This window comes from Equus quagga, chromosome 10 (assembly GCF_021613505.1).
Source record: "Equus quagga isolate Etosha38 chromosome 10, UCLA_HA_Equagga_1.0, whole genome shotgun sequence".
NCBI lineage: Eukaryota > Metazoa > Chordata > Mammalia > Perissodactyla > Equidae > Equus > Equus quagga.
In genome coordinates this window covers 15,394,584-15,529,942 of record NC_060276.1, presented here as the reverse complement: position 1 = coordinate 15,529,942, position 135,359 = coordinate 15,394,584, and the positions used below count along the sequence as shown (strand labels likewise).

At 41.3% G+C, this 135,359-nt stretch overlaps 2 protein-coding genes across 3 annotated transcripts; one reads left to right on the top strand and one right to left on the bottom strand.

Annotated features, from left to right (window-relative positions):
* Positions 1 to 13,675: 13,675 nt before the first annotated feature.
* MMGT1 (membrane magnesium transporter 1) lies at positions 13,676 to 26,102 on the bottom strand. The gene is made up of 4 exons (XM_046673771.1): positions 25,784 to 26,102; positions 21,914 to 21,966; positions 19,880 to 19,983; positions 13,676 to 18,239 (listed from the first exon to the last, which is right to left on the bottom strand). Exons 1-4 carry the CDS (start codon positions 25,860 to 25,862, stop codon positions 18,080 to 18,082), a joined length of 396 nt encoding a protein of 131 aa, XP_046529727.1. The 5' UTR covers positions 25,863 to 26,102; the 3' UTR covers positions 13,676 to 18,079.
* Positions 26,103 to 35,336: 9,234 nt separating this feature from the next.
* Positions 35,337 to 95,583, top strand: SLC9A6 (solute carrier family 9 member A6). Of its 2 annotated transcripts, XM_046673616.1 has the most exons (17): positions 35,337 to 35,429; positions 35,564 to 35,788; positions 45,237 to 45,436; positions 46,840 to 46,917; positions 47,204 to 47,280; positions 47,587 to 47,699; positions 49,953 to 50,058; positions 56,658 to 56,799; positions 58,327 to 58,432; positions 58,724 to 58,812; positions 61,334 to 61,447; positions 67,049 to 67,160; positions 68,099 to 68,252; positions 73,870 to 73,900; positions 76,177 to 76,256; positions 89,226 to 89,331; positions 92,886 to 95,583. In XM_046673616.1, the coding sequence occupies exons 2-17, from the start codon at positions 35,620 to 35,622 to the stop codon at positions 93,156 to 93,158; spliced, it is 1,950 nt and encodes a 649-aa protein (XP_046529572.1). In that variant the 5' UTR covers positions 35,337 to 35,429; positions 35,564 to 35,619; the 3' UTR covers positions 93,159 to 95,583. The 2 variants fall into 2 exon arrangements, with proteins under 2 accessions (XP_046529572.1, XP_046529571.1); XM_046673615.1 differs by lacking the exon at positions 35,337 to 35,429 and having other exon boundaries at positions 35,455 to 35,788.
* The last annotated feature ends 39,776 nt before the right edge of the window (positions 95,584 to 135,359 follow it).

The following is a 135,359-nucleotide window of genomic DNA, read 5'->3' as shown; positions in this document are numbered from 1 at the left end:
TTTATCTTTATATGAATTCATTCCCATATATATTAACCAAATATTTTTGGTTTTGACACTCTTTCATCCCCTTATGTAACCCTTATCAGAAGACAGTTATTTTGTACTACAGATTCTTGTACTTTCATATTAAGATTTGCCTGTGTTTTGGAACCTTCACAAAACATACTTTCTTTTGTAATATACATGGTTGATGAGAAATTTTAAACATTGTTTTCACCTCAATGCAGAAATACTGTTGTTTTGTTTTTCTTTTAATGCTACCAAAATAAAATACATATTTTTCCATAAAAAAATCCCACCACAGCAGTACTCAAATTAATCAGAAGACTGAAATATTGGGCGGGCATAATTAGAATCATGCCTACCACACAAGTCAAAAGTGCACAGCTGTGGCACTACTGTCCCACTTGGGAACAGCCCTGAAGGACAGTGAAGGGAAATACTCCCAGAGGGAAGAACCTTGAGCAGTGCCCCTGGTTGTCCACTCTGCCTGGAGGGGAGATGGCCAGAGGTACGAGTGCATACCCATGCATCGGCAGTGTCTGACTCATTGGCTGCAAGGTCAGGGACTTTGAGGGTATGCAATTGAAAATTAATGACAACAAGGTCTGGGGAAGAGGTATGTGACAGATCTATCTCAGTAGACATACAATGTGAAGATGTTCGTGTCTTATGAGAGTTCTCAGCAAAGAATAACCTCAGCAGAGCAGTATTTTAATAATCTAATGAATAAAGTATGCATTGTCTAGATATCAATCAGCCTCTTTCCCCAGCAGTCGTGTCATAATCCAGTGGGCTCAAAAACTAAGTGGCCATGTGGCAGGGATGGAGGTTATGCTCAGCAACATGGGCTTCCACTCACCAAGGCTGATCTCACCACCTTCACTGCTGAGTGCACAATCTGCCAGAAGCAGAGAGCAACACTGAGCCCCAACATAGCACCAGTCTCTAGACTGATCAGTCAGCTACCAGATGGCAGGTGATTACATTGAATTCCTTCCATAAAGGAAGAGCTAGTACTTTGTTCTTATCCAAAGAGACACTCTGGATAGGGATTTTCCTTCCCACCTGTTGGGCTTTTGAGAAACCAATATTCATAGACTGGAAAAATGCCTTACTCACCATCATGGTATTTCAAACAGGATCACTTCTAAACAAGCAACTCATTTCACAGGAAATGAATGCAATAGAGCAATGTTCATGGAATTTACTGGTCAAATTACATTTCCCCTCATCCTGAAGAGGAATGACCTTTAGAAGACTCACGTTTCTAGCTAGGTGGCAATAACTCGAGGGGCTGGGGAACAGCCTCTAGGAGATGGTAATTCTCTAAGCAGTCATATGCATAAATATATGGTGCTGTTTCTTCCATCGCATGGATTCACGGGTCCTACAATCAAGATAAGGAAATGGGAGTGTCTCCCCTCACTATTACCCCTAGCGATACAATAGAACATTTTTGCTTCTTATCCCCATAATTTAATGTTCTTCTGGACTAGAGATCTTAGTTCCAATGAAAGAAATGCTTTTTCTGGGGGATACAACAATGACTCCATTGAATGAGAAGTTAAGACTTCCAGCTGGCCACTTTGGACTCCCATCCCTCTCAATCAACAGGCGAAGAAGGGCTGTACTGTACTGGCTGGGTGACTGAACCTGAATATCAAGGGCAAATTGAATTCCTACTACAAAAAGGGCTATGGAGGAGTACGTCCTGTACGTCTACAGAGCTTCTTGGTACTCCCATGTTTTGCAATTAAAGTCAATGGATAGTGTCTGTATATCAAATCACCATGATGTACACTTTAAAAATATCACAATTTTATTTGTCAATGAAGCTGAAAAAAAGCCAATGGATAATTATAATAACCTAATTGAGGCAGAACATCAAATGGTCAAATCATTCAAGAATAAAGATTTGAGTCATCCTCCCAGGCAAAGAACCATGAAGAGCTAAGGTGCTGGCTGAGGACAAAGGTAGTAATGTAACCTGCTGCAGAAACCAGGACTGTAATAGTATTTAGCCTGATGAGTTAATAACATACCCCTCCTCACGTGGGAAAACAAATAAGAAAGCAAACTATATTTTCAAAGGAAATTCTTAGGGCCAAAGCCAGATTTTACTGACAGAGAATCATAACATTAAAAAGCTCTACTTCCTTTCCTTAACCTTTGGAAGGCAATTCCCTTGAGTGCCATATTCTAGGAAACTACAGCAATATCCAGCGCCATTCTACAGCATAGCAAACTTGTCCTTGTTTCTCACGGATAGTTGTGATAACAGGATTAACTTTTTTATGTAATTAACTTTGTTGTGAGGATGGTGGGAATTTATTTTTTCTAGTACCTTCTCAAGGTCCTGAGTCTTCTTTTAAGCCTGAAAATAAAAAGACATTTCATTAACCAAAAGATGGCTAAAGCACCTATGTTGTGCAAGACATTGTGAGAGATACAAAAAGGAATTTATAATATACATGGGATCATAAAGTGAATCCTCACTGAAAATTGGAGGATACAAGATCAACACAAAAAAATCAGTTGTGTTTCTATATACTAACAATGAACAATCTAAAATGGAAATTAAGAAAGTAATTCCAACTAAATTAGTATCAAAAAGAATAAAATAGAAATAACCCTAACAAAGAAGGTGAAAGATTTGTATACTGAAAACTACAAAACATTGCTGAAAGAAATTAAAGCAGACACAAATAAATGGAAAGACATCTCATGTTCATGGATTGGAATATTTAATATTGTTAAGATGCCCATACTATTCAAGGCAATCTATAATGCAATCCCTATCAAAATTCCAATGGCATTTTTTGCAGAAATAGAAAAATTCATCCTAAAATTCATATAGATTCCCAAGGGACACCAGATAGCCAAAACAATTTGAAAAAGAAGAAAAAAATTGGAAGACTCATATTTTTGATTTCAAAACATATTAAAAAGCTGCAGTAATTAAAACAGTATGGTACTGGCATAAAGACAAACAAATAGACCAATGGAATAGAATAGAGATCCTAGAAATAAACCCTTATGTATAGAGTCAAATACTCTTCTGCAAGGGTGCCAAGACTACTCAATGGGGAAAGGAGTCTCTTGAAAATATGGTGTTGGGAAAACTGGATATCCACATGAAAAAGAATGAAGCTGAACACTTCATCTTACACCATAAACACAAATTAAATCAAAATGGATTAGAGACCTAAATGTAAAACCTAAAACTATAAAACTCCTAGAAGAAAACATAGGGACAAAGCTTCCTGACATTGGACTTGGTAATAATTTCTTTGATATGACACCAAAAGCACAGGCAGCAAAAACAAAAAGAGACATATGCTGTGTGTAGAGAAAGTTTCTGCAGGGGAGGGAGTTCATAAGTTCAGCTTTGACACATGGAAAGGGTTGAATTTTAAATTTAAATCAATAAAACTTAAAATTAAATTTAATCATTTAAAATTAATCATTTAAAATTAAATCAATAAATTTAAATTCTCTTAGACACACAAGTGGCGATACCATACATGCATTTGAACTTGAGTCTGGAGTTCAGAAGCAAGTTGTAGTCTAGGTATAAGTCTGGGAGTTGTTGAAATACACGTCGTATTTAAAGCTCCAATACTATGTGGGATCATCTAGAGAGGGAAGGTACTCAAGAGGAGAAGGTCCAGGATCCAGATTAGGGGACCTACAATATTTAGTGGTAGGAATGAAAAGAAACAACCAGAAAAGGAGAATAAAAAGGAGTGCCAGTAAGCAGGGGAGAAATCAGGGAAACGTGGTTTCTAGAAACCCAGGAAGGTTTCCATGGAAGAGTGAGTGAACAACTGTGTCAAATATTGCTGAGAAGTTAAAGGCAACAAGTAGCAGACACTGGGGACTTGACAAAGACAGTTTCAGTAGAGTAGAGGAGGCAGAAACCAGACTGTACTGGGTTAGAGGATGAACAGGAGGTGATGATGTGCAGAGAGGGAGTGGAGACCCATCCTCTTGTTAAGCCCGTCATCTCCTATTGCCTCAGGAACCTGCTTCATCCTTCTAACTCTTGCAGCAACTGAAAATGGTTGCACCTCATTAGATTCTTTCCCTTCCACTTGCCAAAATGCTCATATCTCTCTGTTCCTCAAAGACATAATTATCACCTTCCTCCCTATTTCATTAACAGCAAGGCCATACTCTACCTTTTCTTAGATATGGAAAGATGTTGGGTTCTCTAGGACTTTTCACTTTGTTTTCAGACCCTGCAGCAAACTCATCTGCTTCATCAGTCCTCATTCACTGAAAAAAATCAATCAACATATTCCATTAATGCTAAAAATGCAATCATCACAAAACGGGAAAGTCTTCACATGTGTATACAATCATGCACTTGCATCAATATAAGTTTTAATCATGGGGCAAAAATTTACCATCCCCCAAGAAACACTCTGTTCTCAGAAACACAACTTCATTTTAATCCAGTCTATGTGAAACAAGGAGGAAGTTAAAGTACAAGGTGTTGTCCAAAGCCAAACGTGGTACCACCATGATTAATCAGAATGTTTGGGGAAGGAGAGGCTCGCATCAACCCAAAGGGGACAAACACGCAGTTACCCACGGAAGAAGTACAATCCATTCTGCATCAGCCCTTTTCAGGGGAAATCATTCTTTTTTTTTTTTTTTTTTTTGCCCTTTTATGCTTTAAATTCATCATTAACTTTTTTTTTTAAGATTGGAACCTGAGCTAACATCTGTTGCCAATCCTCTTTTTTTTCCTTCTTCTTTTTCTCCCCAAAGCCCCCTGGTACATAGTTGTATACTCTAGTTGTGAGTGGCTCTGGTTGTGCTATGTGGGACGCCGCCTCAGCATGGCCTGATGAGTGGTGCCATGTCCTCGCCCAGGATCCAAACCTTCAAAACCCTGGGCTGCCAAAGTGGAGCATGTGAACTTAATTACTTGGCCACAGGGCCGGCCCCACCTCATTAGCAAATATTGATTACCCTTTACCCAATGGTACACATAGATGTTGAAGGGTAGGGTAGTTTGAAAATGTAAGTCCTCTCACTCCCAAACACAGAGAGATTCAAATATGTCCACCTACGTACTGGGTGGAGGGGGTACTTTTCAATGTTGGGGATGAGGGCCAGAAGTATAGAAAGTCATCTTTAAGCTGTTATCATCCAAGGATAAGCAAAGACTATGCCCTCCATTATTTGAATAGAATCATGATAAACAATTTTCCATACCATTTCCATTTCCTATAATAGAAAAGCACAAAGAGAGTAAAACACTTCATTGAGCATTTACAACCTGCCAGGTACTATTCTGAATGCTTTACAGGTGTTAGCTCACTTAATTCTCTGCAGAGCCCTGTGAGTTAGGTGTGATTATCATCCTCATTGTTATAAACGAGGAAACCAAGGCACAGAAAGAGTAAGGAAAACTCTCATTAATTGAGGATTGGGGTGAGGTGGACTACCATTAAGCCTAGTTCTGTTGGACAAGGATTACTGCATGTTCTGTGCCTTAATACCAATGGTGTCTTCCATGAGTGGAGATATAACGTGTCTCCCCCATCCCTGCCAGGGCGGAGATAGAGCCCCAAAAAAGAGCCACCCTTCAGGGCTTAGAAAGAACACACAAGGAAAAGTACCACTCGCAGGTCTGAGTTACAGCACCCAAGTAAGTGCCCCCACCAGGACTGGGACACAGCACCCAAGGAAAGCCCCCATACTGCAAAGCTGAGATAGGGTGCCCAAGGGAAATTCCCCTCCCCCCAGTGCTGACAGAAACACCCAAGAAAGAGTGCTGCACCTGGGCTGAAATAAAATACCCAATGAGAAGTCCTCTCCAGGGCTTAGAGAGCTTAAGAGGAAAATCCCTCCCTCCAAAAGGACGGAAGTCTGCATCTTGTTGGAGAGGCCCAGCTGTGACTCAATGTATGGCAGAGAATTTTTGTGGTGCCAGAAACCCAGCCTCTAGAATTAGAGATGTACTGCCCCAGGAAGAATCCCTTTGTCTAGGACTGAGATCAAACACTCAAGGGAAAAGCCCCTCCTTTAACACAGCTAAGATAGAGGGCCCTAGGAGGGCTCCTCCCCATCTCCACGGGGCTGGGACAGGGAACTCAAGTAAAAGCACTCACCCACCCACCCCCAGCTAAAACACAGCATCCAAGGAAGAGGCCCTATCCCAGGGCTAATCTATAGCCCCCGAGGAAGAGTCCGTCCCACAGGGCTGAGACACAGAATCTAAGAAACAGCCCCAAACCCAAGGGCTGAGATGGAGCAATCAAGGAAGAGACTCCCCACTGCATGGCTGATGAGCAAGCAAGGAAAGCCCCTTCTCCCCAACAGAGCTGCGATAGGGAGTGCCCACAGGCAAGTCCTCCCCTAGTACTGAGATAACCACCCAAGGAAGAGATCCTCCTCAATGGACTGAGATAGAGCACCCACGGAAAGTCCCCTCCTCAACACAGCTGAGAGAGAGAGCCCAAAGGAACGTTCTCCCCGCGCCGAGACAGTCACCCAAGGAAGAGTCCCCCACATGGCTGAGGCATGACACCCCAGGAAGAGTTCCCCCTCCCAGGGCTGAGATAGGTCACCCAAGGAACAGTACCACCCCCAGGACCGAGAACACCCAAGGAAGAGTTTCCTTCCAGGGTGGAGATAAAGTACCCAAGGTAAAGCATCCCCACCCCAAGGGGTGAAATCCTGACCTTATTGGAGATGACTAGAAGCAACTCAGAGAATGGCAGTAAAGTTGCTGTGGTGCCACATCAGTAGAACTTTCTAGAAACCTGCCCTCTGAAAGTTGCCGGAAATATGCCTTTGGGGTATCTGGGAATGTTGTACACAGGAAAGTGTCTCACCAGAAGCAGTCTGATGTATTACTTCCCAACAGGGGTTCAAGGGAAGCTGCTGGCTATAGAGTGCTGCTGGCCACACTGCCCCGTACCAGCCGGGTGCCGGAGAAGGCTGTGTGCGGTGCAGAGCCCCGTGCTAGAGAAGCCTCCTGCTTCTCTGTCCTAGCAACGCAGAGCCAGGAGGCAAAACTCTTCCCCTGCAATGTCTCCGGCGCCCTCTACAGACAAACTTCAGTGACAACTGCCACAGGAAAAAAAAAAGAAAGGAACCAGAACCATTTTCACAGATCAGGACAAACAGGTGAATCTGAAGCTGAGAGGCAATAAATAAACAACCAGCACACTGTATAAACAAATAAAAGAGGAAAGTCATACAATCATCCTAATGGATGCAGAAAATATGTGATAAAATGCAACAACTACTCATGGGGGCAAAATTAAAAGCATTTCTTATGGTCCAGAAAAAGAGATGATTGATAGATGATACAGATAGATCATAGATAGATGGATAGATAGATAGATCATAGAATAAATCTTTTCCAGCACAAGGTAAACTATTGTTGAATCTGGTGAAAGAGTTAACGGTAGTTCTTTCTACCACTTTTGTAAATTTTCTGTAAATTTTACCAGAATAAAGTTACAAAAAGTAAGAAAACAAAAAAAAATTATTTGTTAAGAAGTGAATCTCCCACAAATCTACAGTGCATATTATTCCTAGTGGTGACAAATTAGAAGTATTGGAAGTATTCTTCGTAAGATCAAGAACAATGAAAGATGTCCACTATCACCACTTCTATTCAACATGGCACTACAAGAATCCTTAGCTTGTACCCTAAGACAATAAAAGATAAGTTATTTGACCAAACTAAAGACTCAAAGCAGTCTATAGACAAAGAGTTTAACAAGGAGGCTAGGTATAAAATCAACACATAAAAGTTAATTGTATTCCTATATAACAGCAACAAGAAATTTAGGAAATGTAAGCTTTTAAGCTATTATTAAAATTAGCAAAACTATATAAGGAATAAATATGTAAATATATATATAGGAATATATATTGTATACATGGAACATATTTACAGAATATATATGATACATATATACATGGAGAGAGAGAGTGCATGGAATGAACATAACTGTGTAAAACAAATATGCAGACAATTATAAAATTTTATTGAAAGACATCAGAGAAGACTTACACAGAGCACTACACCATACATAGGAAGACTCGGTGTCTGCTTCCACCAGCTCTCAATTTAATGTATGAATCTAGCACAATTACAATCAAAATCCCAACAGGGTTTTCAGGGAACTTGACAAGCTGATTCTAAAATTTATATGGAAAAGTAAATGCCCAAGAATAGCCAAGACAAACGTGAAAAAGAACAAACTGGGGGATGTGCCTTATTATCAAGACTTATTACTAACCTTTAGTAACAAAGACAGCGTGACACAGAGGCAGAGGTACACAAATTGAACAATGATACGGAATAGCAGAGCCCAGAAATAGTCCCATGAATATATGGAAATCTGATACATTTCAGAGGGTCATTGTAGATCACTAGGGAAAGAAGAGACTTTCTTTTTGCAGTGTATGGCCCTGGGACAATTGGCAATCTACATGAGAAACAATGCAATTAGATCTCTTCCTCACACCATATTAAAAAAACATTTCAGATTAAGTACTTAAATGTGAAATTAAAAATTAAGACTTTAGAAGAAAATATACAAGAGTATCTTTAAGATTTCAAAATAGGAAAAGATTTCTTAAAGAGGACACAAAAAATGCTAAATATAACAGAAAAAGTTGATGCAATAGTAACGGTAATACTCTCATTTTTAAGTTTGATAGTAAGTTTACACATGTCCCTTTTAAGTTGCGTCTTACATATATGCTCCATATATTTTTGTATGGACCAAATATTACATTGTAAAACACTTGACTGCAAAAAGAAAGGTAGATAAATTATGGCAGAGAAAGAGGTCAGTATCCTTAATAATCATGGAAGAAATAAGCCCAACTTTTAGCAGAATTCTAGTCTTACTAGTGAACCTGTGATTTAAAGAAATTATTATAAAAGCAAGGTTAACATTAAAGGAAATCATAAAAACAAAAAAAAAATCCTAGCAAGCTGTTATTTTTAATGAATACTTGTTTCATCCAATGAATGCAAAGATGGGTCAACATTCGAAAATCTAGTCTTATAATTCACCATTTTAATAGGTAAAAAAGAAATGATTATCTCAATAGATACCAAAAATGCATTTGACAAAATTCAAGATTCATTCCTGAATTTTAAAAACGATAACAAAGAGTAAGATACAAGGTTAATATACAAAAGTCAATTGCTTTCCTAAATACCAATGACAAACGGAATTTGAAATTTAAAAAACAGTACCATTTACAATAGCACCAAAACGATGAAATACATATAAATCAAACAAAATATGCACAGGATCTCTATGTGGAAAACTACAAGATCTATATAAATGTAGAGATAGTCCATGTTCACAAATTGGAAGATTCAGTATTAACAGGTCAATTCTTCCCAATGTGATCTGTAGATTCAAAGCAATCCAAATCAAAATCCCAGTAAGTTATATTGTAGATATCGACAAACTGATTCTAAAGATTATAGGGAAAGATGAAAGACCCTGAATAGCCACCGGAACACTAAAAAACAAGAACAAAGATGGAAGATTCACACTACCCAATTCCAAGACTTAGTATAAAGCTGCAGTAATCAAGACAGTGTGGGACTGGCAAAGGAGTAGACATGTAGATCAATGGAATAGAGTAGACAGCCCAGAAATAGACCCAAACATAAACAGTCAACCGATTTTCGACAAGGGAGCAAAGGCAATTCAATGGAGAAAGCATAGTCTTCTCAACAAAGGGTGTTGGAGCAATTGTATGTCCACATCAAAAAAATGAACCTAGACACACATCTTATATCTTTCACAAAAATCAACTCAAAATGGATCATAGTCCTAAATGTAAAATGAAAAATGATAAAACTTCTATAAGAAAACATAGGAGAAAATCTAGATGACCTCAGACTTGAAAATGAGCTTTTAAATTCAATACTAAAAGCATGATCCATGAAAGAGAAAATTGATAAGTTGGACTTTATTAAAATTAAAAACTTCTCTGTGATAGACACTTATAGGAATAAAAAGACAAAACACAGACTGAGAGAAAGTATTTGCAAAGCACACAACTGTAAAGGACTTGTATTTCAAATATACAAAGAACTCTTAAAACTCAACAAGAAGAAAACAACTCAATTCGAAAATGCGCAAAAGATCTTAAAGATTATTTCACCAAAGGTGAAATACAGATGACAAATAAGCATATGAAAAGATGTTCAAAATCATTTGTCATCAGGGAACCAAAAATTAAAGTAATAAGATATCACTACTACCAGAATAGCTAAAATTGGGACCTATTAGAATAGCTAAAATTGGGGCCAGCCCCATGGCCAAGTGGTAAAGTTTGCGCACTCCACTTTGGTGGCCTGGGGTTTGCCAGTTTGGATCCTGGGAACGGACCTACACACTGCTCTTCAAGCCATGCTGTGGCAACATCTCACACAGCAGAACCAGAATAGCTAATATCTAGGATATACAACTATGTACTGGGGCTTTGGGGAGGAAAAAAAAAGAGGAAGATTAGCAACAGATGTTAGCTCAGGGTCACTCTTCCTCACCAGAAAAAAAAAAAAAACAAAGAAGAAGAAGAATAGCTAAAATTTAAAACCTTATAACGCCAGTTGCTTGTGAGGATGCAGGGCAACAGGAGCCCTCATTCATTGCTGATGGGAATGCGAAATGGTACAACCACTTTGGAAGACAGCTTGGCAATTTCTTACAAAGCTGAACATAATCTATAATCTATGAACATAAGTAATTATGCACCTTGATATTTATCCAAGTAATCTGAAAAATTATGTCCACACAAAAACTTGCATGTGAGTGTTTAGAGCAGCTTCATTCGTAATTGTCAAAAACTGGAGATATCCTTCAATAGGTGATAGACAAACAAATTGGACTATCCATACAATGGATTATTATTCAGAGATTTAAAAAATGAGTGACCAAGCCACAGAGAGACATGGCGGAACCTTCAATGCATATTTCTAACTGAAAGAAGCCAGTCTAAAAAGGCCACATACTGTACGATTCCAACTATATGGCATTCTGGAAAAGGGAAAACTATGGAGATAGTAAAAAGATCAGTGGTTAACAGGTGCTCAGGGGAAGGGGAGAGAGGGCTGAACAGGTGAAGCACAAGGGATTTTTAGGGCTGTGAAATTATTCTATATGATAATGCAATTATGGATACATAACATTACAGATTTGTCAAAACGTATTGAACTTTAGGGCACAAAGAGTGAACCTTAATGTACACAAATTTTTAAAAAACCATTTAGGAGGTCAGGGGACTCCCAGGATAGAATGCAGACTGTGACAAAACAATCTAATCGTATTACAAATTTATGAAACAAACGTACTGAAGAGGGGTGGAGGGAGGTGCTGACCTAAGTAACTTTGGAAATGAGTGGAGTCTGTAAAACCAATGGCAAGAACCCTAAATAATCACTGTGCTCTAGGTGGAAAAGTCGTTTCCCATGGGAACACGGGTTCACAATTCTGAAACCACTTTACAAGTATACTGGAAGTAAACAATTCAAGTAAGTGGGTAGCAGATGGTGGGGACCAAGTTTCTCAGCGTTGGAGTGGGAATTTACAGAGAAGCAAGGGGACGAGGCTAGAATGATTTACATAGTGACAGATCGAACATCGGTATGAACTCATGTTTCATTTAATAGAAATATAGATGTTACATACAGAAATGTTTAAACACATGAGCATATGCACACGCTAACATACACACATATATTTCCTTCCTCTGTCAGCTGAAAGGGCCTTGAAGCAAGGACACCTCAGTAGCACTGAGCACAACTAGGGCTCAGATCTTGGTTTTTAATACCATTCTTCAATAAAAGGAACCAGGTTCCTTAGCGAAAAGGCTGATTCTAGGACTGGAGAAGGAAATATACAGGATGAGCCTGGAATATCTTGTAGTGCCAGAAAGTAAGTGCTCAAAACAATATCCACAATAATGGGAGTATGTCAAAGGGACACAGGAGTCAAATTAAAGAGCTACCAATGTCCAAAACTAGAACAATCTCAACAACAAAATTAAGTAGTATTTCATGATAACTCAAATTATAAAATAAATATCCATGAGCCCAAATGCATATAAATAAAGGACTGAATAAACTAATAAATGGGGGAGAAGAATCACATCCTGTGGAGAATAATTCCAAATAATTGATGGAGATACTCCATCCTCAAGGAGGTGGAGCATGACTCCCCACTCCCTGAATGTGGGTTGTGCATAGTTACCACCTTCCAAAGAGTGCAATATGGAAGCGGGGAGAAAGAGTAAGTTTACATTGGAGAAACCTGACAAACACTTCAGCCAGGTGATCAACATGAACATCAACAGTGGTAAGTCGTGTTAAGAAATACGTACCCTTGATATAATAATAATGGTATACGTAACACTTCAGTCTAATAATGAGAAAAACATCAGACAAATCCCAATAAAGGAACATTCTAAACAATACCTGACCAGTACTTCTCAAAACTGTCAAGGTCAGCAAACAAGGAAAGTCTAAGAAACTGCCACAGCCAAGAGGAGCCTAAGAAGACATGACGACTAAATGTAATGCGGTGTCCTGGATGGGATCCTGGAACACAAAATGGATATTAGGTAAAAACTAAGAAAATCCAAATATTAACTATAGTTAATCATAATGGATCAATATTGGTTCGTTGATTGTATCAAATGTATCATGCTAACGTGCTTGTAACAGGGGAGGGTAAGTGCAGGGTATGTGGGGACTCTGTACAATCTTCCTAATTTTTCTATAAATCCAAAACAGTTCTAAAAAAGTTTATTTAGAAAATACTATTTTTAACAAGAGGTAGAAGGACCGTTTAAGAGAAATTAGAGAGACACACTAACCAATGTAATTTGTGAACCTTGGTGGCGGCAGCTATAAAAGTCATTTTGGGGCCACATGGGGAAATCTGAATATTAAATAATATTGGATGGCTCATCATTTTCTTAGGTGTGAGAATGGTATTGTGGTTAAATGGAAGAACGTCCTCACTCTTACTAGGAGAGGCACACTGACATATTTAGGGATGTCACGATGTCACGAAGTGTGATGATGAAGTCTGCAACTTACCACAAATGATTAAGGAGGGGGGGGAAGCGCATTTGGAGAGAAGAAAAACAAAAACGGCAAATGTTAGAAATAATGAATCTAAATGAAAAGTATATTGATGTTCATCATACTATTCTTTCACATTTTGTATAAGTTTGAAATTTTTCAAAATAAAATTCTAGGAAAAAGATCAATAGGATTTTAGAATTGGACAAAATGATACTAAAGTTCATCTGTAAAGATAAACATGTAAGAACAACTAGGAAAAAATCCTGAAAATAGTAATAATGAGGTACGGACTAGCGAGGTCAAATACGAAAATGTATAACAACTTACTTAAAAGACTAGTAATTTTTGCAACAGACTGCAGAGCTCAGAAACCGATATAACTATATATGGAAATTCAGTGTATGAATGAGGATGGCTTTTCAAATCAGTGTGGGAAAATAGTTAATAAATGGGGTTGGGATAACCAGAGAGCTTATTTGGGGGAGAAATACGTGGAATCCTTACCTCAGTCCTTCTACCTAAATAAATTCCAAATGAATCAAAGATTTAAGGTTAAAAAAAAAAACTTAAAAGTACTGGAAAAATACATTAAATTTATTCTTAAACATAAAGAAGGCCTTTCTAAGCAAGGCACAAACCCCAGAAGCCATAAGGACTGATAAGTTAACTCCATAAATAAATAAAATGCAAGAAAATATTATTAAACATATGACAATGCACCAATTTTCTTAGCTTACAAACAGCTCATACAAATCAATAAAAAACAAATCATCTAATAGAAAACAGAACATGACCAGACAGTTCACAGAAAATGAAATATAAGTAACCAACAAACATGAAAATGTGTTCCATCTCCTTCATTAAAATGCATTATAGCTTCATTTAGATGCAAGATACTATGTATTCACTTTCAGACGATCAAATTTTAAAAATCTAGTACCCAGGGTTGGCATGGGCCTCATAAATAATTATTCTTATACATTATTTGTGGAAGTATAATGGGCAAAGATTTCTGGAGAACAATCTGGCAACAACCACTGAACTGAAAATGAAAAACACCATTTGACCCAGGGTTCTATTGCTAGGCATTACCCCTGTCAGTATAATCTCATTACATGTACAAGTATGCTCACTGCAGTATGGTTTAGTAATAGTAAAATACTGGAAACCATCTGAAAGTCCATCAATGTTCGAACAGTTATAACACATTTGTACATTGGAATACCACACAGTCATCAAAAAGACTGAGGCATTTCTGCATATACTGATAACAGAAAAATCTTATAAGACACAGGTAGCAAAAAAAGCAAGGTACAGAAGAGTGTATACAGTCTGATTCCATTAATGTAAAACTTTTTTAAGTATATATTTGCTGGCAAATAACTTTTTTCCTGAAAGAATGTACAAGACACCTTAAGCTGGTTACATTCGGAGAGAGGTGTTAGGAGGAGGAGGGAAGGAGGCAAGTGTTAACTTCAAGCCTTTCTGTACCGTCTGACTTTTTTTGCCAAGTGCATATATTATCTTTCTTTTTTCCTTTTAAAAGAATACTTGATTAGTAGGTTATTTTGAGACAATCCTAGGTAGATTAGAATACTGGCAGTGCTATTTTTCAAAATACTGCAGATAAGTGCCAAGTTTTGTGATCAGAACTACCCCTTGGATTGTCTTTAGACTTTACACTTGCCCCCTGACGCTTTAATCATGATTTCCTGTTAAGTATCAAGTGACATTTTGTAATGGTAGTTGGGCTATCTAACAAATTTGTGATGGAATGATTAAACATTGCTACTCGAGGACTGAAATTCTTATACCCAAAAGGGTATTTGATAATTTATAAAATGAGCTTACACATTCTGTTTCAACTCTAAAAAAACATAAAATTGCAATAAGACTTTACATGTACCATAAAAAGTAAAGTATCCATTGAATTTAGTAAAACAGCATCACACTGGAAAAAAATACAGTCATAAAATTAACACTTACATTTTTCTGGGGACAGAGAAGCAGAAGAAAATGAGATTAAAAGTAAAAAAAAAAAACAAAAAACAAAAAGAAAAACCACTTCCAAAAACAGGGTGAGACAATCATTTATTTATTGGACAGGGCAAGGTCATTTAAAGAGAGGAAACATATCCAAAAGAATGTGTTTAGCTTGGTGTTACAGGCATCGATGCTCACAACGAACAACACTACTCAATACATCATGGAAACAGGCCACATACAACCAGGAAGATGCTGCCATGCCACTCAAAAAGAAGCCACAATGCTTAGGAAACAATCATCAGGGAGTTACAGAGCATCATCATCTCCAATTCGCCGATCTGCATTTTCTGTGGCTGGGCCATTAGCCCATAGCATTTGGCTGGTTCCCTGGTTTTTAAGAAGTGAGTATTCCTATATCATAGAGAGCCTTCAATAGTAACACACTTCTGAATGTCACTGAAATCACAGTCAACTGCAGGCTTAACTAGCTCAAATCACTACATTTTTGGACTACACTAGGTAGTCATGGACTGTCTCACAGCATTATAAATAAAATTCTGAACTTAATCCATTTAGCACTGTTACGATACACCCAAATCATCTTTAGTCCTATGGTACATACTTGAAAAAAGAGAGCAGAAATTCACTGGCGGAAATTAAAGAAGAAATTTGGGAAGCTCACCTGGCCCGAGGTATACAAGCTGCTAACAAAGTTAGACATGCCTGAAAACTGTTATGTCAATTATTTGCCAAATTATTTGTCATTAGTTGTAGCAGGTCTTTCCTGACTGGGCAAAGATTTCAATACCTATTCTAGAGACTAGCCAAAATATTCTAAGTAGAAGTACATCACAAATACTTGGTCATGAGGAAATCCTATTCGGCACAAGATTGACTGAGAAACCTGTTAGGTATCTCACCCTCCCTCCTCACATCCACTGCCTTTACCAACCACTGCCTTTCACAGCAAGCCCAGTTTCCAAGACGCAAAGTTCTCACTCCACATAAAACAAAACCATATTTGGGAAGCCAGTCCCAAAAGACCAGATATTGTACAAATTCATTCATATTAAATAACCAGAATAGGCAATCTATAGAGAGAGAACATAGATTAGTGGTTGCCCGGGGCTGGGAGGCACTATGGGGGAAATGAGAGGTGACAGCTAAAGGGTACAGGGTTTCTTTTGGGAGTGAAGGAAATGTTCTAAAATTGACTGTTGTCATGGTTGCACAACTTTGTGAACATACAGCAAAATCGCTAAATTGTACCCTTTAAATGGGTGAATTTTAAGTTATGTGAATTTTATCTCAAATAAATTTGTCAGAAAAACATATCAGGAAAGGAAGATAGCCCCAAAAGAGAAGAAAACAAGAGGCTCTTGCAAGTCACGTCAGACCTGAGGAAACACTAGACAAGCCTGACGTAAGGAGCTTGATTCTTGCACAATATTTTGATTTAATTATCACCACTTTAACCCGTGAGTTCACATTTTTAACTTATTTCTACGTTATTTTAGGTTATCAGCAGATTTCTAACTCTGTTCTCTCAGAAAGCAGGCAGAGTCAGTATTCCACTCACAGACTGGGTTGGCAAACAAAGCAAAACTGAACGACAATAAAAAGCCAATGATAAAACCACCTCGTGCTTTGGGGCTGTGTGTTAGCAGGCAGAAGAGAAGAGCTGAGGTTCATTCCCAATGGAAAAAATGCCATCAAGCGTAAGAGCATCTTATGACTCTTGCCTAAAACACATTTCCTTTTCAAATCTGCATACAGTTATTCCCTTTACACCTATTGTCACACCTGTACAATTCAACAAAAGCAATGTTCTCTACAAAGAAATGTTAAGCTTCCTGCAGATCAAAAAGCAGCCAAATTTCCCCAAAATTACTGTTTCTAAAAAAATCCTACTCTGTACCCCATCCTCACCTTCAGCAACATACAATGAAGATGGAAAACTCTAAGCCTGCTACAAATCAGAAGCTATGAAACAATTTCTTAACTGACCTTTTTAAAAACTTAAAGATATTAGTTCCAAATATATAGAACATATTTGGCCCAATTCCTTTGAAGTCTACCTTTAATAAGAAGTTTCCTTCATTTTTACTAATTCACTAGTTTAGTGTGCAATGAAATAGAGTTATTTTTGAATAAGTTAAACTGACTAATGACATGGAATCAGTTTTCCTCAGTGATTACTATTTTTTTACACAGGCAAGATAATCAAATCACGAATGGTCTTTTTGGTCTATCTTCAACTATTCTTATACTACAAAATCAATTAGGGAAATTTTTGACAGATAAATGAAGAGAACACAAGTAGCTTTACAACAAGTTGAGTTTGTTAAATACATTTGTTATGACAAAGAAGTTCTGACACAAAAATTGCTCACTGCACACAGAACCCCAGAGAAGTGATGAAACAAGACAGCTGATGTTAGAAGGTGTATGGGAGCAGAACGGGCTGAGAAGGCATGGGTACATTAAAAACTGGCCAGTACCTGCTGAAGCAGAGTCACTTTTTAGGGGGCATAAGAAAAACTAAGTCACCATTTTAGTCTCCTTAGAGAAGTGCATTTGTTGTTAAGAACTGAAGGTCATTTTACTATCGTTCGTGCTGCAAAATGCAGTAGTCACACTATTTCCAAAAGAATCCTAAAAACTGTAGTGCAAAAGAAATCTAAGAAAATAAATAATTACGAAACCATCAACATTTTTCCAAGAAATGTGTTCAAAACAGTGACTTTTACAAAAGATGTGAATTTGTTTTAAATGAAAAAAAGAACTCTCTCTTTGAAAGATCAAAGACTCATTTCACAGATAACTTATACCGCATTAATGACTTGATTAACAGTGTACAAACAAGGGCCATAGACTTTTGTTAATTAGGTCTGAAAGATCAATATAAATACTGATAGGGGAGTGTTTTATACCCCAAACTCCAATATTCCAGCTCTGTGTCCTGTCCTATTATTATAATTTGTAAAAATCTTAACGACGCAGTGATTCAAGTTTTCGTAACTTCAACGATGTGTTAGAGGACAATGCATCTTGGTTTGAAGAATTTGTTGTATCCGAAGGCCGGAACAGTACTCGACCACGATGATTAAATACATAAAATGATGGGTGATTCCTTAACGTGTCAAATGTCCTTAAAAGAAAAAAAGCACCAGTTTTAGATAAACCTTTATAAAAGTGTACGTGACAACAAGAAGGCTTCTAAACAATTATGAATTTGCTATGGGTTATATTTTAAACTAAGTTTAAATCCATGAAATCAGCCTATCAATGGCATTTATACTGTATCTCATTTTTTTTCCTGTACAAGGAAAGTAAGAAACCTGGAAAAGCAACAAAAGCCCTCGAATTTTTTTTATGCAGCCATTCCTTCCAGGATGTCTATGACTAATAACACAAATAATTGCTCAACTTTAATCACCTCTGTAAATCTAACACTAGCCCAGGTCAGTCTTTTAAAAAAACAGTACACAGATGGCACTTTTGATCAGTCTCATTTGGCCCTCACTATTCAAGCCATATGATCATTTCAGAGATCTGTTTTCCAAGAATCTTTCAAGTACAGCAAAAAATTTCTTTTGGCCCTTCTGTACCTGCTGTTGTCCAAACTCACATATTTTGCTACCACCTACTAAATTCATATATTTTGCTACCACCTACTTCATCCCATTCTGTTTTACTTGCTTCTTTCCTGGCCCCTTGCCTGCGATTCCTAGCAGACTCTTTGTAAGAACAGCAGTGGGTGGTGATAGTAGAGTATCCGCTCTTCTATTCCAGGAAGATACATGTAGTCTAAAAAAAGTTCACAAACACCTAAGTGTATGGCTTTTAGTGTTGGTTTGTTTTTAAATATTATTTTCCTGGGGAAAAAAAAGAACTCTTCCTTTAATAAAAACTCAAATCTCAAAGTCAGCCTACCTAAAAATCCAAGGATAGCCCCACATAAAACAGGAAGCCTGAGATATGACTATTTAAAACGTAAACTAAAAAGTAGAAGTAAAAAAGGGGTGAGTTTCCTCTAAAACGTAAAAGTTTACTGGGACTCCTTCTAGGGAAATATTGCAAAGGGTTAAAATATTCAGGATCAAGAAGGTGGGTAAAGTCCAAAGATGGAATTGAACAAAGTTAAACATGATTTTATGAAAGTAAGAAATATGGAAAAGAAAAGTGAGTAAAGCTCATGAAAATAGCTTAGAAGACGTATAGGAGACATAAGAAGCAGAATAACAAATATACATTAATCCAGGGATAGAAAAGGGCCGGAGAGCAGAGTTTGTTACAGACTAGGTTCAAGCAATAGAGGAAACAGAAAACCCCTTTTTCTTTCAAAGACTAAGCTGGGACAAGAGGATAAAAAGAAGAAAAAGGAAGGGAGGGAGGGAGGGAGGAAGAGCTGGAAGGAAGGAGGGAAGGAAGGAGAGGGAAGCAAAGAGACAGGACGGAGGGAGTGAGGAAGGAAGGGAAAATTTCCAAGGGAACATCTTCCTATATATCTATTTCCATCCATCTGTCCCTCCAACCAACCAACAAATAATTTTAAGCAACCATAACATAACATCTTATCCTAATATCAATAATCTGTCGTTCAACTTCCATTTTTCCTATTATATCAAACACTGCCTCAATATTTTTATCACATTAGTCATACAAACTGCATAATCAAGACATAAAAACAAAACCAACTTTCATGTACCAGAAAATATACATTTTAAATTACGTAAATGAAGCAAAACCCCTATGAAATTAAATGCCTATGAAAAGGGAAAGACTTACTTATTTTTTAGTTCTGAAGTGGCATCCATGTCTTTAAACTCCCCTGCAATATGAACTATACCATAACAGGTAACTGCAAAGGCCAGAAGTGTCTGAAGAACTATCTGTGAGTACAAAGATTGAGATTACTAAACAACATACAAATATTGTAAAAATTTGCAATTTTCTCTCCATCTCTTTTTAGCCTCTAACAGGTATTTCTCCCAGATCCTATCAAGGAATCACTTCTCACTTCAAATGATTTGGACTTGGACACAATACAATCTTCTATAAATTCTGTGGATCAACTGCAAAAATACTTTTGGGTTTTGCTCAAATAGCAAAAACAGGTACTGAGCCATTCAGAACTCAGTTATCAACTATTACCTGCTTCCAAGAGCAACCAAGAATTGTTCAATGTATTATTGTTAAATATCATAGAGTATAGAAAGAACAGCCCTTACCTACCACTCAGCTTAAGAAAGAGAACATTATCAGTACCTTTCAAGTCCCATGTGTCCCTTTCCAATTATATTCTTCACCCTCCCTCTCAACATTAACTCTTGTCCTGAATTGTGTATTAATCAGTTCCTTGCTTTTCTTTATAATTTTACCAGCTATGTATGTACCTCTAAAACATATATTGTTTACTTCTTCCCTTTTGAACTCTTTTGTGAGATTCATCCCTGTTGTGGTATATAGTTGTAGTCCATTCATTTTCATTGTGTTTTGTATTTCATTATATGAAAATACCACAAGGTATCCATTCCGCTGTTGATGGCTATATGGGCTGTTTCCTGTTTGTTACTTTTACGATGTCAATATGGATATCCTTGTGTATGTGTCCTGGTGCACAGGAGTAGAATCACTGGAGGAGAGCATACACACATTCAACTTTATTAGGTAAGACCAAACTGCTTTCCAAAAACATTGTGCAAGCAAAAACTTGCAATGTTTGCTATTAACCAACATGGGATTACAGGCATATTTTATTTTCTTGATTGTGACTTTCTGTATTTTTCAAATCTTCCCATTTCTAAACAGAAGGAAGTTATTTTTAAATAGATATAAATGAATTTGTGTGTGTGTGTATGTACCACAAAGCAAAGGTGATGAGAAAATGAGTTAATAGCCACATCTACCATATTTTTAATTATAGACAACTAAAGTCAAAATTAGCCACAAGCTATTACTCTAACTTTCTAAATTAAAACCTAATGTCATATGTTATACCAGTTTACATTCCCACCACCAGTGTACCAAGACCTATTTCATACAATGCAATCACAGGCACCATTAATAAGAACGTCATAAATCCATGAGTGTCACGAAATATGTCAAGATAAATTGCTAAGTAATAAAAAAGCTAATTATAAAACTATATACACATGCATAACTTTTTAAAGAAAAACTCAGTGTTTCAATTACGTAAAAGCATGAATAAAGATAATGTTGTTTATGCACAGGAAGAAAACTGAACCAATGATATACCCCAAACTGGTGGGAGTAGACTTGCTGAGCAATGGGGTCAGTTTTTTTTTTTTCTTAACTGTATTTTACTCTTTAGACTTACTGTTTGATTGTTCTTTTAAAGTAGAACTTACTACTTTTGTAATTTAAAGTTCAATAAAGATAAAAATTGTGAATGAAGCTCACGTATCATTTTAGCTTAAAAAAAACACCTCCTTGTTTTTCTTTAGTTTTACCATCTGTGTATATGTCCCTAAACAATGTTTTGTTAGTTTTGCTTGTTTTTATACTTTATATATGAAAGGAACTTTTCTAAAAAACGAAGTCAAATAATCAACTTTTTATGTCCATCTTAGACTATGGAAGGAGTAACTTCTAGAAAGACTATTTAAACTACAGTTCTAGAAGCCAAACAGATAAATCTTTTGTTTCCAAATTCTGGGGTTTTACAATGAGCGACAAAAGGTAGAGAACAGATATTATTTCATATCTGGAAGATTTTTAAGAGAATAAAACCCTGTAAAACATAAGCTATGTGGCTAATTTTTTAAAGACATTTTAATGGAATATAAATGACCAACTTACATCTATTGGCAGTGATTCATCTTCCTTTTCTGTTAATCGCATATAAGAACGATCTATAAACCAGAAGCATACCATTAAGGAAATTGTAGCCCATTTTTCTTTCTTAAAATGCAAGCAAATCAAAATACCAAAGAAGCAGCTGACTTATATGCTACATAAAGTAATGCTAATCCCGGATTCCTCAAAAACCTCTATCTTCTAAGGCAGTCAACCTGATCTTGAACTATTTTATTTACATCATGACTGTTTTGTCGCTTTATAAAACAGGAGAAGAGTGAAAGGTGAGCAAGTATGAGGAAGAAATGCCTAAACATAATTTTTCTTTCATTACCACAGGAAAACTAGAATCCTCTGAAATTCTTTCACTAACCGGTCAATCACAACTTTAAAAATTAATAAGTCTACAGAAAATCTCAACCCTGAAATAGCACCATCATCACATAGTATGGACAAACTAATATTGGTATAGAAATGTTTTTCCTGAGAGAATATGCTGGGGCAGTGGTGGAATAGGAGAAATTCCCGGGCATCAATTTCTGCTTCTATGATTTAATTATAATTCTGCTGCTGCCTTAGCCTCGGGAGGCAGCAAGGTATGAAGGAAAAGGATCAGGATCTGGAAGCTGAAAAGCCTAGATCATAATACCAGCTCTTGAATGTACTGTAATTGACTATATCTCATTCAATGTAAGACACTCTCATGGATTGTAACATGTATCTCAATTTCAGAGTGTTAAAATGTAGCAGGGGGTGTACGTCTCAGAATCAAAGAAATATAGTATCTTTTCACTGCCTAAGTTTCTGCAACAGTAAAATAGGAATAATGTGAGGATGAAAGAGATACATGATAGGCACTCTGCCATAACTAAGGTCACCACGGCAAAGATGAGCGCGCCACAGCACCACAGTATCTGCTGCCACAATCTGACGTGACACAGCCTCAAAGGTAAATACTGGTCTCTTTCCATCTTGAACGTTATAAAGAGGTCCACCACAGTGACAAATGCCACAAGGCATTCTCATCTCATGGGGAACATACAAACACAAAATCCTAATTCCAGAGGAACCTCACACAATCTCTATGTAATAATGTACTGTGGACTAAGAAACCCAAATTGCTGTGAGTGAACGTGTAGTGACTCTTAAAAGAGAATGTGTTTAGAAACACTTCTGAAGTTTTACCTTACAGGATTTAGCATAAGGACAGGTGTAAAAGAAAAATCAAACCAATACCAAAAATAGGTTTTGGCTAACTTCCCACTGCCTGTTCACTTCCCAGCTAGCTTTCTTCTTTGCACGAAGCCTAATCTCACTCTAACACTACCTTTAACCAGGTATTTCCTCTGTAAGACGAAGGGGTTGGACTTCAACAACCTCCTGCGCTTGGCCTGTAAAAATTTACAGCTGAAGCCTATTGTAGAAAATGACAAAGGATTTCACAGTATCCTAAGTTCCCCTAGGGCAGTGCTTCTCAAAGGGATGTAAATAGAATCACCTGGGGATCTTATTAAAATGCAGATTCGGATTCAATAGATCTGGGGCAGGGCCTGAGTTTCTGCATTTCTAACAAGCTCCCAGGTGATTCCCACGATAGTGGTCTGTTGACCACACTTGAGCAGCAAGGCTCTAGGATACTTTCCTTAACTCCTTGCCCCCGGAAAAAAGACTGGCCCCGTCTCCATTTATCTCTACACATTTTAGAAATAGCATCTATATCACTTTAAGTGTTTATTTCTGGATCCACTTGTTTCTCCACTCGTCTTTGAACTCCCTCAGGGCATCATTGTACCTCTGGCACCTAAGCACAGCGCAATTTCAAACAATTACTCAAGACTGAATTTTATAAAGCAGTGTAGCACACAGGTTCTAGAGTCAAACTGCCTGTCTTTGAATCCTGGCCCCACCATTTATCATCTCTGTAATTTTGTGCAGATTTCCCAGCTGTGTCAGTGTCAATTTCTTCATCTTTCAAAGGCGATAATGACAATAATAGCTACCTTACAGGGCTTTCGGTATGACTGAATTATATGCTACATGTAAAATGCTTACTTCAGTGCCTGGCAACGTGGTAAGCACTTAATAATGTCAGCTATTATTATTATTATCATTAAAGATTGGAGCTTTGGAGAAAGTGTCACAGAACAGAGGAGACAGGGGAAACATGACAACTAAATGTAATGTGATACCATGGATTGATTCCTGGAACAGAAAGAAGACATTCATGGAAAAACTGGTGAGATCCAAATAAAAGCTAGATTTGAGTTAATAGTAATATACCAATGTCAGTTTCTTAGTTGTGACAATATAACATGGTAATGTAAGATGTTACCAAGAAGGGAAACTAGGTGAGGGGTATACCATAACTCTTCTGTACTATCTTTGCAACTTTTCTGTAAATCTAAAATTTCAAATAAAGAAATGTATTTTAAAAATAAAGCTGAATTTCTGTCAGGCAAATGTCATAATACATGTTTGTAAAAAGTAGTTAAAATAACTGGATCATTTTAATTACATATAATAAATGGAACAAAAGCTTTTATCTTAAAAATAATTAGAGCTTTGAAAGAATTCACATTTTATTTTCTACTTTATTTCTATTTACTAGTTTTAGTAATCTAGCAAATAAAAGGAATGAAGTTCAACTTTGAATTCATCTCCTTCATTCAACAAATTTATTGAGTACCTACTGTGGGGAACATCGTGCTAGGCACTGAGATTACAGCAATGAACAAAATATACATTGCCCCTGTCCTCATGGGCTCTATAGGCTAGGACAGGGGTCAGCAAACTTTTCCTGTAAAGGGCCAGATAATAAATATTTTAGACTTTGCAGGCCTAAATACTCTATCACAACTATTCACCCCCGCCCTTAGGAAGCAGCCCTACAATACCTAAATGAATGGGTGTGGCCGTGCACCAATAAAACTTCATTGATGCACATTGAAACTTGGAATTTATATAACTGTCATGGATCATAAAAATGATATTATTTTGCTCTTTCCCCCAACAATTACAAATGTAAAAACATTATCAGCTAACTACAAAAACAAGAGGGAGGCTGCATTTTGCCCACATGCCAGAGTTTGCTGACCCCTGGTCCAGGAGAGAAGGAAGATCTCAAAACAGATCAGCTGTCTCAAGACTGCACTGCATCCTCCGCTGGACTCCAAGTTTCTTCTTCACGATACATCCGATTGTATTTGTATAATAAAGTACTTTTACTTTTTTTTTCATTTAAACTTCCCAATCACTCTGTGACACAGAAAGGGCAGGAATTAAAATCCACCTCAATGAAGACTCAGAGAAGGGACGTGACTTGCCCAAGGTCACACAGATTTAGCGGTAAAGCAAGTTTTTACGAACCAGCCCTCCAGACTTCCAGACCAATGCTCTTTCCTCTGTACCACAGTGCCTCCCTGACGCAAACGGTCACTTAACTTAGTCTCTGCCTGAACAGCCCAGGAGTGCCCAAGATGTTGTCCATCTAGTTGTCATGGGACCATGAGCATCCGAGGTTCTCAATCTGACACTTTGCCTGATCAGCCCCACGCTGGATCTGACATCACTTGTCCAGCATTCCCAGACAGACTCCCTCTCTGCGCATCCTGCAGCCCGCCCGTCCCGCTCGGAGCCCTCTCCCAGACACCCCCCTTCGAACCCGGCTGCAATCTCAGGTGTCCCCACTCTCCGCAAACTCAGAATCCGAGCCTTCCATCGGGGAGCTCCATGCCGCTTCTCGTAGTCACCCCAAACTGTAAGGTGTCAAATGACCGTTCCTGGGACACTCGATCTGACAGTCCCACAGGGGTGCGCCCACACACCGCCCCCGGAGTCCCTCACGGGACCGGACCCAAGCCCCCGGGCACTTACGCTGCGCGGCGGAAAAGGCCGCGTGGGCTAGGGCAAAGAGGCCGATGCCCACCAGCCCCTTCCACAGCGACGGCGCCATGATTCCGGCGGAGCAGCAGCCCAACAAAAGCAGCGAAGGGCGGCAGAGCTGTTCCTTCCTCCACCGGCTGGCGTCCGCGCAGCGCAGAAAGATGACGTCACTGAAGCCCTGGGCGCGAAGCGCCTCAGAGGTGGAAAAACAGAGGAGCCGTGAGAAAGCGGAAACAGGAATGCCGGGAAGAAGGGGAAAGCGACGCGGAATAAGGTCCGCGAGTGTCCACGAGCCAAACCTGCGCCGCGCTGCCTCCCTGCGCGAGGCGGAGCTGAGCGGAGGGCGTCAAAGAAGAGGCGAAAACCGGCCCGGCTGGGAAGCGGAGAGGAAGGGCGCCAGCAAATGAGCGCGGGCCGCGGGGCAAGGGGCGGGGCCTGCAGCGAGGCGGGGCGGGGCCTGCGAGAGGCCCGGGTGAGGCTGCGGAACCGGGGACTACAGGCGCTGGTTAGAGGCTGTTGGTACTGGGTCTCTATCCGCAGCAGGGGGGTTTTGTTTTTTGTTTGTTTTGCTTTTCCCTCAAGCTGTGTCCTTTGTTTCCTGTTGGCCTTTGCTGTGCTTCAGCCCTGTAGGAACCGGCACTGCGGAAGGAGGCAAGGGTGTGGAAGCGAGGAGGCGGGTGGAGTGTAGAGGGAAATAACCCGGAATTTGGAGCCCCAAACACGTGGCATGCGGGGGATGCTCAGTAAAAGTCAGTTCCCTTCTCCTTACTTTCAAAAGATGTTTGAGAAAGATTCGTGTCCAAAGGGGTGTAGCGCGGCAGGAGTTTTTTGTCATGAAGGGAACCAGTTTACATTAGGTAGAAATGAAATGGGAGGAATGTAAGAATGCTGACAATGCAGGCCCATCTTGTCTCTATCTCTATCTCTGATCAGAATAAAATGTACTCTCCTTTCTCGATTCCTGTTTGTCTTCATCCCCTAAAATGTAGACATTCGATAGTGAGGTTATCCCCTTGACCTCTTTTCATTCTGCTCTCCTTTGGCGAGCTCACCTATTCATTCCCACCGCTTCAGCCATCGTCGATATCCAGTGATTCCAAATAGACATCTCTATCTCAAATGTTTCTCCTTAGCTCCAGACCGGCCTTTCCGACTGCCTTCCGGTCATTTATTTCTATCCTGCGGCACTTCAAACTTAATATGGCCAAAACGGGATTCATCCTCTTTTCCAAACTCTGCGCTGGTTCCTCAAGTGCCCCCGACTGATCGCACAGTTTTGTAAACTGCATATCACAAGGTAAATGCAAAGTATGATCGTCATTCTTTCCACTCAACCTTATCAGAAGTCTACGTTTTATCTGCATCACTTTGCACACTCTCACTTGCTCAAAGATACCTCTCTTGACCACCCCTTTTAAATGTGCAATCTTCCCATTCCTGATCACCTGTCTGCTTTATTTTTATATAAGCTTCTAACATACTCTATAATTTATTTATGTATTATATTTGTTGTGTTGTTATTGTTTACTGTCTCTTTCCCCCCAGTGGAATGTAAGTTCCAAGAGGACAGAGATTTCTGTGTATGCCTAGAACAGTGCCTGTCACATGGTAGGCATTCAATAAATTTTGTTGAGTGATGCGTGAATGATGGGAAAGAATGACGGAGGGATGTATCCTTGTTTGAAAGCATCTCTATAGAGAGTCCTTTCATTATTTTGAATTGGGCTCAAAAATCCCTGTGGACTTGTATGCACTCTTAAATTTTGATAATACTTTGATTGATGATAAACATTTTCTGATATACTTGAGCTTCCTCAAAGCCAAAAAAAATCTAGAAAATAAAGAAAGCATCCAAGAGTCATCAGATTTCCTCAACTTTACCTATGTAGTTTTTGTCCTGGATCCCATTTTCCAAACCTTTAATTGTGGTCATTATTTTTCTCTGGGCTCTCTCCAATTTCTTCACCTCTAAGCCAAGATTTGACACAGTACTTGTTCAATGTCAAGTACAGTATAATATATTCCTTACGAATGTAGTCCTATTTATAAACTTCACAATCAGGAAGAACCAGGAAATATTCTCTCTGTACCTGACAGGAAAGTACTTCCTTCTCCACCCCTGGAAGGTGACAAGATAGAAAAGATAGTTGACCTCCAAAAATCTTAAAACTTTGTTTTAGCTTTGATAATGGTCAAATTGAAATTAGCCTTTTCAGGTACCCTATTAAGTTGTCTCTTCTAATATTAATTTATCTGAAGCAGGAAATGATTAGGAAGTTTCGTAAAGGAGTTGAGATCTGGTTCCTTTCTTTTGAAAAGATGAAGCTATTGAGCCAGCCCTGATGGCCTAGTGGATAAAGTTTGGCAGGCTCCACTTTGGTGGCCTGTCTTTGGTTCCCGGGTGTGGAACCACACCACTCATCTGTCAGTAGCCATGCTGTGGCCACGGCTCACATAGAAGAGCTAGAAGGACTTACAACTGGAATATACAACTATGTACTGGGACTTTGGGGAGGAAAAATAAAAGAAGAAGATTGGCAACAGATGTTAGCTCAGGGAAAATCTTTCCCAGCAAATAATGATAATAATAATAATAATAATAACCTTGCCAATTTCAAAAGAAAAAAAGGATGAGGTTATAGAAAAAAGAGGAGCTAGTAAGGAATCTGGTATTTGTGTAAACCACCAATGCATTCTCCTAGTCTTCAGGGCAGTGACCAGTGTCTAGGCATTGAATTTTGTTTTCTCCATTACCCTGTTAAAATGCATTCCCCATTCTCTTCTTTTGAATCTCTTACCCAAGTACTGAGTGCAAAAGAAATTAGTTTCACATTTTCTGGAAATAAATGGTTATCTCATATTCATGGAGTGGTATTTTAATTGTCTTATCTGTGGATTCCAACTTGAAGGGAAGCTAAGGTATTCATAGTCACAGTTATCAAGGACTGTATCATTCAAACATGTCCTTGGGTCCGCTCGTACAGTGTTCTCTAGGTTGGAGTTAATCCCAAAGGTGCAAGGTACAGCTAGCGGCAGCACTGTTTTCATGAGCTCTTCGAACAAAAGTCAAACCTCATGAGAAAGAGCATTTAAATTCCTAGGTGACCCCAGAAGTACCTTTAGTTTTCCCGAAGAAACAGCCATTTTCCGTACGCACAGTGAATAAATGATGTGGATGTTATTAAAGCTGGGGATAGCGATCTCTAAAGTGTTTCCTACCAAGATGCTATTTATGAAGACTCATCACCTTTCCCCGGGATAGTCCGTTGAATAGAGAAAGCACAGCAATTCCCGGATTGTTTTAAAGTTAATTAGCTTTGTTACATGCCACCCAACCAGACGAGTAACTTCACACACCACTCATCCGTGTCTCCATTGCCCATGTAGATTCTCCCTCTAGCTAGCACACTCTGTTCTTTTCTACCTAGTTCAAAACACCACTTTCCCTAGGAATACGTTCCTGACTATCATAGATACCGAGGTGTATATCTATTGTAGGTACTAAACCTTTCTTCAAGCTATTTATATTTATTACAACCTCCCTGGCTAACAAGTTCGAGAAGTTTACTACTTTCTCGGTAAACTAGCATTTTCAATATTTATATTGAAATTGCACCCTCTTTATTTTTTTTCTTTACAAAAGTGACGTGTACTCAGCGTAAGAAATTCAAACAAAACAATGTATTCCTCTTAAAGCATTAAGTGGCACCTTGGTAGTTCGAGTTTTGAACCTTAGTAAACAATACTGTGGTTACTTGATTCATATCTTTAAGATTTGTTTGCTGGGAGTTTTATACTTCTTAAAAGCATATGCTGTAGAATCAAATTGGATTTCAATCCTGGATTCTCCTTCACTCCTTCTGGGAGATTGGACAAGTTACTTAGCTTTACTGTGCTTCAGTTTCCTCATCGGTAAAGTGGGGATGATAATAGTATTTACCTGATAAGATTGTTGTCAGGATTGAGTGAGATGATGCGTATAAGTTGTTTAGAATAATCTCACAGATCGTGAGCACTCAATATATGTTAGCTGCTATTACTATTGTTGTTGCTGCTGGTGTTGACTCTTCTAGCTACTTTTTTTTTTCAGACTGGAGAGGTTCTTTATGCACTTAGTCTTTCCTGAAACATCAGTTGCTTCTCCCCATGATTATTTTAATTGCTCTTCTCTGGACCATTTCCAGATCTACTAATATCTCTCTCGGGGTTTCATTACCACATTGGCACGTAGTATCCCAGGTTACTTGTCTGAGGTTAATACAGTTATTCATTTCAAATAGCATTGATACTGTAAATGACACCAAAAATCTTATTTGCTATTTTAGCACATTGGACTGGTGTGTTCATGAAACAAACTGAAAACTAACTGATAGTTATAACCAACTCTTTCTTCTACTCCTTGAATATAGACATTCCCTATACTATTGCCCTAAGATTAGGTCTCTTTCTACCCTTTCCTCTTTGGAGAACACATGAACTTCCACAGCTTCAGTACTGTGCATACAGTGGGCCCTCTGTATTAGTGGGTTTCGCATCTGCAGATTCAACCAACCACAGGTGGAAAGGCCTACGATGGTCGCATCTATACTGCAGATGCATAGACCTTTTTTTCTTCTCATTTTATTCCCTAAACAATACAGTATAACAACTATTTACATTGTATTGGGTATTATAAGTAACCTAGAGATGATTTAAAGTATGCAGGAGGATGTGCATAGCTTATATGCAATTACTATGATATTTTATATAAGGGACTTGAACATCTGCAGATTTTGGTATCTGAGGAGGTCCTGGAACCAATCCCCCATGGATACTGAGGGATGACTGTATAGCTTGCCGATCTATCACTGGTCTTGACTTCACTCCTGAACTCCAGACCCAAGCTTCTAACTGCCTATTTTGATACCTCCACTTGGATATCTCACCAGTCCCTTAAATCCAACCTGCCCAGAGCCAAGCTCTACCTTCTGACTCCCACTGTTTTTCCTTTTTTTTTCGTTTTTTTGGAAGATTAGCCCTGAGCTAACATCTGCTGCCAATCCTCCTCTTTTTGCTGAGGAAGACTGGCCCTGAGTTAACATCGGTGCCCATCTTCCTCTACTTTATATGTGGGACGCCTGCCACAGCATGGCTTGACAAGCTGTGTGTAGGTCCACACCCGGAATCCAGGCCACCGAAGCAGAACATGCGAACTTAACGGCTGCACCACCGGGCCAGCCCCCTGGCTCCCAGTTTAATGCCATTAGCCATCCTACGTTTTCCAGATATCTGGGTTCAAAGCCTTGGAGTAATCTTTCAATCCTTCTTCCTCAAGTGCTCCCCCTCCACCCATCTGATCAATTGCCAAGACAGATTAATCCTACCTCTGCCTTGGCTCTTGCATCCAGCCTCCCATTTCCGTTCCTCCTGTATCTGATGAGTTAAAGCCTCACTACTTTTCAAACCTCTTAACTGATCTCTCCTACTGCCCATCTCTCTGCATTTCATTCGCTCTGCCCCTCCCCCCACTTCTGCTGCCAAACTAATATTGGGGAGATTTAGATCAGGGAAATGAATGTTAGAATTTTCTGCAGCATGAAGACCTTCCACAAGATGGCCTCACCTTAGCTTTTCAGCCTTTCCCCCAATACATGAATTGATTAATTCAGTGTTTATCAGGCACCTCCAAGGAACCAAGGACTGTGCTAAGCACTGGATGAAACTTTTCTACACTTTTCAATGATCAACTATTTACTGAGCACTTACTATATATCCAGTACTGTAAAGTTCTCTTTCAGTTTATGTTTGAACTGAATCTAATGAATTTAATGTCATCTGTGAATTTAATTTAATGTCACCTGTGAACTTGGAGATTTCCTTTGTACTCCGTTAAATTTGAGACATTTATGGATGCTCAGATAAGTTTTATTGAGTACCTATTTTGGTTAGGCTTTGTGCTAGCTGCTGTCAGTAAAGAAATGAGTAACATCTGGTTCCTGCCCTCAAGGTAAACATGTCAATCATACATGATAATACTTCAGGAGGGCTAAGAGAGAGATTTGCCCAGGGGCCTGCGGGAGCCCGTACAAGGAGTCCCTAACGCAACCTGAGGGCATCCTGGAAGGCTTGATGACCTTTAAACTGAGTTTTGTCAGAGAAGTTGAAGTTAGTTAGGTCAAGAAAGGGTTGGAGGACTACCCAAGCCGAGGGAACACGTGGAAAGGCACCTACGTGTATGAAACCACATGAAGTATTCAGGAAACTACAAGGAGTTCACAATGGCTGAAGCAAAATATCTTTTGGGGAGAAGGACAGGATATAGGGTGGAGAAGCAGTCTGGAGTCAGGAAATGTAGAGCATCGTATGCCAGGCTAAGGAGCCAGAACTGAAGGCAATGAAGCCACTGGAGGGTTTGGAGCAGGGCTGTGACATATGTAATCAGATTTGTGCTTCAGAAAGACCCCTCTGGTAGAAGTGTAGAGGAATGACTGGCGGAGACCAAGTCAGCAAACTTTCCCTGCAAAGGAGCAGACAGTACCTTGTTGAGGCTTCGCAGGCTCTAGTGTCCTTCGCAACTCCATTCAACTCTGCCTTGTAGTGCAAAAGCCGCCACAGACAGTAAATAAACAATTGGACATGGCCGTGGCCAATAAACCTTTATTGATGGACACTAAAGTGAAAATTTCACGTAATTTTCATGTGTCACAAAATATTGTTCTTCTTTTGATTTTTTCCAACCATTAAAAAATGTAAAAGGCATTCTTAGTTTCAGGTTACACAAAAACGCAGCAGGCTGGATTTGGTCAGCTGTACTCTGCTAACCCCCGGACTCGCAGATGGGAATGCAGACAACGTAGACAACTCTTGAGAAGCTCGTCTCTGGAGGGGAGGGGAGAAATAGTGCAATGTTTGAGAGGGGTGTAGACGAAGGGCTGTTTCTCAGAAGACACCTGAAAGTGGTTTTAGAGAGTGGAAAGAAATAGTGGAGAAGGAGCCATTGAAGATGGTGGAGGGAGATAGTTGTTGGAGTAGATCCTGGAAGAGGCAGGAAGGAGGTGATGGAACGCAGAGTACAGATTGAGGTATAAGTTTCATAAGAGAGGAGGAAACACCTCTTCCAGTGAGGCTGGAGGGGAAGAAGAAAGGATGGACACTGATGGGATATTAAGTAGGTTGCAGGGTAAGGAAACTGAGGACTATTTTCTTGAGGATCTTGCTTTTCCCAGTGAAAATGGAGGCAAGGCTTGAATTCCATGTGACTTGTCTGAGCATGGAAGCCACCCAGGACGATGGTGAGGCTGGGGTGAAGGGGTGGAGTGGAGGATGGGAGAAGAGAGGAAGCTGTGAAGCAAATGCCCAAGTCCTCCGTGAATGTGTGGGAGTGACCAGGAAGTCACTAGATGCCAAGGAAAAGAGAGGGTGAGTTGTGTATGTGTGTGTATGTAGGACAGTGGAGTGGTGATGAAATAGCCTCCACTTGAAACAGCTTCAGAGCATGTGATGTCCTGGGCGAGATTCAGGTACTGGTAAAAGGAGGAGACAGAGGGGGCATCAATGTAGCAACTGAGAGGGTTGGGTAGTTTGTTCATAATGGAGGGCATTCCAGAAAGCACATGACAAGGATTGGCAGGGAGGGCAGTGGTGGGAGGAGAAACTGGGAGGCGAGAGTCAGAAGCATAGAGCAGTGTTGGGTTGAGAGAGAAGTACATTCCTAGTGGAGCCGAAGGCTCATGGGGCTTGGCCCCCTTGGTAAAGTTATTGCCATCTCAAGATTCCTCCTGGAACTCTGATATAAAGAGGTTGCGGGGGGCGGGGTTGGCATACTAAATTGCTGGGGCCATATAAACAGAGGTAGAGTCTGGGGCTTGAAGACGTTTGCTAACTGTGGTGCAATCTGTGCCTTTGTTTTTTTCAAGTTCCAAACACTAGGAGAATGAAAAATGGGTTTGTCCTGAGGGAAAACAGCCTTGGATTAGGTGGTTAGGCCTAAGGAAGCAGGTAAATTCATTCGCTAGGTCTTCTGGGGTGACCAAGATAGGTCTGGGGAGAGGGCCGTGCTGAGACTGGGAAGGACTGTAACCTGGGTTTCTTGCCTCTGCAAAGCCCAGCCCTGTGTGAACAGGGCAGTATGGTTAGGCTGGAGTCAGGGGACAGGGGACAGGCAACCATAGGGTTTCTCGGGAAGGCACAGACAGACTCAGACACTAAGAGGAGAAAATGAGCTTACAGTCACTGGGACAGTTCCTGACCCAACAGGGACAGAATTTGGCGTTGAACCCCATTCTAGCGCTTTTTTTTTTTTTTTAGCTCAACATCCTCGCAGAGCTTGAAGAGCTGGTTAGTGGGAGAGAATCCACACTGGCACAGCCTGGAGTTGTCTGCATGTTGTCTTTGCAAGGAAGTTATATGGTCCTGAGATGAAAACATTTGAGAATCAGGAATTCTAGGCAGGATGATAAGAACTGGATTCATACCATTGGCAAGTGCCATTGATGGTATGAAAAATTTGCGAAAGAATACGTGTTTGTAGGGGGGAAATGAACTCATTTTAAAACACTTTCGTTTTTGAGATTGGTAGGCAACCTCAACAGGATCTGTTCAGCATCCATCAGGTAGAGGCCTGAAGGGAGGGTGGCAGGTCAGGGCTTGGAATTTGTAGTTCATCCATGCGGAGGTAGAAATGAAAGCCTAGAGAAAACAAAGCCCACACAGCCTAAGGAGTGGTCTGAGAAGGACGAGAAAATAGGAATCCACTGTTTTCAAAGGGGTGAGAACTGTGAAAATTCTGGTGTGGAAGATTGAGAGGCTGAGAACAGAGAAATACTCTTTGAGGAAGAGAGAAAAGAGATGGTGTCAAAGGTGAATTCTGAGCTGGGGAAATTTGCTTTAAGACAGCAGGAAAATGGAGCGAGAGGAGAGGGAGAGACCCATCACACCACAGAAGATTTCTTCTTCAGGAAGGGAGAGGAGTGTTTGGAGCACAGGTAAATTTAAGCACAAACCAATTGAATCGTCTCTGCGAGACTGATGAGTTTCTCTCTACAGGTTCCTGACGTGAGAGATGACTTATGTCAGGTGTTTACATGTAAAGAAAACCGAACATACAGACACATGCATAATCTTTGCCTTTGAGTCAATTCTTTTATGAACTACTACAGCGTTGTTTCCCAATGAGGACAGAAGAAGGAAAATCCACTTTAAATTACAGAGAGGAAGATTTAGGCCCCGCCCAAGGAGACAACTTCTTATCCTGTTAAGAGACACTGGGGGACGATATTGAGATGGGTTATGAAAGATCCATTCCCCTGAGCGCTCTAAGAATAGGATCAAAGGAGACAGAGTGCAATCTGCCTCTGCTTGATTACGCCAGTCGAGGCTTCTTTTCTAGAAGACTAGACTAGATTCGACGGCCTTTCATTCCCAGGCAGCGCCCGAGCGTGCGCGTCCGGGGCGGGGAGGAGCTGGAGTGGCGGGGGAGAGAAGGGCAAAGGCACCGGCCGAGCGGGCTAGGAGTGTCGCGTCCCCTTTAAGGGCGGCGGCGGCGGCGGCGCCGGCGGCGGCGGCGGCAGCAGGGGCCGCGCGCGCTCCGACGGCCTCCTGGGGCCCCGCCCCTTTCCCGTGAGCCCTCGGGGAGTGGTCCGACCGCGGGCGGCTGCGGGTGAGGAGCGGGGCGCGGGGTGGGGGGAGTCATGGCTCGGCGCGGCTGGCTGCGGGCGCCCCTCCGCCGCGCTGTGGGCGGCGGCGGCCCCCGGGCCCGCCGGCTCATGCGGCCGCTCTGGTTGCTCCTCGCAGTGGGCGTCTTTGGCTGGGCCGGGGCTTTGGACGGCGCTGGCGGAGCGGCGAGAGCCATGGACGAAGAGATCGTGTCCGAGAAGCAGGCGGAGGAAAGCCACCGGCAGGACAGCGCCAACCTGCTCATCTTCATCCTGCTGCTCACCCTCACCATTCTCACGATCTGGCTCTTCAAGCACCGCCGGGCCCGCTTCCTGCACGAAACTGGCCTGGCGATGATTTATGGCAAGTGCCTCAACCCCCTGTCCGCCCCTGGCGCTCCCCCTTTTCTGCCTGCCGGCTGCTGGGCCTCCCCTCCTGGCCCTGCTCGGCCTACGTTCGACTCCCCTTCTGATTCCTTCCATCTTCTGCCTCGCCTCGTCCCCCATTCCCATTTCTCTGCTTCACTCCCCTTTTTTTTGCTACGCCCCCCGTTTCTCTGCCTCGCCCCATTTCCTCCTCAACCCCCATTTCCTCTGCTTCTTCACACCTTTTTTCCCTCCGACCCCACCCCCTTTTTCTTCTGCACTCCCTCCGCCTCTGCCTCCCAAGCTCGGGACCGGGACTGAGGATGGGAAGGGAGTGGGTGCGGTGTCTCGGATTGGGCTAGGGGCTGGGGGAGGGGAAGACAGCACAGCGATCCATTTCTCTGGGGTGTCCGTTTGTTTAAGGTCCATTGAAGCTGCAGTAGTATCTCTACTGCTCAGAATCTGGCGTTCTTTTGGAGCCAGAGGCCACCTTTACCCATCACCCAGCTCTTGCTACGCCCTGTCCTTCGAGGTTGAGAATGAAAACCTTACTCCAGTGGAGCCCAAGTACAAACCTGAAGGCGAAAGAAGCTAAAGAAGGCTTAGGGCATTTTTAATGACCTCCTGGTTTATTGTACTATGCTTGTAATATCTGATAGGAATACATATGGTTGACCCTTCTAATTCAGGCGTACCGAAACGAGGACAAGGAAGAGTTAAGGATCTCCCAGCAGTGTGTTGTACTATACGCTGATCAGTTCAGCCAAACAGTAATTACGAACACCACCACGCATAGGCAGTATGGGTGACTTGCTGGTGGCAGCAGGTTATTGACGGATCGCTGAGTCGATGGCTTCAGTTTTTATGTCTTAGGTGTGCTTTCTTTCTGAGGTTTCTTATTTATTTATTTATTTCTTGGTCTTGGGGAGAGAAGGGCAAATCAAACCATGGGCTCAGAGGCGTTTTGGACTGCCCTGGGGCCTCATGAGAGGAAAAGATGCATATTGCTGACTGTCTTAATCTAAGATGACTGTGAGGGTATAGATGGCTGAAGAGATGAGGGCGGACACACAGTCCTTTCTGTGCAGTACATGAGGGAAGAGTATCTTCATTTGGAACAGGCTTAAACTGATGAGCTGTTGGGCCTTAATTTCTCAGACTTGGAAGGTAGAAGAAGCCTTGACACAAAAAGGCGTTTCTCTCCATGCACTTCCTGCCCCCCTTTCCAGTAAATACAAATATATGGAATGAGCATCGCAAGGGTAGTGAGGAAAGGTAGTTGTGTGCATCAGGAAGATGCATGAACTCAGGCTTATTTTTTCGTTTGTAAAGTATTGAAATTCTAAGCCTCCGTGCAAAATCTCTCTACTCCCTAGGATTCTTAGCTTTTAGACGTATTAGGTGGTTTTCATATTTCATATTTTTTTGCATTTTGTTTGCAGCATCCCTTAAGCTAAATTGGCCACATAAGGTATACAGCTCTATATAATTTCTCTGTATAAGTGTGTGATTTATTTACTATCCTCAACAGACATTTGCTAACCAGCCTACTATGTGTTATGCACACAAAACACGAAGAAATATTAGATCCCCATCTTCAAGGAACTTATCCTTCTTGAGTAGACAGCAAATAATGGCATCTTAAATTCAGTTAAATGCCAAGTGAGTATTATGAGTATTATGGTGTTAAAATGAGGAAACGATCACAGAAACCGCTTTCCTATATATATGGAGAGAGTATGATGTAGTGGTTAAAGGTGCAAGGCTTTAGACCAGAGGTCTGCAATTTTTTTCTGTAAAGGGCTGGACAGTAAATATTGTTGACTTTGTGAGTCACATAGGTCTGTGTGTCTCTGTTGGATTTTCTTCTTTGTTTTTCCTTTTGCCAAACCTCTAAAAATGTAAAAACGGTTCTTAGCTCCTGGGCCATACAAAAATAGACCGCCACCAAAGTTTGCCAACCCCTGCTTAAAGTCATACCTGGGTTGCTGTCCCTCTGTGCCAGTAGCTCTGTGATCTTAGGCAAATCCCTTACCCTCCTACACTGTCACATATAAATTGGGAACAATGATAGTAGGATTATTGTGAGGAAGAAATGTTTTTAACTTAGTACCTGACCTCTAAAGTAAATGCTTAATAAACGATAGCTATGATACGATTATTATTGCTGTTATAACTGCATTGTCTCAGGTTAGGCTTGGAACAGTTGTTTTAATTGCTCAGTCTTGTAACTTGAGAAGCAAACGTAGTATTTTTTAAAAAACCATATGGAGACTTAGAGTTGCCCTGAAAATATTTGCTCTTTAGTAGCTGATATCATTAACCTCATCTAACTCTTGGGCTGAAGTAGAAAAGTGGGATTCCTAATTGCATTTCCTGACGTTTCTAAGTTAATAAAAAGTGATGGAGTACCTTGGTGTTAGTATTTTGTGAAGGAAAAACAGGGCATCTCTTGTGGAATATAAAATGGAAGAGTGTTACCTGGGGGCCACATCTGGCACTGATTTGCCACAACTTGGCGTTCTTTAACCTGTTCCATTTTCTCAGTATGGGCCATTGAGACTGTGGATGAACAGCCTCCTAACTAACTCTCCAGTCCAGTTTGCAAATAGATGGGACTAGGTCAAAGGGTTTTATTTTTTCCTTTTTCTCCCCAAAGCCCCCTGGTACATAGTTGTATATTCTTCATTGTGGGTCCTTCTAGTTGTGGCATGTGGGACGCTGCCTCAGCGTGGTTTGATGAGCAGTGCCATGTCTGCGCCCAGGATTCGAACCAACGAAACACTGGGCCGCCTGCGAACTTAACCACTCAGCCACGGGGCCAGCCCCAAGTCTTTCCTTAATCTTTTTGAGAAGCAAGGGTAAAAAAGAAAAAGAAAAAAAGATTAAATTGCCAATGTGGTCAGTTTCTAGATTGTAATATAGCCTAATTGCTTCAGTTACAAACACAGTGTCAAAGCCCCCAAGCGTTCTTTTCATTGGGCTAGCTTGCTTAAGAAGCTTAAAAATGAGTCACCATTAGTAAAAATCGTCAGGGTAGTTAGTTAAGTCTGAAGAGTGATCACTCACTGCAGTGTGCTTACAGATGGTATAAAAAGCAAAAGGGAAGAAATACTTTTTTTACCTTAAATTTACAGCATCCAGAGTCCTGGGCTTAACTAATGTGATTCATCAATAAATATTTATTAAGCATCTTTGATGTGAGAGATATGATGGGAAATACAGATGTGAGTCATCATCCCTGCCCACGAAGCATCTGCAATCCGGGGACTTAATAGATGGTGTTTATTGAGCATTATAATGTGTTAGACACTTCTAGGTGCTCTAAAGTATCATTTCATTTAAACCTTATAACAACCCTGTGAGATGGGTACGATTATCTTTTCCATTTTACAGATGAGGAAATTGGGGTACAGGAAGGTTAAATGACCTGCCTGAAGTCGCATAACTTGTAAGTATTGAGCCACGATTCAAACCCAGTCAGTCTGGCTCAAAAGCCCCATTCCTCTTAGCCCCTAACCATTTTGCGTCATGTTGAAAAGATTTAACGATAAAGATAAAACGGGCTGATATTATCATCACTACATATGACGAAACTGAAGTTCAGTGAGAGGTTATCTGCCCTAAGATCCCAGACCAGAACTTCATGGAACCAGAATTCATACACCTATCTGACTTCCAGACTTGTGCTTTTCCTCCTTCACTATACTGTAATCAATGTCATAAGATCAGATATGTCAAGAGGCAATACTTCAAGTTGTGGGGCTTTTGAGGGGGTTGCAAGAGAAGGCTTTGGGAGAATGGAGAATAGATGAAGGGGAACCACTGGAGAAGCAGTCAGTGGTGACATGACAGTGAGGAGATGATTAGAAAATTATAGAGGTGTTGGAAATAGAAAACCCAGATTCCAGTCCTGGTTTCATCACTTAGTGCCAAATAATGTTGGTCAAATCATTTATCCCCATTTTATAGATGAGGAAATAATGACTGAGAGATTTATAATAGTATCTATTTCATGAGGTTATAAGGATCAAATAATATATGCAGACACAATTAGGATGGAGATTGGTTCCAGGTCCTAGGTAAAAGGATTTCCTTGGAAAAGAGGTTTATCTTTCCTGAGAGAGGGGCTAAGGAAAAGTGAGCTTACAGTGAGATGGAGAGGCTTGGAATTCAGGCACCTTACATCAAATGGCATCCAGCTTCTCAGAAAAGTAGGCATTGAGATTGAGGACTTGAGAAGGAGGATAAAGGATGGAAGAGCTGCCTTAGAGAATGTGCGAGGAGACAAAAAGATGAATAAACACATGTAAAACTAACTAGAGTTCAGCAAAAGCCTTGACTTTTTTGGGTATCTTGAGGTTGAATTAGCTTTTTAAGACAGACTCTAACAGCGTTCTTCGAGAAGTAGATACATCTTATATACATACACACACACACACACACACATATAAATATATACGTACACACGTATACTTTTTAACTTGTAGAAATTTTATCAGTTTTGGCCACACTTAACACCTCAGTGGTATTCCTTCCATATTTTTGACTATCAGAGGTTTCTAATGTGGTAAGCTGGAAGAATGAGCTGAAATCCATGAGAAAACCAATTTCCACTAACTGTGAGCCTCATACAATGGTGGGACCTTAGGTGACACTGAGTTCTTTACCCCTGGGAGTGTTTCTAGAGCAAGAGGGTCAGGAAAGTGTAAGGGGATTGGGACCTCTTTGTTTTGTGGAAGATATTTCTTTGTGGTTGTATTTTTTGTTGCCTGTTTGGTAATTTTAAATTTTATGATATCAGTATTCTCTGTGCCTCTCTCTATGTAGGAGGTTAGAAGTTTCTGCCTTATCCCCTTAACAAAGCACTCTTTTTGTGTATTTTCTCTTTACTGAGAAGTGCTTTAACTCCATGATTAGGATTTGACCTTTCACAGAACCCAAATTAACTTGATCTGTCAACTTTATTCAGATAATTTCCAACTTTTCAGATGTTTGATGCTGTGATAAAAGGATCCTGATTTCTTCCAACCTAAGTCATTATTCTCCTTGCTGCTGTTTTAACTGCCGAAGTGTGTGTTTGAAATTTGTCCAAGTGCTGAGCCCTCGTCAGGGCACCCAGTGATGTTTCAGCATCGGGTCAGGTGCAGTAGAACCAGTGGGTACTGTTCCTACACAGTCAGGCTTGGGGACACGGAAGAATTTCTGTTGCTATTTCTTACTATTTGTAGCAGCTTAACTATGATTTTTGCACATAAATATATGGGAGCAACTTTTACCGAGCCTCTTAATTAGGAGATCTTACAGAGTAGTAGAGAAAAGAGCTGTTTCTGTATCATATGGGCTGGATGACTGTGCATCTGTAGCCTTTTCTCTTCCAAGTTATGTTTATCAATTGATACCCAGCTATCACTTTTTTATTGTGATTTCTGGAGGTGAGATATTTTCAAAGTGTATCTTTCATTTATTTTATTATTTTTTAAGATCTTTAAATAAATTTATACCCCTTTCACCCATTTCTCCCACCTCCCACCCCCCGCCTCTAGCAACCACCAGTCTGCTCTCTCTATCTATGAGCTTGTGGGCTTTTGCTTTTGTTTTATTTAGATTCCACATATAAGAGGGATCATACGGTATCTGCCTTTCTCTGTCTGTTATTTCACTTAGCATACTGCCCTCGAGGTCCATCCATGTTGTTGCAAATGGCAAGATTTCATTCTTTTTTTACGGCTGAATAATTCATTGGGTATATAATACCACAATTTCTTTATCCATTCATCTATCAATGGGCACTTAGGTTATTTCCTTACCTTGGCTATTGTAAATAATGCTGCAGTGAACATGGAGGTGCAGGTATCTTTTCAAGTTACTGTTTTCGTTTTCTTCCAATAAATATGCAGAAGTGGAATTGGTGGGTCATATGATAATACTATTTTTGATTTTCTTTTTTAAAGATTGGCACCTGAGCTAACATCTGTTGTCAATCTTCTTTTTTTTCCTTCTTCTTCTCCCCAAAGCCCCCCAGTACATAGTTGCATATTCTAGTTGTGAGTGCCTCTGGTTGTGGCATGTGGGATGCCACCTCAGCATGGCCTAATGTGCGGTGCCATGGCCGCGCCAGGACCCGAACCGGTGAAACACTGGGCTGCCAAAGCGGAGTGCGTGAACTTAACCACTCGGCCGTGGGCCCAGCCCCCGTATTTTTGATTTTTTGAGGAACCTCCATACTGTTTTCCGTAGTGGCTGCACCAATTTATGTTCCCACCAACAGTGCTCAAGGGTTCCTTTTTCTCCACGTGCTCACCAACACTTATCTCTTGTCTTCTTGATAATGGCCGTTGTAACAGGTGTGAGGTGATATCTCATTGTGGTTTTCATTTGCATTTCCCTGATGACTAGTGATGTTAAGCACCTTCTCGTGTCCCTGTTGGCCATCTGTATGTCTTTGGGAAAATGTCTATGCAGATCTTCTGCCCGTTTTTTAAATTGGATTATTTGTTTTTTTCTGTTGAGTTGTCTAAGTTCTTTATATATTTTGGATATTATTTTCTCTTTCCCTTATTTTAAATCTGAACTTTTGTTAAAACTTTTTAAAAAGTTGATGTCGTACTGTTTACCAGTTACTCATTGCTGCTCACTTTAAAAAAATATGTGTGACTATAAATTGATTAGAAGGATTCCTCATCTCCACTCTGTTACCCCTTCCCAACCAACTACTCCTCTTACGCCCCCCCATTCCTCTTTCATCACTTCCCACTCTGCTCTGGCTTCTGCCCCCACTGCTCCACTGGAATTGCTCTTACCAAGGCCACTTATGACCTTCTTATTGCCAAACCTAATGGACAATTTTTAATGCCTGTATTCCTTGACTTTGTTGTAGCATGTGCTAGTTTTCATCACTTCCGCCTCTTTTCTTCCTGCTCCTGTGGCTTTTCCTCCTTAGACTCATTCATCAGCTCCTCCTCCTCTACTTAATGTTGGCCCCTTAATGTTCGCTATTAAATATTGAGATAAAACTCCAGACATATATCCATAGTCCTCTTCCCATTTTATTTGCTCCCCAGGTAATCTCATCCGCATCTGACTTCAGCCATCTTATGCCTGCCAAGTGTTTATCTCCAGTTGAGACCCATCCCCCCCCCCCCCCCCGCCCCGGCCCTCTTTGAGCTCCAGATCCCACATACTCAACTATGCATGTGTCGAAAGTACATCAAACACAGCATGTCCAAAACTGGACTGTGCATTTTCCCTGGCAGATCTGTCCCCTGTATCACTGAATGGCCCTGCTACCCACCTGGTTGTTCAAGCCAGCTTACCCACTGAGTTGATGCGTCGGTTTAGACTTCTCGTAGTCTTTCATCTCCCTTCCTCCCAGTCTACTCAGTCACCATATCCTTCTGAAAGATAATAGCTTCTAAAAATCCTTCTCTTTCCCTGTCTCTACTCTCTTAGATTAGGTCCTGAGCTCTTAATGCCTGGATGACTGCTGTGGCCTTCTCTCTGGCCTTTTCGAACCTCTGTTGTCTAGACCAGTCTTTCTAAAATAGAACTCTGATGTCAAGCCCCTGCTTATAACCCTTCTATGACTTCTTTTTGCTTTCAGGATAAAGTCTAACTCCTTTCCCCAACGTGCAGGGTCTTTTAAGATTCAGCTCCTGCTGACCTTTTCACACCCCAACTCTGGTCGCTTTATAACCCAGCCATACTGAAGGACTTGGGATTCCTGAATGGGCTGTGTTCCCTCCCTCCTCCTTGACTGGATATGTACTACTATTCCTCCTGCCTGGAAAACCTTTTCTTGTACTTTATTACCTGCTTAGGTAACACCTCTGGAAAGACTTCCCTAGTGTCCCACTCCCTCAGGCTTCGTTAGGTATCTCTTTTCTGTTTTTAGAACACCTTGTATACATATAGATCATATTATAATTGTTTCTACAGTCTGTTTTCGCTAACTGGACTGAGAGCTACTTTAAGGAGGGCTCTTGTTTTCCTCTCTGAACCCTGGGAGCCTACGTAGCATAATACACCATTCACATATATTAAAACAATGGCTGGCTGGGTAGAGTGAAGGGAGACAGGCAGGTAAAATGTAACTATTAATAGTGATAGAAAGTTCCAGAACTTTGAGTTCAATTTCCAGTTGAGGTATATCTATACAATGAGATATTATTTGACCATAAAAAGGAATGAAGTTCTGATACATACTATAACATGGATAAACCTTGAAAAAATTATGCTAAGTGAAAGAAGCCAGACATAGAAGGTCGCATATTGTAGGATTCTATTTATAGGAAATGTCCAGAATAGGCAAATCTATATATAGATAAAGTAGATTAGTGGTTGCCAGAGGCTGGAAGAAATGGAGAGTGACTGCTAATAGGTATGGAGTTTCTTTTTTGAGCGATGAAAATGTTTTGGAATTAGATAGTAGTGATCAATATACAACTTCATGAATATACTAAAAGCCGCTGAATTGTACAGTTTAAATGGTAAAATTTGTATTATGTGAATATCTCAGTAAATCTGTTTTTAAACAATTTGATCAGTGTAGGTTTATAGTACCTAGAACATTATGCATATTTGAATATCAGTATGATGATCTGGGTAAAATCCTAGCAATATGTTGATATTATAGTGCCAGATTCAAGACTTCTATTCCATGTTTTGATTTTGAAGCCTGTACAATCATGCACCGCATAATGATGTTTCAGGCAAGGACAGACCGCATATTCGACAGTGGTCCCATAAGATGAGTACCATACAGCCTAGATGTGTAGTAGGCTATACTATCTAGGTGTGTGTAAGTACACACTATGATGTTCACACAACAAGGAAATCTCCTGATGACACATTCCTCAGCACATATCCCTGTTGTTAAGCAATGCATGACTGTATTTTAAAATTAAAATCTGATCCTTTAGCAGTAGAAGAACTCAATCAGTCTACAAGTATTGTTGACTTTCCAGTTTGTTAAATGGCTATTATTGGGCCAGCCATGTGCTTTAGGAATAACTTGAGAAACGTATTTGTTTAATCTTGTGAATTAGTAGATGGGAGTGGTAAACACATTTCTAACATGATTACACTGTTGGGTGGGGACACCTTGGAGCATATTCTGTGTGCAGATGATTTGGAGGTATTTCCTCATTTTGTTCCCTACCTAATCACTTATTTACATCTTGATCTAGAAATGCAGTGTTACGTGCTGTTTACCCTAGGGAATGTTTTTCCCTCTTGTCCCAGTGGATTATATGAATATTGGACTCTTAGGTTTGTGAATTTAGTAATACTTTAAAATGTAACTGCACTTGGTCTAAAAATTGGTTCTGAACCACAGGGGCTATGGTAAGAGATTTTCTGCTGTCAGTCCAAAGGTATGTGTAGGGTACAAAAGAAGTAGTCTCCCTCCGAAAGAAGAGCTTATATTGTTCTTTTATTATTTCCAGGTCTCTTGGTGGGCCTTGTGCTTCGATATGGGATTCATGTTCCAAGCGATGTAAATAATGTGACCCTGAGCTGTGAAGTGCAGTCAAGCCCAACTACCTTATTGGTAAATGTTAGTGGAAAATTTTATGAGTATACGCTGAAAGGAGAGATTAGTTCACATGAACTCAATAACGTTCAAGATAATGAAATGCTTAGAAAGGTAAGTTCTTAGTTAAAGGGAATCTCTGTACTTTTAAAAAAGTGTATAACTAGCAACAGAGTGACTCAGGAGAAAAATAAATAGTGAATTTTTAATGATATTTAAAATAATCAGTCTTTTAAAATGGAATAAAACCTCAGTTAATGAATGTAATGTAATGCCACGGAAATGGACCTGTCTGTACATTTCCTTTTCTGATTGAGGCTAAGTACTATAACCTTTTTTGTTTCACTCTGTGATGTTGACAGTTCTAATAAATGGTGACCAGTATTGAGTTCAGCAGAATTTATAAGCATTTCTTTGAATTTGCGGATGGTCCTCAGAGTTTTATATACTTCAGCACATTGAGTTTATTTGATAAAACCTAGAATAGTCCATTAATATTCCTTTGAATTCTTTCTTACTTTGATGGTATTTTATACTGAGCACAATTTAACCTTTCTTTGAGTCAGAATCTGGCATAACTTCAGGGGCCTCAGTCTGAGTATCAGTTATTGTCCTATGCTGTGCCTAAAGCTATATGTAGGAGGTTGGGTTGCAGTCTGTCTGGCTCCCAGACCTTCCTGGAGCTGTTTTCTCCTGCCCCCTCATAGTTTCTATCATGAATCTTCTCAGGGCCTCTTTGCTCATGTCTCTGTTTTTGCCCTCCCTTGGCTGTTTGCCTCCACTTCTGGCTTCTACATTGGCATGACTTGGCTTTTATACCTACTTGGTTAAAGATGGTGTTCCTGACCATCTTTAATGCTTTAAATTTTCATATGAACTTAAAGTTCACTTTGCAGCAAGAATTCTTTCCACCCTTGGAAAATTCCAGTTCCTTAAAAGTTCTAGTACGTGAAATTTTAGCATGGGTATGTGTGTAGCTGCTTTGTGTTCATGTCAAATCCTACTACAGCCTTCTGAACAGAAGGGGGCATCTGTATTATTATAGGGAATCAGTATTAAAAGAAGTGGGCTGTCATGACTCGAAATATGACTTGTCCAGAAACTTTTTACCATAGTATTATGTTGTATACCTTTAGAGATGTTACCTATGCAAGAGATCTGTTTCCTTTTGCCAACAATAAAGATGTACCGCCAAATTTTGTGTTCCCAGTTTTGGGTCTCTTTTATTTAGAGCTCGGATATGTTCATGCTTTCTCCTATTTTTAAGATTTTTAGTATGATAGTATTTGAACACACTTTGCACAGCTGTGACTTAACTGATTGCTCCAACACTGTCTCCTTGTCGTTGGTTGAGAAGTGGAATAACAGCTATCCCATATGAAATATTTTTCAGTTACCACAGTAATATTCTTGCCTTTTACCAGTTTAACATTTAATCTTTTTTCTTTTTGAGAATTGGTAATGTAATATGAGGTCTTCTAAGGGAATTCATCTAAGAGAACTCTTTATTTTAACAGGTTACTTTTGATCCGGAAGTGTTTTTCAACATATTACTTCCTCCTATCATATTTTATGCAGGATATAGTCTGAAAAGAGTAAGTGCTTTTGTATTTCATATGCTTTGAACCACCTTAAACTCCATGGGCTTTATCGTCTTTGACACTTCAAAAACAGGCAGTTCTTTCCAAGTTTCCCTCCCTTCTCCTTGCCTTATCCTTTTTAGATGCTGAAATTTATGCCTGTACAAAAAGTCTTCCTCTTACTTATTTCCTTTAATGAATAATGCATTTAATATTAGCATAGCACACCAGAATAGAAAACCTTTTCTTTTTCAGATAATTGGTAAGTATTCTAACACAGTGTAACTTTTTTTTTTGTCAGAGACATTTCTTTCGAAACCTTGGGTCTATCCTAGCATATGCTTTTCTTGGAACTGCAATTTCTTGTTTTGTAATTGGGTAAGTATTTGAAGCTTAAAACACTTTTTAACCTTCAAAGTATAATTTTAAAGTAATGCATGTTTGATTTATGCAGTATTGTATTCCTGAATGTGTCTAAGGACTTTTGCAGTAAGATGTATTGACATAGATAATAAGTTGTTTGAGTTTTCCTTAAGGCCAAGGTGTTACTATAATTAAATGACATGAATTAAATTTGGGATTAGTCATGAGTACTACAGTAGACCCATCTTCTTATTCTTACTTTATTCTAACTTCTTTAACAGTTGACGTTTTTTCTCAAGTAGAAATGTGTTCATTGAACAGGTCAATAATGTACGGCTGTGTAACACTGATGAAAGTAACTGGACAACTTGCAGGAGATTTTTACTTTACAGATTGCCTGCTCTTTGGTGCCATCGTTTCGGCAACTGATCCAGGTATGTTTTCCATGAGCGTGAAGCTTAAGCACTTCAGGAAGTGTTTTGCTGTCAAAGCACATGTGGGTAATTCTTCCTTTGAGGGGTGGAATTCATGATTAGGTATCTCCCATAGTACTATACTTTCCAATTGTGGGGAAAAAACCAAAATTCATGGTTCCTTTTGACTTAAGCACAGATTTATTTGTTTTTCGTTTGTTTTAGCACATTTGCCTATTACTGGTGCACAATTTGATGCTGTTTAGACAAGGGCTGTAAGATATTTTCTTTAGGAATTCAGGTTGGTGTCTATCCCTAGTAACTGGGTATAGGAGAAGATGAGCTAGCTTAAACTGTGTAATAATTATACACATCCTTTCAAGCTTCCAGAAAACCAATTGCTTAAAAATCTTCTGTTCATCTTCAGCTGTCTGCATTTAAGAGTAAGAAAAAAGTTTTTAAATGATTGTCAGAAGGCAGTTGTGCTACTACAAGTGTGACTTCGGGTCATTGGGGGTTTAATATACATTAAAGAATTGTTTTTATAAAATTGGGTTTATGGTTATAAAATAGTTTTGATAGAGCACAGCTGGAGAATGAATTTAACTGTACACGTTAGGTTGTCGTTTTCCTGCTACTGTGTTACTGAGCTTCACAGCTACACCCAGACTAGGAATTTAGAGACTATGTGGGCCGAAGACGTAGGAATGGGAACAGAGGCTGCAGTTTTTGAACTGAGGATGCAAGTTTTCTTTTACTAGACTTCAGGACCTTGGTAGAAGTTTGTTCTGTTTTACCTTTGACCTTGTAAGTTAATCATCATCTTGAATTGTCATCCAACACAAGTAAAGATAGGATCTTCAGGTTATCTCTGAATTCCTTTGTAAACTCTGATGACACAGGACATCATAGGAAGTAGGAAAATCTGTTCTGTACTCTGTAAGAGATGGTTTTAAAAGCTAGAGGGCATTCCAGGGGCATTTGTGTAGTTGAGCATCTTTAAAACTGAAAATCAAATCGCTCCCTTAAAGACAATCAAGGCTGCCCCCTATTGTTGGTAGCTGCTCCCATTGTCGACATGAAGATAGGATGGCTTTTGCAAGGAGCCGGTGGTCTGTTTTCCCTGTCCTCTCACTAGAAGCAAGCTCCTCGACTTTTCAAAGCCTGTGAGAAATCTAAGCAATCCAATTGGCTACGTTACTTCAGTCTTCTGATTTTATTTGGGCAGGCGTATTGCCTGAATGGCTCAAGCAAAACTGTTTTGCTTATATAAAAGTTGGACAGTTATATTTCTTCTGAATTATGTAGGCATTTGCTCCTATAATATTTCTCTTATTTTACAATTGTTCACTTGGTAGAAGGGTGAGCATAGGTTCTCTTTTCAAAGTGCTGCAGCATTGTTCCTGCTCTTGTTTTCTCTTGGTAAGCTTTGGTATCAGTATATTTCGGATGAAATGCTTTGCAGTAGAAACTATATCTTATAAAATGCACATTTCCTGTTATTTTGATTGGCATTTGAAGAGGCTCTCCCATCTCTAGTTATGATACTTTTTCATGTCTGCTTGGGTTTATTTAGCAAGTGAGCTGTATGTGACTCAGCAATTAAAGTTATAATGCAACTTCAATCTCATCTGATTTTCTAAGAATTCTCACATAATTGTTTCCTAAAAAAAGGGTTTTTTCTTCTTCTCAAGCTGTAATAACCTGATAGTTGGCTTCTAATTGAGTTAAATATAGCAGCTGTAATTCTGGTCATAAATTTTATCCCAACCAAAAACCAACCTTGTGTTTTCATTTCCTACTCTTTGCTAAACCGGTGTGCTTTGAAATTTGCTGGTCAAATAGAAGTGAACGCTCCTTCTTCCTTGTAAGACTCCAAGGAAACGAAGTTTACAGCAGGAAATGCTTTTCATAATATTCGTCATCAAAGATTAATGATCACCTGGTCTATAAGAAATTTGGAACATTTTCTTTATGGAAAAGAAATGTACAAGACAATTATTAGCATTTGTGTGAAGAATGTAGGCCAGCTCAGTCCTCCTAGGTTATTTTCGACAGTTTGTAAGAGAGAGAAAGGCGATATTGGAGGTACACAATTAGGGAAAAGGAAAATATTGACATAAAATTACTGAATCTTTAATATGGTAAGAACCTGTTTATCAGGATTGAATTCTAAGAGGAAGAAATGATTTTTTAAATAGCTGTTATAATCATCTGTGAAGGGGAATATATTTGTAATGTCTAAATATTCCTCTGACTCTTTCTACTTGCTAGTGACCGTTCTGGCCATATTCCACGAGCTTCAAGTTGATGTTGAACTCTATGCCCTTCTTTTTGGTGAAAGTGTCCTCAACGATGCTGTTGCCATAGTGCTGTCTTCGTAAGTGTTTGTTTTCTTATTATATTCTGTCTATCGAATGTTAGGGTATTAGGAACTGAGAGTCACTTATTGAGTGAAGTGCGTTATGAATGGAAATATTTGAAAGGATGAGGCATTTTTTCCCTCTTGAAGAAATACATACTTGTAGATAACATGGAAAATGCAGAAGAGAAAAAGGAAGAAAAAAAGATTATGTACTCCCAACACCTAAAGACAATTACTGTAAATATTCTAAAACATTTTCTTTTACTCTTTTTTTCTGTGCATGATATTTTTACATAGTTGTGATTGTAGTGTATATATATAATTTTATATTCTGTTTTAACACTATAACATGAAACATTTTATTTTTTTAATTAAATTAAATTTTTTTTTTCCTTTTTCTCCCAAAGCCCCCTGGTACCTAGTGGTGTATTTTTAGTTGTGGGTCCTCCTAGTTGTGGCATGTGGGATGCTGCCTCAGCATGGCTTGATGAGCGGTGCCGTGTCCGCACCCAGGATCCCAACTGGCGAAACCCTGGGCTGCTGAAGCGGAGTGCGCAAACTTAACCACTCAGCCACAGGGCTGGCCCCCAAATTAAATGTTTTGAATAGATAATGTACTCACATGGTTCAAAAACAAACTATATAGAAAGGTATATGTTGAAAAGTCGTATTCTTACTCCTGGCCTCATTCACCTGTACCCCGAGCCCCTTATAGGTAATCATTTTTATTAGTTTCTTGTGTATCCCAGAATTTCTTTATTCATATGCAAGCACACATATGAATAAATATTCTTATTTGCCTCTCATTTCTTATTTTTAAAAAGTAGCGTGGGGCTGGCCCCGTGGCCGAGTGGTTAAGTTTTCGCGCTCTGCCGCAGTGGCCCAGGGTTGTGCCAGTTCAGATCCTGGACGTGGACATGGCACCGCTCATCAGACCATGTTGAGGCGGCGTCCCACATGCCACAACTAGAAGGACCCACAACTAAGAATATACAACTATGTACCGGGGAGCTTTGGGGAGAAAAAGGAAAAATAAAATCTTTAAAAGTAGCATGATATATATGTTCTGTACCAAGCTTTCTCTCACATAACTGTGTTCTGGAGATCTTTCTATATCAAAACAGTTTTCTCATTCTTTGTTTGTAGCTGTATAGTAGTCTATGTGCTATACTATAAACTGTACTATGGTGTATTTACTCAGTTTTCTATTGCTGGAAACAAAGGGTTTTCAATCCTTCGCTATCCCGAATAATGCTGCAGTGATTAACCTTGAACTTACCTGTTTTGTACATGCATAGCTATATTGGTAGGATAAATTTCCAGAAGTGAGTTTCTTGGGTTAAAGGGCAAATACATTTGTAATTTTGTTAGACATTGCTAAATTGCCTAGCAGAGAGATTATGCCATTTTCCACTTTAACCACTAAATTATGGGAGTGCCTGTTTCCTCATAGTTTCACCAACAGAATATTTGTCAGACTTTTGTATTTTCTCCAATTTGATGATTGAGAAATATCTCATTATAGTTTAATTTGTATTTCTCTTATTTGACATAATCATTTCAGAAACATTTTTTAATTTTTGGAAGTGTTAATACACGTTTTAAAGACAATTAGCAAATGAGCCATAGTTTAATCTAATTATAGAAATTGCTGTACATGTTATTAGAATGTGTTTGCAGGTGAAAGAATGAGTCTGAACCTCTAAAGAACTCAATCCTGCCAACTCATTCCTACTAAGCAAATATCTAACCCTATAGACAGTTGCCTTTACTCCATACCAGAACTTTCTATGAGAGAGAAGTAAAAGCCGTTTATATTTTCTCCCTATTTTTATTTCTCTCCTAAATTTCCATTTTATTAACTATAAAAGAGTAATCAGTCACTGACTCTAGTTTACATAGCTTGATTGCTGCCATTGCCTTACTGCATAGTGGAGAATTACCTTTTCTGAGATATAACACTAATCCCTTAAATGTTGTGTATAATGATATGCAAAAGGTCAAATCCTTTTTTGTGAATGCAATGTATGTAAATTCCACTCCTCTCCTCTATTTATTGCCAGAATATTTTGCAGCTGTCCACAACTAATACAAATATAATTTAAAAAATAAAACCTAAAGTGTCTAATATTGATACTGAACGTGTACACCTTCAATGACAATAGGTGTGTAAAATAAAAGTTTTATATTATTTCAAAGAAGGTAGAAACAGATAGTGTGTTTGTAACTTATGTGTTACAAAAAAATGACACTCCAAAGATTGTTGAAGCTTTCAGTACATAGGAACCTGCGAGAGCACCAGTGCTACCAGATGAAGAGAATAAGATACAGGCAGTTCCTTTTAGCATCAATTCCCCATCCTAGATCATTATCCTGGTGCTTAATCATCTTACTACTGAGTGTTCCTTCTTCATTGCCCTAATGGATCAAGGGTCAGAAAAATCTCTGTTGTGGTCCTATTGTAAACTATTGTGCCCTATGCCTTTGAGCTTTGGGGTGTACATATCGTTGTTGGTGAAGAATAAATTTGTCATAAAGAGAATGCCTTTTCCATAACACTGCTCACAAAGAGCTGTGCTTGTCCTGCTATTGTAGCCTTTCTCAAATAGGGTTCTGTGAGAGCATTCAGCCTTATGGAGAATGATTCGAGTGATTCTTTTCTCAGTTCTGAGGAAGCTGCAGAGCTAGTACCATTCTAGACTTAGATAAGTTAATTCATGACATAGTGTGGTGGAACCCTAGTCGAGAAGGGCTGTATCTGAGAGTATCGTATCAGGGAGCTTGTTAGCATCTTAATGGAGTTGAACAAATGGGTTCCTACCCAAACACTGAAGGAAAACTAGTTGTGTTACTGGCTATGGGAGGTTACTAGCTGGAAGGCTTGACAAGATGTTTGTCATCATCTTTCATTTGATAGAAATAGTCTACTTTGTGTTGAGTTCTGTTAGCTTGATGATTTTCTAATGTGTATATTCTATAAAAGTAGCCTTGCATGGAGGGAGGACCCCTTTCTGAAGGAGTTCTGTTTGGCAATTAACAGGTTAAGGCAACCCTTCTTGAAATTTATGTTGGAAGTTGTTTTTCTTTGTATTTTGACCTGTTAGATTAACACTACTTGCTTTTGTTAACACTTTTAATCTGGTGAGAGTGAAGTGAAGCTGGTTCCCTCATACGTCGCTGTAGGAGGTAGATGTGTATGTACTGCTATAGTGTAGTCTGTATGTCTAGATGGAGATAAATTCTAAGTTGTATAGTATTCCGCTGAATGGATATGCCATTAACCTGGAGACCTGTATGTATACTAGTTTAAAGTATGTTTTTTGGGGTGATTTACATTTTATAAAAGGAGAAGTACAGTGAGTAAACAAACATGACAAACTGTTTAACTTTACTAGTTACCAGAGATATACATGTTAAAATAAATGACCAATTTTACCTATTCAGTTAACAAGAAAAAATTGTTAATGAAAAGAGTTAACTGCTGGTAATGGTCCATGCAGTGATTCTTGATGGGGGTAATTTTGCCCCCACTTCCAGGGGATATTTGGCAATGTCTGGGGACGTTTTGGTTGTCACGAATGGGAGGAGGTTGCTACTGATATCTGGTGGGTAGACGCCAGGGGTGCTGCTAAATATCCTTCAGTACACAGGACAGCACCCATCACTCAACAGATAATTATCTGGCCCCAAATATCAATAATGCCAGGTAAGCAAAATTAGTGTTTCTTGATCCCTGGTGTGATAAAACTACATTACTCGTACATTCTTGTTAACAGTGAGATTGGTATCACCAGCTTTTTTGTATTTTATCTTTTGTCATTATTTATGATAATAAAATTAATACGTTTGTAACAGAAATTCAAAGTATTTGACTTAGAAAGTAGAAAATTCCTAAAATTTCAGCTGTCAAAAATAACCACTGTTAAGATTTTTATCCAGACTTTTTCCATTAATATTCCACATATTAACATATATATAAATCTATTAATAATTTTTTTTGAGGAAGATTAGCCCTGAGCTAACATCTGCTGCCAATCTTCCTCTTTTTGCTGAGGAAGACTGTGTAGTAATAATTTTTTAAACAAAAAATGGCCTAGTACTATACATACATTTCTCTAACTTGTTTTTCTCACTTGGACATTGTGCTGTATTAATACTTCTGTTTTCCCATTGTATGGATGCACTGCAGATTTACCTCTCCAACTCCTTTTTGATTAATATTTTCTAATATTGTATTATTGTCACGAGCACTGCAGTGAACATATTTACGTGTAAATCTCTGTGAATCCTTGAGAGTATTTCTGTAGGACGTTATTTAGAAGTAGAATTTCTAGACCAATGGATATGATCACTAAAAAAAATGAGAGATATAGTTATATTTCCCTCTGAAAATATAATACAGATGTATTTGAAAGCAGTTGCACAACATGTAAAAAAGCCATGGGTATAGTAATACCCTGTTTCTAGGAATGTAGCACAAGGAAATAGTCCGAAATTTGTAAAAGGCACAAATGTATTCTTTCACACTATTATTTGTAGTAACAAAAATATTAGAAGCCACTTTTAAATGTCTAACAGTGGGGAAATGTTAAATAAATTATGTTATATCCATTTGGACCATTTTTGAAGTCTTTAAAAGCCACAGTTAGAGAGGCTATAACAATTTTTATGTCATTGTTAGTTGAAGAAGCAGAATTTAAAAGCATGTGTTCATTATCGTTACAACTAAACATGAAATAGCACGCATGCAACAAAAAGAAGGGAAAGAAATACAGAAGGAAAGTAAGATAGACCTGTCAGGGTAGTGGAATGGTGGGGTGATTTTTCCCCCTAAATTGTACACTGTATCACTTCCAGGATTTAAAAAAACATTTGTAAAAATGTTGCTGCCTCAAGATAAAATGTTGATGGATGTGAAAGAGTTAAGATTTCAATCCAAAGGCCAAGATTTTACTAAAAAGAAGAAAACAAACCTCTCATCTGTTCTCAGCCCAAAGTGCTTTTCATGTGTTCTTGTGCATCTTAGGGATTAAAGAGTAAAATAACGATTAATGTGAATCTTGAATTTATGTGAACTAATCCAGAGAAAGCAGCCTCAGGAGGCGTGGCGTAGATATTTTGTTCCAGCCAGCATTTTGAAAACTGTGACGAGGGAGAAAAAAGCTTGTTGTAGCCGTATCCTTTCTTTCTCCAACCAGGTGCTATGTATTAATGTTATAATGCCATCAGATCTCATTTACTGTGGTAGGTAGGGAAGATATGTATAGGTAAGATAGCATGAAATGAAAGGCCATTTCATATTTATTAAAACAATATCAAATCTAATGATATTGTCCCCAAGTGATCTGGTCACTTTGAACATTTAAACACAAATATTTAAAATTTTCAATTCAGATTGAATCTCAGAAATTTCTAGATGCCATTACCAGAATTAATGTTAGTGCTATACTTCCGTAAAACACATAAAATTAGGAAATTTTAGTTTGGTCTTAGATTTTGTTTTTGCTTTTTTTTTTCTTAACTTAACTGAGGAGTTATGAAAAGAACTTGGCGTGCATGATATAGCAAGCCCATTTTTTAACCTTGGACCAGAAAAATCATTGCAGTAGCCACAGGGAGAATTCATTATATTCTTGAGAATGTGTTTTTTTCTCCTTTTCTTTCACATGACTTGTATGATGTCTTTGAGTCTGGACTTTTCATAAAAACACTGGTACCTCAATTAACTGAGATGAGAACTGATGGTAGTAACGGTAGGTCCTCCTGCCAGAGACCTGCTGACAACAGTGATTTTCTCAGCTGTTTCTATTTTCTGGGGTGACTGTTTTAAAAGAAACACTTTTAGACTAGCTTTGGACTGTGCGTTCAAGATGGAGAGTGTCTCCTGTAACTGCCTGTGTTGGCCTCTCAAAGAGTGACTTTCTTTCAGAAGTGTGAGGTGGAGGATCCAACTGGGTATGCTAAAAGTACTGTTGAGTGGATTCTAATTCCTTGGAAGGCCTTTCAAGAACCCTTTTTCCTATAAAAGTCCATTTCAGGGAGTGAATAGATATCAGGCATTGGGCCCATTCTGGTATTCTAAAGGTTGAAAAGGTGCTTCAGTCATCTTTTTTCCCATAGGAAAGACAAAATGTGACCGGGTTGAGTACTGAACAGTCTTCTTTGTGTTCTCATGCCTCCGCTGGAAATAAGTGGAATTTGTCATTAGTTTGTTCACATTAGTGTGTTAGGGCTTTCAGGCACTCAGTACTAGTAAACCTTAAACAGAGTCACAAAAGAATGGTAGTGCCCAGCATCTTGAGGCTAGAGGAAAAGGCTCGCTATACCTTTCACGTAGAGAGCCTTAAAATGGTCTGCCTCCTGAAACTGCCATTTAAGTAAAAGCTGAATTTCCTTGCTAGCTGGATCCACCGCAGGGTATTTTGGTAATCTTTTGTCCTTGTTTTGGCAATCGGAATCAAGAATTTTTGGATTTCTCCCCTCCTGTGATTTCATCTTTCAGGCTTTACACGGGATAACATTTTTATGTATGTATGTACTTTTAAGTTATTTTGCAGATAATGTTTTTAAAGTAAAAGTTGCTTCCAGGAGTAAGAACAGTCTCTCTTTTGTAGCTCAATAGTAGCATACCAGCCAGCTGGAGACAACAGTCACACCTTTGATGTCACAGCCATGTTCAAGTCCATTGGGATTTTCCTTGGGATCTTCAGTGGATCTTTTGCAATGGGTGCTGCTACTGGAGTGGTGACAGCTTTAATATCCTTTTATTGTATTTATCTTTTCTTGTTAACCTAAAAGAGTAGTCGAATGCTGTGTTCTGTGCTCTCTCCTGGTTCCATAAGTGGCATTGTGTTATAATTATGAGCCTTGTAACCAAGTATTTTGTTTGCAAATATTAGGCAGTCATCTTTACCAATAAATAAATAAAAGAATTTCAATGTTTTGTGTAGGGCTTCATGCCCTCAAATTTTCGCTACAAAAGTCTAATTAGACACAGAGACGCTTTTGGGGTGGATTTTAAGGTTGTAGAGTGAATTGATGTCATGGTAGCTATATTCCAAAGAGCCTCCGGATGTTCTCCACCGCCGCTCAGGCCGGCAGTCTTTTGCTCTTTGTTTAAGGGGACGAAGAGGACATGTACAGCCATGGTGCTAATTGAACATCATCTCAGCTCCCACCGATTTTAGCCTTCTTCTCTAGAGTCCTAAGCACTGCCACTAATTTGCTGTTAGAAATATTGGGCAAGTCATTCTTGTAGTCATTCAGAAAACAGTTTTTGCTTGCCTGCTGCATGCCAGATGCTATGCTGTGGGTATCACAGATAAACAAGGCAGACATGGCCTCTGCCTTCCTTGAGCTTCTGGTGTGAAAGCGTTGACGCATCACTTGGGGGCCTCAGTGAAGGCAGGTGGAGGGCAGGAGCAGCAGGGAAGATGAGTGGGACTAGATGATCTCTACAGAACTTGCAGCTTGCAAACTTCTCAGATACTTTCTTATAAAACAAATACTCTTTCAAGAATCTACAGGCTTGCTGTACCTCAGCTTCGTGCTAGAAGAGACTTGTCTTATGGCTTTTTTTCGGGTGAACTGTGGCATAAAGGGGCAGTAAAAAGAGTTCTGAAGAAGAAGCCAGGACAGATAGTATCTCTTCTCCAGTGCAAGTTCCTTGAGGGTCGGAAGTATATCTTATTCATCCTTTTATTGTAGTACACATTTGTTGGTTCCAGCCTGAGATCTGTCACAGCTTGACACAGGCCATTCCACTGTCAACTAACAAATATTTTTTAGACTAGTATAAATGAGTGACATGCCTCCATTTCTTCATCATGGAATGCTGTACATCACAGAGATGTTAGAGAATCAAATACGCGTGAAATCGCATGGAAATGACATTTATAATAAATGTAAATTACTATAATTATGGAAGCTGTCTTGCTTTGAGTCGCAAATTAATGGTCAGAGTTGCCATGTTGTGTATCTGATCTGTTGCTCTTGTCTCTGCCTGTCCTTTACTGTGTGATTTCTGGCAAAGCATGTGATACCCAGAAAACAGTTGGGTTGACTAAGCTGTAAGACTTCCTCACAGAAGGCAAGGCTGCTTACTCCTCAGTATGATGCTCATTTTAACCATTTCTTCACTTTGGTGCCTCCTTATTTTGTGACTTTTTTTTGTTAAACTGGAGAACCCTTCTTTTGCTTTCGCGGTTGCCTTGTTTTGACTATTATTTTTTCTAATCACTCTTCTGTATTACGAGATCTTGTTATCAGCCTTGACAGTCTTACGTGACAAAGTTCACCAAATTACGGGAGTTCCAGTTATTGGAGACCGGCTTGTTCTTCTTGATGTCCTGGAGTACCTTCCTCTTGGCTGAAGCATGGGGTTTCACGGGTAGGTTACTTTCTCTTTTAGATCTCTTTTGATCACAGGGAATGACTTTGCCAGTCGATGACAAGTGGACCAACTCTTCTAGTATTTGAGCACATTTGTTAGGGTTGGGATTTGTGCTGTCACTTTAGAATGTAATAAAGCTTTTCAGTGGAAGTGGTTCCTCTCAACAAAGTAAGTCACAACTGAACATTTCAACACTGAGCACATAACCTACTTCTGCACAATAAGAGCCTCGGTATAAAAGTCGGAAACTCCCCTTTGATGTCAACTTGGAACTTGTTGTCTTTATAGGTGTGGTTGCAGTGTTGTTTTGTGGCATCACACAGGCCCATTATACATACAATAATTTGTCCACGGAGTCTCAGCATAGAACTAAACAGGTAAGAGAAACTTTATAAGTTTGTGAATAAACTTTTCCTTCTTAACAGTGAAACTGAAATCGTTTTTTACTGGAAAATAATCTTCGATCTGTTCAAAACAGTGTCTACTCATTTCAGCTCCTCTTCCTTTGACTCTAGAAACAGATGGGATCAGCAGATTGAAGGGTGACAGCTTTTGGGGGAGCGATAGGTCAGCAGAATGGCCAGGGCCTATTTTTATTGTGGCTCCAGGGGTCAGTCAGCTTCCTTTCCTTCTTTCCCTAATCTAATGACTTTTAAGAGGAATGTTTTAGAAGCTCACTCTGGTCTCACTAGAAACACTGCCGTGTGATTTAGATAAGATTAACTGCTGATCTGACTAGATCTACTGCTGGCTCATACAGAGAAGTTTAACTCCCTTCCATCTTCCTTCAGGCACTTGGAGCTGCTATATTTCTAGGAATGTCAACCACATCAGTGGTTGGGCTTCTCATGGTACTGAATGATCAGTTGTGCAGGGTACCTGAAGGAAATTATAAAGCAAATAGGCACGGCATTTTCTAGTCTTAGGATGTATATGGAACAAATACATGAGCAGTGTGCATACTTGATCATATTGAGAAATAGAAGCTTTGAGTTTTGCCAAATGATTAGAACATAGATTAGCCTGGAAAGGACTCATGATAAAGCAGGAGCAAAGGTACTTTTTCTTGTCTTTTTCCTGGAGCCACCGATTTAGCGTATGGCCAATGCTCTTTCCCAACCGCTCAAAAGAGATTAGGCTTTTTCCCCCCAAGCACATGCATTGGGGTTACAGATCCCTTTCACAGACTAATTCAGTGCAATAAGTGTAGAGAAGAAAATCAGCTGAAGGGTTTGGCATTTTTCTAGGCAGTGGGGTGGGGAATAAAAGAAAAAAAAGGTAAGAGCTCCCAGTCTTGTTGCAGGAAAGCATGGAGCGAGGGTTGACAAATGAAGGCCAGGCCTCCCTGTGAGGGGTGCAAGCTGAGGATGTTTGTACGTTGATAAATGGTTGGAAAACAATCAAAAAAAGAATATTTTGTGACACATGGAAGTTATGTGAAATTCAGATTTCAGTGTCCATCAATAAAGGTGTATTGACACACAACCACACCCAGTTTTTCATGTTCAATCTATGGCTGCTTTTGTGCTACATTGGCCAGGTTGAGTGGTTATGACAGGGACCACGTGGCTGCAAAGCCTCAAATATTTGCTCTCTGGCCCTTCACAGGAAAAGTTTGCTGACCTCTGGGCTTGTGGATTAAAGTGGGCCCCCTGGCATCCCTGTATCGTTCGTTCCAAATCCTGGTTCTACTACTTGCTGGCTCTGTGACCGGGGGAAGGTTATATAACTTCTCTGTGCTTCAGTTTTGCCAACTTTAAAATGAAGATAATAATAGTAGCTACCTCACGGTGTTGTTGTGAGATTAAAGTGAGATAATGCATGTAAAGTCCTTAGCATAGTTTTGGGCACGTAGTAAAAACTGGATAAAGTTTAGCAATTATCATTAAACAAGTCATAATAATAGTATATTAAATCATTTAAGGTAAATTAAATATATACTTATTTACTTGAATTTTGTTCCCATTTCTCAGTAATAAGGCAACCCCAGTTTAGAAAGATTAACGAACTTGCCCGAAGCCACACAGCTAAGCAAGTGGAGAAGGCAGGATTCAAAGCCAAGGCATTCTGACTCCTGAGCCCATGTTGTGACTTAACCACTAGCCTCTTTTGCAGGGCAGAGGGCTCATGTTAAAGAGCAGTGGTAGGTAACTATGATGGACAGAGGGATGCCGGGTTATAGAGGGCCTTGAATTCATTCCTTCAGCAAGGCTTGGATCCCTGCTCCGTTAGTAACACTTGAAGAGGCAGTGACTTAGTGACATGAACAGGTGGAGGGTGGGCAGGCAGCAGGGGAGGCTAGAGCATGAGGCTATAATGCGTAAGCCCTTACTCCCTAACGAAGGCTGAGACCCACGTAAGAAGTGAAAGCGCTATGGCAAGGCAGTGATATGAGAATTGTCACGAAGCATTCTATGCCAGGATAAGAGAATTTGAACTGGATCTTACAGCCTGTAGAGAGGGAAGTGTCTTGAAACTACCATATTTAGAGAGAGTCATTGGGTGGTGGTGTGGAAGATGAGGGTGGCAGGGATACAATGAGGGTCCTTTTGCAGCATCATGGGTGGCAAGTGATGAAAGCTAGACTAAGACAGTGGCAGGGACAACGAGGAACATTCCAAAAGAAAACTTGACAGAGTTTGGAGGAGAAGGAGCAGAATGACTGAATATGCGGCCTGGAGAAGGGAAGCTGATTAGGGGAAGTGGGGGCAACATTTCTGGCTTTTTTTGTGGGACTAGAAGTGTCATCTCTATTTGCTCCCCTGTGAATCACTTGTTTTTGGGAACGTACATGAACTTTACATATTTGAAGTATCTGTTTTATTTTCTTAGTAATGCTCATGTTTTCAAATTGTGTGACTTTATTTACTGGACTAACCTCTTCAAATTTCGTTTCAGTTGTTTGAGCTTCTCAATTTCTTGGCAGAGAATTTCATCTTCTCCTACATGGGATTGACACTGTTCACCTTCCAGAACCATGTCTTTAACCCGACATTTGTAGTAGGAGCATTTGTATCCTTTATTATATGTTCTGTGTTGAAAAGTTCTTTTTATTGAGATTTTTCACATTTTTTTGGAGGTGTGGTTGATAAGAATACATTTAAATATGTAGAATTTTCCTCTGAGTAAAACAAATAAGGATTTCAACTCTTTTATCTATTCTGTTTTCATTTTTTTCATTGCACAAATAATCCTGACAGAGTAAAATGACAGGAAAAAAGTATTCTACCATTCTGCCAACCCAAAAGATAAGATTGTTTGTCCTCCATTACTAAAGGGAAGAAAGAGAGAGTGGATACTGGGGAAGAGTTTGCAGTCCATGTCACAGGACGGTGGTTGAAAGATGATGAAAGGCTGAAGGAGGCTGCATTTCTCTCTCTCTGTCTCAGTGTCTCTCTCCTTGAGTTGAAACTCCAGTTAAAAGGGAGAAGCTGAGTACATGAAAGAGAGCGATCAGTAGTGCCAGCCTCATGTGAAGGCAGGAGATGGCATCCAAAGCATGCGGGGAGGGACTGGCCTTCAGTGGGAGGAGGCACAGCTGCACCATTGTTCCAAGAGAGGATAGGGTATATAGAGGTGAAGGGACGTTTGCAAGATGGCGTTCCTCTCTGATAACTTCTATTTTTATCTGCAAAGTTGGAGGTGAGATGTTTGCTCAGAGTGAGATAGGAGCTGGTGGCCTATCAGTTAGCTATTGTGGAACAGGTTACTCTAAAATTTAACAGCTTAAGACAACAGACATGTAGCATCTCACACAGATTCTGAGGGTCAGGAATCCAGAAACAGTTTAGCTGGATGGTTCTGGCTCCAGAATCTCTCTTGAGGTTGCAGTCATGCTCTGGGCTCGGACTGTACTCTCTCGAGACTTGGCTGGGACTGGAGGATCCACCCTATGCTTCTCACGTGGCTGTTAGCTGGAGGCTTTAGTTTTTCTCCATGTGGACCTGTCCACAGGGCAGTTCACAGCATAGCTTCCTCCAGAGGGAGTGAGCTGAGAGAGCACCAAAATGGAAGCCGAAGTGCCTTTTATAACCTAATCTTGGATGTGACATACCATCATCCCTTCTGCTGTATTCTCTTGGTCACACAGATGGACCGTGGTACAGCATGAGCAGGGACTACACAAAAATGTGAATACTAGGGGGCAGGGATCGTTGAGAACCATCTTGGAGGCTGGCTTCTACAGGTGAGAGGAGTTTTGAGGAGAAGGTTTGGAGACAGTTGTTGTAGAGAGTGGGAGAGTGAGTTGACCAAAGAAAAGCGGTAGGATTGCTGAGCAGTATTAGGGAGCCGTTTGAGTCTGAGGAGTAGGTATTAACAGCAGAATCAGTCTGCCCTATTGTATGACTTCGTTCAGGAGTACTTAGCTGTAAGCATGAAGAAAAGAGAGAGGGTCTGTCTGGGTTTGGGGTTTTGTCAAGTGGGTGCAGTGAAAACACAGACGGGGCAAGTGAATGTAGGGTATTGGGAAGAGTATTACTAAGACGTGGCTAAGGAGGGAGGTGAAGGGGCCAGCCCGGTGGCGTAGCGGTTAAGTTTGCACATTCCGCTTCTCGGCGGCCCGGTGTTCACCGGTTCAGATCCCAGGTGCAGACTTGGCAACACTTGGCACGCTAGGCTATGGTAGGCATCCCACATATAAAGTAGAGGAAGATGGGCATGGATGCTAGCTCAGGGCCACGCTTCCTCGGCAAAAAGAGGAGGACTGGCAGTAGGTAGCTCAGGGCTAATCTTCAAAAAAAAAAAAAAAAAAGAAGAAGGGAAGTGAAGAAGGGGAGGACCGTTTGAGGGAAAAGTAGAGGGATCTTTGGACTGGAGGCTCCGTGAGGTAGAAGAATGATCAGAGTGGCTGGATGAATGCGAAACATGCAAGGAGAGATTGTGGTCAGAAAGAGAGATGTCTGAATTAGTGATTTTCAAAAGAAATAGTTAGAAAACCACCTCAGAAGGAGGATTCTGCCAAAGAGATTAGCAGAAATATTTTTAAATTAAAACTCTAAGTAGGATCTCTGTTAGAAAATGAGGTATTACTGAAATGCCGTTCTACAGAGTCTTAGTCTCCTGGGGATGGACTTCAGGCAAAAAGATAAAGCCCGATTAATAAGAGAACCTTAGCTGGAAAACTCCCATGCGATCAGGAACTTCATATCCTGCTAGTCTTTGAGAAGTTTTTGAGCAGTCGAGTGGCTTGATCAACTATTCTTATCCAGAAACAAGGCTAAATATTCTCTGTGGGTTTCTGAGTCTGGTAGGAATTGATATTCCTCAATACAAAATCCTACCGTGAAAATTGACTCTTACCAGGAGAGCGTTGTTCTCTTGCTGGCTACAATAGTTAGGATATAGGTTTGGTTTCAGGTGACAATGACCCTAATTAACCAAAATTTAAACAAGATAAAAGTTTCTTTCTTTCTCACGTAGGAGTCTGAACTGGTGTGGCAACTCTGCTCCACAAAGTCATGAGGGACCCAAGCAGCCTTCTTACAACCCTCCCTAGAGAGTTTCCCTTGTCGTTAGGGTCCACGGTGGCTCACCCCCATGTCTCCCAATTCCCTTTAAATACATAACCCAGAATATGCACGCATCACTTCCACTTAACATCCATGGGTTACACCTACCCACCAGGGAGGCTGAGAATTCTGTTCTTTATCTAGGTGGCTGTGTACTCAAATGAAAACTGGAGGTAAGAGGGAGGAGTGACCGCTGCTGTAGAGTAAGGGAAGAACAGATGTGGATATAACTAGCAGTCGCTGCCACATCAGCCCACATGTTTTGTTTTTCTTTTTTTTTTTTCGGGGAATCACTATTTTTAATGACCTTTATATTCTAAAGTAGTTTTAGATTTACAGAAAAATTGTGAAGATAACACAGAAAGTTCTCATGTACCCCACACCCAGTTTCCCCTATTAACATCTTACATTAGCATGGTACACTTGTCACAATTAATGAGCCGACATTGATACATGATTATTAACTGAAGTTCATCCTTTATTCAGATCCCTGGAGTTTTTCCCTAATGTCCTTTTTCTGGTCCAGCATCCTACCCAGGGTACCATATTTCATTTAGATGTCATGCCTCCTTAGGTTCCAGCTGGCTGTGGCAGTTTCTCACGTGTTCCTTGTTTCTGATGACCCTTGACAGTTTCGAGGGGGTACTGGTCAGGTATTTTGCAGAATGTCCCACAATTGGAATTTGTCTGATGTTTTCCCCCTGATTAGGCTGGGGTTGTGCGTTCACTGGGAGGAAGACCACAGGAGTAAGTTGCCGTTCTCATCACTTCTTATCAAGGGTGCATACTTATTAGGAAGATAAGCCCTGAGCTGACATCTGCCAATCCTCCTCTTTTTTCTGAGGAAGACTGGCCCTGAACTAACATCCGTGTCCATCTTCCTCTACTTTATATGTGGGATGCCTACCACAGCATGGCTTGCCACGAGGTGCCATGTCTGCACCTGGGATCCGAACCGGCGAACCCTGGGGCACTTAAGTGGAACATGCGCACTTAACCGCTGTGCCACTAGGCCGGCCCCCCCCCCCTTTTTTTTTAATTGGCAACAGATGTTAGCTCGGGTGCCAATTTTTATTCATTTATTTATTTTTTTCTGCTTTTTATCCCCAAAACCCCCCAGTACATAGTTGTGTATTTTTAGTTGTGGGTCCTTCTAGTTGTGGCATGTGGGATGCCGCCCCAGGATGGCCTAGTGAGCGGTGCCATGTCTGTGCCCAGGATCCAAACTGGCGAAACCCTTGGCCACTGAAGCGGAGCGTGCGAACTTAACCACTCAGCCACAGGGCTGGCCCCCTGTTGATGTTAGTCTTAATCACTTAGCCAAGATAGTGATTTGTCAGGTTGCTCCATTGTAAAGTTACTCATTTTTCCCTTTTCCTGTATTGTGCTGCTTGGAAGAGAGTCACTGCAGGGAGCCTGCACTTAGGGAGTGGGGAGTTAGGTTCCATCTCCTCGAGGACAGAGTTTCTATAAAATTATTTGGAATTCTTTGCACAGGAGAGTTCTCTATTTTCCCCCACTTATTGTTTTGACCTGTCACTTATTTGTATCAGTATGGACTCGTTGATCCTTATTTTATACTTTGGGTTATAATACATACTACTTTTTAAATTTTTTTGCTCAAACCATTCCAGCTTTGGCCATTGGAAGCTCTTTCAGTGGGCTCCTCTGTCCCTTTGACGTACCCCTGTCATTGTGTTTTTTAAATTTTTTTGAGCACTTCCTTACTTTCTGGAGTTATAAGATACTTCAGGCTCATCTTGTATATTTTCTGCCCCAGCCCTAGAATCAACCATCTCCCCAAGGAGCCCTGGTTCCTTTTATTGGGGGATGGTATTAGCAACCAAAATCTGGGCTCTAGTTTTGCTCAGTGCTACTAGAGTGTCCTTGCTTCTAGGCCCTCTTAGCTGACAGAGCAAGGAAATATATATATGTATATATTAGTTCCTGTAGTGTGTGTGTGTATATATATGTATACATACACATACAAAAATAAACATTTGTATATGTAACTACCTGTATCTCTATTAAGCTAAAGATGAGTTCACATGGATGTCTCCAACTCTAATCCATTACCACATGGATCATTTAAGCTTCCTCCCCTTGCTGATTTGTGAACTCCCATTCCAACGTGAGAAACCTGACTTCCACCACCCACCATCCATTTACTTAATTGTTCATTCCCATAATACACAGTGGTATCAGAATTGTTAACCAGTATTCCCTTAGGAAACAACTTTATCAACACGCATATAGTGCTTATGCGCAGTTCCTTTTACCTTTAGTCTTACAGACTGCACCCATTTCCGAAGTTACTTAAGACAACACTGGTTCCCCTACCTTGTTTTGTTTTTAATCTTAGATTTTACTTTATGTTTATTCCTTTCAGAAAATGGGGTGGGGACTATATTGTAACCCCTGAAAGAAAAACTGTCTTTGTAAAGCAGGAGTCTCCATAGACAGCAAACTGGAGAAAAAGACACTGAAAGTGGTTTCTAGTTGAAACCATCCTGAATTCCTGTGAAACCTGCCCTTTGAAGCAAGGTGGAAGTCTTGCCTCGGCGGAACACGTGGGGCTAGCAGGAACTTCAGCCGTCAGAGGTGTTGGAGCTGCCCTTTTCTTTGTTCTGAGGAAGCAAGGGCAAGTTTAGCCAGTGTTACTCTTCCTCCTGCCAACGCTGACAATTAAAATGAATTAACCTATCATGTTAATAATCTTCAGATTATACCAAAGAAGCTCTGCTGTTAGACGTGTTTCTGTTCATCTAATGAATTTCCTGTATGTTACACCTGCACTGTCCAATTTGGTAGCAACTAATCACATGTGATTATTTAAATTTACATTAATTAAAATGAAATAAAATGACAATTTCAATTTCTCAGTCACTGGCTGCATTTCAGGTACTCACCATGTTGGACAGTGCAGATATAGAACATTTCCATCATTGCAGAAAGTTCCATTGGATAGTGCTGTGTCAGACAGAGGAATCAAAAGCCTGTGTGTTAGAAACTGAGCTATCTAAGATAGTTTTTCACCATCTTGAATGTATAGTCTAAATAATGTTAATAATAAGAATTATCCTTAACCTATTAATAATTTTAGATTGCTATTTTCTTGGGAAGAGCTGCCAATATTTACCCCCTGTCCCTCTTACTTAATTTGGGTAGAAGAAGTAAGATTGGATCAAATTTTCAGCACATGATGATGTTTGCTGGTAAGTTAGAACGTTTCCTCTCTTGCCCACTCCAAGAAACCACTCACAACACGTGCCAACTTGATTTTAAGTGGAAGTGATATGCTGGTAATATAAGACTCCTTACACGTTGTACTTGCAGGTTCCAATAGAAAACTTTTTATAGTGTCCCATTCCCTTCTGTGGGAATATTTTCATGTTCTGGTTCCGAATTCCTGGTTCAGGAATATGTCACACATGGTGGAGAAGGTAAAGATTAATGCATTTTCACACACACAAAAAAACCTGTATGTGATATTTCTGGCGATTCTATTCCTAATTGCCAAAACCCAGAAACAGCCCAATTGTCTGTCTTCCAGTGGGTGACTGAATAGCAAACTGTGGTACATCCATGCCATGGAATTCTGCTTAGCACTAAAAAGAACAAATTATTGATACACACAGCAACATGGATGAACCTCAGACCCATTGTGCTGAGTGCAAGAAGCCAGTCTCAAAAACTTACTTACTGTGTGATTCCATTTATGTGATGCTATCAAAAAGTCAAAAGCATAGTGATGGAGAATAGTAGTTGCCAAGGGGTTGGCAGGCTGACGGAGAGGTTGGACTAAAAAGAGGTACCACAAAGGAATTTGGTGGGAGCAATAAAACTGTTCTGTGTCTTGGTTGTGGTAGTGGTCACACACCTCTACATTTATCAAAACTCATGGAACTGTACACCAAAAAGAGTGAATTTCATTGTATGTAAATTTAAAAATAAATTTCAAAAAATTGTCATAAGATCAGTGCGTGTCAGTATCACCTACTAATTCTTATTCGTATATGCTTATGTATGTTAGTATATTTTGTGTATTTGTTCATGTGCTTCTGAGTTCTCAGAATGTGCCTTATTTCTCTGGATTTATGACGCGCACATTGGTAATGAGGTATTAAAGAAATACTCTTTCATTCCCTTGTAGGCCTTCGCGGTGCAATGGCATTTGCCTTGGCCATTCGAGACACTGCCACTTACGCGCGGCAAATGATGTTCAGCACCACACTGCTGATTGTGTTTTTTACTGTGTGGGTATTTGGTGGTGGCACCACTGCCATGCTGTCATGCTTGCATATAAGGTAAGTAGTGACTGGTGACCTCACTTTAATGTTACAATTCAAGTTATTTTTCTTTTAATCGGGAGAAAATTTTAAGCTTTGACAAATCTGCAATGTTTCATTTTTTCCTTTTAAAAAGTATAACATACAGAAAAAATGGAAAATATGCAAAAGAAAAATAAAAACCATTGTTAACACTTTGAGGGATGTCTTTTCAGCCCTCTTGCTACGCATTGTATATATTTTTAACAAAAAAGGACAATACTACAGGTACTCTTGTAAACTAATTTTTAAGTGTAATATAGTATGGACATTTTTGTTGGTAAATACATTTTTTAATGGCTGCATATATCATAATTTATTTAACCAAATCCCTACCCTTGGACTTTCGTGTTGTTTCCAGGATTTTGCTGTTACCATTAACAATTGAAGATTTTGCTATTACTATTACAGTTAGCATTGTGAACATTCATAAGTGCATACGCTGCTGTGCACTTGTTTGATTATTTCCTTAGGGTGCATTCCTGGAAGTATAATTGCTTGGTCAAAGGATATGCATATATTTAAGGCTTTTGATCCCTATCACCAGATCAGATCAAAAATTTTTCGTCTATCTGCAGCATACGAGACAGTCCAGTTTATCCCACCCCTAATCAATACTAGATTTTATCATTCTTTCTCATCTTTATGATCAGCCTTGTTTCTGACCCGACAATCCAAGGCCAAGATTGTGAGGTCGTGGTCTTAAATGCACACTAGTTGATGTATTCAATTGGAAAGCTTCCTTGTATCTCAAGAGTTCCACATTTGTTTCCATGGATACAGCAGCCTATGTTGCTAAAGCCTTTGTAGATTTTACCTCTGTTTGGCTGAAACTTCATAGAACTTAAGAACTACTGAGCTTCCAGAATATGTAGGGTTTATTAGAGAAAACAGTATTTCACATCTTATAGAATCTGTTCTCCATTTTTCTCATTCTATTATGCCTTTCTTTTAACATTCTAAGACCAGCCAGCCCTAAATCACTCTTTGAATGTTGTTATTTCTTTCTCTCTTTGCTATTCAAATCCCTTTCTTAAATTTCCATGCTGTTACTGTATATAATTGAAAATACACAAAAATAATGTTCTCATAACCCTGGTTATGACTTCAGGGAGGACCTGGCATTTGTTAAGTACCTACTATGTGCTGGGTGTTGTGTTAAGTGGGTTTTACATATTTATCTAATCACAGTAGCTCTATTTTACAAGTGAGGAAATAGGGGCTTCAAAACCTTCTAAGTTGTTCAAGGTCACACGAACAGTTCAGTGGTGGACGGAGGAGCCTCTGATCTCACTGAATTCCTCCTAGACTGTGCTGCATCAAGAAATGGGGGGGCGGGATTTTGGAAGGATTGAACTCCTTCCTTTTCTTAAGACTTGTAAATGAAGACTCCTCCTTGTTCTACTAAGAACAAAATTAAATGTAAGATAATTTAGGAAAAATAGTCCTCTTAAGTGGAGTCTCAGTTTTTGTTTTGTTTTTTGTTTTTGTTTTTTTTTTCCTTTTTCTCCCCAAAGCCCCCCAGTACATAGTTGTATATATTTTAGGTGTGGGTCCTTCTAGTTGTGGCATGTGGGACGCTGCCTCAGCGTGGTTTGATGAGCAGTGCCATGTCCGCGCCCAGGATTCAAACCAACGAAACACTGGGCCGCCTGCAGCGGAGCACGCGAACTTAACCACTCGGCCACGGGGCCAGCCCCGAGTCTCAGTTTTTAAAAAGGATCAATTCTCTTCCCTGCTGCCCTCCACACAAACCAAACCAAATACCCACACCTACCCCCCCCGCAAAAAAACCCCCACCTCTTCGCATAAACTTGATCCACCTTACCAGCTTTGCAAGCCCTTTGGCCCCCTCTTGCCTGCCCTGTAGCATGGTTTGGCATTTAATTGTATATATTACTTTACAGTCTTAGGTTAATTCCTGTTGTTTTTGTTGTTATTTGAGGGTTTGGGGGCCTCTTTGCAAATGGAGACTGGAATTTAAGTTTCTCTTCCCTCCCCCCAAATTTGTCTAGTACAGTTTTGAGGATGCTGATAAGTCCTTGAAGTTTAAGATTCATGCAGACTTAGACTTGACCTTACATTCTTGCTTCTTCATTTACTAATTCTGTGATCTTGGGCAAGGTCCTTAATTTTTTTAAGCCTCACTTTCCTCATTTGTAGTGTGCATTTGATCATCAGTACCTCCCTCCTAGGGTTGTTGTAAAGATTCAGTGAGCTAATGTCTGTAAAGCTCTTAGCACAGTGTTTCAAATGTGCCTTTTATTCTTTCCTTTGATAAATACTGATGGAGCACCCACCAGGTGCCAGGCACTGTTTTAAGCTCTAACTTAGTGGTTCTCAACTGCGGGTGATTTTGCCCCCTGCCAAGGGACATTTGGCAATGTCTGGAGACATTTTTGATTGTCACAGACAACGAGAGGAGGCTGCTACTGGCATTGAGTTGATAGAGGCCAAGGATACTGCTAAACATCCTACAGTGCACAGAGCAGCCCCCCACCCCCTGCAACAGTGAGTGATCTGGGCCAATATGTTAGTAATGCGAAGGTTCAGAGAGCCTGCTCTAGAGAGGTGCGGTAGTGGTAACGAGATAGAAAAGATCCCTGGAGGAGACAGACAATAAACTAGTAAACAAATGAAGGTGACAATTTTAGATGATAGGAAATGCTCTGATGACAAACAAGGTACCATGGTGGTGACTGAAGATAGAGTGTATTTTATAGACGGAGGTCAGGAAAGGTCTCTCTGAGGTTACATTTGAGCTCAGTCTACCTGAATGACAAGATATCACCAGTTAAACAGTAAGCAGGAAAAAGAGCAGTCCAGGCAGAGGGGAAAGCCAGTGCAAAGGCCCTGAGGCAGGAACAAACTTAGCCTGTTTAGTAGACAGAATAATGCCCATGTAGCTGGAAAATAGTGGTGGAAGGATAGGTAGGAAATGAGGTGGGCAAGATCCTATGGGACAGCAATTGACAAACGCGTCCTGTAAAGGGCCAGATAGTAAATATGTTATGCTTCAAAGGCCATGTGGTCTCTGTCTCAACTACTCCACTGTAGTGTGAAAGCTCCCATAGGCAATACGTAAATCAGTTGGTGTGGCTGTGTTCCAACAAGGCTTTATTCACAAAAACAGGAGATGCCCTGGGTGTGGCTTGTGGGCTGTAGTTTGTGGACCCCTGCTATCGGGTCTTGTAGGACATGGTGAGGAGTTTGGGTCTTAAAATCCAGTTGGAAATCTTGTAGGCTTTTAAATCCAGGGAGTGACGCCATCTATTTTACAGTGTAAATGGATCACTCCAGCTGTTGTGCGGACAACGGATCCTCAGTGAGTTAGAGCCAGCCAGCTATTCCTATGTCCTTTCGCATAGTTTGTGACAGTCACATTTGGCTCCCTCTCATTTACCACACAGACTTTGCACTTCTCCGTCTCCAAGCCTTTGCTCGTAACGTTCCTGCCTGAAATTCTCTTTCCCTCCCAGGAAGTGACACAGCTCAAATGCCACTCCTTTGCCCTCTGCTTTTGATCAGAACCACTCTTCTGTTTGCCTAACGTCGGGTGTCTCTACTCAACCCTTATTTCAGTTAGCCCTGTCATAATAATGTTGTGCTAAGAGCTGCCATTTAGCGAGTGTTTATGATGGATCAGATAGTCTCTTAAAATCTTCAGATGCATTTTCTCATTTAATCCTTCCAAGCAACTGTGTGGTAGCTGTTTTCCCACTGATACAATTACAGTTCATAGGGCTGCGTAACTTGACTAAGTTCACACAGCTAGAAAGGCGCTGAGGTCAGATTGGCACCCAGCTCTCTCTGATTGCAGTCCTTGGGGGTTATGCTGTAGTTGTGTCTGTCTTCCCCACTGGGCTCTGAGCTCCTAGAGTACAGGGCCGTATCTAACTCATGTCTATAGCCTGTGCCTAGCACAGTGCCTGGCAGATAATAAGTGCTCTATAAAGGTTTTAGCACATGGAGTTGGCTTCCCATAATGTTCCGTGTGAGTATTACAAATGTGCTATCCCCGAGACCACTAGATGTCACTTTAGATGCACAAAAGCGATTAGAGTTTAATATGGCTAAGAAGATAGCAAACAGCTTCTGGTCGTTTTAACAAAGAAGAAATGAGGCTTTCTTTGAATTATGAATCTGGTCAAGGCCATCTGTTTTCAAGTACTTGACCGTGATTCACTTGCCTTCCAGATGAGGTCTTGCATCATTTTTCGTCCCTTCGGTGTTATTCGTATTCTGGGATGCTACTGCTGCAGCTTCTCACACTGCTCTGTTTTCTGTGCTGTCTGTAGTAGTGACCTTGATCGATAGACATTTGAGCACCTATTGTGTGTCAGGTACTGTGCTAGACTCTGGGGATACAGAGATGACTTGAGACGTGGCCTTTACCCTCAAGGAGCTCACAGTCTATTTGGGGAGACTGACAGGTAAATAACTATACTGTGCTAAGTATTAGAATAGAGGACTCTAGAAAGTGCTGTAAAAGCACAGAGGAAAAAAGGATTCTGCCTGAAGGAGTCATAGACTGGTTCATTTGGAACTCAAACAAGGAGTAGGGAAAAATGAGGGACAGTGCATTTCAGATAGAGGGGACAACATGACAAAGGCTCGGAGGCTCGGGAGAGGACAGGGATTTGGGGAGAGGAGTGGTCCAGTGCGGCTAATGTAGGGCATGTGGAAGAGAGTGAGGGGACAGGTAGGTTGGAGTGGTGGGGGCTGCTAGTTTGTAGGGAGTCTTGAAAGTCGCACAAAAGACTTTAGACTTGACCCTCTGTGTCATAAGCCGCTCTCCAAGTCTTTGGTCAAGGGAATAACCCAGTCAGTTCTGTGCTTTTGACAGTTAACTCTAGGGGAGAGCCTGGCAGCTGGGAAACCTTATAGCCAGTTGCTACAGACCGCAGTGAGTCAGAACGAGGCCTGAGCTTGAGCAGTTGGAATGGAAAAGAGAGAAAATCTGAGACAGTTTAGAGAAAGAATTAACAGAGTTGGTGAGTACTCGTGTTGAGGAGATAGGAGTCAAAGAGGATTTCTTCGTAATGAAGCTGTTCCCTGTGGTACGGAAAGCAGGAAGTTTAAGCAGATAAAAAAGAATTCTGAAGAATCAAGGCTAATGGCTATCTACTAGCCTGTGAGAAAAATATGTAATTGGACCCTCTCTTCAGTCATCATAACAGAATGTTGCCATGAGAGCCGAGAGGTCCGAACACAAGCAGCTCCCTCCTGGAACTGCATGGGGCCAGGCTTGTTTTTGGAATTACCCAGTAATTCTTATTCAGCAACGGGCGCAATGCTCCTTTCTCGGACTCTGCTTACAGTGTACTTGGAGTCGGAGAAGAAACGCTGTTTTTCTGAAACTGGTCAATGGCATTGCAGGAAGAGAATCAGGAGACTCTGCTTGCCTCAGGAGCCAAGCTGTTGCTAAGGAAAGTGACAGGAGCCAAAAATCTACATCAACAACCACAGAAAAGCAACAAAATGTTAACAATTCCTAGCTTCTGTGTTCAGCAAAGTAGCTGCCTGACAATGTACATGTGACTAGACCATGTTTTTGGCTTCAAGATCTCATTTGCCTTTTGTGTTTCTCCTTTAGGGTTGGTGTTGATTCAGACCAAGAACATTTGGTAAATATGCATTCGTGTTGTCTCTGGCATTTCTGTCGAATGTGCAGTTGTTTGGAAAGAAAACAATCTACTATAGACTTCGTGCCACTATTATTTAGATCCTGTGCTATTTGCATTGCTTTTAACTGACGTCATTCCTGGCTTTTCTCACTGCTTGATAGAGACAAAACCAAATTTTAGACAGTGTGTGGTTATCAAGGGTAACAGCTCTCATATCTGTCCACCAGCCTGGGCTTTGGCCACAGAGGCGAGCAGTCCATTAAGCACTCCTGGGTTTTCAAGTGACTGCTCTGGCACAGGGAGCCTTTTTCCACTTGGGTTTGCGCATGAAGCCTTGTCTCTGATGTAAGTCCCACTCCAGCTGCTCTTCCTGTGTAACTTTCAAATTGGATGAGCAGCAGCTGCCCTTGAGAACTGCCTAGAAGCTTTGGAATCTTCAGCCAGTCCTCCCCGCTTGTTCAGGAGAGTGCACTTTCTTACCCCGTGCCTCAGCCTTGCCTCATTTCCTTGCTGTTTCCTTGTGTCACCTTCCCGATTGTTCCTCAGAACCCGAGTCTGGTAGACTGAGTGCAGAGTAACCCAGTGCCTTCTCTAGACTGAGCACTCTTTTCTGGTATTTTCCATCCGCTTTTTAACGGTTTTGAGCACCATGAATATGTGACTGTCCTAGACATTAGATGGGAAATCACAGAAATTAGGTTTTTGAAGATGCAAACTATCTATTTCAAAACACAATTCTTTGTCTTGTCTGAAACAAACCCTGGTCAATTTGTCTTCAGGGTGTGGTTCAAAAAAAATCAGATTCATTCCCTAAATGCTGATTTTGTTTGCTGTTGAGTGATGAGCATACATGTGATACAGTAAGTGCTTGCTGCTTTTATGGTCAGAACCTTAACATATAATTCCGTGGGCTTGAAATACATGTAAAAATCAGGCTGGATAAATTCCCATGATGCTGAGCTGCTGGGGTAGTTTCCAAGCGGTCCTAGCGCCTCAGCGCCTCCACCCCCATGTCCAAACAAGAAGAAAGTTCTCGCCCAGCTCAGCAGACAAATGCTCGATCGCCGTCTGCATAAATCTCAACCTGCTGTGTTACCTCTGTCACCACAGAGGAGAAAGAGAAGTGCAGTGACAGGGAGAGAGCCAGGTGGGTGACTGCCAGCTGTGACAGAGAGAAAAAAATACCGTTTTTCCCTTGCCCTCGAAACCCTATGGATGTCTTGGTTTGTTATATTACTGACTCAATATTTTGAGCGTTCGCTGGGAAGCAGACAGGAACATTATAATAAGTATGGAGTGTGTGGGGGTTGGGTGTATAGGTGTTTATGTGGTGAGGAGATCAGGAGATTTATAGATTAATTGCTCTTCAAAAAAGTAGAGAGACAAACCTATGCCTACTGATGTGAAGGGCAATAGCGGTGTTTTTTGGTTCTCGGAAGCCCATACAGCATTCTCAAACATTTTTATATTGTGTCTGTTTTGATACACATTGAGAGGGAGATTCATTTATTATGAGGCTCAGGAAGGAACCAAAACCCGGAATCTAAACTCTGTGCTCCTTAAAAATCATGGAGCCACAGAACATTCTTGCTAGAAAGGGCCTTTGAGGTTCTCTAGCCCTCACATGGTATACATGAAGAAGTTCCAGCCCAGAGAGGAAAAAGGGACGTGCCCAATCAGTTCATGTCAGAGCTGAGACAAACCAGATCGCCTAAGTGCCCCACTACTGACCGCACCATATTACAAAGAAGGACCCAGTTTATGTTTTTGGAAGCTATTTTTGAAGAGGCCCACTTGCTATGTTAGTTTTCCCTCCTAGCCAGTCAGACGTACTATGGAATTTCCCTACTTGCTTTCATTTTGCTAGTGTTCTAAGAACATAGTAGCAACTTTGAAAATACCAGTTGCTTAGTTTGAGACCCACGGCAAATCCCAAATATAGGGATATCCATGTGATATTTTCTACTTAAGGTGCAATTCACATTGTGAGTGTAAGTCTTTCAGATTTAGGGGCTGAATTATTCCATATTGATTTTTTAAATAACAGTAGACTCATAAATCAGCAAGCACCCTGAGTAATAGAGGTGTTCAGAAAAACATTTCAATTTCTTATTCCAAACCTGTACTATACAAGCTATTAAGTTTCTAATGTTACCCGTATTGGAGAGTATCTCATATGTAGTAGGCTCTATTTCCGATTCTACAAAGAAATGACTCTTAAGTAAATGTGTTTTGATCTTTGTGTATATATTGATTTCTTTATTATCTGTTTGCAGGGTATTCCTGAAAATGAGCAAAGAACTACCAAAGCAGAGAGTGCCTGGCTCTTCCGGATATGGTACAACTTTGATCATAAGTATCCTTAGTTGAGAAAAAAAAATGGTAGTATGAACATGGACACTTAGAATTTAATGGAGCAACTGTTTTGACCACTCCCTTCCTGAAGTGGCTTATAAAACCTATGTTTGGTCGTCCCTTTCCCCTTCAGAGTAGTGGAGAAGGTTATTAAAGGAAACCCACACAAAGGAATTCCTCTGAAAACCCATGGAATCAGTAGGGAGCAGTGATTGCAGAAGCTGACTGTTTGGAGGGACTCAGGAGCCCTTACGATAGACTGTCTTTGATATGTAGGTTTATTTATTGAGCAAACTTTAATATTTATTGTCCTTTAGCTAATTTAGTGGATCTTGCAGAAGATATTTGTTGGTTCTTGTCAGTGTACTTGCTAGGGTAAAAGAGGAAAGGCTGCCTTAGGAAGAAGCATGGGAATGAGATAAAAACACAGTCCCGGTAGATACTGCCCTAGTCAGTGATAGGCCTCTTTTCTCTGACCTTCCCAAAGACTGGGAGGTTCTCATCTGCGTTCAAATGCTGGTGTTTCCTTCTTTGCCAAGTTCCCTTCTTGTCCTATTATAACAGTCTTCATCATAGCTATACTTTGGGTCATGTTATAGCCTATAACCTGTTTGAGTCATGTCTTTTAAACAACATTTTGTCACTCACTATTCATTAAAATGAATTTCTTATTTGAAAATAGAACTAGAAAAAGGGACTGTGGAATTCTTTGGGGCTGACACTTATCAGTAAAAGAATCAAAACCTGGTTCATAGTCCGCTGAAGCACATTTGGGACAACTGTAAAAATCTTTCCTTGCTTTCAACCTTCTGATCAAAGCCTTGTATATTTAAGAAAAATGCACTTGACACTTATCATTAGAAGCTACTATTTACTGTATTTTGTTTGTTAGATTTTTTACGTTCACTTTTTGTAAGTACTCAGATTAAATTACTGTATGGAAACAAGAATGCAAGCATATCTATGATATTAAGACTCCCATTAGAGAGATCCTGGCTCTTTAAAATTGTTTAATGATTATGTCATTACTTTTGGCTCTAGTATCAGCATTTTGGGTATAAGCCACTCCCATATCTCTTGGGGCTTTTTCATCCCTCTGATTTAACAAACATTGTTTGGTGTTTCTTGCATAAATTATGTTGTATATTTTCTGCCCAATATACAAAACAATTAAATGATGCTAATGTAGAGAAAGAGTAGAATGATAGCTTATTTTTCTGTATATTCTTATACAAGCAAACACCAAGACTTGTTTGACTCAGTCCTACCCTGATAAGTACTACTAGACTAAGACTTGGTCATTTTAGTACCTAGTACCCTAGTAGATGAATCATTCCTCATTCTAGATTTCAGTTCCTTTGTGTAGCCAGACTGCTTGTTTCTTATAATTGAGATATAAGCTAAATAGAGTAATGTGCATAGATCTTAAAGGTACAGCTTGATGAATTTTGACCTGTGTATACACCTGTGTGCCTGCCACCCATATACAGACATAGAACATTTCCAGCACCCTAGAAGGTACCCTGTGTTCTCTTGCAGTCAGTAATAGCTTCCCCTCCCCCTCCCAAAAGGGCAACCACTGTTCTGATTTCTAGCAATATGGATTAGTTTTACCCGTTTTTGATCTTCATATAAATGGAACGATATATTATTTTATGTCTTGCTTCTTTCATTCAACATTGTGTAGTTTATCCATATTGTTCCCTGTACCAGTAATTATTTTTCATTGCTGTGTAGTGTTCCATAGTATGAATACATAGTACAGGGTTTGTTTTTTTTCCTCAACCATTCTACTGTTGATAAACATTTGGGTTGTTTCCAGCTTTTGACTATTGGAAGTGAAGCTAAACATTTGTGTATACATCTTTTGGTGGACATCGCACTCATTTCTCTTGGGTATATACCTAAGAGTGGAATTTAGGGCAAATATATGTTTAGCTTGAGTAGATATTGCCAAACAGTTTTCCAGAGTGGTTGTAACTGATTTACACCCCCACCAGCAAGTTGAGGGAGTTCCAGTTGTTGCACGTCTCCACCAAAACTTGGTATTTGTCTGCCTTTTAAATTTTAGCCATTTCACGGGGCTGGCCCTGTTGCCGAGTGGTTAAGTTTGTGCACTTTGCTACGGTGGCCCAGGGTTTCGCCGGTTCAAATCCTGGGCGCGGACATGTCACCACTCATAAGGCCATGCTGAGGTGGCATCCCACATGCCACAACGGGAAGGACCCACAACTAAAAATACGCAACTATGTACCGGGGGGCTTTGGGGAGAAAAATGAAAAATAAAATCTTTAAATTTTAGCCATTTCAGTGGGTATGTAGTGATATCTCATGTAGTTTAACTGTCATCTCTCTGATGACCAGTGAGGTTGAGCATCCTTTCATATGTTTATTGGCCATTTGGATATCCTCTTTTATGAAGTGTGTCTGTTCAGTTCTTTTGGCCATCATTTAATTGACTTGTCTTTTTCTTTTCTTTTTTATTGCAGTAACTTTGGTTTATAGCATTATATGAATTTCAGGTGTTCATCATTTTATTTCGATTCCTGTGTGATTACCTCATGCTCACCGCCCAAAGACTAATTACCATCCATCATCACCCACATGTGCCTAATCATCCCTTTCACCCTGCTCCCCCGACCTTCCCCTCCATAACCACCAATCCAATCTCTGTCTCTGTGTGATTGTTTGTTGTTTTTATCTTCTATTTATGAGTGAGATCATACAGTATTTGACTTTCTCCCTCTGACTTATTTCACTTAGCATAATACCTTCAAGGTCCATGCATGTTGAAACAAATGGCTGGATTTCATCCTTTTTTTTTTTTTTTAAAGATTTTATTTTTTTCCTTTTTCTCCCCAAAGCCCCCTGGTACATAGTTGTATATTCTTAGTTGTGGGTCCTTCTAGTTGTGGCATGTGGGACGCTGCCTCAGCGTGGCTTGATGAGCAGTGCCATGTCCGCACCCAGGACTCGAACCGACAAAACACTGGGCCGCCTGCAGCGGAGCACGCGAACCCAACCACTCGGCCACGGGGCCAGCCCCCGGTTTTCATCCTTTCTTAAGGCTGAGTAGTATTCCATTGTGTATATATACCACATCTTCTTTATCCATTTGTCCCTTTATGGGTACTTGGGTTGCTTCCAGGTCTTGGCTATTGTGAACAATGCTGCGATCAACATAGGGGTGTATGTATCTTTACACATTCGTCTTTTCATGTTCTTTGGATAAATACCCAGCAGTAGAATAGCTGGATCATATGGTAGTTCTATTCTTAATTTTTTGAGGAATCTCCGTACTGCTTTCCATAGTAGCTGCACCAGTTTGCACTCCCACCAGCAGTGTATGAGAGTTCCCTTCTCTCTACATCCTCTCCAACACTTCTTGTTTCCTGTCTTGTTAATTATAACCATTCTGACGGGAGTGAGGTGATATTTCATTGTAGTTTTGATTTGCATTTCCCTGATAGTTAACAATGTTGAAGATCCTTTCATGTGCCTGTTGGCCATCTGTATATCTTCTTTGGAGAAATGTCTGTTCAGATCTTTTGCCCATTTTTTAAATTGGGTTGTTAGTTTTTTTGTTGTTGAAATGTATGAGTTCTTTATATATTTTGGATATTAACCCCTTATCAGATATATGGTTTGCAAATATTTTCTCCTAGTTGTTAGGTTGTCTTTTTGTTTTGTTGATGGTTTCCTTTGCTGTGCAGAAGATTTTTAGTTTGATGTAGTCCCATTTGTTTATTTTTTCTATTGTTTCCCTTGCCCAGACATCGTACTTGAAAATATGCTGTTCAGACCAATGTCAAAGAGCGTACTGCCTGTGTTTTCTTCTAGAAGTTTCATGGTTTCAGGTCTTACATTCAAGTCTTTAATCCATTATGAGTTAATTTTTGTGTATGGTGTAAGATAATGGTCTACTTTCTTTCTTTTGCATGTGGCTGCCCAGTTTTCTGAACACCGTTTATTGAATAGACTTTCCTTTCTCCTTGTGTGCTCTTGGCTCCCTTGTTGAAAATTAGCTGTCCATAGATATGTGGGTTTATTTCTGGGCTCTCGATTCTGATCCATTGATCTGTGTGTCTGTTTTTATGCCAGTACCATGCTGTTTGGTGACTATAGCTTTGTAGCATATTTTGAAATCAGGGAGTGGGATGCCTCAGCTTTGTTCTTTTTTCAGGGTTCCTTTGGCTATTTGGGGTCTTTTGTTGTTCCACATATATTTTAGGGTTCTTTGTTCGATTTCTGTGAAAAATGTTGTTGAAACTTTGATAGGGATTGCATTGAATCTGTAGATTGCTTTAGAAAGTATGGACATTTAAACTATGGTAATTCTTCCAAATGAAGAGCATGGACTATCTTTACCTTTCTTTGTGTCTTCTTCAATTTCTTTCAACAATGTTTTATAATTTTCATTGTACAGATCTTTCACCTCTTTGGTTAAGTTTATTCCTAGGTATTTTATTCTTTTTGTTGCAATTGTAAATGGGATTCTATTCTTAATTTCTGTTTCTACTACTTCGTTGTTAGTGTAGAAACACAACTGATTTTTTTTTTTAAAGATTGGCACCTGAGCTAACAACTGTTGCCAATCTTCTTTTTTTTTTCTGCTTTATCTTCCCAAACCCCCCTGTAGATAGTTGTATATCTTAGTTGCAGGTCCTTCTAGTTGTGGCATGTGGGACGCTGCCTCAATGTAGCCTGACGAGCGGTGCCATGTCCGCGCCCAGGATCTGAACCCTGGGCTGCCGCAGCAGAGCACACAAACTTAACCACTCAGCCACGGAGCCGGCCCCAAAACACAACTGATTTTTGTATGTTAATTTTGTCTCCTGCAACTTTACTGTATTCATTTATTATCTCTAAAAGTTTTTTTGGTGGATTCTTTAGGGTTTTCATATATATAAAGTCATGTCATCTGCAAATAGTGACAATTTCACTTCTTCCTTTCAGTGTGGATCCCTTTTATTTCTATTTCTTGTCTGATTGCTCTGGCTAGGACTTCCAATACAGTGTTAAATAAGAGTGGGCAAAGTGTGCATCCTTGTCTGGTTCCTGTTCTTAGAGGGATAGCTTTCAGTTTTTCTCCATTGAGAATGATATTAGCTATGGGTTTGTCGTATGGCCTTTATTATGTTAAAATACTTTCCTCCTATACCCGTTGTATTCAGAGTTTTTATCAGAAATGGATGCTGTATCTTGTCAAATGCTTTCTCTGCATCTATTGAGATGGTCATGTGATTTTTATTCTTCATTTTGTTAATGTGGTGTATCATGTTGATTGATTTGTGGATATTGAACCATCCCTGCGTCCCTGGAATGAATCCCACTTGATCATGGTGTATGATCTTTTTAATGTATTGCTGTATTTGATTTGCTAGTATTCTGTTGAAGTTTTTGCATCAATGTTCATCAGTGATGTTGGCCTGTAATGTTCTTTTTTTGTGTTGTCTCTGTCTGGTTTTGGTATCAGGGTGGTGTTGGCTTTGTAGAAGGAGTTAGGAAGCTTCCCCTCCTCTTCAATTTTTTGGAAGAGTTTGAAAAGGGTAGATATTAAATCTTCTTTGCATGTTTGGTAGAATTCACCTGGGAAGCCATCTAGTCCTGGACTTTTATTTTTTGGGAGGTTTTTGATTGTTCTTTCAATCTCCTTACTGCTGATTGGTCTATTCCAATTGTGTATTTCTTCTTGATTTAATTTTGGACAGTTGTATGATTCTAAGAATTTATCCATTTCTTCTAGATTATGCAATTTGTTGACATATAGCTTTTCATAGTATTCTCATAATCTTTTGTGTTTCTGAGGTGTCTGTTGTAATTTCTCAACTTTCATTTCTGATTTTATTTATTTGAGACTTCTTTTTTTTTGAGATTTTATTTTTCCTTTTTCTCCCCAAAGCCCCCCAGTACATAGTTGTATATTCTTCGTTGTGGGTCCTTCTAGTTGTGGCATGTGGGACGCTTCCTCAGCGTGGTTTGATGAGTAATGCCATGTCCGCGCCCAGAACTCGAACCAACGAAACACTGGGCCGCCTGCAACAGAGCGTGCGAACTTAACCACTCGGCCACGGGGCCAGCCCCAAGAATTCTCCCTTTTTTTCTTGGTGAGTCTAGCAAAAGGTTTGTCAATTTTGTTTATCTTTGCAAAGAACCAGCTCTTGGTTTCATTGATTTTTTCCTATTGTTTTTTTAGTCTCTATTTCATTTATTTCTGCTCCGATTTTTATTATTTCCTTCCTTCTACTGATTTTGGGCTTTGTTCTTTTTCCAGTTCCTTTAGGTGCACTGTTAGGTTGTTCGTTTGAGATTTTTCTTGTTTGTTGAGGTAGGCCTGTATTGTTATAAACTTCCCTCTTAGAACCAGCCACTTTTGCCATATCCCATAAGTTTTGGCATGTTGTATTTTTATTTTCTTTTATCTCCAGGTATGGTTTGATTTCTCCTTTGATTTCTTCATTGACCCAATCGTCGTTCAGTAGCATTTTGTTTAATCTCCACATATTTGTGGCTTTTCTGATTTTCTTCCTGTAGTTGATTTCTAGTTTCCTACATTTGTGGTCAGAAAAGTTGTTTAGTATTATTTCAGTCTTCTTAAATTTATTGAGACTTGTTTTGTGGCCTAATATGTGATCCATCCTGGAGAATATTCCAAGTGGCATTTGAAAAGAATGTGTATTCTGTGGTTTTTGGATGGAATGTTCTGTATATATCTACTAAGTCCATCTGGTATGTTGTGTTGTTTAAGGTCAATGTTTCCTTATTGATCTTCTGTTTGGATCATCTATGCATTGGTGTAAGTGGAGTGTTAAAGTCCCCTACTGTTATTGTGTTACTATCTGTTTCTCCTTTTATGTCTGTTAGTAATTGCTTTATATATTTAGGTGCTCCTATGTTGGGTGCATAGCTATTCACAAATGTTTTCCTCTTTTTGGATTGTTCCCTTTATCAGTATGTAGTGCCCTTATTTGTCTCTCGCTACAGTTTTTATTTTAACATCTATTTTGTCTGATATAAGGATTGCTACCCCAGCTTTCTTTTCATTGCCATTTGCATGGAGTATCTTTTTCCATCCCTTCACTTTCAGTTTGTGTCTTTAGGTCTGAAGTGTGTCTCTTGTACGCAGCATATATATGGGTCTTGTTTTTTTTGCAGTCAGCCACCTTATACCTTTTGATTGGAGCATTTAGTCCATTGACATTTAAAGTAGCTATTCATAAGTGTGTACATAATTATTGCCATTTTGTTACTTTTTTTCTGGGTGTTTTATTAATTCTTCTCTGTTCCTTTCTTCTTCTCCTGCTCTCTTCCCTTGTGCTTTGATGGTTTTCTTTAGTATTATTTTTGGGTTCCTTTCTCTTAATTTTTTGTGTATTATAGGTTTCTGGTTTGTGATTATGATGAGGTTCATTTATAATAACCTACGTATGTAGCAATCTATATTCAGTTGATGGTCTCTTTAATTTGACCTTTTCTAAAAGCTCTACACTTTTACCCTTCTCCTCCCACATTTTATGTTTTTGATATCATTTCCAGCCTCTTTTTGTGTGTGTATCCATTACCCTCTTATCATGGAAATAGGTAATTTTAGTACTTTTGTCTTTTGACCTTTATATTATCTTCATGGGTGGTTGATCTGCTAACTTTACTGTATATTTGCCTTTATCAGTGATTTTATTGCCTTATTTGGGATGATTTTCTTATTGTAATTTGTGGTCTTCTCTTTCCCACTTAAGTCCCTTTAGCATTTCTGTAAAACTGGTTTCTTGGTGATAAACTCCTTTAATTTTTGCTTGTCTGGGAAACTCTTTATCTCTCCTTCCATTCTGAATGATAATCTTGCCAGTAGAGTATTCTTGGCGGCTGTAGGTTTTTTCCTTTCAGCACTTTAAATGTATCATGCCACTCCCTTCTAGCCTGTAAGGTTTCTGCGGAGAAGTCAGCTGATAGCCTTACGGGATTTCCTTTGTATGTCACTTATTGCCTTTCTCTTGCAGCTTTTAGGATTCTCTCTTTATCTTTACTTTTGGACATTTTAATTATAATGTGTCTTGGCATGGGCCTCTTTGGGTTTATCTTGTTTGCTGCTCTCTGTGCTTCCTGTACTTGGATGTTTGTTTCCTTCCTTAGGTTAGGAAAGTTTTCAGCTATTATTTCTTCAAATAGATTCTCTGCCCCTTTGTCTCTCTCTTCTCCTTCTGGGACAGCCATAACATGAATGTTAGTGTGCTTGATGTTGTCGCAGACTACCCTCAGACTGTTCTCATCCTTTTTAGTTCTTTTTTCTTTTATCTGTTCAGCTTGGGTAATTTCCTCTAGTCTTTCGTCCAGCTTGCTGATCTATTATTCTGTATCATCTACTCTGCTGTTGAGTCCCTCTAGTGAATTTTTCATTTCCAGTATTGTATTCTTCATTTCTGATATTTTCCAGTTATTTGTTGACATTCTCACTGTGTTCATCCATTCTTCTCCCAAGATCAGTGAGCATCTTTATGACTTTTTGTTTGAACTCTTTGTCGAGTAGATTGTTTATTTCTGTTTCATTTAGTTCTTTTCCTGGGGTTTTGTCCTGTTCTCTTACTTAGAACCTATTTCTTTGCCTCCTCATTTTGCTTCTTTCTCTGTGTTTATATCTGTGTATTAGGTAGGTCAGCTATGTCTCCCAATCTTGGAGACGTGGCCTTATGTACGAGATGCCTTATGAGGCCTAGCAGTGTGCTTCCCTCTCATAACCAGTTCCATATGTTCCAGGAGTGTCCCCTGTTTGGGCTACACGTGTCCTTCTGTTGTGGCGGGGTTGCTCTTGCTGCAGGTGCACAGGGAGTCTAGGCTGTCACCCAGCCAGCTGGTTGTAATGCTCAGCTGAGAGTTCCTGCTCTGGACCCTTCAGTCACTTTGTTGGGCATGGGAAGCACCAGCACAGTTGGCTACAAGGTCTAATAGCACGTTCCTGTTGCAGTATTTCTGTTGATTAGGCCCCCAGCCTGGCTGGTTGCTAGGCTCAGGGGCTTACATTTGTTGTAGGCCTCAGGCCTGCAATGCTATTGAGCTCTCTTACAATTGCAGCTGAGTGGGGCTGTCCCCAGGCAAGGGAGCACCCAATTGTTTCATGCTTTAGAAAGTGGGGATGATCCCGTATGTAGCTGTTTGAGAAGCACAAGTCTGTAGCTGTCAAGCCCCACCGCTGACAGGGTCACATGCACCATCAACACAGTCCTGCCCCATGCTCGTGCCCTGAGCCCTTGAAGCAGACCCAATCCCCCCACTGAAGAATTCTCACACACTCTGCCAGTGCCCCACACACTACACCTGCACCTCTCACATGCCCTCCCCTACAGAGGCAGACCCACTTGCCTGCCTGCAGAGGATCCAAACACCCAGTCTAATGAGGCTGACAAGTCGCCTGAGGGTGGGGCTGTTGGGTGGAGCCAGTCCCTAGGGTGGGCTGCCTGCCCTTGTTCAGCTGGATTAAATCGGTGCTCTAGGGGGTGGGGCAGACCCTGGGCTAACAGGCCAGGGGAAGAACTCCAATGGTGTCTGCCAGCATCTGTGTCTGCACACCTGTACTAGCTGACAATAATGGCTGCCACCAATGTCTCAGTCCCTGGAGGATTCTCACCTCTTACCGAGATGCCAGAGCCTATGAGGTGAGTCTCTTTTCACCAAAGGACTGTGCACCTTACTTTCTGGTGATTGTAGGTTGCTTTCTGAAATGGATGAATTTGTGCATGGACCCTGTAAGAGCTGGCTTTATTTCCCCTTATGTCCAATAGCTTTTCTGGGGTATCCCCCATTGTAGTTAATAGCCAGCAAAGCCAGATATTATGACACTCGTCTCAGTTGTGCTGAGTCCAAAGGAAGCTTATAGCAGTAACGTTACCCCGCTCAGGTCCCCCATTCCCTCCAGGGAAGGCTGTATACCTTAGGATTGCTCCTGGCCAGCCATGAAGTGCTGTGGCTTGTGACAGTGGCTTTTTTCCTCTCCAGAAAGAAATTTCTGCCTCTTCCACCTCAATCAGGACTGTCCCTTGTTGGCAGGGGTTCTTTTTATCCAGTTTTCAGTTCTCTTTTAGGGGTAATTGTTCCCAGAGTAGTTGTAAATTGGTTGTGTCCGTGGGAGGAGGTGAGTTCAGAGTCCACCTACGCCACATTCTTGACGTGTCTCTTATCTTTTTCTTAGCAACTTATAGTTCTTTCTATATTCCTGAATTCAGTTTTTTCTTGGTGTTATGTATTGTGACTATCTTCTCCTAATCTGTAGTTCACCATTTAGTTTTCATAATCCTGTCTTTTGAGGAACAGAACTTCTTCATTTTAATAAGGTTTCTTTATTAATTTTTTCTTTTATGGTTAGCGCTTTTTGTGTCTTAAATCTTTTATATCCAAAGTCATGAAAATATTTTCCTGCATTTTCTTCTAAAAGTGTGGGTTTTTTTAGATGTCATATTTAAGTCTTCAATCCATCACAAATTAATTTTTGTGTATGGTGTGAGGTACGGTTCAAGACTTACTTTTTTCCGTACGAGTATTCAACTGACAGCACCATTTATTGAAAATACCATCCTTAGCCCACTGATTTACAGTGGAGCTTTGGTGTAAATCACTTGGCTATATAAGTGGGGGTTTGTTTCTGGACTCTCTTTTCTATTTGTCTATTTTTACATAAATACAACACCCTGCTAATGATTGTACTTTGTAATAAGTTTTGCTATTCAATAGGGGAAATCCTACGGTTTTGTTATTCTTTAGTATTTCCTTGACTGTTTTATGTACATTGCACTTTCATCTAAATTTTAGAAACAGCTTGTCATTTTCTATACATACACACATATACTCACACACACACACGCACACAACCCACTGGCAGTTTTATTAGGTCTGTATTAGATCTACAGATGAATTTTAAGAGAACTGACATCTTAACAATATTGAGTCTTCTGATTCATGAATATAGTATATAACTCCATTTATTTCGATCTTTGATTTCTTCATTAATGTTTTGTAGTTTTCAGTGACAAGTCTTGCACATCTTTCATTTATTTATCCCTAAGTACTTGATATTTTTGATGCTATTGCAAATGGTATTTATTTTCTACTTGTTTACTCTTAATATATAGACAATTGCATTTTTATATATTGACCATGTATCCAGCAATCTTGTTAAGTTCACTTACTATTTCTAATAATTTGTAGATTATTTTTTATTTTCTATACAGAAAATCAAGTGAATAATAACATTTTATTTTTTCTTTTCCAATACCTTACATTTCTTTTTCATGTCTTATTATACTGCCTGGACCACTCCAGTACAATGTTGAATATAAGTGATGATAGTGGGCATTCTTGTCTTATTCCTGACCTCAGGGGGAAGTTTTTCAATATTTCACCATTAAGTATGATGTTAGCTGTAAGTTTTTGAGATATCCTTTATAAAGGTAAGAATATTCCCTTCTATTTCTAGTCTACTGAGAGTTTTTATCATGAACAGGTATTGAATGTTATCAGATGCTTTGCGTCAGTTAAGATGTTCATATGTTTATTTTTTTCTCCTGTAATCTATTGTTATGCTGATTTTCATTGATTGATTGTTAAACCAATCTTGTGTCACTGGAACAAATACAACTTGGTCATGATGTTTTATCCTTTGTGTACATCACTGGATTTAACTCGCTAATATTTTGTGTCTGATTTTTGAGTCTATTTTCATGAGAGATTTGGTTTGTGATATTTTTTTCCTTGTAATGTCCTTGTCAAGTTTCTGTAACAAGATTATGCTGGCTTTATAAAATTCACGGGGAAAAATTTTTGTATTTTCTGGAGGATTGGTATTATTTCTTCCTTATATGCTGGGAAGATTTACCAGCAAAGCCACGTGTGCCTAGAGTGTTTTGTATAAGGAGGTTTTTAATTTCCTTAATAGATATAAGACTATTCAGATTTTTCTTTCTTTTCTCTTGTCAATATTTGGTAAGTTTTGGTTTTTAAGGAATTTGTTCTTATAGAGTTAAACATCAAGACTTGCTAGCCTCAGTACTGTGATATCAAGTACCACTAGACTAAGACCTGGTAGTTTCCAGGTTTTCAGTCGTTTTGTGTGGCCAGATATTTTATAAAGTATATAAGTGAATTTATATAGAGGATTTTAATCTTTACTTAGAATTTATAAATATGGGAATTAAAGACATTTTCTCTGACTTCTTCATTTTTAATTGAGAACAATCTTTGGTTGTAATTTTAGAAAATAGAGGATATGTATACGTGTCTTTCTTCTTTTCTCTACTTTTTCTTGTGATTCTTTTTTCCTTCCAAGTATCATATATATTAGCACATCTGTTTTTATTTTTGTTTTTTGGAGAATAAATGAATATTGAAATGAGAGTCTATGATAGAGGAACTGATGACACATAATTTTTAAAAATGTTTTTAGACTTGAATTTCCTTTGATGCTCAAGTTTCAGTTCATTCAAGAGACCAGCTGAATCCACAATAAGTGATTGAAACCATCTCTATTACTGTATTCTACTACTGGAATATTTAATCTCTTTTTCTGACTTTTGTCATTCTTTACTTTCTTCCATATATCCTTCAGTGCTAAACTGAGAGTGATTTTGTCTTCCTTGTGGTTTTAGTAAAATCAGAAAGGCAATATGATGTAGCGGAAAGGGCATAGGATTTGGAATCAAACCAGTCTGGGTTCGAGTATTGGTCCTCCATTTACTTCGTTGTATGACTTCAGGTGGATCATTGACTTCTCTGAGCCTCAGCTACCATATCTGCGAAATAGAGATGATAATAAAATCTCCATTTGCTATCTCACTTACGTAACATGGTGATAAAATGAGACAACATACGTGAACGCCCTTTGCTGTCCTCTGAAGTGGTAGGTACACTGTGACAGTGGGTGTTCTCAAATAAATTGTTCTTTTAAATTTGTGAAGAAAGGAATGCAGCTCTTCCTTAACCAGCACAGCTATCTGAAGCCCCTGCTGACGCACAGTGGGCCTCCTCTTACGACAACACTCCCTGCCTGCTGTGGACCCATTGCGAGATGCCTAACCAGCCCCCAGGCTTACGAAGTAAGTTGGTTTTATCCAAAACCTAAATTCTTCATTAAGTTAAATTTATCTGCTCTGTGGATGGGCTACTGGTTTGCTTTGGTTTGCTTTGGTTTTACTCGCCTTTAAGGTATAAAATCCATGAGAGGGACTATAAGCACATTTTGCTCAGCCAGAAAATATATTGAAATCTATAAATATAATTCACAGCCTTTGAAACATCATTTGAAAACAGATATAGAATCGTACCTCATCTTACTGTCAGTGATTTTAGTAGATAATTCTGTTTCCCTGCTGGTTTTCATTTATTTGCAGTCATGTGGCCTCAGCTCAGTACAAATGCGTATGTTTTAATCTATAAAGTAGAGTTGTCACAGTCATGTTAAGAAGATTAATAGTGCCCCTGAAGTGCAACAGATGGTCTTTTATTTCATGCCTACCGACTTTTGGATATTAGGGAAAGTTTACCTACGTGGGTTCCACACTGCTGAGAGGCGGGAGCATACTGAGATATAATCTAGGTTCCATATTTTTTCCTTAGCTGCCAACACAGGATTAGTGATCCGGCAAGTATTGCAACAAAGAAAGAAATGACAAAAGCCAACCTGCCTTTATTTTAAAAGATGAACTTTTCATTTTTCAAGTTCTTCTTTTTAAAATCTTTGCTTCTAACTCAACCTTTCAAAAATAATCTGTGGCATCAAATAAAGTGCTCATGTCAACAAAACCCACCAATCTTGACTACTCTGACGCAACACCTTGAGAAGAGAAACGAGGCTGTGGTGAAGCAGTGCAGACATGCGCCTCCCAGTCCCCTGTGACCTGCAATGTCGTGTGTTAGCGCAGATCCCACAGAGACTGGATGGAGAAGAGTAGACCTAGTTGGAGTGGCACCGGGATCGGGGAGGAATGCCTGCAGCTTTGGGTTACGTTGAGTCAGTGCACGTTTCTGGCAGATTGTACTGGTGGAGTGGGAGGGACAGCCCGTGTTCTCTTGTCTTTCCCTCCCGCATTGCCCAGGCTCCCCTCAAGCACAGTCGCCATTCCTTCTGTGCCGTGTGCCCATGTGGCTCTGTGCAGAGGGCTTTGGCTCTTAGATTCCAGAGACCCATTCACCAGCATCAAGAGCCAACAGTTCCACAACGGCTGTGTGTCCTGTGGAATATAGCAAAAAACAACATTGTTGTGTTAGTTTCTCAGGGCTGCCATAACAAAGTACCACAAACGGAGTGGCGGAACAACAGAAATGTATTGTCCCACAGTTTTGGAGGCTAGAAGTCTAAGGTCAGGGTGGGTTCCTTCTGAGGGCTGTGAGAGAGAATCTGTCCCATGCCTTTCCCCAGCTTCTGGTGGTTTGCTGGCCATCTTTGGTATTCCTTGGCTTGCAGAAGCATCACACACATCTCTGTCTTCATCTTCACTTGGTGTTCTCCCTGTGTGTGTGTGTGTGTGTGTATGTCTGTGTCTGTCTCCACGTTTCCTCTTTTTATAAGGACACCCACCAGTTATGTTGGATCAGGGCCCACATTAATGGCCTCATCGTAACTTGATCATCTACAGAGACCCGTTTCCATGAGGTCACATTCCCAGGTGCTGGGGGTTAGGATTTCAACCTCTTTTGGGGGGATGCAATGTAACCTGTAACGACCATAAGACTTAACTTTTTAATGTTATTTTTTGTTGTCATTAACTGTTTTTTTAGTTAGAAAAGGAACATGCTTGTGGCCAGATATTGAAACAGTATGGAATGTACAAAGTGAAAAATAAAAGCCGCCCCCCTTCTCCCCCACATGCCCCGGAGGCAGTCTTTGTGAAGCGCTTAGTGCAGATTGTCTTACCCAAGTGAGCTCATAATAAGTGTATTGTTCTGCTACTTGCTTTTTTCACTTAGTGATGCATCATGGATAGCTTTCTGTGCGTACAGGAGGTCCGTTACCTGCTCTTTATTCGAGGCTGCATAGTGTGGCTATGCCGAGAGTGATTTCATCAATCTCCTATGGATAGAACTTTAAGTTGTTTCCTTTGCTTTTTTATTACAAACAGTGTTTACAGTGAATATCCTTGTACATATAAATTTACCCAAGTATATAAAGGTAAACAGAAGAGATTTTAAAGATTAAATTGGTGGGGCAAAAGGCATATGCATTTTGAATTTGATAGATATTGCCCCAAACCTCAAACTTAATAAAGACATTAGAAGGTGCTGAAGAGCTCCTGCTGATGCGTGAAGATGCCAAGAGTTCTGTTGTGACTGTTGCTGAATTCAGTGATGGACACTCGTCAGACTTAGTGTTAGAGCTAGATTGGGCAGGAAGGGATCATGGCTGGTTGGTGGAATGGGTTTGTTTGCTTTTTAATTCACATGTCTTTGTCTTTGAGTATTTAGGCAAATTTCTAGCAAGAGAAAATTTTTTATTATGTTTGTCTAATAGTCTCTTGAATCTATTTAACTTAGACAGATCTTAAATTTTCAAACATCCAGGATAGGAGAGCTGGATGTAAGATGTTTCTATTGGCTCTACTTCCCTCAGGGAGTATTTGTCAACAGACTTTTTTGCTGCATCAATATGAGTGTTTGCAATGATTTTTACTCTTTACGTTAGAAAAAACGACTTTCTGATTTTTAAAAGTAACATGTACTCATTACCATAAAATTTCAGATAATACAGAAACCTAAAAAAATAAAAATCACTAGCAATCCTATCATGCAGAGCTCATTATCATCATTTTGTTAAATACCCTTCCAGACTTTTCTGTGCACATGTACATTTTTTACTTACCAAAATGGCACTATATATGCTTGACTTTTTTCTTTTTTGTAGAACTTTATTTAATTATACTGTTTTTGGCCGCAAAGTTTCCGTTAGAACCAAAGGTTAGTGAGTTGGGAGACAAGTATGCGATGAGGATTGAATATAGTTGGGTGATACTGTATTTCTAGGCACTGTTAATACAAAAGTTAAAGCTTCATTTATACAAATGCATTCAGTAATCAGTTGAATCTTGGTGAATACTCTCTGTGTGTCCCAAACTGCTAAGTAGTTGGGCTGCAGCAAAGCAGGGACTGAGGGTCTAGCGGGAGATGGTGTGTGGACCAGACCAGTACGCATGCAGGTATGATACAAAGGAAAGTGCCACTCCAGGAGAGGGATAAGTACAGGATGCGAGGGGAGAACACAGTGGGGACATGTAAGCTAGCCTTGGAAGATCAAGGAAAACTTCCGGGAGAAAATGACTTTTGAGCTGAGACCTCAGTGATAAGTAGGGTCTGGTCACGTGAAGGAGGGCAGAGGGCACAGGAGGTACGAGAAAGCAGGAGAGATTTGGACAACCGTCAGCAGTGCAGTCCGGCGGGCCCACGGTGGGGCTGTGGGTGGCAAGAGCAGATGGTGGCGTTAGATGAAGCCCCGAGTCACATGGCGTCTTCTGAGCAGAGGAAAGGACTTTAGACTTGATCCTGAGGGCAGCAGGCTACCCCTGAAGGGTTTTAAATAGAGAATCCTTGACATTTTCCCTGTCAGAAATGTTTCTTGAATTTCCCAACAATTCTTAAAACTTATTTTATTTGCATTTAGAACCAGGAGCAATTGAAAGATGACGACTCCGATCTTATTCTCAATGACGGCGATATTAGTTTGACGTATGGGGATTCTACTGTGAACACTGAATCAGCAGCATCCGGTGCCCCTAGGAGATTTATAGGAAACAGTTCTGAAGACGCCTTGGATCGGGAGCTTGCATTTGGGGACCACGAACTGGTCATTCGGGGAACACGCCTGGTTCTTCCTATGGATGATTCTGAACCCCCGTTAAATTTGTTAGATAATACGAGACACAGTCCAGCCTAAGCTTACTAATACTTAGTGATTTGTAAAATTTGCACATGTGATTGTGAAGAAATTCGTACTACCTAAAAAGTCCCAGTGCATGTCTCTGAATGTTTAAGCTGTATAAATGCTATTTATATGGCATCGAAAGAATATAAATATCCTGTACAAGGCAGATTGTGAGCAAACTATCCTTTTCTGTTTTATTGGCTGCACTATGTAGACTGGATCTGTTTTAGAAAGTTAATTTCACAGTGATGTTGTGTATTCCGTTAGCTTTATGTCTCAGTTAAAGTACAAAAAGTGACAGATTTACTCTTTCTTATATTTACCTGACACTTAACCAGAGTACCAAGTTCTTGTGATGTGAATTCATTTTGGTTTGTGGGAGGGGAGGGAGAGGAAAGAAGGAGTGTTATTTCTGGGGGAGCCCAGGGAGGAGAGGTTTCTTTGTTGGGAAACTTGTGTTGATCATTGCTGCCTTTGTTGTGACCTTTTTCTTTCCTTTTTCTCTGGCGGCCTGTTATGGCGCAAGAGGCTGATGGCATTCAGATCTTGCCCCATTCAGGTTGGGGAGTGAAGTGCGGGGGCCCTTTTCCCCCTTGCTGGGAAAGGACAGATTCGTTGAGTACAGTACACTGCTGTTCCGAAAAGAAGGCTGCAAATGATTTCCAAGACTTTGTTTCTTTTCTTCCAGACCGAGACCGCAGACGGAGTCGCATCCAGCCAGCTTAGCCAAAGTACAGGTGTAGATAGTCCTGGGCATTTGACTTCAATTTGGAGGGACTGGGGCGGGCGGAGAGGGGCAGAGGGCAGGAGGGGAGGAAAGAGAATGGTGGTTTCGGAGATCTCTCTTCCCAAATATGTAAATATTCTGTACCAGATAAGTTTAAGTAAGAAATTCAATTGCTGCTTACTTTTTGATTATGTACTTTATCTGTATAGCGAGCTTTGTGGTCAGAAGTTTTTATATCGATTTAAATCGCTGCTCTTTAGCAGCCAAACAGGAGCAAAATGTAAAACTTTTGAACTTACTGTGTCTAATTGTCATTCGTTAGTCTATAGTTGATGTTAAAAGTTAATTTATGAATCCATGTTTGTTCCACACTACACCAAAGTCAGGCGTGAGAGAACTACAATGCTCTGGAGAGCTCGTTGCAAAGGCGGGCCTCCTTTGTGTGCACTGGGTGTAGTTGTCTTCATTTTCTTGTTACTTTTTAACGTGAAATACCTAAGCTGCCATGTGTGTTTTGTTTTACGGTTTTCAAGGAAGAGTACATAACAGTTTCCTGTTTCACATTCAGAGTATGAAAGTGGATGCTATTTGGCAATGCTGAAAATACCTAAAGGTGCATGGACACTTGGAAGGGGGATGCCTTCTGACCGATTCTGACCTGTTAATGTTTCAGAAGGAAAATAGAAACTTTTGTGGGTTTTCTCCCCTCGGGTCTGAGTAGCATTGCCTTAAATCTTACCCAATTCGAAAATTGATTTGTTTACATGATGTTCAAATTTTCCAATGAAAAATATCTTTCCAAACGAAATATGAGCTTATTCCCCCAAAGGTATCTGTGCTGTTGTCAACACTCCTTGAGGTTTTTAAGGGAATTCTGCTGTCGTCCCCTTGAGTGGCAGCTCTAACTGTCGGCGTAGCCATTTGTTCTGTAGTGGTAGTGACTTTCCTGCTATGCAGGAACCCCATGAAGTGTACATTTTATATGGTGTGTGCCTCTTCATGCAGTCAGTAATTTCTTGTTAATGTATGTTTGAGGGGCTTTGAACTTCAGTGTCGTTTACCCCCGGAGTTATTCAAGTTGTAAAAGGTTATACAAGAAATTAACAACTACTTTTTTTATTCTGTCAGGTTACTGAGCTCACTTTATGAAAATGGCTGTAAATACTTAGCATGCCCAATTCAGTAACTCGTCCGTTTCAGCATGCATAAGACTTTTTCTTAGGGAAACTGATAAAGCTTGAGTCAACTCAATCTGCCTTCGTACTTTATCAAAGGGGAACCAAGCCTGCTGTGCTTACATCAGCATCTGGAAGATTCTCCTCTCCTCTCATCTGTGTGCACATCTCCAAGCGAAGAGGAAAAAACAAACTCTGCTCATCCATCTGTTGGTTTCCGCCACCTGCGTGAACGTGGATGCAGTACAGCCTGAGTTACCATCTTGCACAAGTAGAACTGCTCTCGAACTTGCTTTTCTGTTCTTTGTGGACCCTACCCATTTGAATGACTTGAACGTTGCATCTTTTAAAGTTATTTTTTAAGGTTCCTTGGCATTTTATCCTAGTTGTCCGTGTTTGGCAATGTGCTGTTGAAGCGATAGACTTTTAATCTTTATGTATTTTTTGTTTTCCCTTGGAGTACTTGGACAGATGTTATAGTGGTTTCTTTTAGGAAAATCTGTCATTAAAAAAATTATAGCCTTGCAAATAACCACTCACTGTATTTGAGTCACAGTTTATTCTAATGAGAAGGAAAGAGTGCTGACTTCATTCATTTTTCCACCTATATACCTACTGGGAACGGGGGAAGAGTGATGTTTAAAAAAGAAGCAGAAACCTAACAGAACGTAACTGACAGGGTGGCAATTTTTTGGTGCTCATGTGTAAGGCTGGGTTATTTGCTTGTGGTCACAATTGGACCATTTAAGAAATACGACTCATAGCAGTCGAATTCTGTTAAATTGATTTGTAGCCTGTTAGCTTAGTAACGGATAATGTCATGAAAATGTTCGTTCTGTTATTTGGGGAGAGTAAATGCTGTGAGCACTTAGGGAGAAAGGCAGTTCCAAGTTTGGTTGAAAGCATGATCACGCAAACAGGCCTTCTTCCAAGTGAAAGAGAGGTCTTTCTTTCTGTACATGAACAGTTTTGTAGGTTAGAGTTTGCTGACAGCAACTTTGTCTAGTTGAGCAGTGGCACCGCCCACACTCTGTGTGGTGTTGCCGCGCACTCTAGCTTCCTGGTTCCTGGTCCCGTGAGAGACACAGGTGGTGGGCCTGCACAACATAGGCTCTTTTCTTGGACAAACTGATGTTTTCTAATTCACAGATAAAACCCTGCGTTAGATTTGAGCAAGTCCGTTTGTGAACCTGACTCAGTGCAGGAGTGTAAGGAGATGAAAGGATAGATATTTTGATTCACTCCTAAGGTCCTGTATAGGGAGTACCCCACACAGATGGCGCAGTAGAGGTATGAGGCTGGACATAAATTGGAAATGATAAGGATAGTAGTTTCCTTTTTTTGAGCCCCTCTTTGATACAGACAATGTATGTATGAGGTAATTTCTAATCTGCATTTTAATTTAATCTTAATCATGCTGTGAGGGTGCATTCTATTCTCACTTCACAGTGAGAAAACTGCTATTAAGTGACAGAGGCAGGACTCCAATCCGGTCTTGACTCTGGAGTCTAGATTGTTAACCACCACTCTGCTGGCCCCGGTGGCTCGCTGAGCCATCTTGAGTATAACTAGAAGGATGAGGGAGGAAGTTGCAGACTTCTGTCCTGCACACAACCTGCTTGTCGTCAGACCAGGGAAGGGCAGGAAGTCTCAGCTCTGTCCCTCCATTTCTTGCACCGTTGGCTGCCAGACACGGGTTCCCCGGGTTGGGAAGTTTCTCGAATTCTTAGTGAAGTGCCCTCCTGTGTCTCTTTGAGCCCACGGGCAAGGCAGCCTAGCTAGCACCATGCCTTCACACTCCATCTTCCAACATTTTTAGTAAGGGGCCTGTCTTTATGGCAGAGCTTGTCCCAGGCAATGGCTCTGTGCCCACGTGGTTTGGTTCAGTAGAAACAACCCAGGCTTTGAAGTTACACGGAGCTGGGTTCAAATCCAGGCTCTGCTACTTGCTTATTGTGTAACGTAAGCCAGTTACTTGACTTTGTTGAGCCTTCCCACTTTCTTAGCTGTGAAGTTAATTCACTCAAGAAATGAATTTGAGCGCTTGCTTCGTGCCACACCCAGTGGATATAGCAGCAGGCAACAACATCCCCTGCTCTCAGAGCGTGTTCTATGGGAGAAGCTGACAGCTGTCTCGTGGGGTGGTTAGGAACCACTTGTGCAACAAAGACTGCCTTCTGATAGGGGAATATCCACCTTTAATAATCAGCAATGACATCAAATACAATAATCATAAGGGCTACGATGGAAAGGTACGGGAGGCTGTGGGAGAGGCCTGCAATCTGGTGGTAGGGAGTAGGGAAGGTTTTCCTGACCAAGTGATATCTAAGCTTAGACCTCGAGAGAAAGCAGAGGGTCAACCAGGTGAAGAGGGGTGAGGATGAGGAGCATTCCAAGCAGAGTGGGTGGTGACAGCTCTCCACTTATAATCGATCTTCCACATAGCATTCGTTCAATCAAATAGTTACTGAGTGACGTACCATGTACTGTGCTATATTCATAGAGTGAGGAATGAAGTGGATGCTGGCTACCCTCTCAGCTCTTCCACATCAGTGGGGAAGACAGTAACTACCCAACAATCCCGACAAGGAGCACTTGAACCCAAACCTACCCCTGCTACTTCCTCCCCTTCGGCCCTCTCCCACCATACCGCTAAGGCAAGTGCACGCCCCTCTTCTGGGTTGCAGCCTGCAGATGTTTAAAAAGAAGAGCTGGTATGTCTTCCCTGTGTCTTTCCATTCCCAGGCTAAACGACTCTCTTCCCCTCCTGTCTCCCAGACATGCACCAGAAGTCCATTGTTCTAGACATCTTTATGAATGTGCCTGAGACCACACTGGCTTTTTGTGGCCACATCCCAGTCATCTTAAAGTGGGCTGACTGTCACCAGAAAGTCTGGGCTGGCCCCCTGCCCTGACAGTGCTTACATTGCAGTCGGGGAAGGCCACCCATCAATAAGCAAATACACAAATAAAATAAGTAGAGCCTGGGATAAGTGACAAGTTGGGAATGCGGTAGAGGGTAATGGATGTGAGGAGGCGGGGGGAGGGATGTGGGAGTACTGGTCGGGAGGCCTCGCTCAGGAGGTAGCATTGAAACCAAGGCTTGAAGGAGTCAGCCAGGCAGAGAACAGGGAGCATGCTGGGAAGACCTGGTTTCGAGAAGATGCTCAACGAATGTTTGTTGAAAAGGAGTGAAACGTCCTCCTGACCTTTATTGATCTGGATTTGGAAGGCCAGCATGGCAGAGTAGGAGAAGTGACAGGCCGGAGTCCTAGCCCTGCCTGCCCCTGGCCACTCTTGAAAAGCCACTGAAACCTCTCTGAGCCTGTTTCTTCCTTTGTAAAATGATGACAGTTCACGGACTCGGTAAACATTTACTGAGCTACTGGTATGTGCCAGCACTGTGGTAGGTACTAGATTATGATTCCAGCCCCAAGTAGCTGCCAGGCCTGTTCAGGGGGATCAGATGAAGTGACGTACATTGAAACATTTTGACCGGGATTCAGAAGGCTCTTGAAACTGAAGTGGAGGATTGCATAAGGTTTTGCTGATGAGGTGCTATACGAACAAAATATGGAAGACTCTTTGCAGACCATGCTTCTACTCTGCTGTCCTTCAGAATCTCCAGTTCAGCAAGTTGGAGGTGTCCCAAGTGGTTGCCACGGTGAAGACTGGAGTCTGAGAACTGGCTTAGCTGGGACTGTCATGGCTGGACCTGAACGCCAAGAGACCTGACAGTTTCTGGCCAAGTCCGTCTGCCAACTGAAAGAACCCCTCTCGTTTCCCATGCACCCGGACTGCAATTGCAGCCTGGGAGTCCCGCCCTCGGTGTCCCGCTCGGACACTAGGTCTGCTCATTTGCCGCTTGGTGCTGTCTGATGGGCACTTGGTCCCACTAAAGAGACACAGCTTAGTTGTGCAAGTTGTTTCTTCGGCAATGATGGAAAAATGCATTGAAGACTCTGTGAGCGCTTCTTGGAAACAAGGTTTAATTTCTCCAGATTTGTTGGAACTGGAGTGGTTCAGTGTGTTTAAATACTAATCCTACAAAAATTGCTTGGGAAGTATTCAATTCTTGGTTGCTTTGGGAGTCACGAGGCTTTATTGCATGAGTTTTTCCTTTTGTTCATTTGAATTTCCTATACAGCTGTGTTCCCATGTGGACTAGGCAAAAAGCATGTGAGCTGTTTGTCATCTGAAAAATCTGGAAGACTTCTGTCAGATAATGGAACATGCCTGTTTTTTCAATCTTAGAGCTGGTTTAGTGTGAGAAAGCAAGGTAATGGCAATTGGACCCCCTGATTGTGCTACAAAATTGTTTGTTTAATACTTTCTTGAAACCTCAACAATCAAAGCTCTATTTTATTTTTTTTTTAAAGATGTTATTTTTCCTTTTTCTCCCCAAAGCCCCTCTGTACATAGTTGTGTATTTTTAGTTGTGGGTCCTTCCGGTTGTGCCTTGTGGGATGCCACCCCAGCATGGCTTGATGAGCGGGGCCATGTCCGTGCCCAGGATCCAAACCCATGAAACCTGGGGCCACCGAAGCAGAAAGCTCCATTTTCTAAGGTGAACAAAGAAGTTGATATTTAAGCATTCCAGCCAACCAATATTTCACTTACCAACTTCCAGTCAACATGGGCTGAGCCCTGGCCCAGGCACTGGGGACACAGAGGTGACTAAATCGTCGTTTTAGTCTAAAGGCGACTGCAGCCAATTAGGTAAAAGCATTACATTTGTGTGAAAAGCGTTAGAAAAGGGTTGCTGTATGGAATTCAGGTCCTGACCTGTTGCTGCTTACGGTGGGCAGAATAATGGTCCCTAAAGATGTCATGCCCTAATTCCTGGAACCTATGAATATGTTAGGTTACGTGGCAAGGGAGAATTAAGGTTGTAGATGGAATTAAGGTTGCTAATCAGTTGACCTTGAGATGGGGAGATTATTCTGGATTATCCAGGTGGGCCCAATTTAATCTCATGGGCCCTCAAAATTGGAGAACCTTTCCTGGCAGTGTTCAGAGAAGGAGACGTGATGACAGAAGCAGGGTCAGAGAGACGCTACGTTGCTGACTTTGAAGAAAGGAAGGCAGTGTCTAGAAGCAAGAGAAGGCAAGGAAACGGATTCTCTCCTAGAGCCTCCAGAAGGGACACAGCCCTGTGGACACCTTGATTTAGCCCCGTGAAATCGTGTCAGACTTCTGACCTACGGAACCATAAGAGGACAAGGGGTGTTGCCTTAAGCCACTAAGTTTATGGTAATTTGTTACGGCAGCAATAGGTAACTAACACACTGCCTTTGAGGGAGAGGGGTTGTCTCTGTTACTATTTGGTTTTGAATGGCTGCTCTGTGCAAGACACTGTGCATGGTACTGCGGATACAGAACTGAACAAGATCCAGAGTCCACAGTCCAGTGGGGAAGATTAGCAAGTATACAAACAATATGGCACCGTGATGGAGGAAAGTCCAGATGATTAACGTGCAGCTGGGAGAAAGATCGGGAGGCTGAGGAAGGCCCTGCCATTGCTGTGACTTTAGCCTAGCTTGAACTAACACTTCCACATTAGTCACTGGTGTAAGGAATTTTCCCAGGCCACCAGGCCCAATAGATTACAGGCCGTGGCAGTGTATGGAAGATATGATCATAGTTGAGTTCTAGAAAGATCACTCTCATTGTGGCTGCAGTGGGAAGGATGGATTATCCAGACAGGGGCAAGAGTGGACACAGAGATGATGGTTAGAAGATGGGGCCAGGTGAGAAAGATCGTGGCCAGGACTAGAGAAATGTGAGTGGGGATGAAGAGGAGGAAACAGGTGCAGGCGATATTTAGTCAGTAGACTCAAGAGGACTTAGAGACGGAATGTAGTGAATGAGTGACAGGGCGAAGTTCACAAACAATCTGGGTTGGGCAAGTGGGTGGTGGAATGGTAGTAACTACAATTTTAGAAAATACCTTTTATGACAAAGAAGTTGAGATGTAGGATTAAAGGTACGAATCTAAATTTGCCTCTGGATCCCTTAGGTAAGGGAAGATGGAGCCCAATCAGAAAAAGAGAGGTGGGAGAAAGGACCCAAACAAGAAAGTTGGGAGAGGATGCAAGTTTGAAAAACACCAGGACTGACTTGTAATCCATTCTCCCATTATAACCTAAGAACATCTGGAGCTTTCTGCTATGGGTGGTGTCTGGGGAAAATAATTACTTAAACCAAAGTACAATAGATGGAGGAAAAAATAAATTATTTTCCCTCCTTACAAGAAGCAGACAGCTTCCGAAGTTCTCAGGGAATGATGGGTGGTGTTATTAGGAAACTTTTAAAAGTGCGTCACTCTGGATTTTGGTGTATCCTCCACTGGTCTGGCCAGAAGAATGAAAATATATGTTGTGGGCTCTCTAAAATGCAGTTCTTAGCATTTTCTAGGAGGGTCAAGGGCCAAGAAATGAGTACTGGATCTAGAAAGGAAGCCACGGCTAGCGGGCGAGACCCTTCCTGGTTCTGTGGAGGTTTATATGCAAGCAAGGAGATTGGTTCACTTTGCACTTCTCCCCAAAGGCTGTTGCAAGAGTTCTCTAGCAAATCCAGTCCAGCGTCCACAGCCGTCTGGTATGCTGTTCTCAAACGCTGTGCCATCAGCTTGCTGAAACAGTCAGGGCCTGAGCTGCAGTCTTTGTGGAAGTTTAAGCCAAATAGCAACAGTTGGGACAGTGTTCGTCAAATATGCAGGGATTCAAACTTTTTAAAAATTGATTTTTGCCTCAATAGAAGGAAATCAGCAATTGACAGTATAACTGACAAAAGAAACCATAGAGGCCTGTATTCAGATGAAGGAAACATCTGGTTTGTGTTTTCTTAATTTTTATTAATTCATCTGAGGCGTGAGTCATCAGCTCACCCAGCCAATGTTTCCAAAATGAAGTCTTCGTTGCCTCTGGAGTCATTGGAAAAAGTCACTTCAGAATTACCTTGAGAGAAAGATGATCCAGAGAGAGGCGTCATTTTTTAAAAGTGTCATGTTGGTCCTGATAGGTATTTCCTAAAATTGCTTTTATATTAGCCCATGATTACATTCTTTCTTCAACAGGATTTTATTTCTCCCCCCATAAATTGTAGGACTCTTGTGCTAACCCAAAGATGTATATTCGACTCAGAACCTCACGAAGTATACCCTTCACCTATAAAGAAAATTTTGCTGGCTCACCCTCGTCTTTCCCAATAGCAGGTGGGGTTAGATGTGTAGCCTCTGAGAACACTAAGGAAGAAGAAAAGTCTCCTCTTCGTCTCCCCAAGGTTTTCTTGCACCAACACCAATCTTGCCCTACAAAGGGGGCTCAGGTGGAGACACCAGTGAGAGAGGAAGATTACTTACTGGGGCTAGACCCTACCACCACTTGGGTTAGTGATTCTGTCTTCTCACCCACTCCTCTTGACCAACATCACATTTTCAAGATAGCTGGTCAGAGTTCACAGTTGGCTTATGGTTACCGTCCAGGACAAAGCTGGCTGGTCTGTGTAAAGATGGAGCCAGCAACTTTGCTCTCATTACACTGAGCTCTGCTCTGCCTGACTCATTGGTAGGGATGTCAGTAGTGGGATTCAAACCTCTCCCTTTCAGGGGAGACCAATTACTTGATTCTACTAATCATTCATTCTTTCAACAAGCTTTGCCTGAGTGCCTACCCTGGGTACTGGGACTTCAGAGGTGACTAAGGCACGGTTCCTGCCCTCAAGGGACTCGTAGTCTAGTGGTAGAGACAGACTTGGAATTAGATGAATTTTTATTCTATGATTTCTGAAGAAGGTGATGTTGAATTGAGCCTCAAAGGGTAAGTTAGATATATAATCCTGAAGCACAGGAAACGGATCTAGACTAGGGAGTGGATGAGATCATCAAGAGAAAGTATGTAATAGAAAGAGTCCTAGAAAAAGATACCCAAAACAACCCCAAACCGAACCAAAACAAGCAAAACCAGTGACATGTAAAGGGAAAGTAGAATAACAGAAGACGGAGAAAGAATCACTAGAGAGATTGGTGGAAAACAAGAAGAGTAGTGTTACAGGTATGAAGGGAGAAAAAGAGTTTTCATAAGGAAGGATGGTCAATAACGTCAAAATCAGTGAAGAGGTCAAGTAATACGAAGACAGAAGAGCAACCACTGGACCCAGGAATATGCAGACATCACTGACCAATGGTGACAGTAGGGGCTGGCAAAAGTAGGTTTCGGGGAGACCTTTTGAGTGCTTGGCTATGGGAGGTGAGGGAGAATGGGGTGTTAAGAATGACAGGTTTCTGGACTGTGACTGGTGAGCGGTGGTTCCATTCACCAAGGTGTGGAACCCAGGCAGAGCAGGTCAGGGAGAGGGGGAAAGGGAAGGAGTTCAGGTTCGGACACATTGAGCATGAGCTACTTGTGGGATATCCAAGTGGAGACGTCCAGCAGGCCGCTGGCTAGATGAGTCTACAGCTCAAAATTTGTAATTTGTAAAGAAAATAGACTAACATGGCCATTTTTTTTTCGGTAGAGAGCTCCATGCCATATTTTCATTACGCCCTTTACCAGGATCAATCATTTAGATATTCTAATTTTCAGTATTTCTCTGTGATTCTCAACTGATTTTATTTGAACCAGGAGCATCTGTACAAGTAGTTTCCGTACCTGCATTTGGAGCCACTTCTCAGGAGAAACAGGAGAATTTACAGGTAAATTAAAAAGTAACTGGAACAGCTCTTCTCTCTGTATTGAGCCAGTTGCCCAAGTTCTTCCCATTAACACTGATCTCTTATAGAACTTTCTTTTGTTGTTGTTAACCCAGAGAAGAGACAAAAGGGTAGCTTCAGATCCTCCCTCAATGATACAGCATCTAATGTCAGTACTTACGATCATGATCGGATTCTATATTAAATAAAGCACAAAGCAATCTCAAATATTTAAATTCTGTGACTGAATTTGAAAAACAATGTCTACCCTGGTAATTCAGGACGGGAATTATAGCACCTATCCTTACGTAGGAAGGAGAAACTGTGTTTAGGCATCTCTCTTTCCTTCTACTGATAGTCTTAATTTCTTGCCAGCTTCTGGCTCACGTAGTTTCCTACTCTAAGACAGTCTTTGTGTTGTGTCCCTTGCAGTAAGTGAAAACCCCAATCTTCATAAAGAAAATGATGCCACTGGCTTGCCCTTGATTCCCCATCAGATTGAATTTAGATATGATACTGACAAGAGCAACAGGAAAAATGATCAATTTGTGATGTGTGTGGTCCAAGGGGGATTATTTTGACAGTCTGTGCTAACCGTACATGCAATGTTTCCAATAAAAAGTTTTATTAGGTGTTGTCACAGATGTAAATGTTTCATAAAGATATCACTCCAGTTGTAAATCATATACTTGAATTCATGCTAAAGTCACCTCATTAAATACCAAGAAAAACTACATCTTTCACATAAATCCTGGTCTCAAATGACTTCTAAAAAAGGAGCAAAGAACAAAACTCAAGCCCCAGCCATCTAAGGCTGAACTTGGAGAGACTGACAGGAATATGAAAATTTCCTTTATCTGTTTATTTAATCTTCCTCTTGAGGTTATACATTCCAAAATTTTCATTATCTTCCTAGGTCCGTTGGATTCTCCAGAGATAACAGAACTGGAGAAATGATCCAGACTCTAACTTTAAAAAAAACAACTCTGATTTATTGAGGAACAATTTATATACAGTAAAATCTATCCTTTTTAGTGTACGGTTCTGTGAATTTGGGAAAACACATACGGTCATGCAGCTAACACTACAATCAAGATACAGAACATTTTCGTCACTCCAGAAAATTCCCCTGTGTCCCTTCCCCAGGCTCCTGGCAACCACTGACCTGTTTTCTGTCCCTATAGTTTTGCCTTTTCCAGAATGTCACATAAACAGAATCATACAACACGCAGCCTTTGCCACCTCTTCACTTTTAAAATTAACATTCTTTTCCAGATAATAAAGATTAATACATGACCATTGTGAGAAAATGAAACTATTTAACTAAGAAACAAGAAGAATAAAGATGTTTCCCAAAGGTAACCATCGTTAACGTTGTTTTGATGGCTGTCCTTCAGTCTTTTTGCTATCTGTGCATATGCACTCCCACATACAGAAACAAAATGTATAAAATTGGGATCCAACTATATACAGGATTTTGAATTTGGGTTTTGTATTTTGTAACTTAATATTGTGAGCATTTTCTTAAGGATCAACTCTTTCTTGAGGATGGCAGGCAGGAGCCGAATCAGCAGGCTCAGGGACGGATGAGAAATAGGAGATCACAGGGAACCGGAGAACCAGCTCCAGGCTGCCTTTGCAGGCCCTGTGCCCTCGGCCTTCGCTTCCTGGGCCGCTGAGTTCCACTTGTTTTCATCAAAGCCTCTTTTTTGTTGTTGTTGCTGGCTTTTGCTCAGACTAGAACAAACACACTCCCAGGATGAGCTCAGTGCCCACTCTCTGGGCCCCAACAGCACCCTGTGCTCCTCTCCTGCGAGAACTTTCCACAGCACGTTGGAATCGCTCGTTCATTTTGTCCATCTCCCCCACTAGACAGTAAGCCCCTCTGGCGCAGGAACCCTTGTCTTCTTTGTCTCATTTTTCGGATGCCTATGGCATATCACTCAGCAAAGAGTAGACGCTTGCTAAGACTGTAATGAATGAAGAAATGAATAAACCAAGATGAAACAGTCCCTTTATTGGACCGGTTGCTGCCTATCTTTTTTTTTTTTTTTGAAGATCAAGTAATTTTTTAAAAAATTATTTTATGGAGGTCACATTGGTTTATAACGTTGTGTAACTTCAGGTATACATTATTATATCAGCTTCTGCGTAGACTGCGTCGTGCTCTCCACCAATAGTCTGGTTTTTATCCGTCACCGTACATATGTGCCCCTTTACCCCTCTCACCCTCCCCCCACCCCCTTCCCCTCTGGTAACCGCTAATCTGTTTTCCTTATCTATATGTTTATCTTCCACATATGTGCTACTTTTTTTTTCTCTTCTGCTTTACCCTCATAAGAAGAAGGGAAAAAATACCTTTTGGGGCATTATTTTTGGTGGCCATGACAGAAGGGGTGGATTTTGCTTTCAAAGGTCTTGGCATTTCTGACTCATAGCTCCGCAGCCTGGCAAGCTAGCCAGCAAACTGCTGTTCACATTGCTGTGGCATGCCTCATGCGTTGCCCTGTGGAGCCAGGCCAATGTTGTATTGTCAAGGAGATGAAAAATGCAGAAGATGAACCTGGCAGGGAGGAAGAAAGAGGCAGGCTGCTCAGAGTGGTTGTTGATGGGCACACAGCCCTGTGAGGGATTGGTTCACGCTTCTCGAAGACCAGGTCAGCTCTCGCCCTGCCTGCCCTAACGGGGGTTGGGAAAAACCTGAAAAGATGTGAGTTTAAGGCTAGGATAAGGTGAGAAGACTGAGGAGGAGGGAAGGCAGAAGTCAGAGTTAAGACTGCTCTCATCTTCCCTTTTGATCCTAAATCATTTGACATTTGTCACATGGACTAATGTTAGCAATAATAGTTGCCACTTATTGAGTACCTGATAAGGGCTGGGGCCAGGGTTAAGCGTTTCAGACACATTGCCTTGTTGAAGCCTCACAAGAGCCCTCAAACCTAGCACTCTTATCATCCCTTTTTTTACAGATAAGCAAGAAATTGAGGCTCAGAGAGGTTTAGTGCAGGTCCAAGGTCACACAGCTCCTTAGCACAGTGCCTGGGCTACAGTGAACACTCTATCAATAGTAGCTGTGATGGATATTGTCACTATTATTAACCATAAAAAATGGCTGATTCCATGGGCTCAGAGGCCCAAAGCAGGCTCAGAGATGCAGACTCCCATAGGCCTCGGGGAGCTTAGAGAAGCCTACTCAACGGGCACGAGGTCCCCTGACTTGCCTTTCTGCCTCTTCAACACTCGGGAAGGTGGCTCCTTGGGTGGTGGGAAAAATGATGCCCTACTTGTGTTTGGCTCCTTCTTGCTTCCCACAAATGCCCTTAACATTTTCCATTTTCTGAGCACTTTTGTGAACCAGCTATGATGTGGTTGACAGTATTTGTAGTGGGAGCCAAGTCAAGCCTTCCTCTGGAGGAAAGCTGGAAGCCCTGAAGGGTCTTGTCAGTGCTCACGTAGCCCACAGGCCCCTTCTCAGTGTCGCCCGAGGCCGAGGCTTTCCCGGCAGGCAGCTGCCGAGCACAGTGTGCTCATTGATCCCTGCACGGTTGCTCTGGGTGGGGAACCCGACACCGTATCAGCCTGGCTTGGCCTTGCTGGGCCTTTCTCCAGGGAGGCCTCTGCTGGAGCCTCTGATCCGCCCGTGATGCTCTCTGCGGTTTAAAGACTGCTGTGGACTGCTCAAGACGATTTCCCTTGCTATGTTTTCTGCTGCTTTTCTTCTGGGACCCAGGAGAACTTTGAAACTTAAAATTACCCGTGTGCCAGGAATCCCCACAGCCTCCTTGTGAGGGGTAGATGAGCACCATATGCTGTTTTTATAAAAATAAATGGCTTCCCCCCATGAAGCACACGGGACTGAATCCCTGGCTAACCCCTCTTTTACCTTAGCAGCTGGAGCAATGGCCCTCTGGATGAGGATGCGTGCGCAGACAGCAACTTGGCTCAAAAAAGCCCCAAGAAGTTTGTTTGTGTGAGAGCTGCGTCTCCTAGGGAAGCAGGTGGTGGGCAGGCCAGCAGCCTCCTGAGGGATCAGCTGAAGAAGGCGAGAGAAGGAGGCAAACAGGTAGTGCTGTCCAATGACCTTCTGCCTCCCCGAACAGTGTTACAGAGGGGCCCTCTCGTGCTAATGACCCCCCCCACAAACACATCATGAGCCCTAGGGATTGGGGAGAGGAAGATCACTTTCCTTGGGCTTCAAACACCATGGGGCTTAGCTTAGGCAATAGTTGTCCATTCATTCATTCATTTTTCAAGCAATTATTGAGTACCTACTACATGTGCATCTTGACAGTGCAAAGTCCAGCTCCAACCATTTATCCCCAGTGATGACCCAACCAGGATACTGGGCCAAACTAAAAGTCTGGAAGTGAGGCGGGCTGAAACCCGACTGCCTGGGCAGCTAGTGAGTGAAAGTATCAGTTGCTGCATTTCAATGGGGCTTCATTCATTTATTCATTCAGCAAAGAATTCATGAGTGCCTGCTGTGTGCCAGACATCGTGCTAGACACTAGGGCTATCGGAAGGGTGAATCCCAGCTCGAATTAAAGGGAATTTTAGATCACCGTAGCTAACATTTATTGAGTGCTTACTGTGTGTGTCAAGAACTGTACTGAGAGCTAGTTCCTTATGCCTTATCCCTTTGAATCCTCATTCCAGACCTGGTAGGGAGGTCCACACAGACGGGGAAAGTGAGGCTCAGAGATTTTACTGACTTGCTCAAGGTCACCTAGCCAAAAAGTGGTGTAAATAAGCTTGAAAAATCCAAGTGAGTCCAAAGGCCTGAGGCTGTGCCCTTTGGGCCTTACTGCCTACTGCAAGGGTCAATCAGCTGCAACCCGCAGTCCAAATCTGGCCTGCTGCCTGTTTTTATACTGCCTGAGAGCTAAGAATGGCCTTTACATTTTGAAATGGTTGGAAAAAAAAACAAAAGAAGAATATATCGTGACAGGTAAAAATTATGTGAGATTCAAATTTCAGTGTCCATCAATAAAGTTTTATTGAGACACAGCTGCACTCATTCATAGACGTATGATCTGAGGCTTCTCCACTACGACAGAGCTGAGGCGTCTGACAGAGGCCTTATGGCCTAAAAAGTCAAAAATGCTATCTAGCTCTTTCCAGGAAGAGCTTGCTGACCCCCTGGCCTTGTGAGTCACTGGCAGAGAAGGAAGCGGGTCTCAGCCCATGTCTGAACTCCGGTGGTTTCCAGAGTCCTGTCCTCCTGTCCGGGCCTCTTTCCTAGCAACTCAGGGAGATCTCCAGGGAGCCTCAAGCGAGCATTTCCATGATGGCCACCTTTGAGTTATTTTCAGCACTTCTATCAAGAGTCTTCGAAGCCGGAGATCTTTAGGGTGGTATTAGGTTTTTCCTCAAATGTTTAGATGAAAATGTAGACAGCAGATCTGGGGTTATTTGTGAACAAAGCCCTGAAAGCAATCCTGTTGGTCTTTGCGGAGAGGTGCCAAATTATCTCAGGCTCCACTGGGAGCTGCCTGCAGGGCCTTATATGGGCAGAATCTCCGCACCCGGGCTTGTCTCACTCTGCAGTCAGATCCACTTTTAAGGTTATGTGTGAACATTTCTGGTCTTTCCATTTGCTCAAGCTGTGGGGAATTTAGCTTCTGCTGCCCTTGAAGGAAACATAAATGCTGTCAACTTCTGCACACATCTTATTTGTACAGGAAGGATGATAATTGCCTGCCTTTTGGCATTTGTCTCCCTTTACATTTGTCTGTTGGTGGAGGGAAGCATTTTTGTAAGCACTGGGGTGGGGGAAATGTGGCTTCATTCTCCGAGTTGTTTCCCGAGATTAGCGAGCGTGTGGGAAGAGATGTTGATAAAGAGAACATTTACAGTATGCCTAGAGCCAAGGGGTCCTGTGCGAGGCATTGCAAGTGTGTTAGTTCCTCAGCCCCCACAGCATTCATTCGTTTAACAGATACTTATTTATTGAATGCCTGCTGAAGGCCACGTCCTGTGCTAGGCCAGGGCTACAACAGTGGGTGAGGCAGACACTCCCTGTCCTCATGGAGCTAACCCTCTAGTGGGAGAGGCAGATGAGAACCAAGTCAAGAAATATTGCAAATCATTACAGATGGTGACAAGTGGTAGAAAGCAAAAGAACAGTGTGCCAAGACAGAGTAATGGGGAGACCTACTCGAGACTGGGGAGTGAGAGAAAGCCTCTTAGAAAAGGAGACATTGAAGATGAGACCTGAAGGAGCTGGCTGAGAGACTCTCGGCCGTTGGACTGGAAGTCTTGGTGTCTGAGAGTTTAGTTAAGAAAGTTAAGGAATTAGAAATTTAACTTTTATTTCCTTATGCAAAACGGACCTTTTTAGAAGTTGTTAAATATTGTGCTAATATAAGGCAATTCAAGATCTGAAGCACCTGGCTCAGAGGATTTCTATTTTACTTTCTTGTAATATATGGAACATGCAATGCTTTCCAAGTTCCAAGGATAAGTCTTTGTCTAAAATTCGCCCTGACTTGCTGTTTACCTCGCTGCTAAAGAACAGTGAGCGACCCAACCACGAACCCACCTGAAATGCGGTATAGATTTATGCTCAGATATCTTTGCTGCCAGTTAGTTGTGCCCCAAGAAAGGATATAAAAAGATCCAGAACACCTTTCTCCCTTAAATCAGATGTCCAGTCCTCTGAGAACCCCCACCTCTGAAGCCGGGATACCCAGATCTGCTAGCTATGTGAATAATGTAAAAATTTCACCGACGACTGAAAACCACGTGGTTATGAGTGAATTCTGTGTAACAAAGTTTTGAGACAGAATAAGTGGGCAACATAATAACAACCTGACTGGCTTTTAGGTCTCTTGATGTCTGAAAAAATCTTATTTTACAAGAAATAAAAATTGAGCCAATGCTAGGGAAAATAAAAAAAAAAAGAAAGTTAATGAAAAAGCTATGCCGGTGACTCAGTTGACTGGAGCCTCTCGCAGAGGAACCCAGGGCTACAGATGATTGTGTTCTACAGACCTTAACCTGGAGCCCTAACTTAAGCTAGCCCTGGAAATATAGCTCCGGTTCAGAAGAGAACCCCTGGGCGAGTAAGGTGCCCCCACTGTTGGACATCCAATCCCACTGGTGTTTATCGAGCTCTTCCCACAAATCCAACACTAACTAGGCTCTGGGGACCCCGAGGCAAATCGGACAGCAAGGAGCTCACACTCAAGTGGAGCAATCGTCATATAATCAAATAAATGACTCTACAGCGTGGAAAGTACAACAGGAGAAATATGTGCAAATCCCAAGATAGCACAGAAGAGGAGGTGCTGAACACATTTCGGAGGGTCAGGGAACAGCCAACGGAGGCTGAATTTTGAAGGGCTAGAACGGCCTTCTAGAACAAGGAATCCCAATGAGGAAAGGCCAAGAGGCATGAAGCCGCATGCTCCTGGGCCTTTGGGGACACAGAAGTCGTTAAGTTATATATTCGTGAGCCTGGAATACAAGATAGAGAGTAGTGGGTGTTGAAGTTGGATGTTTCCCTGCGGCCGGGTCACGGGAGGGCTTTCGAATAAGTGTTGGGGATTTGAGCTGCTCCGAAGGTATGTAAACACAAGAAACTGATCTCCCCCATCGATTTGCCTTGATAAGGCCCCTCTTGTTACCAAATCCCGCTGGTTTAGCCTCGATTTTCTAGGAAGCCATGGTATTTCAAAGAAACTGCCTGATCCTTTTCTAGACAAATTTCATGCTTTGGGAAGTAGCTTTTTTCCCCTAAGTACTTTATACTTTTCTTACAACTTTTCAAAGCATCTACCATATGGTATTTCTCCCAAGTGAGAGATGATTACCCTTTTATTTGGGGGAGCTGAAATGAAGTCATCCTCCGTTGCAGTGACAGCTGCACGCGGAGATGCGCTCTCCGGGGCAGCGGGCCTGCCATCTGAGCCCGGGCCCAGTGCGCCTTCCCCGGGAGTGACTGTCCCTGCTCAGCCGCCCATTGCTGCCTGCCCTTTTTCCTTGTTTCCCATTATATAAGAGCATTTTTGCAGAGATGAGCTCTGGGTTTGTTCTGAATATTTTAGGTGTCAAACATCCTGTTTTTCTCTGAGTAATGTGACCCTGTCAATGACCCGCTGCATTTCAGAGTGACATCATGGGATTAAACTGAGAATGGTTGAAGAGAAGCGATTATAGGAGCCTCGGGACCTCAGCTTGTCCCTTTACCTTTCAGCAAGTTGTTTGGAGATGCTGAACAAGAAGTCTGAAGATGAGGGTCCGCTTTGCAGAGAGCAGAGGTTGCAACCGATGGCCTGCCGACCAAGTCCAGCCCACAGAGCAAAGGCGGTGGGGCTGCTTTTGCAAATAAAGTTTTATTGGCACACAGCCACGCTCATTGGTTTGCATATCATTAACGGCTGCTTTTGCACTACAAAGGCAGAGTTGAGCCTATGTGACAGAGCCCATCTGGCCCACGAAGCTAGGAATATCTACTATCTGGCCCTTGGAGAAAAAATTTGCCAAGCCACACACTGAAGCCTTCGCCCCTCCCCCATGGAAGAGAGCATGTGAATTAGTGGCATCCTCGTCCTCTTCCCCTCCTCCGCAAAGGCACAGCACAACAAAAAAGTAGAGATTGATTTTTAACAAGCATATCAGAGCTTTCATATTTATTAAATGACATCAGGACTTTTACATTTATTAAATGAGTGTTTCCCTTCCAAGACGCTCCCTTGGGAGATTGCGCACTTATTCCGATGCTGTTGCCAGTGTGCTGGACCTCACGGCGGCCGCTCTTTAGAGCCAAGTTGTGTGACACCTGAGAAAATTCCCTTCACCTTCTTTTTGGACCCAAAGTGGTGCGGCCGTGTGGGAACATCCGCCTCGTGGCCGTGGATCAAATGTTAGCCAATTTTTAAAAAAAATCAATCTAGCCCTCAGGCTATCCCCAGGAATGGCTGCAGGTTCACAGGTTCTGAAGGTTGTTTCCGACAAGATGCTCCACCTACAGTTTCTGCAGAAAACCAAGGTTAGCCTCACCCAGGAACTGGGAGTCCAGGGTATATTTTGGCAACCGCTTTCGAGATTTGGGTGCGTGTGTTCGGCATTTGGGCCATTTGATTTCTCACAAAATGAAACACGCGGAGTGTGGCTTCTCCTGCTTAGTTACGGACTGCCTCCATACTTCGAACACCTTGACCACCTGTCCAGCATTTCCCCATCTCTTCACAGCTGCTAGCAGAGCATTTTGCTGGGATTTGGTGCATTGTACCCGTTTGGCTGAAAACAGCGTGGGCTAAGTGGTGAGGAACTTTGCTGAGTTCCATTTCTCGCAGCCAAGTTTGGATGGGAAAGAGTTCCCTAGGAGCCAGGATGTGGTATGCTGTGGGTGGGCCCGGGCTTGCTGGGAGAGAGTGGAGGCAGCGGGCATGTCCACATTTGGTGGTCGCTCTTGTCTCCCAGACCGCTGTGCGCCCTGGACTGCTGTGGTGGAGGGGTCCGGAGTTCGGTGGTTTCTGAAAACCATGAAATGCCTGCTTATTGCTCCACATTTCTGCTTTCTCATTTTCCTTAAACTCATTCTGCAACGGGGATGTTGTGTGGCCAGCCCTGAAGCAAAAAGATAACCGGTTAAGCAAGTTGCACTTTTTTTGTCCTTTCTTTCTTTCTTTCTTTTTTCCCAAGAACCACTGCCTCCCACACCAAAGTCTTCATTTCACGAGGTCACGGTTGCTTCACTTATTTCTGCTCTGCCGGAGCCTTAGACGCAGGCCTCTGGGGGGACTTACTCAGATCCATGTTTGTATTTATGGTTTCTGTCAAAGCCAATGTGCTTGCGTGATGGAGTATGATCAAGTGGATTACTAAGAAGCTAGGAGGATTAGGCCTGGAGCCACAAGTGTAAACGCCTCCCCAGGGCTCCCTGATTCGCCCCCCACCCCGGCTCTGGGGTGCTGCTGGGGCTTTCCAGTAGACTCCTGGCTAACAAAGAGTCCCTGAGGGGGTAGTTTCAGTTGGGAGGCTCCTTGGCTCTTCGGAGAGTATCTTGCTCCAGAGGCCAGAATTTAAATTTGAGCTGTTATCCACAGCCCGGAGTGAGGGGCGGGGCCTGGTCCTGCTGTGCTGGAGCGAGGACTTTTGTGTCATGGCACTCCCAAGGGAAACTGAGAGCCTCAGACCACTCAGAAGAGGTGGTGCAGAGAGAGAATGCTGGTCACGCCGTAAGTGTCTGTACTACATGCTTCTTCCTTAACAATATGCCCTTCGCACGTATGGTGATCTGGCCCACTGGACCCTTTCAAAGGGAGGAAGTATGTCTTCCATTGTCTGGGCAGCACCACACAGGGTCTCTTGGAGCAGAGGGCGCGTTGTGCCCTGAATCATCTACAACAATATGTGAAATAGCAAGCAAATGGGACTTTGGGGCATTTAGTTTTATGTTTTGAGCTTGGTGTCTCTTCTGGTAGTACTTAATAATCGAGTGGCCTTCGGCTGTGAATCCTCCAAGGGCTGGATCCCACAGGACTTCCATCAATCAGGCAGCATTTGAGGGAACTTGGGCTTTGTTTATAAGAAGTCTGGTCCTTGGGAGATGTCCAAGCTGGCATGGCTCGCCACCAAAGGGGGAGGGGGGAGGGGCTCTTTGCGAGAGAACTCTTTAGTTTGCAGTTTTAAAAAAAGAAAGGGGATGGCTTCAGAAATGTTTGTTGAAAAGCTCCGAACCTCGATTTCGATGCTGAGCGAGGGTGCAGTTCTGTTGGCGAGGGCTCCATCTTAGTATTCACAGCAGAGTCGAGCTGGCTTTAGCAGGTTGCTCACGTTCCTGTGGGCAGAGCTTCTGGAGGTGGAATGATGACTTTCTGTTCTTGCTGGGGGTGATATGGGGGTGGGGGGACGTGAGACATGGGGGTGGGGAGTGGAGAGGTGGAAGGGTTGGAAGAGTTAGAGGCAGGGCAGCGATGGAATGCAGGGACTGTTAGGCGATATTCTTCTTCACTGCCCTCCAGAAAAGCTGAGACTGTTCAAAAGGGCCATTAGACCTCCGGGCAGCTTAGTCTTGTCCTGGGCCTCATCACCAGCCAGTGGTATGCTGGTTTTCATGAATGTTCACGTGACATCTATGTCCCAGGCCTTACCTGTCACCGATTAACCAGCCTGCGGCATCCATTGAAAGTTCCCTCAGCTGGCCATGGGGGGCTATTTTTCCTCCTTCCATATCAAGGGTCTGCCCCGTTTGGAAATTAAGAAAGAGAGGCTTCCCCAGTGTCCTCCTTTCGTGAATGCCAGAGGCAGTTGATGCTGGGAGAATGTAGGCCACGGCCCTTAGGGAAGCACTGATGACCTATCTTAGGCCCCAGCTGAGGTGCCACAGGTTCCTCACTTGGTTTGCTGCTTCCACTTGAGGACTGCCACTCTCCTCGGAGGGTTACTTTTGGTTCATTCATTCATCCCTTCATTCATTCATTGGTTCATTCATTCAATTCCTCCAACATGTCTTCCATCCAACGTTCATCCTACTATGTACCAAGCTTTAACCTAGAAGCCATGTTACAATGTGGGGCAAAACCAGACAAGGTCCCTGTTCCCGTGGAGCATACGCTTCTGCTGGGAAAGATAGACAATAAACAGACAAAAAAGAAACACATGAACAAGGAAAATATCCAGGAGTGGCAAGTGCAACGCAGAGAATGAAAGTGGGGTGATGTGACAGAGTAACTGGGAGGCTAGCTCAGACAGGGTGGTCAGGGATAGCACCCATGAGGAGATGACCTTTAACCTGAGATCTGAAGGATGAGTAACCAGACTTTTAAAGATAAGGATGAGGAATATTCTGGTATAAGGGTGAGCTGGTGCAAAGAGTCTACTATGAGCTAGACACGTGGCATACAGAGGGAACCAAAAGAGGAGAGATCCCTGCCCTCCAGAGCTTCTAATGGAGGTAGAGTGATGGAAAATAGATAGGCCATTACGATGCAGTTAGATCAATGCTATAGCACAAAGAGTATGACACGAAGAGAGCTCTGGAGACACAGAGCAAGGGCCCCAGAGGCTGAGTGCAAGGGTCAGAGTAGGCTTCCCAGAGGAAGTGGCATTTAAGCTGTGACATGAAGGATGAGGACAAGTTAGCCAAGTCAACAGGGTGAAGATGAGGTGGGGAGAAGAACATATGTAAAGGGCCAGCACTCGCAGTGCACAAGCATACCTGAGGGACCAAGAAAAGTTCACAGAGTTTGAGGGAGGGGAAGGAGTCATGGGAAGGGACGCTGGAGTGCTAGACACGGGCATGTTATGGATTTGGGATTCGTATTCTGACGACAATGGAAGAACCATTAAACAGTGTTAAGCGGAGGAGAGACACAATCCAATTTATGTTTTGAAAAGACCATTGCTCTGGCTTTAGTGGGGAGAGCGGACTGTAGGCGAGCAAGAGTGGAGGCAGGAAGATGAGTTAGGAGATGGGGCCAGTCATCCCGGTGAGAGAGGATGTTGGCTTGCACGAGGGTGGAGACGCAGATAAGCGGACAGATTCATGAGATATTTAGAAGGTAAGACTGACAGGGCTTGATGAGGGATTTGTACATGGAGGTGAGCAAAGGAGAGAGAGGAGTCAATGACGCCTCCTGGAACTTTAGCCTGAGCAGCTGGATATCTGCTGATGCCATTTAAAGATATGGAGAGACAGAGTACAAGATTTGGTGAGGGCATGGAGGCAAGATGAAGAGCTCTGTTCTGAACACTGAGTTTGAAGAGATGTCCAGTAGACAGATGGAAATACTGGAGTCCAGAGCTCAGAAAAGAGTTCTGGTGTAGGAAGAGCTGTCAGTAGATGGGAGTTGTGGCAGTTGAGGCCTCGGGAGCAGAGAGGCAATGCCAAGGGAAACAGGCAGATACAGAATGAAGGCAGGGAAAAGTAGGGGGCCAGGGAGTGAGCCCTGAAGCCCTAATTGCCACATTTAGAGGTAGAGCAGAGGAGGAGGAGGAGCTAGTGAGATGGGGGAAATCCTGGGGTATCTTCACAGCAGCTGAGGGAGGAAAGCGTTTCAGGGAGGAGGGAGCTGTCGATGTGTCTAATGCTGCTGCTGAGCATTGAGGCAGAGAGAATAGAATGACTGCTGAATTGGGTACAGAAGGTCACTGGTTTCTTTGACAAGAGCTATTTCAGTAGAGGTGAGGGATTATGGAAGCCTGATCGGAGCCAGTGCAGAAAAGAACGGAATGTGAAAAGGTGGAGATAGGGCCCTGGAGGAAAGGCAACTTCTTGCAGGTTGGAGGGCAGCCCAAGACTGCACTCCTCCTCCACGGCTGTACATTCTTTGCTGGGAAACTAAGATTGAACCCTCAACTGTTCAGGCTGTTCAGGGAGAGTCACTTGGGTGAATTCTGTATTCATTCAACATGTAACTCCCAACACTCTCCTGAAGGAAACAAAGGGGCCACACTTGACGGAAATTGAAGACTCATAACTGGGTCTTCTGCCTTCGCAAAACCCCCTTGACAGAGTCTCTCATCCCCAATTAATACAGGCTCAACCTCTGTAAATGTTTTCTGTTCACCCCACTTTCCAGAGGCTTCATAAAAGGTCCTCCTGGATGCTGAGGAGGCAGCACACTCATGATAAAACTCATTCCTTCTTTTCCCACCATTTTCTAGCTGTCTATTATTAAATGCACTGTGTGGGCCCTGAGAATAAGGCACTGGAGGAGGCAAATTCATGGAGTTTGCATTCTAGTGGAAGAAATGAACGATAAGGAAGTATGATGTTTTCAGATAGTGATGAGTGCATTAAAGAAAACGAAATAGAGTAATGAGATGCACAGTGATGGGAAGGAGAGGTCAGAGGAGGTCAGGATGGTCAGAGAAGAGTTCTCTGAAGGGGAGACATTTGAACTCCCCACAGGGCTGCGCTTGTCTCCCTCCTCCCGAGAACAACTATGTCTGCTGGGGCAGCCACCACAACCGCAACTTCTCCCCCTACTGCCGCCATGGCCACTTCAACTTTCATGAGCAAGAGTCTTCTACCCCTAGCTTCTCAGTTCCTTGACCTCCTTTCCTGACCTTGTCTGCCCCTAGCCCCGCCTCAGCTGCTCAATATTATCACCATCATACCCTAGACCTGGGCATTACCAGTTTTTCTACCAAAACTTGCAATGTCTCATTGCAAGGCTAGATAGGAAACTAGCGTCTCCTATCTGTCCAGCTCACTCCCACTAGTGACCGCAACTATCTTCTGACCCCATGAGACTTCCCTTCCATTGATCCAACTACTTTTTCACATTTCCTCACCCCACTGCTGTCCTCTCTCCCTTCTTACTGAGCTTACATTCCGCACTCCGTCACTGTAACCACTCCCTTGCCTATGCTCCCTTGTTGCCCTTCTCATATCTGCATACTTACTTGGCAAAACCTCAAACCTGGAGAAGTTCACCTCTCTCCCTGCTCTGCACCTGCAGCTGCAGTGTGGCTGAAGGAAAATACCAAACCACAATATTCAGTCTCACTTTAAATTCTTGACCACTAACCACAAGTGAGTCCTTGCAGTTGCCTGGCAACCAAACTATTTCCCTAGATATTCACTCTCCAACTCTCTCCTCAAACCTCCAACACCTCTCCCCCCGTTTTCATTCTCAGGAGGTGATCTAATTTCTTATTTTATTGATAAAATAGAAGCAAGCAGAAGACGAAAAGAATTTCTGAAAGCTCCCACAACCAAATCTGTTACAATGGAAGAGGTGTGTGTTTCATATTGAAAGACAACTCTTCCGCTTCTTCACTAGATTCTCAGCCCTTATCACCTACGTAAGGACAGAGCTATAACAATTCTCCCCTCTCTCTTCTAAATTATTAATTTTTCTTACTCTACCAAATCATTCCCTTCACTGAACAAACATGTGTCTTGACCCACTTCCCTCACTGCTAACTGCCCCATTTTTCATTTTTCTCTTTCCTTTTACACTAAAGCTCTTTAAAAGAGTTGCCTATACCCATTGCCTCTGAACTCCCTCGTCCCATTCATACTTTCTCTCTCTCTCATTAAGTTATCATACATATGTGGAAAACATGCAGAAAGGCAGTTAGCAAGAAACGCACAGAGTTCTAGAGGACAGTGGAAATGGAAACTTTACAAAATTAAGACCAAAAGAGTCCTCCCTTAACAGTGGATCGGTTCTAGTGTCCAAGAGGAATATAAAAACATTAGAATAAAACATCTGATCTTGAGAATTCTTTAGAAATGTAATTCCCTGAAAGCTAAAAGACTTCCTAAGATGTACAATAAGAATTCCAGTTATACCAGCAAAAATTTCTAGACATCACAGGTATGGAAAAGGATAAGGCGATACATCAAGATTCTTCTATTGGATTTTTTTTTTAATTTATTTTTTACATCAGTTTTGGGTTCACAGCAAAATTAAGAGGAAGATACAGAGATTTCCCATATACCCACTAGCCCTCCATATGCATAGTCTCTCCCATTTATCAACATCCTCTACCAGAGTGGGGCATTTTCTACCATTGAATCTCCATTGACACATCACTATCACCCAAAGGCCATAGTTGACTTTAGTGTTCACTCTTGGTGTGGTGCATTCTATGGGTTTGGACAAATGTAAAATGAAATGTGTCCATCCTTATGGTATCTTACAGAGTATTTTCCTGTTTTAAAAATCCTCTTTGCTTCTCCTATTCATCACTCTCTACCCCTAACTCCTGGCAACCACTGTTCCTTTTGCTATCTACACAGTTTTGCTTTTTCCAGAATGTCATATGGTTGGAATCATACAGCAGGCAGCCTTTTCAGATTGTTAAGTGGCTTCTCTCACTTAGTAATATGCATTGAAAGCTCCTCCTTGTCTTTTCATGGCTGGATAGCTCACTTCTTTTTAGCACTGAATAATATTCCATTGTCTGGATTACCACAGTTTATTTATCCATTCACCTACTGAAGGACATCTTGGTTGTTTCCAAACTTTGGCAATTATGAATAAAGATTTACAAACATCCATGTGCAGGTTTTTATATGACATAAATTTTCAGCTCCCTTGGGTAAAATATCAAGGAATGTGATTGCTAGATCATATGGTAAGAGTATGTTTAGTTTTGTAAGAAACCACCAAACTATCTTTCAAGGTGACTGTACCATTTTATCTTTCAACCAGCAATGAATAAGGGTCCCTGTTGCTCCACATCCTCGTCAGCATTTGGTGTTGTCAGTTTTCCAGATTTTGGCCATTCTAATAAGTGTATAGTTATATCTCTTTGTTGTTTTAATTTTCATTTCCCTGATGACATATGACGTGGAGGATCTTTTCATATGCTTACTGACCATCTGTGTATCTTCTTTGGTGAGGTGTCTGTTAAGGTCTTTGGCCCATTTCTTAATCTGGTTGTTTGTTTTCTTACTGTTGAGCTTTAAGAGTTCTTTATATATTTTGGATAACAGTCCTTTCTCAGATGTGTCTTTTGCAAATATTTTCTCCCAGTCTGTGGCTTGTCTTCTCATTCTTTTGACATTTGACTTTTGCAGAGCAGAAGTTTTTAATTTTAATAAACTCCAGCTTATTCATTATTGTTTTCGTGGATCGTGACTTTGATGTTGTGTCTAAAAAGTCATAGCCGTACCCAAGGTCATCTAAGTTTTCTCCTGCATTATCTTCTAGGAGTTTTATAGTTAGAACTTTTTTATGTAAGTCTGTGATTCATTTTGAGTTAATTTTTGTGAAAGGTGTAAAGTCTGTGTCTAGATTCATGTTTCTGCTTATTGATGTCCAATTTTTCCAGCACCATTTGTTGAAAAGACTATATCTGCTCCATTATATTGCCTTCGCTCCTTTGTCAAAGATCAGTTGATTATATTTAGGTGGGTCTCCTTCTAGGCTTCCTATTCTGTTCCCTTAATCCATTTGTCTATTCTTTTTCCAATACCACACTGTCTTGAGTACTGTAGCTTTATAGTGAGTCTTAAAGTAGGGTAGTGTCAGTCCTCCAACTTTGTTCTCCTTCCATATTGTATTGGCTATTCTGCGTCTTTCACCTGTCCATACAAACTTTAGAATCAGTTTATATCCACAAAATAACATGCTGAGATTTTGATTGGGATTGTATTGAATCTATAGGTCAAGTTGGGAAGAACTGACATCTTGACAACATTGCATCTTCTTATCCATGAACATGCAACACCGCCCCATTCAATTAGTTCTGGATTTTGTTGCCTCCATCTCTTTTTTGTTCTTTAATTTGTTTTTGTTTTTTTTTTTTTTGGAAAAAAAACTGGTTGTTTATCCTGTAGAATCCTCCACATTCTCTAGTTTACTGAACGCATCCCTGTAGTTTCATTTAACATGCTCCTCTGTCTCCTGTATTTTCTATACATTGGAAGTTGAATCCTGAGACTTAACAAGATTTGGTTTGAATTTTTTTTAGCAAGACCACTTCCTTGATGGTGGTGCGTGTTTCCATTAGGAGGTACAGAAATGTGATAATGTCTCTTTGTATGATGTTAGCAGCTATTGCAAATATTGCTAATCTAATGCATACTTTTCCTTGAGGATTTCAAAGTGGTGATATTAGAATTCTATCATAGCACCTTCACCTATTAGCTGGAAATACTTCTATAAAGAGAAATGTCCTCTTATCTACTATACGGTTTTATAGTGATATCATTTCTATAGAAAGGCAGGAGGAGTGCTTCATTCCTTCCCCCTATTTACCAGTTTTCAGAATAATGAATTGGCTCCCTAGCATCCTCCAACAGTGACCAATGGGTTTTTCCCCACATCTCACTCCAGTCAAGCTTTCGCCTCCACCATTCCACCTAAATGGCTCTTGTCAAGGTCATCAGTGATCTTCATGATGTAAATCCAATGATATAGCCTCAACCTAGGTTAAGTCTCAGCAGCATTTGACACACTTCAATTGAAACATTTTTTTCTCTCTTGCCTTCCAGGACTATCTACTTTCCTGGTTTTCTTCCCACCTCACTCAGTCTCCCTTGTTGGTTCTTCCTCTTCTCTCTGACTTCTTTTTTCAATTGAGATATAATTCACATACCACAAAATGTATCCTTTTATAGTGTACAATGAGGTGGTATATTCACAGAGTTGGCAATCTTCACAATGATCTAATCCCAGAACATTTTCATTGCCTCAAAAAGTAACCCCTTATCCATTAACAGTCACTGTCCATCCCCACCCCCAGCCTCTAACAACCCTGAATCTAATCTACTTTCTGTCTCCACGGATTAGCCTGTTCTTCTCCTGACTTCATAACATTGGAGCGCTCCAGGGCTTGGTTCCTCTTCCTCTTTATGTGTCCTTACTCCTTGGTGATCTCATACGGTTCCATGGCTTTAAATACAATTCGTAAACTGATAACACCAGCATGGACCTCTCCCCTGAATTCTAGACTTGGATATCCAACTTCCTACTTAATCTATCCACAGTGACGTCTAATAGACATCTCACACTTAACATGGTCAAAGCAAGCTGCCAATCTCCTAGAATCTGCTCCGCCTGTAGAGTCTCACATTATGACAATCCCATCCTTCCAGTTGCTCAGGCACCAAAGCTTTGCAGTCATCTTTGACTCCTCTCCTTCACTCACAGCCCACATTTACCAAGTCAGGAAATCCTGTTCACTCTAAATTCAAAATATATCCAGAATCTGGCCATGTCTCACAATCTCCACTGCTGTTACTCTTGTCCAAGCCACCGTCATCTCTCATCTGGTTGTTTCAATAATCTCCCCGCTACTATCCTTGTGCCTTCTATGGTTTTCATCCAAGAAAAGGATGATTCTTTAAATATTTAAGTCGGATAATGATGATGGCATTATATAATAATACCTATTACATATATAGCACCTGCTACACACCAGGCGCTACAAGGCCTTACATGATCTGGCCCTGATTTCTTCTCTGACCTCATTTCTTACTACTCACCTTGTCATTCATACCACTCTACACTGGCCTCCCTGCTGTTCTGAACACCCCACACATGCTTCTGTCTCAGGGCTTTTGCATTGCTATTCCCTCTGCTGGAAACATACTTCTGCCAGATATCCTCATGGCTCGTGGCTCGCGGCTCACTCATTCACTTCCTTCAGGTCTTTGCTTACATGCTATCATCTTAGGTGACCACCCCATCAGAGCCTGCAGCCCCACACTCGGTCCCAGCACTCCCTATTCACCTTCCCTGCAGCATTTTTCTCCATAGCAATTATCGCCTTCTGACAAACTACACATTTTACTTATTTATTTTGTTTACTGTTTCTTTCCCTTCAGTAGATTTAAGATCTATCAGTGAAGGGATTTGGGTTTCTTTATTCACTGCTGTATTCCCAGCACTTAGAACAGTGCTTTGCTAATAGGTGCTCAATAAATATTTGTTAAATGAGTAATAATGCCAGGTACCGATTAACAGACACAAACAGTGCGGCTAGACTCCTTACATTCATGATATCACCTAGTTTTCAAAAAAATTCTCGGAGGTTGTATGATATCCATATTTTGCAGATGAGGAAACTGATGAGTTAAGTGAATTGCTCAAAGTCACACATCTGGTAGGTGCTGGAACTCCAAATCCAGCTTCCATGGGGTCACATTGTGGCTTCTCTTGCCTCCTCTCAAGGTGCCTTGTCTCAAAAGAATATCATTCTATGAGTATCTCTGGCCTCTCAATACAAACACGTAAGTGGGACCCAGATAATGACGTTTACGTTTTAGAAGTTGTCCCAAAGTAGGCTGTGCTTTGCGGGTTTATTTTTCTTTCAAGGTTTTGCATCTTTGGAGCTACAGCCACAAAGAAGAAACTTGGTTCTGCTCAGACTCCAGAGATGATGGAACTGACATACGCATCAGTGGGAAAGAACAATGTGATGGAAGCCGGAGACGAATTATTTTCTGGAGTGAGAATTGTGTACAGCAGAGGCAATTTATCATGTCACATCATCACTGAAATTATCTTCCTACTTCCTGCCAGCCCATCAGAAGCCGTGCTTCAGTGGCTTCCTTAGTGTTATTTAAGCAAATGAAATATGCTTGCTTCTAGCTTTATTTGTTTACGTAATTTTTGTACTGCCTCAGTAAGAGAATGTGTATTAATAACCTTGTATACTTTATAGATAGTCATAGATATTTATGACAATATTTTTGCAGCCATATGATAAAATAAGCATTGCATTCCAGACAGGGTCAGATCGACCAACACTTGCTGGCATAATCCTTTATATTTGATGCCAACTCTACTAAATTAAATACAGTTAAAGCGAAATCACTTTATCATGAGCATAAAGATCTGGTGGGTTTTCCACGTAGCTGGAGGGGCAAAGGGAGTGTGGTTGAAGAGGATTTTCTTTAAAGGGTCATAACAAGATGTTTTCCATGCCGCTTGACAGAGGCAAGATTTTGAAATGGGTAGCTGCATAAATGAACTGGAGAGTCTAGACAGCATTTGAAACTGATGTCTTCTGAAAAGATAACGTTGAGGGTTAACATTGGCTCCATTTTACAGAGGTGCCTCAGGGAACATGTAACAAGCTTACCTTCTATTTCTGGTCCATTTCTAGTTTAAAATATTTGATGCTTTACCTTTACAGGCATCCCCACTGACAACTTTTAAGAGCTTGCAAAGGGATAGTAATGTTTGAACATAGATATTAGCACATTTCCTTTCCCATTGTCTTTGAGCTTCCACCTTCCTTCCCTTCAGTGCCGTTCTTTGCTTCTTCACCTCCGGAAAGAGGCACTATGCAGCAGGAGTCCTCTGAGCGCTATCCAGCCTGTGGTCATTGAGCGACTGCTTAAACTCTTCCGTGCCGACCATCTCTCCTTCTTTGTCAGGGCCCCGGGTATTAGGAGGGTCCTTCCTGATACAGAAGCCAAGACAGCTTCACCATCACACCCACCTGCTCGTAGCTCTGCCCTCGGGAGTGAACAGATACACCCTCTTCCATATGCCAGCCCTTCCAATATTCAAAATAAAAAAACCTTCTGTGTCCGTCCTCAGTTGTTTGTCTCAAGCTCCTCCACAGATGGCAGGGTTGCTTCTCTATCCTCACTCTTGGCCTCTGAATCCTCCTAAATTTACCAACAACTTTCAAAGAGTTTTGCATCTGGTCTCTAAATCTGAGTTCAGTTATAAAGAAAACAACTAATTTCACTTTTACTCAACATTAAAGACTATTGTCTAAGTTAGAAAGCTAGTTCCAAGGCTTTATTTTCCTAGTTAAGAGTTCTTTCTACAACTCCATTCTGTCCTCCATGACAGAATTAAGATCCAAAGAGATTTGGAAACGATAGGCTGGAATCAACAAGAGGGAATACTTTGCATCTGCTAAAGCAGCTTAAATTACATGCGCTTTTCAAATTGCCGTGTCATGTGGCTGACTCATATAGAACTTGTGGTCAACTGAAGTCCCCATGTCTTTCTCCATGCTGCCAAATCAAGTCTTCCTCATGCTCCACTTTGAGATTGTTAGACATTAAAGATCATCTTGTTGGTCCCAAATCATTCTTCTAGCCTGCCTGGATCTTTTTATTAAACATTTTTTTTACTAAGGTAGAACTTAAGTGCATATGTCTTAAATGTACACCTTGATCTTCCCGCACAAACACACACATCCCTGTAACCACTACTCAGATTAAGAAATAGAACGTTACCAGCACCCAGAAGTCTCCCTTGGGCCTCTTTCCAGTCAATAACTCCCACCCCAAAGTAACTACCATCCTGATTTCTGACGCTGCAGATTAGTTTTGCCTGTTTTTAATTTCATATAGATGAAATAATATAGGATCTATTTGTTTGTGAATGACTCTTTTTGCTCATCATGATGTCTTTGAGATTCATTCTTACTGTTTTGCTCATCCATTATGTCTATGCGATTCATCTATCCTGTTGCATGTAGCAGTAGATTATTCTTTTGCATTGCTAAGTAGTAGTCCATTGAATGGACGTACCATAATTTTTTTATCCATTCTCCTGTTGAAGGAAATTTCAGTTGTTTCCAATTTCAGGCTAATATAAATAATGATGTTATGAACATTCTTGTCTATGACTTGGTGGATACATGGATTTATATTAGGTCTAAACCCAGAAGGATATTTGCTGAGTCATAGAGTACATGTGTGTTTAGCTTTAGTATACACTGTCAAACATTTTTAAAAGGTGATTGTGGCAATTTACGCTCTGTGATGGTCAGTTTTATGTGTCCTTGGCTAGGCTACAGTCCCCAGCTAGTCAATCAAACACTAGTCTCCATGTTGCTATGAAAATATTTCCTAGATATGATGAAAGTCCATAATTAGTTGATTTGAAGTGAAGGGACATTATCCTAGATAATCTGGGTAGGCCCGATTCAATCAAGTGAAATGCCTTAAGAGAAGAGCTGAGGTTTCCCTGAAGAAGAAGAAATGCTGCCTGTGGACAGCAGCTTCAGCTCATGATGGAGAGTTCCAGACTGCCCTTTCTGTTGGTCCATCCTATGGATTTCAGACTTGTCTAACCAACCCCCACAATCTCATAAGCTAATTTCTTGCAATAAATCTCAATATATATTTCATACTGGTTCTGTTTCTCTGATTGAACCCTGACTGATACATATTTTGCACCAGGAGAGTGCTGCTATAACAAATACATAAATATGTGGAAGTGACTTTGGAATTGGGTAATGGGTGGAGGCTAGAAGAATTTTGAAAAGCATAATAGAAAAATCCTACATTGGCTTGGATAAACTGTTGATAGAAATATGAATGTTAATGATTCTGCCAGGGAGGGCTCAGGAGGAAGTCAGGAGCATGGTAGAGAAAGCCATCCTTTCGTATCTTAGAAAATTCATACGTCATCATAAAGAGAATGTTGGTAGGCTCCTTTATCGTTTTCATTTTTCAAATGCAGATAAATCAAAATGTAATTCTAAAAAATGTTCGAGTGATCCACAGGAAGGGAGGAAAAAAGAAACAGAGAGGACAAAGAGAAAACAAATAATAAAATGGGAGCCTTACATCCTGACATATCAATAATCATATTAAATGTAAATGGCCTAAACATATCAATTAAAAGAAGGAGACTAGAAGAGTGAATTAAAAAGCATAACCCAACTACATGCTCTCTACAAGAAACTGACTTCAAACACAACATAAGTAGATAGAAAGTAAAAGGATAGGAAAAGGTACATTGTGCACTCGTTAATTTTTAAAAAGTAGGCGTGACTGTATTAATATCACATAGAGTAGACTTCAGACCAAAACCAAAAACTTGCCAGGTAGAAGAGGGAAATTACATAATGATAAAAGGATCAATCCACCAAGAAGACACAGTGTTTCTAAATGTGTATTCATCAAATAACATAGCTTCAAAATAAATGAGGAAAAAACTGATAGAGCTGAAAGAAGAAATAGAAAATTCACAACTATAGTTAGGGACTTCAACACCCTACTCTCAGCAATTGACAGAACAATCAGAAAGTCAGTAAGCAGATAGAACTCAACAACATCATTAACCAACAGTATTTAATTGACATTTTAGAACACGTCACACAATAACAGTTGATACACATTCTTTTCAAGTGCCAATTCACTAAGATAGGGTCTATCTCTGGCCATAAAACAAACCTCAACAAATTTAAAAGAATTCAAATCACACAGAGCACGTTCTCTAGCCACAATGGAATAAAACTAGAAACTAACACAAAGATAAGAGAAAAATCTCCAAACACCTGGAAACTAAGCAACACACTTTGAAATAATCCATGGCTCAAAGAAGGGGGCTCAAGGGAAATCAATACATTGAACAAAATGACAATGAAAGTCCAACACATCAAAATTTGTGGGGCACAACTACAGCAGAGCTGAAGGGAAATTTATAGCATGAAATCATACGTTAGAAAAGAGAAAATGGGGGCTGGCCTGGTGGTACAGAGGTTAAGTGCACATGTTCTGCTTCGGGGGCCCGGGGTTCGCCGGTTCGGATCCTGGGTGCAGACATGGCACTGCTTGGCTAAAGCCATGCTGTGGTAGCCGTCCCACATAAAAAGCAGAGGAAGATGGGCATAGACGTTAGCTCAGGGCCAGTCTTCCTCAGCAAAAAGAGGAGGATTGGCAGCAGTTAGCTCAGGGCTAATCTTCCTCAAAAAAAAATAAAATAAAATAAAGTAAAAAAAGAAAAGAGAAAATGTCTCAAATTGATAGTATAAGTGCCCATTCAAATTGAAATGGAAAGGCAAGAACTTAAAATAGCTTAAAAGAATTTTGAAAAAGAAGAATGAAATGAGAGAGATCATTCAGCCCAATGTAAGCCTTACTATGGTTATCAAGACAGTGTGGTATTGGTGGAGGGATAGACACACAGACTGGTATTTAGCTGGAATAGGGCAGATATTGTCAAAAAGAGTTTCTGTTCTGTTAGGCTATCCTTTTTGTGGTCCTTTGAGTAGCGAGAGCAGACCCTCCTTGGAGCTTTTTTTGTTCTGTGCCTGTTGGTGGTTCCGTGTTGCAGCCTTCTGTCTTGTCTGGGGTTTTTTAGTCGTAAGAGGAACTCTTCCATCTCGATTGAACAAGGAAGTCAGATTTCTCTCTGGGTCTTTTTGAACCCAATTTATTTAGTTATTTAACCATCCCTTCCAAGCTGTATGCCACTGCCAAATTCAATTAATCTGCCTTCTAGTTTTTATTCCAGTTATTGACAGGAGATATTGAGCAGAAGAAGGGGATAAGGAGTCTGCTCCATGTTTCCTTTCACTTGTTGTGCTTTATTCCCAGTCTATCTCTGGCCTCTTACAGTTTCCTGGCTGACACCTCCGATTCTACACATTGGTTCCAGTTTGTCTATTCCATGATTATTTCATTTCTATGAATTTATTCCTGGCCCGCCACAAAATAGGCCTGCTAAGCAACCCCCATTTGCAGGTAAAATATACGAAAGAGCTCTTGTTTACATAAAAATAATCTGGCGATGATGGCTATATATATTAACATAAGGGAGCACTATTTGACCCAGGGGATCTTTTTCTTCCTCCTCACTCTTCTTTTCTCTGAACTCAAGTCAGATATGGAGCACAGAAGCCATTCAGACTGCCAAGGAATGCTCACAATGGGATGTATCTTCATTTATTATCAGAGATTTTTTTCAGAATCTGTCATTGATGATGAATTACTATATGCCAGACGCTGTGCTAAGAATTTTGTGTATACCCTCTCTAATCCTCACAGTAGTGCTATGAAGTAGAAAGTATTACTAAACCATTTTTCAAAGAATGAAACTAAGGCACAGAAGGGATAAAACTTTCCCAAAGTCACACAGCCAGGATTTGAACCCAAGTCTCTATAACTAGAGATCCCAAACTCTTAGCCGTGATGTTCTATTGCCTTCCTTAATGACTTTGCAATGAAGGGATGTGATCCTTGACTTGGCATAACCAACCGACATAGCTGACTATATTAATTCACACTAAGCCATTGCCTCCCACTGCTGCCTTAGCACAAATTCCTTTTTCTGGTTAGGCCAAACATGGAGCGGGGCCATAGGGTACGGGGAGGTTTGGGGAATTTTGATTAGGAGGAGCAAAGGAATATGGCACCACAGGGATAGTAAAAGCCTGGATTATGAGCCACGGTCCTGGGGTGGTAGGCCGACCAGGGCACTGAAGGAGCAAGTGCAGCCTGGGGCTAAGCATGCGAAGAGGACTGGGCAGAGAGTGAGCAGACCTCAATTTTAATCTCAGCTGTCAGTAACAAGCTGTGTGACTGGGTGAATAACTTGCCTCTCTGAATCTCAACTTTGTCATCTGTCATTGACATGGTTTGAGTATCAAAGGGTACACACAAGTGTCCTGTGGGCTGAAGAAGGCCAGCAGACATGTTTTGTTTAGATAGCTCACTGTTATAAAAAATGTTGATTTTAAATACTTTTAGGCAAGGTATATGCTTTCCAGATCAGCAAGGCTCCATCACGCTCTCTGTTTCACCCCGAGGCAGTTGCACTCTTAGTTCACCCGCCAGCTCCTAAAGGCATATTGGATTTTGACTACTGGCCTGGCCCCTCCATTCAGCCTCCTGAAGAGATGTCCAACCCCAAACTTCTATGCATATTATGTTCATTGCAAAGTAAACTAAGTCTGCCCTCGCAGACCCAGCCTGGTGAAGAAGGAGTCCTGGCCAAGAATCAGAAGGGTTTTAGGCCCACATCTGACACACAACTGGGTGATCTCAGGCAAGTCAGCTAACTTCTCTGATTTTGGTTGCTCATCGGTGAGATAACATGCTCTGCCATGCTCACGGAGTCATTGTGGAAACCAAATAGTATAAATAATATGAAAAAAACTGAAAGCTAAGAGATTCCTCAGATGTGAGGGATTAGCAATTAGTTACTACTGCTCTTCTGCCAATAGACAACAGCATAGAAGTGCCTATTGATTATGGTAGGCATCTTCCTGTTGGGCTGCAGAGTCCATTCTGATGGGTTGGTACCTGCACCAGGTCAGTTGTTAAATATTTTGAGTATCACCGCAGTGGTTGTCTGGAATGAGAGACAAATACCCAGTTGTCTAAATGCAAACCTATTGGATATACTTTATAATACTTCAGTGCAAGAATTTATACACACCTGGGACCGGCCCAGTGGCACAGCGGTTGGGTGCTCACGTTCTGCTTCGGCGGCCCGGGGTTTACCGGTTCGGATCCCAGGTGCGGATGGCACCACTTGGCACGCCATGCTGTGGTAGGCGTCCCACATATAAAGTAGAGGAAGATGGGCATGGATGTTAGCTCAGGGCCAGCCTTCCTCAGCAAAAGGAGGAGGATTGGCAGCAGTTAGCTCAGGGCTAATCTTCCTCAAAAAAAAAAAAGAATTTATACACACCTAATTTGACTTTGTTTCTATTCCTCCTTTGTAGGCTCTGAGGTGTTTGAGAAAGACTAGGATTCATGAGAAGTGTGGAACCCAAGTGCGGTTGAGATGGTCATGGGAGGACTATGAATCTCTTAATGTCACGTCACCAACTGTATTGGGTTGAATGGTGAGCCCCCAAAAGACATGTCTACCTTCTAGCTTTTAGAACCTGTGAGTGTGACCTTATTTGGAAAAAGGGTCTTTGGAGATGTAGTTAAATTAGGAGTCCCAAGATAAGGTCATCCTGGATTATCCAGGTGGGCTTTAAATCTACTAACAAGTATCCTTATATAAGGCAGATGAGAAGACAGATACAAGGAGGAGAGGAGAAAGCCGTGTGAAGACAGAGGCAGAGACTGGAGAGACGCAGCCACAAGTCAGGGAACACCTGAAGCCACCAGAAGCTGGAGGAGGCAAGGAAAGATTCTCCCCTAGAGGCTTTGGCCCCGCCTGACACCTTGATATTGGACTTGTGGCCTGGAGAACAGAATAAATTTAGGTTGTCTTAAGCCACCAAGTTTGAGGTCATTCGTTACAGCAGCCATCAGAAAGTAACCCACCACTATCTCTTCTCATTGAGAAGATACGTTCACTAGAGTCCATGCCCTGCTTAGAACACCATGACATTACACTCTTGATATTTGTTGTACTTTTAAGTTTTAAACTGTATGCCATGTCTCTTTTTTTTTTTTCTTACCGTTCAAGCTATGAAAATGTTTCATTTCACCCCACGAAAAAGGCTTTGGCATTATTCAATACTGTGTTTTCAACTACGGGGATGCATCATGAAATGTAGCAGAAATGGCACAGGCGTTGCAGTCAGACAGACCCTGGTTCCCGTCCCTCCTGTTCAACCAGCTGACTGACCTTTGGCAAATCTCTTAGCCTCAGTAGCTTCATGTGTACAATTGGGTTAACACCACCTTCCTTGCAGGGTTATTGTGAGCATTAGAGATAATGAGCCCATGGGAGGGGTGCAATAAACAACAGCTCTTGACACTCGGGAAAGGTTATTCGTGTTGGATGTTGAACATACGCGAAGCTCCCTGTCTTCCTGAGTCCATGATCTTCTTATTTTTGTAGCTGGTGGTCCTGCTCCAAAGCTCAGCAATGCCTCTCACCACTCTCCTTACTCATGCTGTTGCAGCCACTCTGGCTTCTGTGCTGTTCCTCAAAAATGTCCAGCACGCTCCATTCTCATGGCCTTCGCACTTGCTGTTCCCTCTGTCTAGAACACTCCCAAATATCCGCGTGACTTACTCCCTTACTTCATTCAGGTCTCTGCCCAAATGTACCGTCTTATCCAGGAGGCCTTTCCTCACCACCCAAACAGCACACCTCCCCATTCCTTTCCATCACCTTGACCTGCTTTATTTTTATTTAAAGGCGTTGTCACCACCCAACATACGTGTTTGTGTATTATATATCTTCCTCTATTAGAATGTAAGCTCAAGGAAGGAGGCGCAAAGATTTGTCTGTTTTGGACCTGCTGTATCCCCGGTGCCTAGAACAGTATGTGCTCAATAAATATTTGTTGAATGAATGAATGAGTACATAGTCTAGCTGAGTAGAGAAGTAAACATTTAATTACAATGCAGTGTAACGAGCGCTATGATGTGTTTGTATGGGGTGATATGGGGGCCCCTAGTCTGGCTGGGGAGTGGAGTGGGGGTAAAAATTATTAATGGAAGCTTCTTGGAGAAAGTAACATCTCAACTGAATCCTGCAGAATAAATAAGAGTTTCCAGATCTAGAAGGTGGGGAAAGGACGTTCCAGGGAGATAAAACAGTGTTGCACAGCCCTACAGACCAGAGATTTCAGAAATTTCAGATAGTTCAGTGTGACAGAAAGGAAGAAATGAGGGAGAGAAGGAAGGAAGTGTGGAGGGAGGGAGGGAAAGAGGGAGCAGGAGAGGAAAGGAAGAAGGGGGGAAGAAAGAAATAAAGGATGGAAAGAAGTCTATGCTTTCAAGGAGCCCGCAATTTAGTACCAGGGAATAATCTTGTAAACAATGAAAACGCAGTTGATGAGATCGGTGGTAGAGATATTTTCAGGGTACTGTAGGAACACATAGGAAGAAGTCTTCTCTCTGTGAAAGAGGCAGGAGCTGTGGCAGGAAAAAAAAAAAAACTTACCAAAGAGTTGCTCACCAGGCAGACAGAGGGCAGTTGGCCCAACTGAAGAAGTACGAAAAAGACTTGCAGAGACATTGAGCTGTGAAAGAGCGCAGCAGTGGGCTGATTGGAGGGCAAGGTGTGTATAGAGGAGAGTGCTGTTTGGAGGCTCATAGGCACGGAGACCTTTGGTGCCTCACTAGGGGATCTGGATTGTATTTAACGTTGGGAGCCACTGGGGGAATTTAAGAGGAGAGAGGTGAGGAGAATGTTACAGGTCCAGGATTAGCATCCAAACCAATCATTGCTATCTTCTCTATGAAGAATCAGTTGAAAATAAGACCAAACCTGGAGACAGGAGATCAGTTAGAAAGGTGCTGTAAATATCCAGTTAAGACATGTTATGGCAGCCCAGACCCTGGCTACTCAAAGTGTGGTCCAAGACCAACAGTCCACGCATCACCCGGGAGCTTGTCACACCTTCAGAATCCCAGGCTCCACTACACACCTGCTGAATCGAAATCTGCATTACAACAAGATGCCCAGGTGATTGGTGTCCGTATTAAAATCGGAGAAGCATTGGCCAAGACTAAATGGGTATGGAAAGGAGGGTATAGATATGAGAGAATATTAAGGTGAAACTGATGGGATTTAGCATCAAATATAGTGATCCTTTTCAAATTAACTTTTTTCTCCATCTGCTGGCATCTCCATTTTTTTGTCAACTAGAACTCCAACTGACCGTGCACTGTCCTGGACTGGGTTCACACCACAGCTGAAGAGCTGGCTGGCTCTTCGAGTTTGGAGCTTTCTGTAGACAGAAAGTTGGGTTCTTTACAGGAGTCCCAGCAGATGGCCCCTTATGCAGCTCAAAATCAATAAAATGTAAAATAGAACAGTGTAGGATAATTCCGCATTTTTTTTTTGTTTTTGCCAAAGCAGATTTCGACTCCAGCTGTTTCAATAATTTCTTTAAGTCTCTTCAAAGACAACAGTTGACTTTCATTTAAAAGCACTGGAGGGGAGGGATGAATTGAATTACCTTGAGAAGTTTTGAAAAGTAAAATGTGATTTCTTTATTCTAGTTGCAAAGGAAAAGATATCTTTGCTTTCATGGTGGACGCATACCTTAAAATCAGGAGTTCATGGGTTTCTATAACTGTTGTTTAAAATATGGAGAATGGTGAGTGGGTTGATCTGAAGCAGCATTAAATATGGAGGCTCCAGAGAAGAATCCTTCTCCATGAATAATAATTCCCATATGCCGTCTTTAGAAGGAGACTGACTTCACCCATGAGTCAATGTGTTTATTGCTGTTAGATTAGGATGACAGTTACTTCAGCTGCTGACCTCTTGTTTCTCTGCCCTTCGAAAACTCCAAGGAAGCTGTCAATGAACAAAAAAGAGTACCTGCCGTTACACCGCAGCAGCCATGGTGGAAAAGCGTGGGACTCCTTACTGAGTAAGTTCAAGTTAGGAGGAAACTTGTTCAGATGCTTATTCAGCAAATATTTGTTGAAAGCCTACCAAGTTCAAAGCACTGTGCTGAAAGGATTCTTAGTTGCAATTAACAGAAACCAACTCTGGTTAACCCGGAGAAAAGCAATTCACTGGCAGGAAATCAGGTAGCAAAGAGAATTGATGGGAAGGCCGATGAACCAGGCTTGGAAACGGTCTGAGACTGAGGAAAGCTCAGGGGTCAGAGTCCCAGCCAAGCTCACACCAGAGGAACAGACTGGTTAGGTGCCTCTGCCGTCTCCACTGGACACTGAATGCTGACACTGTCACCACCAACCACTACCAATGATCCACTGGATGCCGCAGCTGCTGCCATCAGAACGAATTCGCAACTGTCCCTTGCTTCTTTGCAACACTGGCTCCAGATTCAAAGTCCTGGACGGGAGTCCGAGGTTAGCTGAGCCTAAGTCACATGCTGGCTCCCAGACTGCCGGGGTTCAGGGAAAGGGAGCGTCTGGCATTTTCAATTTCCTCAGAGGAAGGTGGGTCCTGCCTCCCATCACAACTCACACAATCGGGATCCCCCATCACACGCTTTCCCTGAGCAATCTCATCCTGCCCCTTGGCTTTAAATACTCCAACATAATGATGGCTCCCAAATTTCTATCTCTAGCCAACATCTCTACTGAGCTCCAGACTCATGTCTACATACCGACATGACATCTCCATTCAGATATCCAATCAACAACTCAAGTTTATCACGGCAGACAGCAAATTCTTAATCCCTCCCTCTCCACCTCTGCAAACCTACATCTCTCTCAGACTTTCCTGCCTCGGTAAACAGCACCACAAATCACTCAAGCCCAACTCCTAGGGATTGCCTCCCACTCCTCTCTTTCTCCCATCCTCCGCATCTAATCCATAACGCCGTCCTATGGTTTCTACCTCCAAAATATACTATCTCAGATTGCCTCTCTTCTCAGCACCTCCAACAATACCACTGTAGTCCAAGCCATCAGCCTCTTTTTGCCTGCAACAGCCTCCTGTGCCGTTCGGGATCTGCTTTATAAGGATCTGCTAAACAGTTTTCCAAAGTGGTTTACCATTTTATATCCCCACCAATAGTGTGAGGTTTCCCATTGCTCCACATCTTTGCTAGCATTTTATGCTGTCAGTGTTTTCCATTTTGGCCATTCTAGAGAGTGT

Bases quoted from the DNA above. Each gene is read 5' to 3' on its own strand.
- MMGT1 (XM_046673771.1), bottom strand. From the start codon at position 25,862: ATGGCGCCGTCGCTGTGGAAGGGGCTGGTGGGCATCGGCCTCTTTGCC. The intron at 19,984-21,913 runs GTAAGTTGGTCA...TTGTACTCACAG, and splicing joins ATGAATCACTGCCAATAGAT to ATAGTTCTTCAGACACTTCT. The intron at 18,240-19,879 runs GTAAGTCTTTCC...TTTTCTTTTAAG, and splicing joins ACTTCAGAACTAAAAAATAA to GACATTTGACACGTTAAGGA.
- SLC9A6 (XM_046673615.1), top strand. From the start codon at position 35,461: ATGGCTCGGCGCGGCTGGCTGCGGGCGCCCCTCCGCCGCGCTGTGGGC. The intron at 58,433-58,723 runs GTAGGTTACTTT...TTGTCTTTATAG, and splicing joins TGAAGCATGGGGTTTCACGG to GTGTGGTTGCAGTGTTGTTT. The intron at 67,161-68,098 runs GTAAGTTAGAAC...ATTCCCTTGTAG, and splicing joins GCACATGATGATGTTTGCTG to GCCTTCGCGGTGCAATGGCA.